Source organism: Ranitomeya variabilis, chromosome 1, assembly GCF_051348905.1.
Source record: "Ranitomeya variabilis isolate aRanVar5 chromosome 1, aRanVar5.hap1, whole genome shotgun sequence".
Classification (NCBI taxonomy): domain Eukaryota; kingdom Metazoa; phylum Chordata; class Amphibia; order Anura; family Dendrobatidae; genus Ranitomeya; species Ranitomeya variabilis.
Genome location: NC_135232.1, coordinates 1,113,839,084 through 1,113,983,262, shown reverse-complemented (window position 1 = coordinate 1,113,983,262; position 144,179 = coordinate 1,113,839,084). Strand labels below are relative to the sequence as shown.

The 144,179-nt window shown below is 44.8% G+C and overlaps 1 protein-coding gene across 2 annotated transcripts; it reads right to left on the bottom strand.

Moving 5' to 3' along the window:
* Positions 1-37,711: 37,711 nt before the first annotated feature.
* Positions 37,712-108,025, bottom strand: FAM53A (family with sequence similarity 53 member A). Of its 2 annotated transcripts, none has more exons than XM_077280206.1 (5): positions 107,979-108,025; positions 85,929-86,154; positions 74,871-74,925; positions 72,024-72,829; positions 37,712-38,156 (listed from the first exon to the last, which is right to left on the bottom strand). In XM_077280206.1, the coding sequence occupies exons 2-5, from the start codon at positions 86,043-86,045 to the stop codon at positions 37,878-37,880; spliced, it is 1,257 nt and encodes a 418-aa protein (XP_077136321.1). In that variant the 5' UTR covers positions 86,046-86,154; positions 107,979-108,025; the 3' UTR covers positions 37,712-37,877. The 2 variants fall into 2 exon arrangements, with proteins under 2 accessions (XP_077136321.1, XP_077136320.1); XM_077280205.1 differs by lacking the exon at positions 107,979-108,025 and adding an exon at positions 99,797-99,879.
* Between the last annotated feature and the right edge of the window lie 36,154 nt (positions 108,026-144,179).

The following is a 144,179-nucleotide window of genomic DNA, read 5'->3' as shown; positions in this document are numbered from 1 at the left end:
GATGTAAGAGCATATTATACATGCTACACCTAGTTTATACTACAATATAGTGCGCCATAGGATAATCCGTGGATGAATGAATATGCGGGTCATTCAGGCAGGCTAGAATCCATGAGGGTGTAGTCCATATAAGGCCGGGCCAGACAGGGAACTCCATCCCTGACGAAGAAGGTGTGTAACCTTCGAAACGCGTTGGATTGGTTGTCCTGTCCTAAGCCCGCCCTCTTACCCTGTGACGTCACATCAGGTCCACGCCCCCAGCTAACACCGCTACAGCTCCGGCGTTGCTTCCGGCCGGGGCACGCCAGGAGTTCGCGGTCTCCGTACACATCGCCCAGTGAGCGGACATAGCCTCAGCCTAGTCGGCCCTGATATTACCCCGCAGCCCTACGGTGCAGCTTGGACCCATCAAGTCCAACACAACACCGCTCTCAAGCAGGACGATCGTCACTCTCTACGCTGTATCCACTCCTGCCTCCACACTCAGTTGTAAGTACATGTCTTCATAGCGGTGAGCACGTCTGCATACGGGCTTTTACTGGGTGAACTATTTTGGGGAAGTTTTGTTTATATTCATTTGTGTATAGTCCCTTAAACATCCAGGCCTATTGTTTAAACACAGTGACTGCCTACCTCAGCACTCCCTTATGGTGGAAGGCAGTATGTAAGGTACCTTCCAGCACGACCACTCCACAAGCGCAGGTGATTAGTATTTTTGCACCTTTTAACTTTGATGACTGCTTTGCACACTCTTGGCATTCTGTTGATGAGCTTCAAGAGGTAGTCACCGGGAATGGTCTTCCAGCAATCTTGAAGGAGTTCCCAGAGATGCTTAGCACTTGTTGGCCCTTTTGCCTTCACTCTGCGGTCCAGCTCACCCCAAACCATCTCGATTGGGTTCAGGTCTGGTGACTGTGGAGGCCAGGTCATCTGGCGTAGCACCCCATCACTCTCCTTCTTGGTCAAATAGCCCTTTTTGGGGTCATTGTCCTGTTGAAAAATAAATGATGGTCCAACTAAACGCGAACCGGATGGAATAGCATGCTGCTGCAAGATGCTGTGGTAGCCATGCTGGTTCAGTATGCCTTAAATTTTTAATAAATCCCCAACAGTGTCACCAGCAAAGCACCCCCACACCATCACACCTCCTCTTCCATGCTTCACGGTGGGAACCAGGCATGTAAAATCCATCCGTTCACCTTTTCTGCATCGCACAAAGACATAGTGGTTGGAGCCAAAGATCTCAAATTTGGACTCATCAGACCAAAGCACAGATTTCCACTGGTCTAATGACCATTCCTTGTGTTCTTTAGCCCAAACAAGTCTCTTCTGCTTGTTGCCTGTCCTTAGCAGTGGTTTCCTAGCAGCTATTTTACCATGAAGGCCTGCTGCACAAAGTCTCCTCTTAACAGTTGTTGTAGAGATGTGTCTGCTGCTAGAACTCTGTGTGGTATTGACCTGGTCGCTAATCTGAGCTGCTGATAACCTGCGATTTCTGAGGCTGGTGACTCTGATAAATTTATCCTTAGAAGCAGAGGTGACTCTTGGTCTTCCTTTCCTGGGGCGGTCCTCATGTGAGCCAGTTTCTTTGTAGCGCTTGATGGTTTTTGCCACTGCACTTGGGGACACTTTCAAAGTTTGCCCAATTTTTCGGACTGACTGACCTTCATTTGTTAAAGTAATGATGGCCACTCGTTTTTCTTTACTTAGCTGCTTTTTTCTTGCCATAATACAAATTCTAGCAGTCTATTCAGTAGGACTATCAGCTGTGTATCCACCAGACTTCTGCACAACACCACTGATGGTCCCAACCCCATTTATAAGGCAAGAAATCCCACTTATTAAACCTGACAGGGCACACCTGTGAAGTGAAAACCATTCCCGGTGACTACCTCTTGAAGCTCATCAAGAGAATGATAGGAGTGTGCAAAGCAGTTATCAAAGCAAAAGGTGGCTACTTTGAAGAACCTAGAATATAAGACATAATTTTAGTTTTTTCACACTTTTTTGTTAAGTATATAATTCCACACGTGTTAATTCATAGTTTTGATACCTTCAGTCTGAATGTACAATTTTCATAGTCATGAAAATACAGAAAAATCTCTAAATGAGAAGGTGTGTCCAAACTTTTGGTCTGTACTGTACATGCATTTAGGAAACAAATTTGTTACCAGAAAGGTGCCCACACATGGCTAGCTCTCCTTTTTCACTTCTATGGAAGGTCTGAAAATTGTTGACTTCCTTAAAGTGTCCACTGCTGTGCTGTCACACACTATCTGTACAGTTTCATTAGTATTTTTATAGCTTTATCTCCCTTGCTAAGTTGTGATCTGTGACATTTTCTCACTAGCCAGATTCATTCAAAATGGCTGTTGCCTTCCCTGCCCCTGCTTTTATACAGGCTAGACCCTCCTGATTTACTGTGCTCCTGATTTACTGCGCAATACCACTTGATGTGATAGTTGCAAGGCATTATGGTGGGGGGATTCTGAAAGACCAGTTTTGGCAAAACACATAAATTGATTGGCAAATTGATCGAATTCACAACATTTAGCTTATTCCACAAATTCTACACAAATTCAATTTGCCAATCATCCTTAGTAGCTACAGTATCATCATTATTCTAAATATCCATCACTGCTGTGTGGGGCATGTGTAGTTGTCATATGTTATTTTTATTGGTGTTAGGGATAATACTGAGGAGATCATGCATATCCTAACTCTGGCACAACTCTGGCAGGGGAACACAACTCCGCTGCGTCCAACCATCAGGACAATTACACAATTGACTGATGAATAATGGACGAGGCCGTAGCTGCTTCCACTACTAGGCCGGTTATTGGGGAGCTCACAGTGAGCGTATAATATATACACCTCCTATTCCAACTCATGGAATATATCTATATCTATATATATATATATATATATATATATATATATATATATATATATATATATATTCCACAGTATGGTCACTGCCAACTGCACAATAACAAAAAGAATTACTAGCTGCCACCACCAATCGTTTAATCAGGCCAATTGGACTCCCATTGCAGGTAGCATATGGCTTCAGGGGTGCGGTTTACAGAGCAAGAGGAACAGAGCTATTAAATTTTATATATTTAATATGGAAAGTATGCAATGCTTATATAAAATATGCAAAGATATTACAAAATAGGAACAAAACAATGCGGCATATACAATCACATACAATAAAAGGGATAATAAATTAAAAGTGCTAAAAGCAGGGAGAATTGCTCTTTAGGAAAATGGACAGAGCCCACAGCAAGCTGTACTTTCCAGGACTGACAAAACACAAAACCCCAAATTTTGTTTTATATTAGATGAAGGTTATGCCCACATATCTCCCATTGGTGAGTTCATATGTAGGCTGGTTGTGTGATGTGCTGGGTTAGAATTTTATGAGAGCCCTAACTTTCAGGATATCTTCGCCTCTGGAGGTCCCAGGTAGAAGATATTGTCGTCAAGTTTCCTATCGCAATGTTACCTTTCCATAGAGATGAAACATGGCATGGATAGCATCATCTATTGGACAATATTAAATTAGAGGGGTCAGAATGGCCTTTCAGTGACGTGAGTGAATGTGTTATGTTTGTCCCTTTGCTATGACACTGAAAATATATCTTCCAAAAATATCAGATCAAGGCAAACCCCAATATTAAAACACCAATATTCATCACTATTTCCAAAAAATCTGAGATGAGTGCTTTTCACAGAAGAAACTCTTGCTTTGGAAGTGTACTTTTCCACCTCTGTATTCCAGTCTGGGTGGCCGATTCTCAGAGCAGAGCTCTGTTTTATTACCTGGTCACTGCAGGATGTCCCTACTTCAATGGATGTTGAAGTAACAGATCTTTCTCACTTTCCCAGTTATAATTAATCCCATTTATACAATGTGAGGCGGATATGTCTGGAGATGTCTTTATGGATTTTAATTTTTCTCTATGACCTTTGGAGACATCAATGGCTGTCATTGTTATTGGGAACATCCGTTGTTGTAACTCTTATTGAGAGCATCCGTGTCTATCACCTGTTATTGGGACATTCGTGGCTACCAATGTTCATGGCAATATGTGGACTCTCGACTCTGCCCTGTCCTTCAAACCGCACATCCAAACTCTTGCCACCTCCTGTCGCCTCCAACTCAAAAATATTGCCAGAATCCATCCCTTCCTCAGCCCACAATCTACTAAATTTACTAAAACACTTGTGCATGCCCTCATCTCCTGCCTCGATTACTGCAACACCCTCCTTTGTGGCCTCCCCGCTAACTCTCTTGCACCGCTCCAGTCTGTCCTCAATTCTGCTGCCCGGCTAATCCACCTCTCTCCTCACTACTCCCCTGTTTCTCCCTTCTGCAAATCCCTCCACTGGCTCCCAATTCCCCAACGAATCCAGTTCAAACTACTAACACTGATCTACAAACCCATCCACAACCTGTCCCCTCCCTATATCTCTGAACTAATCTCCCACTATCTTCCCTCAAGTAATCTTCGATCCTCCCAAGACCTTCAACTCTCCTCCATACTTATTCGTTCCTCACACAACCGCCTCCAAGATTTCTCCCGAATATCCCCCATCCTTTGGAATTCCACGCCTCAACACGTCCGATTATCCACCACCCTCAGATCCTTCAGACAGAACCTGAAAACCCATCTCCTCAGGAAAGCCTACAGCCTACAATAACCATTCTGCCGCCTCACCAACCACCCGAGCTGCCGCGTCACCACCACCTGAGCTGCTGCGTCACCACCGCCAGAGCTGCCGCGTCACCACCGCCAGAGCTGCAGCCTCACCACCACCAGAGCTGCCACGCCCCAACCTTCTGTCTCTTCCCCATTATCCCATAGAAGGTAAGTCCACAAGGGCAGTGTCCTCTCCCCTCTGTACCAGTCTGGCATTGTAAATTTGCTTACTGTAAACGATATCTATAACCCTGTACATACTGTAACCCCTTCTTATGTACAGCACCATGGAATTAATGGTGCTATATAAATAAATAATACTAATCTAATATATAATTGCCTAGAATACTACTTCCTGCAATTTGTGCCAACTTCCGTGGCTTTGTCCGGAGCTAATCTCCGGAGATAATGTCCGGAGCTAATGTCCGGAGCTAATGTCCGGAGCTAATGTCCGGAGATAAGTGACGTCACCAGTGTCCTACACCCAGGCAGAGCACAGGGGCCCCAGGCAGCATATGGGGCCCCAGGCAGAGCACAGTGGCCCCAGGCAGAGCACAGGGGCCCCAGGCAGCATATGGGGCCCCAGGCAGAGCACAGTGGTCCCAGGCAGAGCACAGGGGCCCCAGGCAGCCTATGGGGCCCCAGGCAGAGCACAGTGGCCCCAGGCAGAGCACAGGGGCCCCAGGCAGCATATGGGGCCCCAGGCAGAGCACAGTGGCCCCAGGCAGAGCACAGGGGCCCCAGGCAGCATATGGAGCCCCGGGCAGAGCACAGGGGCCCCAGGCAGAGCACAGGGGCCAAAAAAACACCAGAACACAGGCAGGGATGCTTACCTGTTCAAGGCCTCCAACAATTGCACTACCCAGGGTGCACCAGGCCCAAGTAAAGATTGCAAACAGCACAGGTGCAAATAATACCAATGCAGCCAACCTACAATCAGGAATAGGCTGCTTGGAGCACCCGTGCAAAAAAAATAATCTGTATGTGGCATGTTCACACAGGACTGCAAAGTATATGGTGAAAAGCCTATTAATGACGCCATATATATAGCGGGCTAACCATGATGCATCCTGTGTGAACAGAGGCCACAGTGTACAGAGCCATCTAGGGCCCAGGCGCACCCTGGAAAAATGTACAGTGCACCAAAAACATAACAATGTATGCAAGGTATTGGTTGATATTATGGCCACAATATTGAAGCTGCCAACCCACGTCAAGGGTCCTTGTATCTTGGCAGTCCTAATCTAAAAAAACACCATTGGAGGAAAACCTCCACTAAACTAAACAAAAAAACACCAGAACACAGGCAGGGATGCTTACCTGTTCAAGGCCTCCAACAATTGCACTACCCAGGGTGCACCAGGCCCAAGTAAAGATTGCAAACAACACAGGTGCAAATAATACCGATGCAGCCAACCTACAATCAGGAATAGGCTGCTTGGAGCACCCGTGCAAAAAAAATAATCTGTATGTGGCATGTTCACACAGGACTGCAAAGTATATGGTGAAAAGCCTATTAATGACGCCATATATATAGCGGGCTAACCATGATGCATCCTGTGTGAACAGAGGCCACAGTGTACAGAGCCATCTAGGGCCCAGGCGCACCCTGGAAAAATGTACAGTGCACCAATGCACCAATGTTTAGTTTAGTGGAGGTTTTCCTCCAATGGTGTTTTTTTAGATTAGGACTGCCAAGATACAAGGACCCTTGACGTGGGTTGGCAGCTTCAATATTGTGGCCATAATATCAACCAATACCTTGCATACATTGTTATGTTTTTGGTGCACTGTACATTTTTCCAGGGTGCGCCTGGGCCCTAGATGGCTCTGTACACTGTGGCCTCTGTTCACACAGGATGCATCATGGTTAGCCCGCTATATATATGGCGTCATTAATAGGCTTTTCACCATATACTTTGCAGTCCTGTGTGAACATGCCACATACAGATTATTTTTTTGCACGGGTGCTCCAAGCAGCCTATTCCTGATTGTAGGTTGGCTGCATCGGTATTATTTGCACCTGTGTTGTTTGCAATCTTTACTTGGGCCTGGTGCACCCTGGGTAGTGCAATTGTTGGAGGCCTTGAACAGGTAAGCATCCCTGCCTGTGTTCTGGTGTTTTTTTGTTTAGTTTAGTGGAGGTTTTCCTCCAATGGTGTTTTTTTAGAAGAGCACAGGGGCCCCAGGCAGCATATGGGGCCCCAGGCAGAGCACAGGGGCCCCAGGCAGCATATGGGGCCCCAGGCAGAGCACAGTGGCCCCAGGCAGAGCACAGGGGCCCCAGGCAGAACATGGGGCCCCAGGCAGAGCACAGGGGCCCCAGGCAGAGCACAGGGGCCCCAGGCAGCATATAGGGCCCCAGGCAGAGCACAGTGGCCCCAGGCAGCATATGGGGCCCCAGGCAGAGCACAGTGGCCCCAGGCAGAGCACAGGGGCCCCAGGCAGCATATGGGGCCCCAGGCAGAGCACAGTGGTCCCAGGCAGAGCACAGGGGCCCCAGGCAGCTTATGGGGCCCCAGGCAGAGCACAGTGGCCCCAGGCAGAACATGGGGCCCCAGGCAGAGCACAGTGGCCCCAGGCAGAACATGGGGCCCCAGGCAGAGCACAGTGGCCCCAGGCAGAGCACAGGGGCCCCAGGCAGAACATGGGGCCCCAGGCAGAGCACAGGGGCCCCAGGCAGAGCACAGGGGCCCCAGGCAGCATATGGGGCCCCAGGCAGAGCACAGGGGCCCCAGGCAGCATATGGGGCTCCAGGCAGAGCACAGGGGCCCCAGGCAGCATATGGGGCCCCAGGCAGAGCACAGGGGCCCCAGGCAGCATATGGGGCCCCAGGCAGAGCACAGGGGCCCCAGGCAGCATGTGGGGCCCCAGGCAGAGCACAGTGGCCCCAGGCAGAGCACACACCAAATCGGAGGCCGAGGGGCCCCGCCAACCAAATCGGAGGCCGAGGGGCCCCGCCAACCAAATCGGAGGCCGAGGAGCCCCGCCCACCAAATCGAAGACCGAGCGGCCCCGCCCACCAAAGCGGAGGCCGAGGGGCCCGGCCCCACCCACCAAAGCGGAGGCCGAGGGGCCCCGACCACCACATCGGAGGCCGAGGGGCCCCGCCCACCAAATCGGAGGCCGAGGGTCCCCGCCCACCAAATCAAAGGACGAGGGTCCCCGCCCACCAAATCGGAGGCCGAGGGTCCCCGCCCACTAAATTGGAGGCCGAGGGTCCCCGCCCACCAAATCGGAGGCCGAGTGGCCCCGCCTACCAAATCGGAGGCCGGGGGACCCCGCCCTCCAAATCGGAGGCCGAGGGGCCCCGCCCACCACATCGGAGGCCGAGGGGCCCCGCCCACCAAATCGGAGGCCGAGGGTCCCCGCCCACCAAATCGGAGGCCGAGGGTCCCCGCCCACCAAATCGGAGGCCGAGGGTCCACACCATCCAAATCGGAGGCCGAGGGGCCCCGCCCACCAAATCGGAGGCCGAGGGGCCCCGCCCACCAAATCGGAGGCCGACGGGCCCCACCCACCAAAGCGGAGGCCGAGGGTCCCCGCCCACCAAATCGGAGGCCGAGGGTCCCCGCCCACCAAATCGGAGGCCGAGAGTCCCCGCCCACCAAATCGGAGGCCGAGGGTCCCCGCCCACCAAATCGGAGGCCGAGGGGCCCCACCAACCAAATCGGAGGCCGAGGGGCCCCGCCCACCAAATCGGAGGCCGAGGGGCCCCACCAACCAAATCGGAGGCCGAGGGTCCCCGCCCACCAAATCGGAGGCCGAGGGGCCCCGCCAACCAAATCGGAGGCCGAGGGGCCCCGCCCACCAAATCGGAGGCCGAGGGTCCCCGCCCACCAAATCGGAGGCCGAGAGTCCCCGCCCACCAAATCGGAGGATAAGGGGACCCGCCAACCAAATCGGAGGCCGAGGGTCCCCGCCAACCAAATCGGAGGCCGAGGAGCCCCGCCCAACAAATCGAAGGCCGAGCGGCCCCGCCCACCAAATCGGAGGCCGAGGGTCCCCGCCCACCAAATCGGAGGCCGAGGGTCCCCGCCCACCAAATCGGAGGCCGAGGGTCCCCGCCCACCAAATCGGAGGCAGAGGGGCCCCGCCCACCAAATCGAAGGCCGAGGGGCCCCGCCCACCAAAGCGGAGGCCGAGGGTCCCTGCACACCAAATCGGAGGCAGAGGGACCCCGCCCACCAAATCGGAGGCCGAGGGGCCCCGCCCACCAAAGCGGAGGCCGAGGGTCCCCGCCCACCAAATCGGAGGCCGAGGGTCCCCGCCCACCAAATCGGAGGCCGAGGGTCCCCGCCCACCAAATCGGAGGCCGAGGGTCCCCGCCCACCAAATCGGAGGTCGAGAGTCCCCGCCCACCAAATCGGAGGCCGAGGGGCCACGCCAACCAAATCGGAGGCCGAGGGGCCCCGCCAACCAAATCGGAGGCCGAGGAGCCCCGCCCACCAAATCGAAGGCCGAGCGGCCCCGCCCACCAAAGCGGAGGCCGAGGGGCCCGGCCCCGCCCACCAAAGCGGAGGCCGAGGGGCCCCGCCCACCAAATCGGAGGCCGAGGGGCCCCGCCCACCAAATCGGAGGCCGAGGGTCCCCACCCACCAAATCGGAGGCCGAGGGTCCCCGCCCACCAAATCGGAGGCCGAGGGTCCCCGCCCACCAAATCGGAGGCCGAGGGTCCCCGCCCACCAAATCGGAGGCCGAGAGTCCCCGCCCACCAAATCGGAGGATAAGGGGACCCGCCAACCAAATCGGAGGCCGAGGGTCCCCGCCAACCAAATCGAAGGCCGAGGAGCCCCGCCCAACAAATCGAAGGCCGAGCGGCCCCGCCCACCAAATCGGAGGCCGAGGGTCCCCGCCCACCAAATCGGAGGCCGAGGGTCCCCGCCCACCAAATCGGAGGCCGAGGGCCCCCGCCCACCAAATCGGAGGCAGAGGGGCCCCGCCCACCAAATCGAAGGCCGAGGGGCCCCGCCCACCAAAGCGGAGGCCGAGGGTCCCTGCACACCAAATCGGAGGCAGAGGGACCCCCGCCCACCAAATCGGAGGCCGAGGGGCCCCGCCCACCAAAGCGGAGGCCGAGGGTCCCCGCCCACCAAATCGGAGGCCGAGGGTCCCCGCCCACCAAATCGGAGGCCGAGGGTCCCCGCCCACCAAATCGGAGGCCGAGGGTCCCCGCCCACCAAATCGGAGGTCGAGAGTCCCCGCCCACCAAATCGGAGGCCGAGGGGCCACGCCAACCAAATCGGAGGCCGAGGGGCCCCGCCAACCAAATCGGAGGCCGAGGAGCCCCGCCCACCAAATCGAAGGCCGAGCGGCCCTGCCCACCAAAGCGGAGGCCGAGGGGCCCGGCCCCGCCCACCAAAGCGGAGGCCGAGGGGCCCCGCCCACCAAATCGGAGGCCGAGGGGCCCCGCCCACCAAATCGGAGGCCGAGGGTCCACACCATCCAAATCGGAGGCCGAGGGGCCCCGCCCACCAAATCGGAGGCCGAGGGTCCCCGCCCACCAAATCGGAGGCCGAGGGTCCCCGCCCACCAAATCGGAGGCCGAGAGTCCCCGCCCACCAAATCGGAGGCCGAGGGTCCCCGCCCACCAAATCGGAGGCCGAGGGGCCCCACCAACCAAATCGGAGGCCGAGGGGCCCCGCCCACCAAATCGGAGGCCGAGGGGCCCCACCAACCAAATCGGAGGCCGAGGGTCCCCGCCCACCAAATCGGAGGCCGAGGGGCCCCGCCAACCAAATCGGAGGCCGAGGGGCCCCGCCCACCAAATCGGAGGCCGAGGGTCCCCGCCCACCAAATCGGAGGCCGAGAGTCCCCGCCCACCAAATCGGAGGATAAGGGGACCCGCCAACCAAATCGGAGGCCGAGGGTCCCCGCCAACCAAATCGGAGGCCGAGGAGCCCCGCCCAACAAATCGAAGGCCGAGCGGCCCCGCCCACCAAATCGGAGGACGAGGGTCCCCGCCCACCAAATCGGAGGCCGAGGGTCCCCGCCCACCAAATCGGAGGCCGAGGGTCCCCGCCCACCAAATCGGAGGCAGAGGGGCCCCGCCCACCAAATCGAAGGCCGAGGGGCCCCGCCCACCAAAGCGGAGGCCGAGGGTCCCTGCACACCAAATCGGAGGCAGAGGGACCCCGCCCACCAAATCGGAGGCCGAGGGGCCCCGCCCACCAAAGCGGAGGCCGAGGGTCCCCGCCCACCAAATCGGAGGCCGAGGGTCCCCGCCCACCAAATCGGAGGCCGAGGGTCCCCGCCCACCAAATCGGAGGCCGAGGGTCCCCGCCCACCAAATCGGAGGTCGAGAGTCCCCGCCCACCAAATCGGAGGCCGAGGGGCCACGCCAACCAAATCGGAGGCCGAGGGGCCCCGCCAACCAAATCGGAGGCCGAGGAGCCCCGCCCACCAAATCGAAGGCCGAGCGGCCCCGCCCACCAAAGCGGAGGCCGAGGGGCCCGGCCCCGCCCACCAAAGCGGAGGCCGAGGGGCCCCGCCCACCAAATCGGAGGCCGAGGGGCCCCGCCCACCAAATCGGAGGCCGAGGGTCCCCACCCACCAAATCGGAGGCCGAGGGTCCCCGCCCACCAAATCGGAGGCCGAGGGTCCCCGCCCACCAAATCGGAGGCCGAGGGTCCCCGCCCACCAAATCGGAGGCCGAGAGTCCCCGCCCACCAAATCGGAGGATAAGGGGACCCGCCAACCAAATCGGAGGCCGAGGGTCCCCGCCAACCAAATCGAAGGCCGAGGAGCCCCGCCCAACAAATCGAAGGCCGAGCGGCCCCGCCCACCAAATCGGAGGCCGAGGGTCCCCGCCCACCAAATCGGAGGCCGAGGGTCCCCGCCCACCAAATCGGAGGCCGAGGGTCCCCGCCCACCAAATCGGAGGCAGAGGGGCCCCGCCCACCAAATCGAAGGCCGAGGGGCCCCGCCCACCAAAGCGGAGGCCGAGGGTCCCTGCACACCAAATCGGAGGCAGAGGGACCCCGCCCACCAAATCGGAGGCCGAGGGGCCCCGCCCACCAAAGCGGAGGCCGAGGGTCCCCGCCCACCAAATCGGAGGCCGAGGGTCCCCGCCCACCAAATCGGAGGCCGAGGGTCCCCGCCCACCAAATCGGAGGCCGAGGGTCCCCGCCCACCAAATCGGAGGTCGAGAGTCCCCGCCCACCAAATCGGAGGCCGAGGGGCCACGCCAACCAAATCGGAGGCCGAGGGGCCCCGCCAACCAAATCGGAGGCCGAGGAGCCCCGCCCACCAAATCGAAGGCCGAGCGGCCCCGCCCACCAAAGCGGAGGCCGAGGGGCCCGGCCCCGCCCACCAAAGCGGAGGCCGAGGGGCCCCGCCCACCAAATCGGAGGCCGAGGGGCCCCGCCCACCAAATCGGAGGCCGAGGGTCCCCACCCACCAAATCGGAGGCCGAGGGTCCCCGCCCACCAAATCGGAGGCCGAGGGTCCCCGCCCACCAAATCAGAGGCCGAGGGGCCCCACCAACCAAATCGGAGGCCGAGGGGCCCCGCCCACCAAATCGGAGGCCGAGGGGCCCCGCCCACCAAATCGGAGGCCGAGGGTCCCCGCCCACCAAATCGGAGGATAAGGGGCCCCGCCTACCAAATCGGAGGCCGAGGGGCCCCGCCCACCAAATCGGAGGCCGAGGAGCCCCGCCCACCAAATCGAAGGCCGAGCGGCCCCGCCCACCGAAGCGGAGGCAGAGGGACCCCGCCCACCAAATCGGAGGCCGTGGGGCCCCGCCAACCAAAGCGGAGGCCGTGGGTCCCCGCCCACCAAATCGGAGGCCGAGGGGCCCCGCCCACCAAAGCGGAGGCCGAGGGTCCCCGCCCACCAAATCGGAGGCCGAGGGTCCCCGCCCACCAAATCGGAGGCCGAGGGGTTTCGCCAACCAAATCGGAGGCCGAGGAACCCCGCCCACCAAATCGAAGGCCGAGCGGCCCCGCCCACCAAAGCGGAGGCCGAGGGGCCTGGCCCCGCCACCAAAGCGGAGGCCGAGGGGCCCCGCCCACCACATCGGAGGCCGAGGGGCCCCGCCCACCAAATCGGAGGCCAAGGGGCCCCGCCCACCAAATCGGAGGCCGAGGTTCCCCGCCCACCAAAGCGGAGGCCGAGGGTCCCCGACCACCAAATCGGAGGCCGAGGGTCCCCGCCCACCAAATCGGAGGCCGAGGGTCCCCGCCCACAAAATCGGAGGCCGAGAGTCCCCGCCCACCAAATCGGAGGCCGAGGGGCCCCGCCAACCAAATCGCAGGCCGAGGGGCCCCGCCAACCAAATCGGAGGCCGAGCGGCCCCGCCCACCAAAGCGGAGGCCGAGGGGCCCGGCCCCGCCCACCAAAGCGGAGGCCGAGGGGCCCCGCCCACCACATCGGAGGCCGAGGGGCCCTGCCCACCAAATCGGAGGCCGAGGGTCCCCGCCCACCAAATCGGAGGCCGAGGGTCCCCGCCCACCAAATCAGAGGCCGAGGGTCCCCGCCCACCAAATCGGAGGCCGAGGGTCCCCGCCCACCAAATCGGAGGCCGAGGGTCCCCGCCCACCAAATCGGAGGCCGAGGGTCCCCGCCCACCAAATCGGAGGCCGAGGGTCCCCGCCCACCAAATCGGAGGCCGAGGGGCCCCGCCCACCAAATCAGAGGCCGAGGGTCCCTGCCCACCAAATCGGAGGCCAAGGGGCCCCGCCAACCAAATCGGAGGCCGAGGGTCCCTGCCCACCAAATCGGAGGCCGAGGGGCCCCGCCAACCAAATCGGAGGCCGAGGGGCCCCGCCCACCAAATCGGAGGCCGAGGGGCCCCGCCCACCAAATCGGAGGCCGAGGGGCCCCGCCCACCAAATCGGAGGCCGAGGGGCCCCGCCCACCAAATCGGAGGCCGAGGTGCCCCGCCCACCAAATCGGAGGCCGAGGGGCCCCGCCCACCAAATCGGAGGCCGAGGGGCCCCGCCCACCAAAGCGGAGGCCGAGGGGCCCCGCCCACCACATCGGAGGCCGAGGGGCCCCGCCCACCAAATCGGAGGCCGAGGGACCCCGCCCACCAAATCGGAGGCCGAGGGTCCCCGCCCACCAAATCGGAGGCCGAGGGTCCCCGCCCACCAAATCGGAGGCCGAGGGTCCCCGCCCACCAAATCGGAGGCCGAGGGTCCCCGCCCACCAAATCGGAGGCCGAGGGTCCCCGCCCACCAAATCGGAGGCCGAGGGTCCCCGCCCACCAAATCGGAGGCCGAGGGACCCCACCAACCAAATCGGAGGCCGAGGGGCCCCGCCCACCAAATCGGAGGCCGAGGGTCCCCGCCCACCAAATCGGAGGCCGAGGGTCCCCGCCCACCAAATCGGAGGCCGAGGGTCCCCGCCCACCAAATCGGAGGCCGAGGGTCCCCGCCCACCAAATCGGAGGCCGAGGGACCCCGCCAACCAAATCGGAGGCCGAGGGGCCCCGCCCACCAAATCGGAGGCCGAGGGGCCCCGCCCACCAAATCGGAGGCCGAGGGGCCCCGCCCACCAAATCGGAGGCCGAGGGTCCCCGCCCACCAAATCGGAGGCCGAGGGGCCCCGCCAACCAAATCGGAGGCCGAGGGGCCCCGCCCACCAAATCGGAGGCCGAGGGGCCCCGCCCACCAAATCGGAGGCCGAGGGTCCCCGCCCACCAAATCGGAGGATAAGGGGCCCCGCCTACCAAATCGGAGTCCGAGGGGCCCCACCAACCAAATCGGAGGCCGAGGAGCCCCGCCCACCAAATCGAAGGCCGAGCGGCCCCGCCCACCAAAGCAGAGGCAGAGGGACCCCGCCCACCAAATCAGAGGCCATGGGGCCCCGCCAACCAAATCGGAGGCCGAGGGTCCCCGCCCACCAAATTATTCTTACATTTGAATAAATAAAGTACACTCACCAGCCACTTTATTAGGTACACCATGCTAGTAACGGGTTGGACCCCCTTTTGCCTTCAGAACTGCCTCAATTCTTCGTGGCATAGATTCAACAAGGTGCTGGAAGCATTCCTCAGAGATTTTGGTCCATATTGACATGATGGCATCACACAGTTGCCGCAGATTTGTCGGCTGCACATCCCAAAGATGCTCCATACAAGGCAGGATGGATCCATGCTTTCATGTTGTTTACGCCAAATTCTGACCCTACCATCCGAATGTCGCAGCAGAAATCGAGACTCATCAGACCAAGCAACGTTTTTCCAATCTTCTACTGTCCAATTTCGATGAGCTTGTACAAATTGTAGCCTCAGTTTCCTGTTCTTAGCTGAAAGGAGTGGTACCCGGTGTGGTCTTCTGCTGCTGTAGCCCATCTGCCTCAAAGTTCGACGCACTGTGCGTTCAGAGATGCTCTTAGGCCTACCTTGGTTGTAATGGGTGGCGATTTGAGTCACTGTTGCCTTTCTATCAGCTCGAACCAGTCTGCCCATTCTCCTCTGACCTCTGGCAACAACAAGGCATTTCCGCCCACAGAACTGCCGCTCACTGGATTTTTTTTCTTTTTCGGACCATTCTCTGTAAACCCTAGAGATGGTTGTGCGTGAAAATCCCAGTAGATCAGCAGTTTCTGAAATACTCAGACCAGCCCTTCTGGCACCAACAACCATGCCACGTTCAAAGGCACTCAAATCACCTTTCTTCCCCATACTGATGCTCGGTTTGAACTGCAGGAGATTGTCTTGACCATGTCTACATGCCTAAATGCACTGAGTTGCCGCCATGTGATTGGCTGATTAGAAATTAAGTGTTAACAAGAAGTTGGACAGGTGTACCTAATAAAGTGGCCGGTGAGTGTATATATGGATTCTAGACTCCCGATTCTTTAGAATCGGGCTGCCATCTAGTAATAATATAAATTATATGAGGAACTTATGTGACTATTACTGCTGCTGTGACTGTTATCAGGGCCAATTCTGGTTTTCATTGTTATGGGGTGCTGCTATGGCTGTCATATTTCATGGGGGACATCTTGGGGAATATGTGTAGGTGTCACTGTACTTTGGATGCTATCACTCTTGTGGCGGACATCAGTGACTGTCGATGTTATGGTAAGACTGTATGACTGTCATTCTCTATGGGAGATGTGTGTTGCTGTCATTTTTGAGGAACGTTGCTTGGCCTTTATTTCACTCTTTGGGAAGGAGGTGCAGTCCATGGATGGCCACTGTAGATCATCCTGACTCTCCTTAGAAAAAAAGTAGATCATGCAGTCAAAACTCTCTAAATTCATAAAAAGTAGTAATTAAATAGTTAAATAAATGTTTACTGCCACTTTTCTTTGTTAGTAAATGAATGTCACTAAGTCCTCCGGACCCCACAACAATTATTCTGGACTAATTTATTCTGGCAGTACGGTTGCCCAAATTATTGTTTTGGACCACTGCCTAAAGTTTTGAAACAAAAGTATTCACTCTTATCTGGGACATCAGGACGAGCTCCAGATCAGGCTTTGGAGGAGCATATGCGCAAAGCATGCCACATCTATGTAATTAAGAAAAAGGGGGCAAATATTTAAGCGCAGCCACCCCATGAATGGCGGCCACCTGCTTGAGTCCTCTGGCCACGTGCTCCCATCTGTTTGATAAACGCGCTGCGTGTTTAGCTTGGAGACAATTATTCAACCTCCTCTCCTGTTAATTAGATCTTGGGTCCGGGTATTTCAATAAAGCCCTCGGCCAAAAAAGCAAACACCGCTAAATAATGGAATAGCAAGTTGGGGTCACGGTTCATTGTCAGCTCCCTGCCAACCAACGCTGGATCTGAAGAGCTTAAAGCAGAACAGAGGAAACACAGAGGTCACAAGACAAAACAAGGATCTCCGGAGCTGTCCCCCTTATTAATTGGGCTTTTTTTTTTTTCTTCTGTAAACTGGCTGATTTCCCAGTACAAACAGCAAAATCCAAACAGCACAAAAGACAATGGTGTATCCTCAGCAAGGATCTGAGCTGTAAATTAAGGTGCTACCTGCTTATGTAACCACAGAGGCGCACTTAACCCATTCACAACAAGAGGGCTTGGAAAGAAAAAGATCAATATGTATCAGTGTTTTTGCATCGACATTCAAATTCCATGATGGATGGATGGATGGATGGATGGATGGATGGATGGATGGATAGATAGATAGAAGATATATAGATAGATCGATAATAGATAATAGATAGATAATAGATAAATAAATATATAGATAGAAGATATATAGATAGAAGATAGATAGATAGATAGATAGATAGATAGATAGATAGATAGATAATAGATAGATAGATAATAGATAGATAATAGATAGATATATAGATAGAAGATATATAGATAGATCGATAATAGATAGATAGATAGATAGATAGATGATAGATAGATAGATAATAGATAGATAATAGATAAATAGATATATAGATAGAAGATATATAGATAGATAGATGATAGATAGATAGATAAATAGATAATAGGTGATAGATAGATAATAGATAGATGTTTGGAATCATTGTGAGCATTTCACTAATTGATTCAAAAAGTTCTTCAAATGGCCTACAATGGCCCTAAAAATCATGTATGACACTACTGATTTTTTCCTCCACAATACACACAGTATATTCACTGTTTATGTTTATTTTCTCCCTGTATTTATGGCTAAGCAATGAGCTGTGATGTCTTCAAACTATCCAGATTCACCATAAAATGGCTGCTGCCTTCCCTTCTTCGGCTTTTACATAGGTTATAGTAGTCCCATCAGATTGTCTGTTTTCTGCTATGTGATGTGACAGCTGCAAGGCATTATGGGGAAGCCCAAACAAGGTCATGTGATTCCGCTCTGGCTAAAGCAATCCTCTGCAATGTGTAAAATGGCGTTGTCCACTTCAGGCGATTCATGAGAAACAAGTCACAATCTATTTTAATTTGCCGGATTCAGCCAATTTGACCCAAATTCAATTTGCATTGAATTGATTTGCTCAAATAATCATGGACAGGCAATTTTTTTTTATGGACACATTGTTAAACCACAATAAATCATTGTGATTATAAGCGACACATGTATACAGTCCATAATTCTGGTATGAAGACATCAGCTGCATGTAAACTGTAAAATGATGTTAGCACCAAAATAATTTGCATAAGTTTCTTCAGATTCAAAAAGGGACACGGACATCTTAAAACAAAAAAATATGGATGGGGGAAAAAGGTTCCCTATTTAGTGCCCTGTTTATACAGACTGACATGGAATTTCTAGGCAGCTGGCAACGCTGGCTAAGGTGTGGGTACCTGTCATTAACCTATCCTAGGCATCAGGCTCTGTTTCATTCTTCCTATGGCCAGCTCACTCTCTGTTATGTCATACAGAGTTCTGTCATAGCTTGGTATACTCATCATCTAAAATATTTTAAGTCAGGCTCATACAGCTGTTTGCTGCCTGAGTATTCTGGTAACATAGTACTCTGTTACCATGTGTTTTTTAGGAGTTTAGCTTCATCTTCCACTTGCCTCAGTTCCAGCCAGGTTTCTAATTATCTGCTACTCATGACTTCTATCAAGGTACCAGGATATATGACCAAGCTCAGTCCAGCTTCCAGAAGCGTAGTCCAAACCTACAATACTGCAGAATCGAGATTCCAGATAAGTATTCTTGGTGTTGTTCTCACTTTTGATATCTAAGAATTAACTAATCTCTGATATTAAGAAACTAAATAACCCAACTCCTCTCAACTATTCTTGGTGTTTTTCACACCTTCGTCTCTGCCGTCAATGTACCCGATTATCATTTTATTTCTGCCACCTGTATCTTCAACCTAGCTGGGTCAAGTTTCCTGGTAACGAACCCATCACAGTTGTCCTGGTGCACACTTACAACTCTACAGTTCTTGAGTGTAACTGCATTCCCGCTGTAAGAAAACATTCTGCTTATACATCCCTGCAATCCGTACATCTGGCTCAGCTGCTTCTAGTGCTTCCAGCTCTGCTTGCCCATATACAATCCTGCATACCCTGCAGTACTGTCCGCGATGATCAATATGTAGTCTGGCAAATCTAGTTGTACTGCATCATTACTTCCAGTCCGTGCTGCTCACGCAAATCTTTGAGAATCCAAGCCTCCAGATGACCCCACCGGTAAAGTCACCTCTTTAGTAATAGCCCTAACAGCAGCACAGTAAGTTATCCTCAATCCGTTCTTTTCTGTCTGATTAGTTCCCTAGTTATTCAGAAATCAATAAACGGAATTTTTTTCTTATTTGGGTCAGTTTTACAAAAATTTTGTTATGGCCACACGACGGATTAGAATATTTGACTGTGCTTCTGCCGCTCGGATGGGTTGAAGACCTCTGATCTACATCGCTAATTCTCCAGACGTGTAGTTCAACACCATCACACTCATGGATGAGCAAAATCCAGCCAAAATTTTAAGAGCATTAACTAAACATCATTTAAATGAAAAGAAAGAAGAGATTTGATGAACATTTCCTCCATAATCCGCTAGACTCCTTATGTACGAGTAGACTGAGCAGGAACCTGGGATTTGGTTGCTCACCATGCGCCTATGGTTTGTTACCCGCCAGATCAGATGGCACGTCTAGTTTAATCTTTCTAAAGGGAAAAATCGTTAGGGTTATTAGTCCGGAGTGTGAGCCATTGTTACAGACGATAGATTATGTAATTGGGCTCACAGTTGGCGTCTTTTATGCGACCAACCCGTCTGTTCTCTCTAAGCTATTTACCAAGTCCATTCACCGCGCCTTAAATAATTTGCACTAATCGTTATAATTCACATCAGATTCAAACGGCCCGGTCCTAATACTCGTCGTTGCGATTGTGAATAGTCTTTTTGTTCTGGCTCATGAATATGTTTGCAGGCCCATTATTTCATTAACGGTAACGGATCATCAGAAAATGACAAACAATATAAAATGTATTTTAAAGAGGTAGTCCAGGGCTGACATATAGGACCTCAATAAGAGATTGATTAATTGGTATAAGTGATGTACAGTACCGGTTAAAAGTTTGGACGGACTTGTCCTTACAATGGCTTATTGAGATGTGGATATCGTAACACAAGGTGTAAAATGATGTGAGAAACAAACCAGAATATGCGTTAAACCTTAGATTCCTCTAAGAACTTTTCTTTTTCATCTGATGACGGCTTTACACTTGCTTGGCATGCTCTTAAAGGGTTTGTCTGGCCTCAGGGGTTCAAGTCTGTGGCAACTCAATGTAACTACAGACTTGTGAATCCTCACATCGTGCACACTGCGTACTGTCATGATTTTCCAGTGAGCTGGTAAGCACTTGACCGTAAGTATGTGATTTGTCACATTCTGACTAGACATTCATGACGTCACACAATACAAGTGATGTGAGCGAGGCCAGACACGTCTAGTCGGACTGTGACCGGAAGTATGTAAATCGCATGCTAGTGATGACATGACTGCCCAGTGTTGGTACACAGCTCAATACAGTGCTGAACAACTGCTCTAAGACAGAATATGGCAAGAATCACTCAACTAAGTAAAGAGAAACAACAGTCCATTATTGCTTTAAGACATGATGGTGAGCAATTCAATAAAATTGCTAGAACCTTGAAGGTAACAGTCTTAAAAACCATCAGTTGCTAGATAAAATGTGCTCTCGTGAGGACTGCCCCGAAAAAAGGCAGACCAAGTATTAGTTTGTGCCCTGAAAAATGTCTTTACTCCTTGTTTCCTTATGTGTTACGTCATGCTTTTGCTGCTTTCAGTCTGAATCTACAATGTGCACATTCCAATAACAACAAGCAAAACGATTGCATGAAAAGGTGTGTCCAAACTTTTGACCAATATTGTACAGGGTGGAACAATCAACAAAATGGAAGATTATTGTGCAGCACTCGTCAGTGGGCACTGAGTAATGTGGTGGGCTGCTGTTTTCTGCCCCATTCATTACTTGTATCCGGTCGCTGACAGAGAAAATCTTGGCAGATCATTGGGATGCCATATGTCATATTGATGAGCTATAGTACAAAGAGGTCATCAATCTTTCCCATATTGCATATTTTTTTAAGATTTATAAACATTAACATTTATTGTCTTTTTATTTATTGATGTTTTTTTTTCATGTGAGTATCCTCATAAAAAATTTGAAATTTCATGACTGTTAATGACTTTTTTCATGTTGGCCATTAGAGCTATTATCATAGGCTGACACTTCCTGTTTTCTGCAGCTCACTTGTGAGATTTGTTGTGTAGATGGAGACAGAATAAGCAGAGCCATCTCATTATCACTGGCAACGCTATCGTATGGCTGAAGGTCTAGATAAAGTTCCATAGTAATAATAGTCACACTCTCTATACAGTTGTGTGAGAGAGGTTGTACGCCATCATTTCATGATTATGGACATTTCTCAGTCTGCATTGACTAAAAAGACATCACGGGAACAGCGTGTATTCAACATACTTCAGAACAATCCCGAATCTCTCCCGAATTTGGGAAGCTGTCCTGTGAGGTTGGCAGTATGACCTAACTACAACTGCATCTTTGACCTCAAGACACAGATACAGTTGAACACAATGGTGGAGCAGGGAGCCGTTAAGTCCTTGCTCCACCATTCTGTCTAAACTGAAAGTGCTACAATGTCACGTGACTGTACAGCAGAGACAAGCTCAGCCATCGAGGCAGGGATGCAGAAAAGTGTGATGCAAGTTGTGTGAGTGCATGATACTGTGTGAAGGGCTGAGGGAGCATCATACAATGTAGGGGGACTGTGGGCACCATCATATTCTGTGGGGACCAAATATTTTGTAGGAGCATCATACTGTGTAAAGGTGCTGTGGAGGTATCATACTGTGTTGAGGTTATGAGGATATCATAACCTGTGGGGGTTTCTGGAGACATCATAATGTGTGAGGAGACTGTGGGAACATTATACTGTGTGGGAGGCTATGGGGGAATCATATTGTGTGAGAAGACTTTGGGGCATCATACTACGTGACGGGGCTCAGGGAGCATCATACTGTATGGGGCGGAAGTGGGGACATCATACTGTATGGGGCGGAAGTGGGGACATCATACTGTATGGGGCGGAAGTGGGGACATCATACTGTATGGGGCGGAAGTGGGGACACCATACTGTGTGGTGACCAAATACTATGTAGATTCCATCATACTATATGGGGCGGGAGTGGGGACATCATACTGTATGGGGCGGAAGTGGGGACATCATACTGTATGGGGCGGAAGTGGGGACATCATACTGTATGGGGCGGAAGTGGGGACACCATACTGTGTGGTGACCAAATACTATGTAGATTCCATCATACTGTGTGAGGAGGCTGTGGGGGCATCATATAGTGTGGGGGCTGTGGGGACATCATGCTATGTGGGGGGTTAGAAGAATAATTTTGTTTTTTTGGTGTTTTTTTATAATGTGTTAGAAACAGTGGCAGGATGGGGAGCATTGTTACAGGATGAATCAAGGAGTTTTGATATTATACCAGGAAGGGGGACATACATTACTAGAAGAAGCCAGGATGAGGACATTATACCAGGATGCTCAACATTATTACTGGAACGGACCCACAATGGGAACAAATATCACTGGAAGGTCCCCAAGGTGGGGGATATACATTACTGGAAGGGGCCAGGATGGGGACATTACACCAGAACGGGGGATATTATAACTGGAAGGGGCCAGGATGGGGGACATATATTACAGGAAGGCACCAGGGAAATAGGGACATTATTACTGCAAGGGGCCCAGGATGGAGAACATTATTACTGGAAGGGACCTATGATGGGGGACACTGTACCAGGAAGGGGCACAGGATGGAGGACATTTTAGCAGGAAGGGGCTCAGAATAAAGGACCTTATAGCAGGAAGGGGGTCAAGATGGGGATCATTCATACTTGAAGAGGCACAGGATGTTAGACATTATTAATTCCAATGCCCCCAGGATGAGGGACATTATTACAGGAAGGAGCCCAGTATAGAGGACATTATACAGGGGGCCAAAGATGGAGGATATTATACCATGAAGGGGCCTAAGGTGGCTGACATTAGTACAGGATTGGGGACATTATTACATCATGGGGGGATACATATGTCTTCATAGGATTTATAATGCTACAAGGGCTAATGCATTTGACCAACATATAGGTGAAGCAGTAGATCCAAATTTTGCAGCGGGACACATTGGACTTTAGTTACACCACTGCTAATGGGCTTCACAAGGATAAAGGATTTGGCAGGGGGAATGTAAAATAAAAATTGGGAGGTATGCCTTCTACACGTAGACCCCAGGACAGTTTTCTTCTTTTTTTTTTTTTTTTTTTTTATTATGGAAACAATATTTAACAGATAAATAAACACATTATTTGCAATCGTGAGACCATCATCTAATGAATGAGATTAAAATTACTGTACATGTATTTTTGCTGTCAGTGACCAATTCGATCAGAACCATGAGTGAAGAATAATAATGTCAAAAGCAGAAAGCAATTAATGGGAAGCGACTATAAAAACATAATAGTGACAGGTCCGGAGGGCAGATTACGTTTCCCAAATTTAGAACAATAAGTCATTTTTTCACTGCTCCAAGTTTTCTAGCAGGAAAGGTTTAGTCCTAATTATAACTCATAGACGTAAAACATGTTACCAGGAATGACATGCCAGGGTCACCACGTTTTATTAAAGAAGCTTTTAGGACTGTTAAATAATGTTCTAACCTTACAGGAGAAAATAGTGATCTGCCTTAGACGGGAGTAAACACAGGGAGAACATACTGCTAAAGAATATTAACCTGTTAAAGGGAGTCTGTCTGCAGAGAGCTCAGGCAAGTTAGCACTGTCAATCATCAATGGCGGAGGTTGAGCATACAAAGCCAGTGGGAAGAAAGGTGCAATGAGCCTCTTGTGCACATCCAGGGTGCACAGAGCTTGTCCATACCCAGGGTGCACTGAGCATCTTGGCCACACCCATGGTGTACTGAGCCTATTTGCCACACTCAGGATGCAGTGAACCTCTTGGCCACACCAAGGGTTCATTGAGCCTCTTGGCCACACCCAGGGTGCACTGTGCATCTTGGCTATAAAAAAAAAAAAAAAAAAACAGTATACAGGCAGAGATGCTTACCTGTTCAAGGCCTCCAACAATTGCACTAACCTAGTTACAGCAGACCCAAGTTAAGATGGCAAATACACAGGTGCAATAATACCGATAATGCAGCCACCCTACAATCAGGAATTGGCCGCTTGGTGCACCTGTGCAAACAAATAGTCTGTATGTGGCGTGTTTACACAGGAATGCAAAGTATATGGCTCAAAGCCTATTAATGACGCCATGTAGCGGGCTCACCATAATGCATCCTGTGTGAACAGAGGCCACAGTGTACAGAGCCATCTAGGGCCCAGCCGCCCCCTGGAAAAATATACAGTGCACCAAAAACAATGTATGCAAGGTATTGGTCAATATTATGGCCACAGTATTTAAGCTGCCAACCCGCGTCAAGGGTCCTTGGCTATACCCAGGGTGCACTCAACCTCTTGGCCACACCCATAGTGCACTGAGCTTCTTGGCAACACCCAGGGTGCACTGAGCCTCTTGGCCACACTTAGGGTGCAGTGAACCACTTGACCACATCCAGGGTGCATTGAGCCATTTGGACACACCCAAGGTGTACTGTGCCTCTTGGCCACACCCAGGGTGCACTGAGCCTCTTGGCCACACTTAGGGTGCAGTGAACCACTTGACCACATCCAGGGTGCATTGAGCCATTTGGACACACCCAAGGTGTACTGTGCCTCTTGGCCATACACAGGGTGCACTTGGCCACACCCAAGGTGCACTGAGCCTTTTGGCCACACCTAGGGTGCACTGAGCATCTTGGACACACCCAGGGTGCCTGAACCTCTTGGCCACACCTGGGGTGCACTGAGCCTCTAGTCTAATTTAAATGCAGGCTTTACCATGTTATTAGCCATAGGTAAGTGTTCACACTAGGCAGACAGGTTAGTTACCCATCCGATCTGAGATTACCTTGACATTTGGTGGATGGGCTCACAATTTTTGGCCAAATCTTGTGCTAAGCATCTCATGTGTTTTTTCATAGATTTCACAAGCCAGTATGCTATTCACATTTCATGTATCGCACATTTCCTTGCTTTAGCACAGTAAAATTGAGTGCAGCCATTATCGATTTGCTATGTAAGATTTTTTTTGGTTATGTACCAGTTCAGACTAGATCGCTGTTCAGTCAGTTTCCTATATTTATTATATACTACGTGGCTGTGTTAAATACTACCTCGCTGTGCTATATGCTACGTGGGCTGTGCTATATACTATGTGGCTGTGCAATATACTGCGTGGGCTGTGCTATATACTGCGTGGGCTGTGTTAAATACTACCTCGTTGTGCTATATACTATGTGGGCTGTGCTATATACTACGTGGGCTGTGCTATATACTATGTGGGCTGTGTTATATGCTACGTGGGCTACCAGACTATTTCGTCCGGGGCCCTCAAGAACCTGGAGCTAGCCCTGGCTTCACTAATTGGGCGCGAACAATCAGCGACAGATGCAGTCCGGCCGTGAATTTGCACGGAATTTGAACCACGCTTCGCTAATTGGTCGCGCCCAGCCTGCCGAATCCTGTGTATTCATTGCATTATTCTGAAATCTTCATAAATAAACTACATACATATTCTAGAATACCATCTAGTATACTTATATAATGAAGGTACTTAGCGCACAAATTGGCCAATTCATGTGAACCGACCAGCCAAAACAAGTACGGTAGCTCTTAATATACAGTATATACATTTTTATTTTGTTGGACTTTACAAATACAGTGATATCAAATTTGTACTTTTTATCTTTTTCACAATGAAAATATTTATTTAGAAAAAAAAACATGAAGGTGAATTCAGACCGATATTATTTTTACTTCTCTTCTATAGGAGAAGTATGAGGGTTTGTTTTTCTGTCGCTGAATTATTCATTTGTACCATTCTGTGATATATATGACTTTTTGATCACTTTTGTATTTCACTTCATGCTTCGGATTGTTTTGTCGAATCTTCTCTTTTCATGCTGAACTGTAGAAAAAAAAGACATGGAGCGGCGCACATCAAAAAGTCATTGGTGTTTTTTATGCTTATAATTCAGAATAATCATTTTTTGACCAGGTCGTTTGGAATGTGGCTAACCCAATTATATCAAGTTTTTAATTTTTTTTTATTGTTTTCTGAAAATAAAGGACTTTTTTATGATCTTTTATTTTTTTTTTACATACATATCTTTTTACTAATTTTTCTAAAACTTTTCTTACTTTTGACTTTACTTCCGCTATTAAATTTTTTAATCCCCTAGATATAATGTATTGTTATAACATAATTCAATACTTTCATATTGCAGGGTGCTCTGGAACCAATTGTAAAACTATCAGGCAACCCATGAGGCCCTGCCTCTGCAGATCTAGTGACCATCGTAAAGCCCCTCCCCAGACCACAGACAGAAAAGGGCCCCTCTACAAGAACGATATATGGGCCCTTTGCAGTCCAATAGCTCCCCAAAATGCAATTTTTTTGGAAGTACATCTTGCTGAGGGGGACAATGCAGTTGAAGGTTGTTAGTTCCAATGACACTATATGTCTTGGCATTCATAGAGTGGTGCTGTGCATTTTTATACATATTTTGTAGTCACTACAGCTTGCACCTATTCACACTTAGGAGGTGCTGGTCTGGTTTTTTTCGTATAGCCGATTTGGAGGGTGTGACTCCCTCTGCTCTGACACTGCACTCCTCCCATGGCAAATTCTACTTGCCCATTCAAACTGTAGACTTGCAGCCCAGGATTCGAGACGTGTTTGTCCATTATTGTAGGCCTTTTAGCTTTTTAGTCCGCAGCTTCTGATTGGTCGCGTAGCGGTTGCGTGACCGCTACGCGACCAATCACAAAGCCGTGACGTCTTCTAAGGTATTTCAAGCGCTTGAAGGGCCTTAGGTGACGTCACGGCTTTGTGATTGGTCGCGTAGCGGTCACGCGACCGCTACGGACCAATCAGAGCGCAGTGACCTCATCTAAGGCCCTTCAAGCGCGCATTCTTAGGTACAGCGGCTCCTGGTTACGGCGGTAAAGTCCAGGCTGCGCCGGAGAGGTGAGTATATCCCTATTTTTTATTTTAATTCTTTCTTTTACACATTGATATTAATCCCGATACCGATTCCCAATACAACAAAAGTATCGGATCTCGGTATCGGAATTCCGATACCGGCAAGTATCGGCCGATACCCGATACTTGCGGTATCGGAATGCTCAACACTAGTCATAAATACTCGGAGACCACCCGAGCGTGCTCGGGAAAACCCGAGCAACGAGTATACTCACTCATCACTAATAGTGATATAAGTATATTGCGTCAAGTACTGCTCATATAAGAGGGTGGTGACCCACTCCTGCACAGGGGCCCACCGGAGGATTCTCCTGTTCTCCTGTTGGCCAGTCCAAGCCTAGATGTGAATCTTGGGAGTCTTAAATCACAGAGTGATCTATTTCAAGTGTTTATTTCTGTTAATGTCGATGATTATGGCTTACAGCCAATGAAAACCCAAAAGTCATTATCTCAGTAAATTAGAATTATTAACAAAAAACACCTGCAAAGGCTTCCTAAGCATTTAAAAGGTCCCTTAGTCTGTTTCAGTAGCTCCACAATCATGGGGAAGACTGCTGACGTGACAGATGTCCAGAAGGCAGTCATTGACACACTCCACAAGGAGGGAAAGCCACACAAGGTCATTGGTAAAGAAGCTGGCTGTTCACAGAGTGCTGTATATTAATGGAAAGTTGAGTGGAAGGAAAAAATGTGGTAGAAAAAGGTGCACAAGCAACCGGGATAACCGCAGCCTTGAAAGGATTGTTAAGAAAAGGCCATTCAGAAATTTGAGGGAGATTCACAAGGAGTGGACTGCTGCTGGGGTCATTGCTTCGAGAGCCACCACACACAGACGTATCCAGGACACGGGCTACAAGTGTCACAATCCTTGTGTCAGGCCACTCATGACCAATAGACAACGCCAGAAGCGTCTTACCTGGGACAAGGAGAAAAAGAACTGGACTGTTGTCAGTGGTCCAAGGTGTTTTCAGATGAAAGTAAATTTTCCATTTCATTTGGAAATCAAGGTCCCAGAGTCTGGAGGAAGAGTGGAGAGGCCACAATCCAAGCTACTGGAGGTCTAGTGCGAAGTCTCCACAATCAGTGATGGTTTGGGGAGCCATGTCATCTGCTGGTGTAGGTCCACTGTGTTTTATTGAGACCAAAGTCAGAGCAGCCGTCTACCAGGAAATTTTAGAGCACTTCATGCTTCCCACTGCTGACAAGCTTTTTGGAGACGGAAATGTCATTCTCCAGCAGGACTTGGCCCCTGTCCACACTGCCAAAAGTACCAATACCTGGTTTACAAACAACAGTATCACTGTGCTTGATTGGCAGCAAACTCGTCTGACCTTAACCCCATAGAGAATCTATAGGGTATTGTCAAGAGAAAGATGAGAGACACCAGACCCAACAATGCAGATGAGCTGATGGCTGCTATCAAAGCAACCTGGGCTTCCATAACCCCTCAGCAGTGCCACAGGCTGATCGCCTCCATGCCATGCTGCATTGATGCAGTAATTGATGCCAAAAGAGCTCCAAGTATTGAGTGTATTTACTTTTTGTATTGGAGAACTGAAGTAAAATAACTTTATGATGATATTCTAATTTAGTGAGAATCACTTGTATATTCGTTCTCCTCTTCCTTGATTGAGAACCATGGCTTTATAGGGGTCAGAGGATGGTAGAGAAAGAGGGAAAACAATTAGGTGATAAAGTTGTACACGCCAAGGGTGCAGCGAGTGCACGTGCTTGGTTTGAACATTCATTTTGTTCTGACAGACTCCCGGTCATTTTTTACAGTGGAGCTTCTTGTCCTGTCACTTGAAAAGTGAACTACTGCCAAACATTTTAGAGCGGACATCAACATTACGCTCTTCCTCTGTGTTTGTTTCCTAATGTGAATCAAGATATTGCTGAGGAAGTTCATTAATTCGTCAGTGGTTGATTCATGACGAGTCCACCCGATTGTCACTTTCATATTCTACAAGGGCAATGCTCACATTTCTTTCCTTTACTATTTAGTACAAATCAGTGTTTTTAAAATATTTCTAATTTTCTTAACTTTTTTGCTTGCCGTCACAAGCAACACCCAAGGAGGACATTTTCTTGGAAGGAATGTGCCCATTGTGACAATAGGAAGTCAACCTACAAATATGTTTTTTGGATTTAAAGACAAAGCCCCTATAAAGGTCAGCAGAGAAATAACGAGGGGCACCAGCGAGAAAAATGATAAAGAAGATTCTGGTGGGATCCTGTGGAGCCTTGATTTGTAGACAGTATCTTTATTAAAGAGGACCTGCCACCACTACTCCCCCTTGAGTATTTTTTTTTAATTCAGTTATATGCTTCTAGAACTATGGGTCTAATTATTTAGTGCTCATTTTTCTGGTCTTTACTAGAGAGGAGCGGATCGCTTCATGGGACTGAGAGCAATGTAAGTACTGCGTGAAAAAAAATGAAAATAAAAAATATAAAATCAGAGTTTTAAGAAATATAAATAAAAAAAACAACCCCCAAACACAAACAACATGTATTTGACATTCCCTCATTCGTAACGACCCTTTCTACAAAATTAAATCACGTACCGTAAATTCCGTTAAAAAAAAAAAATTATCAAACACTACCATAATTGCCATTTTTTTCTGTTAACCTTGGCTCAAAAAAAACAAAAATATGCATGTGTTCCAAAATGTTACCAATAAAAACTGCAGCTCTTATGGAAAAAATTTAAAAAAAAAAAACACATACAGTTCTGTAAACAGAAAAATGAAAAAGTCTGATCTCTTACTATATGATGACCAAAAAAACTAAATTTATTATTTAAAAAAAAGTTATTTTTGTGACAAAGTAGTTAATTTTAAAAAATGTATAAATTGGATATCAGCCTGATCCTATCGACCCACATGAACTCTGTAAAATATGAAATGTAAAAACAATGACATATTTACTGCTTTTTTCGTTCAACCTCCCTGCCCCAAAAAGTTAAACAGTGATCGAAAAGTTGGATGTCAATCAAAAATGGTTCCAGAAAAATCCACAACTCACCCAACAAAAAAACAAGCCCTCATACAGGTCCATCTATGGGAAAAAAAGAAATAAGAAAGTTATGGGTGTCAGAATATAGTGACAAAAATAATTTTACTTTAAAAGTCTTGGGTAAAAGTAGCAAAACATAAAAAAAAAACAATGTAAAGCATAAAAAACCATAAAAAATAAAAATAATATTAAACAGTGAATGATGTTTAAAAAATAAACAAAATATAAACTTTTTATTGTTTTTTCCTCCCTAAGAGTAAATAAAAAGTGATTATAAAGTCACAGGTAGCACAAAATGGGACCAATAAAAACTGCAGCTTGTTGCGCACAAATAAGTCCATGTACAGCTCCTCTGATGAAAACTTGTGAAACTTACGTCTGTGAATACAACGACCCGAGGACAAATTATTATTTTTTTTTTTTTCAAAAAATCTATTAATTGTACAAAAATAATAAAACATATATAAAACTATATTCACAAAATAATAGTGCAAACTTTAAAACACAAAAAACGACCTTTGGCAGAATTATTTTGTTTATATTACTTTCCATAATGAGTTAATAAGTTTGTTAAAAAAATAAAAAAGTTATGGCTCTTGGAAAAAATAAAAAAAATGGAAAAAATAAACTGTGATAAAAGTCAAAACTGGCTATGATGCCAAAAGGGTTAAAGGCCCTTCTTATTCGTGTACGAGTCATTTTATATTTTTACAGCCAGATAAAGGTGTTCGGACCGGAGATGAGCGCGATCTTCTAGTCATATACGACAGGCGATACCATAAAAATAAAAAGTGCATTCCGACAAAAAAAAAATTAAACTTTCATATTACTTCATAAAGTTGTATAAAAGTTTATAAACTTTTATGCAACTTTTTTTTTTTCATAAACAAAGTCACCATTAACCCTTCAGTGGATATGTCAGACGTGGTACACTGAATTCTCAGCTCCACATTTTAATTTTTTTCATTTTTTTCTCTGACTTTGCGAGGATCTTTTTTTTTAACCCCTTAATCCCCAGGCAATTTTCCCTTTTTAGTTTTTTTTTTTGCTCCACTTCTTCCCAGAGTCATAACTTTTTTTATTTTTTCCGTCAATATGACCATGTGAGGATTTGTTCTTTGCAAAACAAGTTGTACTTTTGAACGACACCATTGGTTTAAATATATCATGCACTGGAAAACGGGGGAAAAAAAATCCAAGTGCGGTGAGATTGCAAAATACGTGCAATTTCATAGTTGTTTTTTTGGAGTTTTTTACCGTGTTCACTAAATGCAAAACTGACCCGCAATTCTGATTCTCCAGGTCATTACAAGTTCACAGACACCAAACATGTCTAGGTTCTTTTTTATTTAAATGGTGAAAGAAAAATCCAAAATTTGTTTAAAAAACTAATTACCGAGACACATAGTATCTCCATTTTTCGTGATCTGGGGCTGGGTGAGGGTTTATTTTTTGCGCACCAAACTGATGTTTGTTTGTTTTTTTATACAATTTTGGTGTACATACTGTACAATGTTTTGATTTCCTGTTATAGCATTTTAATGCAATGTTATGGCGACCAAAAAAACCGTAATTCTGGGGGTTTAAATTTTTTCTCATTATGCCGTTTAGCGATCGGGTTCTTTTTTATATTTATAGATCGGGCGATTCTGAATGCGGCAATACCAAATATGTTTATATTTTATTTTTTTTTTTTATTTACGGTGCCCATACCCCAGTCTCAATACATCATCTTTTACTCCCTCCACCATCAAAATTCATCGTTATTTGCAATCCCCCAGTACAAAAGTCATCATTTACAATCCCCCTTCCCCCACTTCATCATTTGCAGTCCCCCCTCCCATCCCGTACTTCATGTGCAGTCACCCTCCCCCCCACTCACTTCATCATTTGCAGTCTCCCTCCCCCATTTAATTCATTTTATAAAGAATAGGGAAAAAAAACAAAACTTTTTCATACTTATCTGACGATCACCTGCAGTCGCAGCTCTGCTTCTGGTGTCCTCGTACACGTCGTCACCTGACCGGAAATCTAGAGGTGGCGGGAGCTGGATCTGCACAGCCGTTGAGGTTAGTCGGTCATGCAGCTGCGGGAAAGCTCCCAGCGCCGAGGTGTGCACCACCCACAGCACTTTATTACATGATGGGGCCCGGTGAGCAGAAGGACAAGTGGCGGGGCTCGGGCCCCCCTCTGTACTGCTGCTCACCGGGCCCCACACAGCAGTAAGGGCAGTAATGCCCTGATGGTGGCCCTGGATAAACATCCAAAATATGAAATCAAGAAGGGGGCAAACCCTTTTTCACAACTGTATATGTATGCTTTCTATTAGGCAGCTTTCAAGACATACATCAGGGTATGCTCCTCCAAGTATTAACACAGGACAGTCTTGGGGACCTGTGATAGGATCCAAGGTTGCTCGTTATAATTGTTTGCTATTGATCGTGGTCCAAAAAGGAATAAACAGCCTTTCCCTCTGTTGTAGGTGATCGCAACAGGCGCACCCACAGCGTCTCCAAATCACAGTACCAAAATGCATATTGCTGGTTCTCGTAGATGTAGATTTAGAGTGTTTGGCACCAAATGGGTATAGAAACTTTCCTTGTGACATCTCTACAGCACAGAGGGCAGGACTGCAATCCTGGATCCTTGTGTCACGCACCGCCCCTTCGGCTTTGCACTAGTATTCTATGTAGTAATAACTGGAACCATCTGCTGTGTGTTCGGCGACATAAATACAGTAAAATTTAGCGCAGTGTCAGACTTCTACTGTAAGAGCACTGGGGACATTCAGGGTTTACAGAGACGTTGCTCTGGTTCCAGCCGCTGGTTTCCTGTTTGGGATATTTGCATACATTTTACTATTGCTGACTGAAACCAGATGTTTGTTATACGTTACATGGGAAAAAGTAAGGAACTATTACAGAACATAGGAGTTAAATGTATCCAAAAGGTGTATGAAATAATAAAAAAAACCACTATACTAGGGGCCCTTGTTGGTGCAATGATTTGTAGGATCTAAACCAAGTATAGAAGTAAATACAAGTGATCAATTGAATTACCCTTGATTGCCATACATTTATCACCGCCCTGCACAAGATGCCTATCTCCCATCTCGAATTCCGTCTGTGGCCGGACTTTGCAACCACTTTGTGGCCTTCTAGAAAAAAAAAAAAGCCTACCCAGAAAAGCCCCACCACCACACATAAATGTGAAGATTAGTGTAGTGTACCCAGTCCCAGAACCTTGGTGCGCTTAATCCCACCATGTCAATCTTTACCTCTTTCAGTAGATTCCATTTCCACCACTAGATAAACACACAACCCCATTTTCTTCGGCTCAGCATTCCGCATCTACACACCATATGCTCGTTAGTTCTTGCGGTTCAGATTCTTTCAGGGGACTTTTAACATTTTCAGCAAATTTTGCAATATTTTACAAATCACAGATTCTCTTGCCCAAATACTATATAATGGTGGTCGTGGTGAGGCAAATAAATAGGGTCTATAATAGTAAAAGATATCCCTTCGGGTGCTTTCAGACTGCGATTTTTGTCCTACATTCTGGTCCTGTCAGAACTTATGTCCAAACTCCCCCACAAAACCAGGATAGGGCATATGCGCCGATGAGGCCATTGACTATTACCATGTGCTCTGACGTGCTTCATTTTTGATTGTGTATGACTACTGGAGGAAGATACCCAGACGCAGTCTACTAAGCCCGAGTGTTCGCCTCCAGTAGGCATACACACCTGAAAAACACAAAAGAGCACACAGTGACTCCGTCTGCACCATTTTAATTAATAGGGACCATATGCCTGAAAACGGTATTTGTTAAGCACTGATGGGACCAACGAACTTGTCGAAGAACGTATTGAGAAAAGACCTTTAGTGTTCGCTAACACTGTGTATTCCATACCTATAAGATCTAAGGCAAGTCAAAATCGTTCTCCGCAGTTATTTCAGAACGTAAGCCTTGTTAAGCCCAGGACGATTGAAAAAAGGTAAATTGACAAACTAGTTTAGTTTAATTTCCCTGTGACCCCTCTCCACCCTCTGAGCATCTACTACTTTTGGGTCTACACTCAAAGTGAAACTCTGCTTTGACTCCTCCATTTGTGATTAATAGATGCAATTTCTTAAAAAGGTGACCGATTGCAAAATTTGTAACAACTTCGTAGTTAAAGAGGACTTTTCACCAAATATTTCTTGCTGAACTGGACACATTTCTTAAAAAAAATGTCCCCTCTCTGCTGTGAAGATATTCGCAATGAAAGCATTTGATAGCTAATGAGTTTTTTGTTAAGTCCATGACGGCTCAACAGAATTTTCAATGGGGGGCGTTAACTTTTCTCCTGTATGATGTTGACCAATCATAAGCAGGCAGTAACACACAGGAGAAAGAACACACCTCCACCATAGCTTAGAGCTGGCTACTCCTGTGTGAGACATCACAGAAAGGCTGATCTCACTGCAGAGGGATGACAAGCTTGTGTGAGCACAGCAAACCTGTGAGTGATTACTAACACTTTTGAGCTTTCATATGGCAGTCTGGGTGGGGGTTGGAACAATATAGCTGAGTTTTACTGTATCAGATTATAAACACTTCTATCAGCTCTCTTCCTTTAACAGAACTGTCATCTTTGCTAATACAGGTCATCATCGGACATCTCAGCAGGAGCGGATGAGGTTGATATACCATACAGGCATGAGGGTGGTCCTACACAGTACTGAGTCACATTATGAGTTGAACTACTGAAATTCATGCAAACTGGATCCACCTGTAACTTAAATTATCACCGCTTTTTGGGGGGTGGTTTGGAACCCAAGCTCTCAGTAGGTTAATTAATCTTCTTTCCATTGACCATCGATAAGTCATTTTTCATCTTGAATCTTTTGTTCACGATCCGATGTGTGTTTTCAAAGTTCCCTTAATTTTTGGAGAACTCTTATTTGTGGAAGAACTTTTATTTTTTACTTTTGAAAGTGGAACAAAATAGGAAAATAGGAAAAAAAATTCCACCATTGATTTTTGGGTTTGTTTCTCTAACATTCACAGGTAAGTGTATATGATAATTTAATCAGGATGATAATGAAAGCCAATTTGGCTATAAAAAGTGTATAGATTGTTTTTGGTTTTTTTTTAACATTTTATTGCCTTTATTTAGATCTTTTTTTATGTTTCCATTTTGTGAGAACCAGAACACTTGTTTGTTTGCATGACTAGTTTTATTTTTTACTGGTACAATTTGGGTGTGCATCAGAAATTTTAGGCAATTCCACCATGTATGGGATAAAGTTTGCTTTCAGTTTATGGGTTAACAGTACTGATGAGCGAATATACTCATTACTCGAGATTTCCCGAGCACGCTCGGGTGTCCTCCGAGTATTTTTTAGTGCTCGGAGATTTCGTTTTCTTCGCCGCAGCTGGATGATTTACAGCTACTAGCCAGGCTGAGTACATGTGGGGATTCGCTAGCCATCAGGCAACCCCCACATGTACTTATGCTGGCTAACAGCTGTAAATCATTCAGCATAGGCAATGAAAACAATCTCTGAGCACTAAAAAAATACTCGGAGGACACCTGAGCATGCTCGAGAAATCTCAAATAAAGAGTATATTCGCTCATCACTAGTTAGCAGCATGGTGGCTCAGGGCTGTGGTCTTCAAATCCCAGCAAGAACATCATCTGCAAGGAGTTTGTATGTTTTCCCCATATTTGTGTTGGGTTTCCTCTGGGTTCTCCCACATTCCAAAGAAATAATGATAGGGAATCTAGATTGCGAGCCCCAATTGGGATGGTGATGACCCCACATAGAAAGGTAGCTTCAGATGTGCACCCTCAACACCATTCACTTCAATGGAACTGAACTGTAATTACAGACAACTTATGGATGGGGGGGTGGCACTGTATTTGAAACAAGTCAGCCATGTTTTTCTCCCCCTAGACAACTCCTCTAAGCTAGTGGTTAACTTGTAAACGTCACCCAATCTTCTCAGCATGCTTTTTTAAACCAATGTTTCTCTAAAGGGTATGGAAACCTTCAGGTCTATTTCTCCCATGAATCCATGAATTTTGTGCTAAAAATCATTTCTGCATTAAGATTTATGAAAAATGTCACAGTTTGGCTTTTTACGTGCGGTTTTGTTTCCCAGCACAATGTATTAACTAAACTAAAAGCCAAACGGTACAACATTTTAAATGAAATCCAATTGGAAAAATGATTTTAAACAAAATATATGCATTTAAGTAAAAACAAAATATCCCCAAAGGTGTCCATATATTTTAAGGGACCATACACGAGCAATGTGAACAACGGCATCCTATGGCTATCTTCTGTAAGTGCATCCAGTAGCCACTCTCTATGACGACTTTCAGTAGTCTAGTATTTAGGGCGCAGACAGACGGCCGTATTTCCCATATGAGGATCTCATTGCAATCCTCGGACTGGCCCGGCACCTATCCTGAGCAGAGCGTGACAGCTGCATAGAAATACATCACACTGTCTCACTCAGGTCTGGAGGGGTGTCGGGCCAGTCCGTGATCCTCGCCGGAGAGATATGGTCGTCTGTCTGCGCCCTTAGACAAACGCTGTATTAGCAGCTTAGATTCAATCAACTCGTGGCCATTTTGAGATTTTCTAATTTTTTTTTTAGAAAACCTGTAATTTCTGGAATGAAAAAAACAAAAATCAGACAAAGGAGATGCAATGCAAATTCATTTTTTTTTATTTATTAAAGGACAAATTGCCTTCTATTGCTTGAGGGTGTGACCTTTTCCTGTGAAATTGATCATTACTTTACAAAGTCCCTGTCTAAAGTTCAAGTGCTCCAATACATTCTTTTTTCTTTGAACAGTAAAAAAAAACAAAAAAAAAAAAACGTAGTAATGACCTACGAGGCATGTAACTACTCGTACTTATAAATGCACACAATGCAAAAATAATCATTGCTTTGTTCAAAGGTAAAAAAATAAAAATAAAATACCCAATTAAAGAAGCCGAGTTTGCAGGGAGCTTTTCTTTCCCTCATTAACCCTTTAATGTCACTAGTACATCTTTATTAACGTACATAAAAAACGGAAAAAGGTGTACATATAGTTCTGTAACCGCATATTATATATAATACATACACATTGTATGATGCGTGTGTATGTATACACATACATATATATATATATACACACATATATATATATATATATATATATATATATATATATAAATTGCAGTTAGTTTTGGTATTTTGGACCAAGTGTAAATGCTAGACGACGTCTTAAGTCGACTATTTTGTCTTTTTTATTATTTTTCCTGTAGAACTTTTAAGTTTTTTTTCCTTTTTTTTTCAAATATAGATCATATACCTGCACCCGAATCATGGCAAACAGATTGTATATTATAGAATGCCCTTCTGAAAAATTCATTCAAAATAGAGATGCCTTTTATTTTTTCCAGAACTGTAAAAGCCATAGAAATGCAAAAAAATACCTATTTTTTTTAATTATTTTTAATTTATTTTTTTTATTTATTTTTTTTGTATAAATGTTTCCTTGAAACTCTTCTGCTGTCTTCTCTGACATACAGCAACCTAGTATGTGCGACGTGCGCAAAAGTAAACAAATTGTACTCACTGAGACGAACACACCCCGCAAAAAGTGAGGTTGTATAATTACGAAACTAGCTTAAAATAGTAGTCTCCTTTCCCTCCCGTCCCTCACCCCACCCTATGTATTGAGCAAAAAAATATATTTAGGCACTCGCTGTCAGCTCTTGTAAATACAATTTCCCTTCCCCTCCTTTCTATAGGAAACCTGTTGAGTACATTCACATCTATTTAGCTTTGTACGGATAGCCCCACATACTAGGCCGCGCAGCAAATACAGCCAAGGTTGAAACTTTTTAATGTTCAGTCTTTATCTTGTCCGTTTTATTAACTAAACAGGTGAACTAAGCCGCAACTCTTTCCACTGGGCTCCTCGAAAGAGGGCAATGGCAACAGAAGGCACGCATCTACCAGGGAGGACGCCTTGTCCTACTGAGGCAAAGAGATTCAGTTGTTCTCTATTTCTTCCAGATCCAGCTCCTCGCAATCTATAGGAAATGTGGCGCTCTCACAGTCACTTAGGTCTTCCTCGCTTTCACTCACGGTCGCCTCCCTCGAGCAGCCGATGAGGCAGGTTCCTCTTCCGTCTGGGGTCTCCTTGATGGGGCTGGAGCCAGGAGTGATGATATTCATATGGTCGTTGGAATCGCATGGGGAGGAGACGATGGTTTTGAGGTGGGGATCATCTTCATCTTCATAGTCCAAAGAGCACAGGCTTTTCGAAGTCTATAAAGAGAATAGAAAGGAACATTAATACAAAATGTCCATAAACTTGAGCTTCTGGGAAGTCGGAAGGTCACATCTAAAATTCAAGCATAGGTAAATCACCATTCCACTTGATTTACAGTCTCTGGTACAGCAGAAGAAAACTGGGCACTGATCAAAGTGTGTGAACAGCAGCTCATGGTCTGGAACTTTTTGCTGGAGGGGAACAAAGGTCTACCCATTGTCAAGTATGGTGGAAGATCCAACATTAACAACCACAAAGATCAAATACCTATCCCACTGGGTTTCTGATAATTAGAAATGGGAGAATCGATTTGGAGAATCGATTTGCAGGACTCCGTTCCATCAGCCAGGTCAGTACTCTATAACTGCTGGATGGGAGGCCTACAAATCTACTTACCTTCTTAGCTTTACATTTGATTTGCCGGGTTGGTATGATGTGTGTACGTCATGCCACAGTAATGTAATGCCAGTCCGGCTATTTAAAAGAAGAGCAGGTAAGGCCCGGAAGTAAGGAAATTAACAGGCTTTCCGTTCAGTGGTCACAAATTACTGGACCTGGACGATGGACCGGAGTCCTGCAAATCAACTCTCTTTAATGATAACTTATTCAAGCCTTTAAATCAAAGCATGAACATAACCCATCTTAGAGAAGCCTGAGTTTAGAAAATGAAAAGCTAAATGGGTTTGGAGTTTGACAACTTTCTTTTCTAAATCAGAAATATGCTTAGAGCAGTTGTCACTTTTGTTCCGGCACCATATAAGGGGGCCATAATGACTTTTGAGGGTCCAACACGTACGGCGTACGTAAGATGCCACTACTACTACTAAGGGTACCACTTACTGCTTGATTTCCACAGATCTTGTATAACAGTATTATTCCGACAACGTATAACATGGGTATTAGCGTACATTTGTGGCGCTATCACTTTATCGCTGTATGTCGTCATTCTGTGCCACTTTGATTTATGCACAGTACAGTATATTTTTGTAGTAGTTTGTAGTAGTTTAGGAGCGTTATAACTTTCCCACCACCCAGGAGCGTTATAACTCTCCCTCCACCCAGGAGCGCTATAACTTTCCTTCCACCTGCTGGCGCTTTTTATAGAAGGGCATTTTAGGTTCATGTTTATTATTCCTCATATGTAGACGGTAGCTGGCATCGGCATCCTTAAAGGCTGTTGTTGCCATTTTAGCCTAAATTAGCTTACAACGTTTACATTGAAGACAGAATTAATTTCCAAATTATTTCTAACCAACTTTTATTTGATGTGCTGCCAGATTTCCTGAAATGGTGGAGCTTTTCAAGGGAATTCTATAAAGCGCAAAAAAATTAAATGACTTGCCGGCCAACTCGAAACATAAAAAAAGATTTAGTACTTGTACAAGTGCTTCTGTCAAATTATGCGTTCACGTATATATATATATCTTGTGTGCATGTTAAAACCGAAAATTTTGACAAAACGGTACTTAAAACAAAAATACTATCACACTTTCTCAAAGATCACGACGTCCAAACACTCAAGACAGACATCTTTGCAAATCGCTTCAATCTCAGACCACAATGCATGGACCAGAGTGTGAAACTCTCATAGAAATACAAGAAGAGGTCATGCTCCGGTCAGGAGACTCGCAGCCAGTCCATGCATTAGCGGTCCGTGACCAAACAGAGATCCACAGATGTCTGCATGAGCCCTAACCTATTCTAACTGCCCCATACACATGGACATTCGACTTGACCGAGGATTCATGTATTTTCACTGTGGAGAAAGCTGCTGCTTGATATCTCTCGTTGTGGTTACCTCCTGGTAGAACAAAAAGATCAGATGCCCGACTCTAAACTGCCTGATCCTCATCAGATGTCTCATACAAACTAGATGATCAGTGGATTCTGCCAACCTTCAAGTGTCTAGGGGCCAATAGGCAGCCCGTAAATATTCCAAAATTGCATTTTCACATTGTAGAGACTATATCAGTTTAGATTCATGTGGTTTAACTGTGAGTAGTAGACGTCCTTGAGAGTAAAATTAAGTGTGGTGAGCTGCCAGAGAAATCAAACTAGATGGACATAGGTCCATCTAAAGTTTTTGTTCAAAACATGAACCTCTAGCGTAAAGGTAGCCCAAAGACAAGCAGAAATGTCACCAACAATCTACTGTATCTAGTACGACACTGGCTCACGCTTAGGCCAAGGAATGAACTAAATCTTCAAGAAAGATGATACACCATCGAATGTGTCATCTACTGTCGAAAGCCCAGGTGATTTGCCCTCATACTACTGTCCGTTCTAAAGTAAACATTTGGCTGGGTATTGATGTCGCCGTTGTCTCCGAATAAGTAAACTCTTTGTGGTGTGATTTATCCACACTAGAAACACCAAGGTCTGATGCTGCTATCGCTCTACCTCTCATCTTCAAAGATGTTGTCAACAGGTGGAGAGCCACGTTCGCAGCGAACTCAGGTTATCTTTAACTTTTTACTGCACACAATAAGACAATGTTGGAACAAATCTCTCTAATCATAAAATCTAAACAAGCTGGGCATGTACCAACAAGAACACAACATAACTAATGTAAAGCAGAGCAGGCCAAACCAAAGAAACAAAAGCCGACAAGTATCGGGAAGAAATGTGCTGAACTGGCATTTTCTTCTGAAGTACTCAGTTAAGAGTGTTCAACACATGTTAGGATATAGTAGATCTATCTCATTTAAAGGGAGTCTGTCAGCAAAAGATAGAGCTGTCAATCAAGGAAGACGTAGGAGAGAGACGAAACAAGTAGGTTGGAAGGCATACTGGAGTTTTTGGCCAGGGGTGCACCTGTGCTTGGGTTGAAAATTGTTTTTTTTCCCTTGCTAACTCCCTCTAAGATGGACTCTTAATTTCTTCCCACTTTTGCTCCTCCCGACTCCTCACAGCAATTTCCAAAATAAAATTAAAAGTCCACAATGAATTTTAGGGGGCTAAGAAGTTTTTTTTAACAGTTGTAAAGAACGGTCAGAGAACTGGGAACTAAAAATCAAGTATACGCCTTGATAACCTAAATATAAAAAGGTGGAATCTGACTTTAGAGACTTAAAATTAATTCTTAAAATGCTTTTTGCTACATCTCAAACAGAATGGACAACTTTATGATCCTCACCGGACTGGGTAGCGCTTCAACATTTCGTCCTGCATTGGAGCACACAAAATAAATACTTGTTCAGAAGGGAAGAAATTAACAAAAAAACAACAACCTTGCAGTGAGTTCAAGACCAGCTGGGTGTGGTAGCAATGTCTGGGTTATTTTTCACTTTATCGGTGACTGTCTATCACTACCATAGATAATGTTGTATGGTGTATGTTTTCTATTCATTCTTCATGTCCCACCAGACTAAACTCCTAGTCCATTGTCAAGTGAAGCTTCCTGAAGCTGGAGAAAACCATTCTTTATAGTCAATAAGATGATGAACTTTTTTTTGTCTACGAGTGATGTTGGCAGCCTGCACACAAAATAAACATAGTGCTCCCCAGGTCTACACAACAGAAGAGGGCCCCAGACTCTATTCAGTTTAGAGGAACTGCAGTCTCCACTGCAACTGCAAGCCGAGGCAAGACACAGTCTAAAGACCGCAGGCATGTAATTGGCATATTACTCTTCGACAGCCAAACAGCATTTTATCAATAGGCCTGGATTACATTCTTCATCGTGACAGCCAGTTACAAGTGCATCTACTGTTGGCTTTTTAGTGGAATGTCTGGGTTAAAGTGCAAGTCTGAGAAGATAGATTGAATGTGCTAAGCTAAAATTTTTTTTGCAAAGCCAGCTGTTATGACTTCTTAAGGAAAAGGACTGTTCTAGAAAGCTGAGAAAGCAGAACAAGCATGTTCTTATATATTAACTGCTTGATTATTTAAAGGGTGTGGTCCGCTTTGGTCGATTGTTATATTTTTGAAGAGTTCCTTCACAAGAAAACGTAAAAAGGTTTCTCTTTCTGGAACTTCCATCTGGAACCAACTGTACTCTGTGAGGACACTTGCTAGTAATTGATCCATTTCCCTGCAGCACTCCCAGAGGTCAAGTTAAGCATTACAGTGCTAATTAAAGTCAGGTCCTCCAACACAAAAAGATGTTCTGTGACCACATTTCTCTCAGGTCAAGAAATAAGGATGCCGAACGGTGGACCCATCCCATTTATTAACATATACTTGCCTACAAAAGGGTTCTCTAAATTAAAATGAATTAATGAAGAAATTCCATTTCCTAACCATTAAAATTTACATAATACATCAGGGTCTTCATTAGAGTAGAGGTGATCATTTGTTTGTGCCACTCTACAAATTTCTCATTAGCTATTGCAGGTCTACAAAGAATTAAAGGAGGTTTGTCACCAAATCAAAAGTGGTCATTTTTTTACTCTATTTTATCCTCATTGTTCTCTTGAGTATTTCCCTTTTTTTTTTTCCAACACACGATTATAGAGAAGTGGGACTTTTGATTCTGTGATAATTTTTATGGTCTTTGCCAAGGGGGGCAGGGCTCTCAGGATTCCCCGGAGGCGTCTTTAAGCTGCTATTCATTATTACACTGTGAGCCATGCCCACTTGCTAAGACCATAAAAAGTAGCACGAAATAAAAAGGCTCATGACTCTGGTACTGTATGGCGGTTCAGGGTAGCTGTCGGAAACAAAGCATAAAAATTAATTGTACATATTGTTTCCCGATTATGGGTCAACTTTAAGACCCTTTCAAAAAGGCCAATAATGCTCTTTTCCCAACAAACATATTGAAAAAGAATCTTTTTGCAAAAGATTCTTTTTTCAACGCTGGTTGGTGGGTTTATTAAAGATTATTAAAATTATTTATTACACGGATATACACGGTAGGATTAAAAAAAAAAACAATTGGCTGAGAGAGCAAAGTCTAACGGGATTAAATACAGGAGCAAATTTGCATCTTTTTTTTTTTTAAATTATGCTAAAAAGTTTCAGAAACAGATATATTAGATAACCACTTTCCAAGCATGTACAAGCCACAAAACATCTACTCACCTATATAAGAAAATAAATAAAAACATTTTTTTTACCCAATATAATAAAGATGGACTAAATTATTAGTCCATCTTTATTATATTGGGTACTTTTTTTTTTTTTATAATTCTTTGGCCTTTTTGAACATTTTGAAAAAGCCCAACAGTTGGCAACATGTTATGTTAATGGCTAAATTAAATTCCAAAAAAGAAAAATGAGAAGCCCATTTTAGAAGCTCATTTTTTATCAAGTCTAAAGGTATTGTCTGAAAATAAAAATCTAAAGATTGCTTATACAAAAAAAAATAAATAAAAAATCTCCAGATGGAAGAAGTCCAACCTTCCCGGCACACAAAAAAAGTTCTTTGCTTGTATGGAAAGAAAAAAAATGAGACATCTAATGAGATGTCTTTTCTTGTGCAAACCCCAGAAGCTCTCACCCTGGAGCCTTTCATTTACTGTGAACACATAAAAAAAAAAAAAAAAAAAAAAAAAAGAAGTACAGAGCACAGAGGCTCACTTCATTAAATGCCATTTTGGGCCTAATTTCACATTGTGATCTCCTCCTCTGCTGTTTCTAAAGGCTACGGAGCAGCAGATGCTCGATGTGGATGCCACCTCCAGAAGCGGTTTTTATTCAATGTTCCGCAAAGAAAGAGGCTTAGAGCTTTCATTCAGAGCTAAGTGCCCCCAGTGTGTTTGTTCCTGTCAGAGCACAAAGTGCTGGCTTGTCTACAGATCACTTTTGATTCCCGATTATTATCTCCGAGACTGGCCATAGTGCTATCGGCTTTCGGGGTTTTTTTTTTTTTTTCTCCAAAGCCTGCTGGAATTTGAACTCCAAATGGGTATCCCTCCTAGGCAACAATAGATAAAAAGGAGGCCTTTGACTGTTTATGCGTTGCCAAAAAGAATGGGCCCGAGTCTCTCCTAGCAGGGACCTGTCAAGCACAGCACACTTCTCGCTTCGGCATGTCCCGATTGCAAAATAGCCACTTATTCAACATGGACAGCGTCTACTTGGCCATTCGAGAAATACAAATAAAAGTGGGGGGTGTGAAAGGATTCTATCGGTTGTTGCGAATGGATAAGCTTACTAAACCACTAAATAGCACCAGGGGCCCTCGAAGCCTTGGAGGGATTTATGAGGCTTTTTTCTATTCAAAGAATGGAGAATAAACATTAACATTCGGACCCACGCTCGGCATAATTATTGGCACATGCCATCTGTGTTCCAGTTTGACGTGCTTTTGTGTAAAGGGGCAGGAACCGGAACAACCCATACTATCCTCGCTCTGCCGCCATCCTTGTTCAGTCAGGGTAATGATGCAGATATAACCGTGAACTTCATTGATAGATGCTCCCGGCAATATAGCAGGTCAATGCTTATCAAAAGAACTGACTGCCCCATTACTAGTAAGCTGTCCAAACTCAGAAAGCCAAAATAATCTAAATTGGGCCAGAAAAACTTTGCAGAATTTTACGGATAGGCTTGGGTACTACTTTATCATGTGTGTAGGTCTTCCTGACTCTACCTCCGACAAATGGTTTCAGGGAAATTGAAGGATCAGACATGCTAAAATTGAATGCCCGACGAGGCTTTTGTTCTCGACGTGGGTAATCAATTATCTGGCAGCAGCTTAACGCCCCATTTTCCCCCTTGCAACCCATGCACACTCAAGCCTACGTGAGTGTGCATATATATATAAAAATGGAGCAGCAAATAGATGCCAGCCCATACCAAACCCACAAGAATGGCTTTTAAAGTGGTCAACTTATGAAAACATGTTCTAAGAAAAGTTGTTATGGGTTCTGAGCCTCCATGAGCAGCGAAAGTGTGTTTATTTCTAGGGCTTGTCGATATATCACACGGATGGTCATGCATTTTAAAGGCTGTCATGTAAAACTATACACCCTCCCCCAGTAGTGGACATGTGAGAAGAGACATTTTCGGTTAGTGAATAAAGTTAACAAGGATCAATTGATGGACAGCTTCAACTTCCAAATGAAAAAAGGACTGTCATGGTGAAACACCCCCAATAAATACTGTCTTATCCACTACTTTTTATTACTTGAAAAGTAAGCCCATGGTGGTCCTAAAAAAATACATTCATCTTCTAGGCTCCCAACACCTTTTCTGAACTGCTGGCTGTGTCTCCCGCTAGCCTCCTAGCTTCCTTTGCCAGCGGAATGCCATCACATGACCGCTGCAGCCAATCAGCAGCCTCGTGCCATAGGAGCCTAATGAGAGATAAACTTTCTTCCCTTTAAAGCTAAACATGGGCATTGGTAGTTTATTGCGAAATCCTAAAGATTGTGGGAGGGAGCCCATCGTTCCTCACTTTAGGTCTGATGTCAGGTCTTTTTTTCCTAACACTACCTTTGTGGAAAACTTAATTAAAACAGTGTAATTTTTTTTTTATATTATAATATTTATATTATTTTATTAATTAATAGGACCAATTATTATTTCCAAGTACCCCAAAGAAATTTGGGGAACTGGCCAGAGAAGAAAAAAAGAAAAATAGCCCCCAAAATATCTAGGCCTTGAAATAATGTCCATGCAAGAACATTCTTAAAAACTTTAATGTTCACTTTAGAAAACATTTTCTAATACTGACGGGGTTATTTCAGAACAATGAATATTCAGAGACACAAGCAAGAAAAAAAAAAAAAAGAAATTTCCAACAAATGATACACTCTCTCTCCCCCCCTCTGGAAGGGAACGCGCCAAGTTTCCCCCTCATTAAACCCATAGATATTTTGTAACAAGCGCACTCTGTCAGGCCACACCACTTTTCTATAGGGGATGTGACAAGTGCCGGCAGCTGCTAGATCAGGCACTTTGCTGCACAAGAGGTGAGATGAAAGGACAGCTGCTGTCCGGGAAAGGAACGCCCCCCCGAAAAAAGTTGAAATAAAAAAAATAAAAATTGTCAAATTAACTCTTCAAGCTCGCATTAATATTCTGCTCTTGGCAGGAGACCCAATGCTGGTGGCGGCCCCCTCCCCTCAGCGCGACAAGAGGGCAATGAATGAGGAGACGGCAGGTCTTTTCAATTCTGCTCGGAGTATCGCTTTGAATACTGGCATACTAATTAAAAAAGACGACGGACAAAGCAGAAAAAGAAATGGAAAGTGGAATTGTGACAATTGGCATTAAAAAAAACGCAAGATTCGAGGGTCAAAATGGGTCCACAGCTGGAGGATGGACAAAAGTTCAATGCAAACTTTATAAACTTTCTAAGCCCAGATCGATCGTTGAGGAACCATACTTAGTAGCGATACTCTCATCGCTCTGTCACCGAGTCCCTGAGGCTTCATGGAAATGCATCGTTCCTGTTCTCTCCTCCAAGTCCTCATTTTAGACTTGTCGAACTTTATATATATTCCTTAAAGTTTTATTTTTTATATCATACATCAATTGCATACGTGAAAATATGCAGTTCTGTAATATCTCTATCATAGAAATCGGCTTCTTTCTCCTCCTGGGCTGATCTTTCTCTCTCAAAATCACATAAAATCTGTCGTCGGTGAAGACAGATTTTCCCATTCCTGAGATCGGAGATGACAGCTGGTGCTCATAAAGTTCTATGGAGGTAGAGGAGACAGAGGCCGAAACAGACATTCTTCTGCAAGTTCTCCTGAAATGGAACTTTATGATCAACCGTCATCTCCTATCTCAGCAATGGTAAAAAAAAAATAAATCTGTCTTCGCCAAATACAGATTTTACATGTGATTTTGAAAATTTTGAGAATGATCGATCAGTCCAGGAAGAGAAAATGGTGGACTTGTCTAAAAAAAACAAACTATAAATGTTCTTATTTTCACGTGTACTATTTATCTATGAAAAAAAAGGATAAAAGTTTAAATGATGGTTATTCTTTCAATCTTCTTTCAAACGTCAGTTTTATTTTTGGATAAGAGAAAAAAAATAAACGGATTTCCCCGATTCTCATCAATTTTTCATCTGGGTATCAGTTTTTATAATCAGTGTGGCAACAATTTTTCTCGTATGTAAAAAAATAAAATATTTTCTACTTAAATAGTAAAAAAAAACAAAACAGCATCACCTGGATGAGATAGATGACATCCACGTCCTGTCCGTCCCTTCATGTACTTACTTGACTTGCTTAGGAAAGTTGTCAGTGACTGATAAAAATGGACACGTTATATATATATATATATATATATATATATATATATATATATATATTATATTTTTGTTTTTTGGAGTGGAACTCTGTCCCCAAAAACAGATAGGACACATTCATAAAAAATGGATGACTTATGAGTAGTGTTGAGCGATACCGTCCGATACTTGAAAGTATCGGTATCGGAAAGTATCGGCCGATACCGGCAAAATATCGGATCCAATCCGATACCGATACCCGATACCAATACAAGTCAATGGGACTCAGGTATCGGACGGTATTCCTGATGGTTCCCAGGGTCTGAAGGAGAGGAAACTCTCCTTCAGGCCCTGGGAACCATATAAATGTGTAAAATAAAGAATTAAAATAAAAAATATCGCTATACTCACCTGTCCGACGCAGCCGGGACCTCGGCGATTGTAAGCGGCAGCGTTGTTTCTTTAAAATTCGCGCTTTTACTTGCTTACGTGAATTCCCGGCTTCTGATTGGTCAGGGCGGCCATGTTGCCGGGACTCGGACCAATCACAGCAAGCCGTGACGAAATTACGTCACGGCTTGCTGTGATTGGTCCGCGTCCCGGCAATATGGCGCCGTGACCAATCACAAGCCGTGACGTCACGGGAGGCTGGACACGCGCGCTTTTCAAAATAAGCGCGTGTCCAGCCTCCCGTGACGTCACGGCTTGTGATTGGTTAATGGCGGCCATGTTCCTGGGACGCGGACCAATCACAGCAAGCCGTGACGTAATTTCGTCACGGCTTGCTGTGATTGGTCCGCATCCCGGCAATATGGCGCCGTGACCAATCACAAGCCGTGACGTCACGGGAGGCTGGACACGCGCGCTTTTCAAAATAAGCGCGTGTCCAGCCTCCCGTGACGTCACGGCTTGTGATTGGTTAATGGCGGCCATGTTGCCGGGACGCGGACCAATCACAGCAAGCCGTGACGTAATTTCGTCACGGCTTGCTGTGATTGGTCCGAGTCCCGGCAACATGGCCGCCCTGACCAATCAGAAGCCGGGAATTCACGTAAGCAAGTAAAAGCGCGAATTTTAAAGAAACAACGCTGCCGCTTACAATCGCCGAGGTCCCGGCTGCGTCGGACAGGTGAGTATAGCGATTTTTTTTATTTTAATTCTTTCTTTTACACCTTTTTACATTAATGTTGTTTCGATACCGATATCCGATATTACAAAAATATCGGATCTCGGTATCGGAAATTCCGATACAGCAAGTATCGGCCGATACCCGATACTTGCAGCATCGGAATGCTCAACACTACTTATGAGGCCTTGGCTCCACCGACTCAAGCAGATTCATGCACAAAAAATTCATTCATTCTCTAAATCAGACAAAAAAAAATCTGCTACATTCATATCATGCACTTCAATGCCTAAGTGAGATATCTGCTCAGTGAACGGAAACCTTGCTTTTCATACAGAATAATGTTTTGCTTCACGGTTAAAATAAAACAAAAATTACATATAAAACTGCTCAGATATACTAAAAAAGAAAAGAAATGATACTCACTGGCACCTCCCTTTCTGGCGCTTACCCGGCCCATGCTGATTTATGCTTCCTGGTACCACCCTCAACACACAGCCAATCACTGACTGAGGTGAGCCACTGCCGTACGCAATGATTGGCTTAGCAGACACTACTGATGTGTCGAGGACATGACCAGAAAGCAAGGACCAAAGGGGACTACATATGAGAAAGAACAGTAGATGCAGGGGGAGTATCATTTTATGATTCGTCTGAATCCTATCCAAAAAAAAAATATATATAAAAAAATTGTAGTGAATGGAGAGCCCCTTTACATACGTTGACCAGACATGGACTATAAAAGCAAACAAGGGCAGGTCAAATTAGTTTCCGAATTAAAAAAAAAAATAGTGGAAAATTAAAGAATAGAATTTGCTGCAGTTACGGAGCTAAATAATAGATCTTGAGGACATTAGTGAAGGAGACTTAGCATGTAAGTATAGGAAGTGCCCATGACCCGGCCCACGCTTGAGATGCTATAGTTTGGCAGGAGCTCAAGACAGAAAATCGGTCCACGTAAAAACGAGGGAAGTTTACACACTATTCAGTTTTACACAATATTCCTGGGGACTGAGTAATCTCAACGCTCTGCTGTACGTGAAACCTCTGCATTTTCAGCTCCTCCAGAGGGCTGCATTTCGCAAAGTCTGGTATTTTTGTGCAAAATGCACTGGGACAACATCTAAAGGTTGTAATCACACTCATTTCCTGAAAACAAAATAGTAACTTGCACAGAGGTCTCATAAAATCGATATCCAGATAACACGTGTTACAGGCGGAGCAGGGCTCAGCTGCTTCTTAAAAGTGTTTACTACTTGCCCTAAATGAGTGCTACCCCCCCTTCTTACCAAGGGTTCTGGGAACCTATAATAGGCTTCTATTTCCCCTCTTCACTACGTGTAAGTAATTCACCACCGACGCATCCCTCTAAATTGAGCTCTGGGTAATAAAGAAAAACACAGGCCGCCCTGTCAATATAATACTCGGCTCGGAGGTGTTCCTGTCAGGAAGGTTTGTTTTGGTCACTGTTATGGCAACGGGCTTTCCTTCCAAGGTCTCCAGTGAGAGATCCTGTGACTGACATCTTGCTTCATCTGGTCGTTAATGCTTGTTATTACTATTGCGTTTCTGTGTAGTCATGATAAATTAAATAGAAGGCTGTCAGGGCTGTGAAACCGGAGCGGATCAAGTCCTAGCAGAGGAGATGGGCGGCATCCATCTGCTAAGACGGGCGACACATTCTCAGCTTCCATGTGTCGTCTCGCGGCCATGATCGGACCCTCCTGAGAAGGAGCATCAATTCGCTGCTGCAAGACAATATCCTCTTCGTCTACCATCCATATGTGAAGCATACGTAGATGCTTAATACCATGAGAAGGTGCCCATAGCAAAAAGGGGTATCCCACTGTGGTGGCCTCTTCACCGCACAACCTTCATTTTAAGGCCATGAGCTACTAAACTTTCCTCCTCATCTCCTTTGAACTTTTTGTAATCAGAGATGGAAGGCATGACTGATCCAGCCCCGAAGAAAATGGAGACAAGCAAAGCTGGACATCTACTTGCAATGGGTCCCGTACCACCATTATCAAACTAGGATATGAAATGGAATAAACAGGCACCCAATTCCCTCTCAAAAAAGCTGTTCTATCTGGATTCAAAGGAGATAAGAACTTATTTCCCCATATAAAAGCTGACCATAAACATGAGAACTCTCAGACATCTGACAGCCATCTTTTTATCTTACTTGACTCCCCCCCTCAAAACACTTCAGTTGATTGTTTAAGTCTTTTCAAAAAGGAAAAAGCAAAAAGCTCCCACCATGCTTCTCTGGCAGCTGCTTATCTACCCTGAAAACTAAACGATCAGGTGTTGAAGTTCCAACTGCTCAATCTTTTGCTTCCCCAACATCAGCTGTTTGGGGAGAGTCGAAAGGCTCCCCATATATCAGGTTGGGCTAAACTCATCTAATATGTATGAGGGCCTTAAAGGGTTATTACCAACATAGTTATCCACTAGCTTATTCATAGCTAAGGAAATAATACTGTCCACCCCCAATTCCAAGCTTGGGGTTCCGGAACCTGGCAGAGATCTTCGCTCCATTCACCATCTAATGGAGAAAATCGAGCTCAACCCCACAAAAATAAGTACCTTTCAATAGCAGTCATAATTCTACACCAGGGCATGGGTCTGTGCCTAAATGAGATAAAAATGGTCCGATTACAGTAAATACTGTACTATGACTACCTATTCGATAAAGATACCATACTGGGTAGAGTTGCTCTTTAAGATCTGTTTCCAATGTTACATGCACATAGGGGTGCCACAGTACCTCTTCTTTTAATTTTATATCCTATCAAAATGGATTTGGTGGAAAACCAGACCATCCTAGAAGAAACAGAGGTGAATGGTTGCATCAGAAAGTTATTTTCGGCCATCGTTCATCCAGCTTTTCATGATAAAATTACCATGTAGTCATATTTTTGGGGAAATATTAAGTCATCAACCCCAAGTCATTGTCCTAAGCCTTCCCCCACATGCAAAACTTCAGCATATGGCAATCTGGGCAAACACATGGTTCTCCAGCCTGGGTCCAGCTGCAGAACCCGAGTATAGGGCAGAACAGAAGCCAGGCATTAGGCAGGGGGTAAATCAATTTTGTTATTCACATTTCGGTTCACAAATCTGACCATGCAGGGGTTGACATTCGGTATAAAATAAGCAAAGAAGGTGGTGTTAATGATGAAGAACGTTTCTCATTGTCAGACTATGGCAAGCGGGACACAAACTAAACTTAGAAGTTTCCTTCAAAAGCTGGAAGTCCATGTTTTCAGCATAGATACAATAGAATTGCAGACAGCAGACCGTGCATGTCAGAGATCAGGAAACGAGGGGCGAAGCACTGTCTGTGCCAACAACCTGTCAACAGCATCTATAGTGTTTAACTCTTTGGATGAATTTATTTGAAAAAAAGAAAATGGCTGTAATGGTAGAAGAGACAACCAGGCTCCGAAACGCGTTGGCTACCTGGAGAATGCCACGCCATTGCTCTTCAAGTTCGGGGTCTGTAATGTCTGTTTAAACCAAGCAGGGCAACCTTGGGATGGTCGAACAGTTCAGTGTCCCTGCATCATCCTATTAGCTCACTTCTGTCTGCTAAAAAACCAGTGCGGTCGATGGAAGAATTGGGCAGAGACAGATTGAAAACATGTAGGTGGGAAGGTGTCCTAATCTGTTCGGCCACAACAAGGGTGTTCCAAGCGCCGATGCTTGGTTTGAACAGTTATTTTGTGCCGCCAGAGTCCTTTCTAAGAAAATTCCGAGAGGTTTATTTTATCAGATTTAAACAGTGTTGGCGAACATATAGTGTAACTTGGCCCTGAAACGCGTGCACCGTACTGAAAAGCCGTTTAGCCTGAAATCCACCATGATTAATGAATTTTGGCAAAATCTACAACAATTGCAAATGTTTTACACAGATCAAATGGAAACGTTGCTCAACCCCATCACCAACCAGCTTCAAACAGAGCAACAGGGTGTGAGAAGCAAGCACTTAAAATGCGTTTCCACCTTACATCAAATATTCCTTCAGCCATGACAGCCTTCATTCCTTAGTCAGTTTCTCGAAAAGTTAGGGACACTATATAAGTCTAGAAAAACTGCTTGACACCTCCTACAGAATATGCGATGGCAGCCATATGGTTTGTTTTTTTTTCCTGAAATAACTGAAAGACGACTTTTCAACTTAATTTGAGATTTTTTTAATTGATTCAATTTTTGAAAGCCCAGTATGCTCCAGGCGAAGCTAACGCTTTCTCATCTCAGTGGTTTAAATTGCTGGATTTTATGCCACTTCCAGAATGGGCTCATTGTTTACGCTAGACAGGCTAGAGCACGCAGAACAAAAACTATGGAAAATCACAAGATCGCCTGCGCCAGTAATCTTATTTGTTTATCACTGTCAGAAATAGAGATACAAGGACATGGCGGAGGTGGTGGTGGAGGGGGGACACTTAACACTGTAGTTGTCGCTGAGAAATTCATGATCTGGACAAAAGCAGGAACAGTGAAGAAAACGAGCATGCTCTGACCTGGGTCACCACAGCATATGGTGTGGATCTGTGCCTTTCCACAGTTAAATGGGAAGATCATCTTAATGAGGTTGTCCAGTGAGGAGGAATCATCTATCCACATGATCTGATGAGGTCTCACCAAAGGAATGCCCACCGATCCGCAAAATGAGGCACTTTTATCCCCGTGTGAGAACACGCATTGCCCCACCACGCTCCATACATTCTCTATGGGGTTGCTGAGCTCTGCACTCAGGCAGCCCCATAGGTAAGGAATGGAGCGGCGCTCATGAGCACTGCTGCTCCATTCTAATTGGGATAAGATTACCAATCCCAGCGGTCAGACCCCCACCAATCCATAAATTACCAGCTATCCTCTGCATAGGCATATACTTATTTTCACAGGCTAACCAGTGGTCTTACGAAACATTCTTAGGAAATAACCATAGGTCTCACATCTGCTTCCTATATTGGGTGCCCCCAGCCCGATTTCTCTTCGGGCTTTGTCCAGCCAGCAGTGAGTGAATGATTGCTCACCTGTATTCAGATCTCGCGTATCGATGAATGGAGAGAGACGGCAGATGGCCACCTCTCTGTGACTGCTAGTCGGCTGCCATCTGGAAAAGTGGATCAGGGGAACCCCATTTATAAAACTAGATGGTGGCCCGATTCTAACGCATCGGGTATTCTAGAATATGTATGCGTAGTGTATAGCACAGCCCACGCAGTACATTGCGCAGGCCACGCAGTACATTGCGCAGGCCACGCAGTACATTGCGCAGGCCACGCAGTACATTGCGCAGGCCACGCAGTACATTGCGCAGGCCACGCAGTACATTGCGCAGGCCACGCTGTACATTGCGCAGGCCACGCTGTACATTGCGCAGGCCACGCTGTACATTGCGCAGGCCACGCTGTACATTGCGCAGGCCACGCTGTACATTGCGCAGGCCACGCTGTACATTGCGCAGGCCACGCTGTACATTGCGCAGGCCACTCTGTACATTGCGCAGGCCACGCTGTACATTGCGCAGGCCACGCTGTACATTGCGCAGGCCACGCTGTACATTGTGCAGGCCACGTTGTACATTGCGCAGGCCACGCTGTACATTGCGCAGGCCACGCTGTATATTGCGCAGGCCACGTTGTATATTGCGCAGGCCACGTTGTATATTGCGCAGGCCACGTTGTATTTTGCGCAGGCCACGTTGTATATTGCGCAGGCCACGTTGTATATAGCACAGCCACGTACTATATAGCACAGCCCATGTAGTATATAGCACAGCCACGTAGTATATTGCGCAGTCCATGTTGTATATTGCGCAGTCCATGTAGTATATAGCACAGCCACGTAGTATATAGCACAGCCCATGTAGTATATAGCACGGCCACGTAGTATATAGCACAGCCCATGTAGTATATTGCCCAGCTTATGTAGTATATTGCCCAGCCCACGTAGTATATAGCAATGTGGGCATCATATCCCTGTTAAAAAAAAGAAATAAAATACAAAATAGTTACGGTATATACTCACCTTCCGGAGCCCCCGGATCCAAGCGAAGCGGTTACCGACGCTGCTCGTGCGCTCCGGTCTCAAGAGTGTATTGCGGTCTTGCGAGATGATGACGTAGTGGTCTCGCGAGACCGCTACGTCATCATCTCACGAGATCGCAGAATGGACTGGTTACCGGAGCGTCACGAGCGGGAAAGGCCTGTTGTCGATCCGGGGGCCGACGGACGGTGAGTATATAATGATTTTTAATTATTTTTAACATTAGATCGTTTTACTATTCATGCTGCATAGGCAGCATGAATAGTAAAAAGTTGGTCACACAGGGTTAATAGCAGCGGTAACGGAGTGCATTACACCGCGGCATAACGCGGTCCGTTACCGCTGCCATTAACCCTGTGTGAGGGCAGACTGGAGGTGAGTACGGAGCGGGCACTGACTGCGGGGAGGAAGGAGCGGCCATTTTTACGCCGGACTGTGGCCGTCGCTGATTGCTCCTGGCTGTTTTGCCACGACCAATCAGCGACTTGGATTCCATGACAGACAGAGGCCGCGACCAATGAATATCCGTGACAGAAAGAGACAGACAGAAGGACAGACAGAAAGACGGAAGTGACCCTTAGACAATTATATAGTAGAAGGGGTGGAACAGTTGTCAGACCATTATCAATGGATAAGCCATGAATATCTCTCATAAGAACTCATTTTATGCTGTCTGTAAAAATTGAACTTTATGAAGCAGTAGGTCCAGTTATTAGGTTCTTCTTACAGTTATTAGGTTCTTTATAAGGACGCAGATCTGGGGATTTATTCTGAGGAAAAATAAGCTGAACTGGATGGACAAATGTCTTTTCGGCCTTGCTAACTATGTTACTATGTAGGTCAGAACAGTCTAATTGGGTTAAAGATCTTTCCACGTGAGTGTCCTTCAACTGGGATATTGAGATTCAACATGTAAGACTCAGTAGGTTTGAAATATATACACAATAGATAGCTGTAGGCCAAATGATTGTTTGGCCGACAGCCGACTCTTCTATACACAGGAGCGCCCAACTCTGCCCTTTTTAACGAGACAGCTTATCTCTCTGAGAACAAAAGGTTAGTCAGACCGAAAGTGGACATGCTGGATACTTACCACTCCTCGACATCATGTGTCGTGGGAGAGACAGGAGGCCCTCATTCACATTAGACTGTCGTCCAAGCCAGTCTATAACGGAGGATTCAGCCATTGTTAGTGGGAGATGTAGATTTGTTGACCAGACCTACTCCTTTAAGAACTGGAACAAACAGAGCAGCATGGAGGCTCTGTGGTTAGCACACTTGCGTTGCAGTGCTGAGGTCCTGGGTTCAAATCCCACCAAGAAAAACATTTGTAAGGAGTTTGTATGTTCGCCCATTGTTTGTGTGGGTTTCCTTCGGGGTCTCAAGTTTCCGCACACTCCGAAGACATACTGATAGGGAACGTAGATTGTGAGCGCTGTAAAGTGCTTTGGAATATGATGGTGCTATATAATCAATGCATAATAAATAATCTCCTCTTCGAACCAGTAGGTCATGATAGTCTAGTTGGGTGAGAGATCTTACCACATGGGATCTACATATTCATGATGCAACCCATGAGGAAATTATGGCGGTTTAGACTGTCAAGTTATCGGTTGTATATACAACTATGTTGGTTCCATCGCCTAGAAAATGGGTAAAGGTGCAATATTCGGAAGCGAGGAATGTTGATTTTGTCGACCCCTGACTTACTCTGTTTTGCTGTGCCTACAAAGTACAGGAAGAGGATGATCAGCGATTATATAATGAACAGAAAGGAAATTGGCCTCTGACACATCTGACTCACATTTTAGATATTTTTACAAAGTCTGTAAAATTTCCAAAATGGAGAAAGAAAGCGCACGATTCTTCTTTCCTGGCACAAACTATCCCAATATGAAACACAGGCATCTTACACACGCCACCCGGCTCTGCCGTGACAAAGCCCCGGCCAAGGCCACTACTCTTTCAGTGCAGAGAAGTTTAAAGGCAAAGAAGCAGAGTCGTGTTACACCTGTCTATGTACTCAAGACAAGCTCTGCAGTTACAGGGCCAGATGAGGTTTGCGTATGGAGAGTTGAAGGCAGATCTGCATGTCTCAGATCTGAAGACTGGAGGGGTGAAGGCATGCCAGAAAATACTCTGGACATGTACTCATTTTACTGGGGGAGGAAAGAACATAAACAGTTATGGTTTGGATTACCAACACTCATTAAACCCAAGGAGTCATTACTCCTGCCATTACTACAGCACATAGGGCAATTCTGGTTACTATCGATATTCACGTCAATGATGCACGAAAAGCTGGTCATCAGATTTCCAAAAACCAGATTTAACAAAAGGCAATTTTTAAAACATGAATGTTGCTGCAATTATACCCGAAGAGGAGGGGAGGAGCTTTCAGCCATGCCCTTTGTGGATCCATGTTGAGTAAATATTTGGGAAGGAACCTTTTTTAGGGTCAGTGGTTGTCACACTCTAACCCTATTTAAGCATTGATCTGGTGAATACTACCCCCCTACGATCAGAAAAGAGATAGAGGGGGAAGGAGCTTGCAAAAAGTCGAAAAAGTGGCACACACTAATTCCTTAAAGGGTTTCTCCACTACTTTGGAGACAATCTTCATGGACCATCCTGTTGGGAGGCATCACATGATGGCTGCTGCATTGATATTAAGCCTGAGTAGAAGAAGATAGTGTGGGTGGATTGTGAAGGCTGCAGCCAATCATCACCTGCTGATACAGAATGTAGAGGAGCTGCGCCAATCCCAGTAAGGAGTATAGACTTTATTCACTTTCCTACTTCAAACTGGACCGATAAAATTATATGGTGGTTTAGAACCACTTTAAAACAAAGCTCAATTTTAAAAAGGTGCAAGGAAGGGCCATTTAGTATGGTCTCAACACTTTCTCAAGTAATTTTTTTTTTTTTTTTTTTTCCAATATACCAGTGGCTTATGTTTTGGGTGTATTCCTGATGTATACCTCTGACGGAAGCTATAAAAAAAAAAGATATGTGAACAGAGCCTTATATGGGCTGAGCGCCACTAAGACAGAAGTGCTCATTCATACAGACCTCATTAGGAATCATCTGTAGGAAAAAGTTATTTAGAGGTAATGGCGTTTATCGCTTTAAAGTGGTATAATAACAGGGCAATAATCTGCAAAGTCAAAGGAAATCATTTCAGGAAACGCGCAATCTGGTGCCCTAGATCTCTCCTTACAACTAAGAAAGGTGTGTGTGTGTGTACTGATCAAAGGGAAGCCGGAGATAAAGACGCAGCAGCTGCTTCACTGAAGAAAAGGCAGGTGTGTTCACGTACAACTTTTAACCCCCTCGAGTCAAAAAACCCAGTATCTGAACACTTGTAAGAAAAATTATTTTAAAAAATCCCAAATTTTATACCATTCTTAAAAATATAAACAAAAATTATGAGATAGCTTCCCTGGTACCATGGAAATCTATATAAATATCACAGAATATTGATATTTTACCATCCAGTTGGGACACAAAATGGTGATGGGTATCAGATCGCTCAGCCAAGAACTGCTCTTCTCCGAGGCTGAAGAGACTTCTACCCATTGCTAAAACGATGAAACCGAAGTGCTCAGCTGAGAACAGCTTTACTCCCAGACTTAGGGTACCGTCACACAGTACCATTTTGATCGCTACGACGGTACGATTCGTGACGTTCTAGCGATATCGTTACGATATCGCAGTGTCTGACACGCAGCAGCGATCAGGGATCCTGCTGAGAATCGTACGTCGTAGCAGATCGTATGGAACTTTCTTTCGTCGCTTGATCACCCGCTGACATCGCTGGATCGTTGTGTGTGACAGCGATCCAGCGATGTGTTCGCTTGTAACCAGGGTAAACATCGGGTAACTAAGCGCAGGGCCGCGCTTAGTAACCCGATGTTTACCGTGGTTACCAGCGTAAACGTAAAAAAAAACAAACAGTACATACTTACATTCCGGTGTCTGTCCCCGGCGTTCTGCTTCTCTCCACTGTGTGAGCGTCTGCCAGCCGGAAAGCGAGCACAGCGGTGACGTCTGACGTCACCGCTGTGCTTTCCGGCTATGGCGCTTACACAGTGGAGAGAAGCAGAACGCCGGGGACAGACACCGGAATGTAAGTATGTACTGTTTGTTTTTTTTACATTTACGCTGGTAACCACGGTAAACATCGGGTTACTAAGCGCGGCCCTGCGCTTAGTTACCCGATGTTTACCCTGGTTACCGGGGACTTCGGCATCGCTCCAGCGCCGTGATTGCAACGTGTGACCGCAGTCTACGACGCTGGAGCGATAATCATACGATCGCTGCGACGTCACGGATCGTGCCGTCGTAGCGATTAAAATGGTACTGTGTGACGGTACCCTAAAGAGACCTCTGACAATCGCTAAAACAATGGAATAGAATCGCTCTAAAGAGATCCCTACAGATCGCTAAAATCACGGAGCAGAAGAGCTCAGACAAACAATGCCCTTTTCCAAAACTTTATCCAGCTTTACAAGTGTGAGTTTCATGGTCCATGTACAGACTGAGTATTCCAGACGAAAGAACTCTACTGATTGCTAAAATGATTAAACAGAGGAGCTTAGCCAAGAACTGCCCTTCTCTGACACTAAATATCTCTACTGACCGCTAAAATGGTGGAACCAAAGAGTTCAGGCGAGAATGGCCCTTCTCTCAGACTAAAGAGATCTGCTAAAATGATTGAACCAAAGCGCTAAGCTGAGAAACGCCCTGTTCCGAGACTAAAGAGATCTCTACTGATCTGTAAACCTATGGAACAGAAGGGTTTAGCCAAAATCTGCCCTTCTCCGAGACTAAATAGATCTCTACTGATCGCCAAAATGATGGAACCAAAGCTCTCAGCCAAGAACTGCCCTTCTCCAAGAATAAAGAAACTTAACTCTTAGCTGAGAACTGTTCTTCTCTGAGACTAAAGACATTTTTACGGATTGCAAAAATGATTTAACAGAAGAGCTCACCCAAGCACTACTCTTCTCCCAAGACTAACATCGGCTTCTGAATTTCACGGTCCATGTCCATATGGCTGTTGAACTTGGGTCTGGCGAGTCAGACAATGACACTCAGATATTTGAGGTCAGCCTTAGACAAAATCTTCAGCCAGTCTTCAGTCTCGGTGAAAGGGGTGAGAGCTGTTGCTTTTGCAATCTTCAAAAGGTTTCACACCACTGTTGGAAAATCACAACTTGTAGGCATTTCTAACAAAAGAAAAGGTAATCATTTCAGGATTCAATGTCTTTGAAACACCAGTTTCAAAGAACTAGGAGGCAACCTAAATTCGAGAGGCCAGAGCAGTTTCATTGGTATGTATCGAATGCTTTTTGTGGCGGTGAAAAGTGGTACTGCAAATGAAAATTGCTGTAAATTGTATTTCCAATATATTCTGAGAAACGATTTCTGCTTTAAGTAATGCCTAACCCGCAAACAGACTTTCATTACATCTGCACAACATTATCTACGATATTGTAGATGATTCAACGTTGTGCAATACTAAATAGTTTTTCATTTATGAATTCCATAACCATCTACAGTCCGATCCGACCATTTACTCCTTGCGTCGAATGGGGCTTAGACCGTTGCTATATGTAGTTTGATTTAATTCCATGCAAAACTTAAACTTCTCACCCACTAAAGACAGTGTTTGGATTGTGCTCGTCATTACAAAAATACTGCTACGAGGACTGTCTCTGTATTATAAACACAGACATTTGCTCTGTTAAAGCATAAAAAGGAAATCTCACATGGTCTGGGTCACAGACATCGCATTTCCTTCATGGAGTCTAAACACGAAGCTGATGCATGAGGAGAAGAATTAGGTAATGCAACAAAGAAAAGTCAAGCGAGTGCATCTGATCAGATGCCAAAAAAAAAAAAAAAGTTCTTACCAAACGTGGAAGAGAACCCATGGATTTGGCTGGTAGTTGGAGCAAAGTGGCTACATGGACAATAAGAGTGGCCTACTCATTACGCGAGAGAGTCCTCTGACCCTAGGAAAGAGAACTCCTCATACATGATCTTAGTGACAACCAAAAATTTCGTAAAAGGAAGAAAAAAAATTGTGGTGCCTCCTTCCAATCCTAAACAGGGTGTGATGGGAAAACTTAGCAAAATGAGCTGGATCACTACCAAAAATCCAGATACCAGCTGCTTTTTTGGGTGGTGGCAACTTTTCATGGTGGTAACAAGTCATGATCAGAAAAATACAGGGCCAGCAAGAGCCAGAGGGGTTTGACCAGGTACAGCCAGAGGGGTTTGACCAGGTAGATTATTTTTGCTTTCCCAGTTGGGTTTTAATTTTATAACCCACCACTGAAAAGGAGAAAAAAAAACATGGATTACATAGTCAATGGCTTATGTTATACATGGGACTTTTATGAAAATTATCAAACCTATAAATATTCTTATATCATGCATTGTAAGATTTCTGGTTCATTTGTGCAATTTTCTTGAAATAATCGTTCACTTTTGGCCACTTTTGATCCATTGTAGAAATGGAATAAATGCACAGCTTTGGGGAAAATTGCAGAATAAGCTAAGAATTTGTCAAGTGAGCTCCTTCTGACCGACAGTTCCACTTGCTTTTTTTTTCTGAATGCTTTTGTGCTGATTTAAGACCACATCAAAGTTCATCTCAACATTAATGTAGAATAAAATCATAAATGAGGACTTAGTTCTGCACTACTCTGTGCTGATTTAAGACCACATTAAAGTTCATCTCAACATTTATGTAGAATAAAATCATAAATGAGGACTTTTTTTTAACTCCTCTGTGCTGATTTATGACCACATCAAAGTTCATCTCAACTTTAATGTAGATTGAAATCATAACTGAGGACATAGAGGGTAAATAAAAGATTGATAAACGAGTTAACTAAGAATCCATCAGTTCTGACAGAGTTTAAATAATTATCTGCACAATGCCAGCAACAGAATGAGTTAACTCAGAATCCAGTTGAGACAAATAGCTTAAGGGTAGGTTCACACAACCAATTTCTCCACATAAATGAAAAACTGACTGATGATTCTGTTCATCGTTTGACCAAAGTTGCATCAGTTTTTCTCGTACATGAAGAGGGAAAAAAATAAAAAAAAGATTCTACACTCTTCTGAAAGCCCATGAAAATTGGACCCATAGACTTGCATCACCAATTTTGATCCAACCGTTTGGATCAAAATCAGACAGGTCTCAAAATTCTTTCCACACACCTCTCGGTCGGAGGAAAAAAATCAGACAAGTGCACAGCCCAAAAGAATCTCATAGGCACGAGTGCTTCACCATGGATAGCTCTCGTACGAGAAAATCAGTCGTGTGTACGAGCCTTCACTCTTATCTTTTACTTAACTGCTGTCCCCTCATTCATGACCACATCAAAGTTGAGCTGAACTTAGATGTGGTCATAAATTAGTACAGTAGTTCAGAAAAAGAATATAAAGAAGCTGACTAACCGATTCTTCGTTAATTCATTCTGCAGGCTGTAAGAAGCAAATCGTGCAAAAAAATTTAATGAAACCAAATTTAAAATGTTTATTATTGGGCTAGAATTAAGTAAAAGGAAACTTTCCCCGAAGGTGTGGATTTCCTTTAAGGGAACCTAACTTTTTTTTCCTCTATGAAGTAACTTATTACATGCACACTATAACGAAACCTAAGCTACTATAGCAACATATTACTGTTTTTTTCTACGCTTGTGTTTTGCAAATCAGAGATGAAGAGGAAGTAAGGTTTAGTGGTTAGCGCTCTCCGAGCCATGATGCGTTTACAGCCAAATAAACAGCCTCTGGATTAAGACCCACATTCCCTTACAGGGTGGCAGAAAATAAACATATTGCGGTAAGAGAGTAAAGTTTCATTTTTAAAGTCCAGCGCTCGTTTTTGGCAACCTGTTCAAGCCCAAAGAAGAGCTACGAGAGTTGGTATTGATAGTCTTTGGTGAGAGTTTTTGTTTCGACTAAAGGGATGGTCTTCACAAAAAAAAAATTATATATATATATATTGCGTGAACCTAAATAAGCCAATATAGGAAAAATGTAGTGCGACGAGCCGACTACTTAAATGTTAATGTCGCTTCTCTTCTAAGTGGAGGCTTTCGAATGGCAGACCTCATGTCCATATATATGCCCATTAGTAGTAGTGGCATTCTTTCACTATTTTTAAGGGGCGATAGAAAATATATCTGCCAACTTTAGCCAGTTGGCATCACAAGTAATAGATATCAAGGTGTTCAGACAAAAAATTTTTGGCTATAGTTCCACCCCACTTACAATCATTCCCCACCCATTTTCTGCCTAGGATCCCTCGAAGCAACACAGCACTGGAAACCTTCAAAGATGGTTGAGTTTCCGAAAATTTCAACGGAGAACTTTGCCGATACTTCCTAGAGGTCTCAAGTATGATGAAAATTTCACACAAAAATAAAATAAAATTCTTGGCCAGTGAACAGTAAGGGAAAGAGTTATACAGTTCTATATCCTAGCTTCGGTGTGGCAAATTATTTACTAAGCCACTGGTTTCATCTAAAGTCCATTGTCTCTTACAATAATCGGACATTATATGATTTCCAGTAAACCATCATAGAAAAGATAACGTAGAACGACTATCAAAGCTATTCGCATGACGTCAAGGTGAAAGTCCACATTCTTCAGGATGATCCTACCGAAAGAAACATTAAATATAAACCACCCTGTAGTCACGATGGCAAGAGTGGCAACCGGTTCAAGGAAAATTGATTACAGACGCCTCTTTCTTTGTATCACATTGTGAAAGTTGAGCTCCTCTAATAATTGTACAAGTTGCCAAGGATCTCTACAAGTCAGCCATGGTGATTCATTGTCTTCTCAGTCTGCCAGTAGACCACTAATTTATGTAAATTAGTTTGCAGAGAATTGAGGGTAGTCACATTTTTGGAGTGTAAAATGGAAAAAGGCAATCAATGCTCACTAAATAAACTACCTGAAGTTAAGATGTTCAGTGCAGGTGAAAAAGGAGGTGAAGAATTTCTCCAGGACCCTACTTAGAATCTGGTCTTCATTGGTGCAGATGAAATATAGTATTCACCTAAAAATATTTTAGTTGTTTACACTCCTATAAAGTATTTTAAGGTCACCGTAACAATGTCATGGAGGCCATCCTTAGGCTATACTACATATTTTCGACAGGTATGTAACACATTGTCATGCTCGTCAGCCAAAACACTTAAACAACCAGGAACTGGACTGAGATGCACCAGACAGGGTTATGTAAAGTGTGCTTAAGCCTACGCCACGTCACATCTACAGAAGTTTATCGGTTGGATCAGTTATGACAGTGACAAACTAAGCGACCCTGTTCTGAAACACTTCAAAGCCTTTCCAAAGCTAGGAACCACTTTCTGACCCACCTGTCTAAGACCAGAGTCACATAATTGAGTTTGAAATGAAGCTGAAGATGATGAAGCCACCACTACTTGGCCAAAGGTTAATACCCAGCTGCATTGAAAGCTTGGCAATTCATAAGTGAAGCGGTGAGTCGTTTGCTCAAGTTGTCAACTTACCGCCTTCCTATGTAACAAATGAGTGTTGTCATTGATGGACTGGCCCAAAGAGAGAGATTTATTTTTCTGACCAAGAATGAAGTGCTGCTTTTGTTGACTCAAGCCATAGAATCATAGAATGTTAGACTTGGAAGGGACCTCCGGGGTCATCGTGTCCAACCCTCTGCTCAATGCAGGATTCACTAAACCATCTCAGACAGATGTTACATAGATAACTATAGTCATTTGAATGTCCACCATATACTACCCCTTCTTAATATCGGACTGAGAGCCGGGTGTATATATATAAAAAAAAACAAAAAAAAAACAGGACAGAGCTGGCTGCCTAAAGGTTTTCTCAGATGATCCCATTCAATAAAAGCAACTCCGCACCTTCAATCACAATAACAGGGGTCCGTCCCATGGTTCACAGTAAGTATGAAGCAACACTACACATGTATGATCACTCGTTTGTTAACAGTTTGTAGTAGTGGTTGCTGGTCGCACAAGCTCACTGTAGCTTCCATTTACGCAGGGGACTCTGGGCCCTCAGGACCAGTGGGGCTCTCGGTAGCGAGACACCCAGCATCATACAGTTGGTGACAAATGTTGCTTGTGGGACAACCCCTTTAGGTAGGCGAAGGTGAACTTGAGTATTAATAGGTCATGTGAGCCAAAAATGGAGGGGTTACCAAGGTTTGAAGTTATCATCTAGCAGAGCCCCATTCTACGGATCGATAGGAGTCCCAGCAATTGGACCAAGAGCAATCAGCAAGTATGAACATGTGGTGACTAAGGCTTGATCTTTTTTTGCCAACTTCGGCCATGAATCAAGTGGTGCTTCCAAAGATCGCTATATGCCACTGCTAAATAGCAGCATAATGCAGGAGAATGATGCAAGTTGAAAAAAGTAAAAAGCCGTTAGATTCTTTGCAAATTGCTCTTCGCATTAACTTGAGATCTTATTCACTTGCACTATGCCTTCATTGTAGCGGCGGCAGCAATCTGTCAACTTTGGCTACGCGGCCTGTGTCACACCCCAAGTCAACGTGTAGCCCTAGCCTAAAACTTGGTACAACCCTTTAATAATTGTAGGTGTAGGACATGGGACTCTTTGTATATTAGCCCCAGAACATGCACTATGGCCTGCATGTATAACCACCATTTATCTTTCCAATCATGCCATGCCTAAATGATGCCCCAATTTAAAGGGGCAACATTTTAGGGCAATGCATGCTGCTGAATACGGCTGACAGACTCGTTATTCTTGCATTACAAGAAGCTGTCATGTGCAAGCGACCACAAACGTGCTGTCATCGGTCACTCATTCTGGAAAGGAGTCACAAGTAACCATATCTAGGTCTCCTCCGCTCTGTACATTTTCTATGGCGGAAGAGCCATCATTGATCTCTGGGTTTAATAACCAAATATTACATATACATGATGGCGGGCAAGAATAAGAGCTTAAAAGACTACACAAAACTTTGTTCCGAGTGACGACCAATATGGTTGACCAAGTTACGAGACGAGAGTGCTTGTTCCGCAAAACTTTTTTTTAATAACTATTTAATAAAGGTAGAAGAGGTTTCACCTTCCACATCATCCGCTTTACGAGAGGACGTGTGTGTGTAGATGTCTATATATAGCCAACTCCGGGTCAAAGATCTATTACTATACACTATGGTAACGCACTTATCTCAGTTCACACACGTCTCACCTAAGGGAATGAAGGCATAAGGACGCCAGAGGGGCTCACTGTATGCCAAAAAAAAGCGCCGCCAACAAACATTAGTATATTCACGTCTAATAACTGTATTTTGTCAATTCCCTAGACAAATTTGCCCGAACCCAACCAATTACTCAACCTTCAGTAAAAAAAAACACAACACATTTTCCCCAATTTTTTGGGATTGTTGGGTGCAGCTTAAAACCAAAATTCAACAAGCCAATGAAACACAAGCCATGAGACAATTCAAGGGGCTGTTCGCTACTTTCGTCATTAAGATAATGCGGCTTACAAAAAAAACAGGTCTTGCTGCGTTTTTTTGTCTCTTTAAGAGGGCCTGTTACTTCCAATAAATGGGTATTTTTATCGCCTGCTGTAAGAGCCGCTATTCTCCTGAATCCGACATGGGTTTTCTTTTTTTTCTGCGCCTCTGCATTCCTGAGATATTGCCCCCTCTGTTCTGTCTATATTATATATATCTTGTCTTGCTAGTCAAGTGGGTGTGGTCTTCAACTCTTCTCTGGGAGTCTTTTCAGGACCTGGCCTAGTTGGCTAAAAGACTAAATTTAAAGATGGTGAAGAAAGGTCGATATCTCAAAAACGGAGAGGCGCAGAAACAAAAGAAAAATGGCACCGAATTCAGGAGAACGGCGGCATTTACACCAGGCAAAAATATATATATATTTATGGCAAACGACAAATCAATTCCACTTTAAAGAGGTATAGGATTTCTAAGGTCAAATATATACAGCAGAGTATGCCAAAGTTATGTTTTGTTGATTCCATAGGAGCCGATGATTGTGATTTTCTGAGCCCTATATATAAAAAAATCGAACGGCGGAACGTGAACCGTCTCCGTCTGTAAGACCATTCATGCATGAGCTGCCATGCTTATAAAAAAAAAAAAAAAAGCATTAGCTTTTCAGAGAGTGAAACTTCTCAAATCTTCAAAAATGTTGTATAACGGGACAAATCTCAAGGGAAGCGCCACATTTTCCGGAGAGGTCAAACAGCTGTCTAAAAAAATTAGCAGAATTTTTTTTTTTTTTTTTTCACTAAACCATTAGCTGGGGAAAGTATGAACGTCTTTCATTCACAGGGTCGTGTTTGCCTGAAACCCGATCCGCACCTTGGCTGACATTTCGCTGAAGATACAGGTGGCAAGTACCAACTGCAAAAACCCTCACATTTTCCTACACAAAGTAGAATTTTACTCACGTCTAGTAGGCAAATCTGTGAAGAACTCAACAGCGGCTGTTAACCCCCTCACCTCATGTATCAAGCTCCGAAACAAATTCCAACAAAGGGACATTTACATTACTAGTGAAAGAGCCTAAGTCGGCGTTCACGTAGGAAGGTCAAATGGTAATAGGAAAAACATGGCTCTTTTCTTACAAAAACAGAGCCGAATCCGGCCACAGGTTGTGTCAGGTATTAGGGCTCCATTCAATCTACATCAAATACAACCATAAAAGTCACAATCAAATGACAGGTGTGGCACTTTTTGTGGCGAGTTCTAGGGAAAGACCTCACTGGAGGAGAACAATCCTGTAATGGTGCCAAGATAGTACAGAAAAAGATTTGCAGGACCCTGGTCCAGTGGCCATGTGAGTGGATCGTGGCTTATGGATCAGAGCTTTGCGAACCTCCTTTTACTTTCCGATAATCCTGGTGCTTCTTCTGATTAGTAGGCCAGCGGGACATCAACAATGTCAAGACATTATGCCAAGGCTAAAGGACACCGGCAAGTAGAAGGTGGTGTGCAGGGGTCACATCAGTCGGCCACAAACTACAGGGGTACCTACAAATCTTCCTGTTCAACTCTACCTTGCAATAAATATAATTTAATTTGATCCATGGTTATCTCTTGGTCTACATCTAATCTGGAAAAAAATCTAAATTACCACTCTTCCCAAGAGACCTGACTAACATCAGAATTTCTAGATCAAAACATAGCATGCTGAAGATTTTTGCTTCAATTAATCAAATATACAATTATTTTTTTTCCCCAAGAGGCTAAACAACTGTCGGCTAACAGATGGTCGGCCGGTCCTGCCAAAATCGGATCATGGTAGCCTAAAAGCTGACCATACACGAAACAGCTGACGGACAAACTTTCATTCGGCTGATAGATATATCTTCCGATTGGTCTATATATGTGAGCACTCAGATGAGTGATGATCTCAGAGGGAAAAAACAAGGATTGGACATTGAACTTCCATCAGCACAATTTTACTATTACTCTACATCATCTGTCAGGGGTGAGTTGAGAAGCCCCCATACACATCAGATGTTCTGTTGGTTCGGTTGACTCATCTAGTGTCTCTAGAGATCTAATAAGTGTTCAGGAGAGACCTCATTGGTAGACCCCCTCTACTACCCTTGGAAGTTCCAAGAGGCCATATGAAAACTACTGTATTATACTGACTTCCAATTGACCAAGTTCAAACCATGGCAATAAATGGGTGCACGCCACTGCCACCAACAAGCTCGAAAAACTTACTTTGACTTAGTTTTTTGCCCCCCCAACTGTTATATGTATTTCTAGGACCGAAAAGATATGGCCAAATCAGAAGCATTGGATACGAGTTCCCTGGAAATTTGCATGTTGCTTCACCTCTGAGACTTGGTGACCGTTTTTAGATATTGGAGCAGTGATGGGAAAGCTGACGCACGAGAACCAACGCCAGCTTCCAGACTTAGAAAGCGTATCACTCACTGTCCCGGGACTGACAGGGGGACTCCATGCTGCTATAAAGTGAAGAGCATGTCGTCTCCTCAAACACTTACTGTGAATGGGGACCACATGTAATCCCTACGCAAGGCTAACAACAATTTAAACTGCCTTGTAGATTGTGAGCCCTCGCGGGCAGGGTCTTCTCTCCTTATGTACCAGTCGTGACTTGTATTGATTAACATTATTGTACTTGTCTTTTATTATGTATACCCCTCCTCACATGTAAAGCGCTATGGAATAAATGGCGCTATAATAATAAATAATAACAATAAACTGCTAAAATTTGGAAGGTCTAAAAAAATAAATTAATTAAAAAAAAAGTTTTGTGAGCCAAGGAGTTCGACCAGAGCTAAGAAACAATGACCAATCCTTGTAACTGGTCATCAATATCAGACTGGTGGGGGATCAGACACAGGTCATCCTTACGATCAAGTTTGGAGTGCACAGTGTATGGAGCGAGCACCGTACACTGTGTAGGGGCAGTTCTCAGGTACTGACGCTTTGCTCCCTTCCCTTCAATAGGAGCCAACCTGTAGGGACCAACAAAAGTTCTGGAGATCTGCAGGTCCAGCTCCATATACTCCATGTACATCCAGCCATGGTAGGACCTGTAAACAGAGGCTCCAAGTAACCCACCCCTTCTGATCTGATATTGATAACCAATCATAATGATACAGCAGGCCAATTTATTAGTCCTGGAAAATCCCTTTTATAGGCTACAGTAACAGTGTGAAGGGGTTAACTTGTAGTAAAAAAGTGGCAAATCAATCCATCAACCTGCGCCGCTGATAAATTTGGCACGTCTTCAGTCTGCCTACCCCCAAGTTTACGCTAAGAGATTGCGTTAATAAATGTTGGCCATTATTATGTGTAGTAAACAAGATAGAGGTTACGTAAAGGAAAATCTAATTTAATGTTGGTCAAGTTTCGACAAGTTCAGAGCTGAGAAACTCAGAATCCTCTGCCACATTAGAGTGAAGACTCGGACCGGATGGGATAAAGTAAAGGAGACTCGTGGGTGAGCTATGCGACTCTTGGCACGCTGCTCTACTGCATGAGAAAGGGACTTTCCTATTTAATCACTATTCTCAGAGTGTAACGCGCCGAACGTGTCTCCGAGGGGTAGAGAAATGGATTCATTCTCAAGTTCTGTAAGGACACTGTATGAGCTCATGACAGAAGTTTCCACTTATATCTGCAACTGTTTAGGGGCAGGTTTTCCAGCGAGGATCAGAAACCGTACATTGCTACCATCACCCTATAAACAAATCACCATGTTAGGTACTTAAAAGAAGGCGACCTTGTTACCCACACAAGGGCATAATCAGCCAAAAAGGTCCTACAGTATTCTAGGGAACCGGGTCTATAAATATTCCTTAGGTGGCATACACTTTAGATCAATTTTGACCAAAACTGCAAATTTAAGTAGGAAAAGCATACCATGTGTATGAGGATGTCCTAAGATTTTCTTTTTTTTCTCATTTTTTCCCTCAGTCAGTGGCTTTCTCACTCCTGTACAGAACATGTGCCAACCCGGGCATACAAGTGTACTGTAGGTGATCGCAAGGAAAAGTTTCTGGCTGAACGAGCATTTAGGTAACCATTACCTAACGTGAAAGACCACTTACAATAATTGGAAAATGAGGATCAATGAGAAAGCCCTTTCCTGATCATTGCCTCATTTAAACATGCTGCTAATCAGCTGACAAAGGAGCAAAACACTATTTTGTCTGCTGATGGGTTAATTGATGGCTGCCTAAAAATTATCATTGACGGCAGTACATTGCCCCTAGTAAATAACAGATGTGATGCTGACACCATGGGGTAAAACCGATGGCTCTGTCACCATATAGTTTAGTCTGCCCATGTGAAGAAAGCCATAAAATAGTATATAACTGATCGGCGCTCATTTATGGGCAGAAATGAGTCTTAAGGCTATATAATACAAATATCAATTCAACCGAGAGCCTCATCCAAATGGAGGTAAAAAAGTAAATTGTTAAAGAGGACCTCTCACCAGCTCACAAAACTTGCATTAAAATACCTTGTACAAATCCTTAAGCTCCCCTGATTCTGCCGCTCTTTTCCGTTTTACTCTGCGTGGCTCCATTGCAGAGATAATCACATTTGTTGCTTTTGGAGGGCAGTATTTGAAATCTCTGATTTTAAGTGGGCGTTTCTTCAGAGTCTTCTCTGGGGGGGGGGGCGTGATGCTCAACAGCTGACCTAGCAGGCTATCAATCCTAGACACAGCTAAGCTGTGATTGGCAGTGTCTGGGAGAGAGGGGTGAAAACACCCCCAGGGAAGACTGACGGCAAGGCCAGTTGGTCTGCAAGCGGAGATTTCACATAGTTCGTTTCAGAAGAAACAAATGTGAATATCTCTGCAATGGAGTGACGCAAAGCAAAACAGAAAAGAGCATCAGAATCAGGGGAGCTAGAGGATTTTTACAACTCCATTTTTGAACAAGTGACAGGTCCTCTTTAAATAGGAAGGACCACCACTATAATATAGGTGTTGGTCAAAGTTTATTTATATGCAGATATAAATAAAGTATACCACCCCATGGTTTATAAGTTCTTCATTCAGTCATGGGAATAACCAGGGAACCAAACTTATTTTTACAGACCTTTCCCCACATGGTGTTCAAACCGTACTGTGATTAATATGACCCTTTGCAAATTAGAAACCAGGGGACTCAATTGCTGCCATCTACCTACAGTTAGAGCTCCCAAGTCATGGTGGACAATATTTCAAGACCATCTCATTGCAAAATTAGTGCATTGTTGTCCATGAGTGTCCATCATGTGGTAAAAAGTGTACAGAGTGGATAACTTCATAAGAACTTTCCCGTAGCTCATAGAAATGCAATTGTAACAGGGATTTGCTATTTTTGCAGTAGCCTGATGTTCTACAAGTTTCCATCTAAGAGTTCAAAACGTCTACTGAAATAACTTTTTTTGGGTTTGAGAAAAAACTTTAAGATAGAGCTGACTTGTGCATCCGTCCTAAGCTTGCTTTTGTTTCCTGAACTGAGCGTTATGAATGGCAACGCTTCCCATCTTCCCACAGCTCTACCTTAGACCGAGATAAAATGGACAAAAGAAAAGGAAAATTCCATAACAATGTGGACATATCTTCCCACCAGGCTGGAACAAACAGAACTACTTTAAGTATCCCAACCGTATCATTACCATTTCCACTCAGGACGTACAAACATAGAAGATGGTTCTAATAAAGAATGGGTGAGAAGTCATGGACTACAGGGAGATATAAGGAAAACACCATTTAGATTAACTCAATTTTACATCTCGGGTTGGGGCTACATGGCGGCTTTGGTCACGGCCACAGATCGCGTTATCGCTATATAATTAAAGCGGGTGTGGTCCCGTTGCGGCCGCCAAGACACTTGAAGTCAAGCAGGTATGTCGTAATAAGACAACATTCAATTACATTTTGGCCCATGTGGCATCGAGAATATTCAATGTCATGGCCAAAATTGCCGTGTAGCCCTGGTCTGGTGACAAGCACTTACCCGTGTCATTTTAAAGAAATCTAGAGATGGACGATTCCACCGGACGTCTTCGTCGCGCCTCCGCTTTAGTCGCGTTTTCCTCTCGTTTAACACACATGGCTGGGATCGGCACCTTAGCAATCCTTGGCGCCTTCTCAGCTCCGGGGTAGAGGTTGGAGTGCTGTTCGCAGAAGGCAATACATCTCCTGGTTCTGTGATGTGCTCCTGAGACAGAGATAGGCGCCTTCTTGGGTCGAAGTCGCAAGAACCTCCCGAGTTCCAGCGGATGCATGAATTTGTGCTTCCTTCACTACTGTCCACAAAGCCGCTGCTGGCAGAAGAAGGCCTTGGGATGGGGGACGTGTTACAGGTGGGGATTGTGAAGATATTGTTGTTTATAGATGGGGCATTCTGAGGCAGGCTGACGCTTGTGCTTCTCTGCAAGGTGGCGCTGCCGTGACTGTTACAGCGCTGTAAAGTGGCGCTGCCACCGCTGTTGCATCGTCTTTTTGACACGGGAGTCCAGACTTTGGAATTGCCGGGTTTCCAGGGGGATCGACAGCGAGACAGTTCATCTGGCTCAGACAATGACCTGCAATGTCTTTTCGTAGGGGGAGCCAGCGGCTGGCCAAGGCTATCATTGAGGTTAAGTTTGTTTATCAAACCAGATACCAACGCCCGATTTGAGGATTCGTTCTGCCATTGAAGGTTAAAACTGCCGGGAGTGCCACTGGTGAAGGGGCACATGGGGAAAGCGAAAAACGTATTCTTGTTCAGTTCTGCCTGGACTGGACAAGCCCTGTCAATCACTTTCCAGTGATTGTGCTCTGTTAGGAAGAAAAAAAAGGAGAAGAGAGGGGAACAAAAAAAAAAAAAAAGAGAAAAAAAGATTAAAACAATAGTCTCATTCTGAAAATGTCATATGTTACATAAAATAAAGCTCTCGGGGAGGAACTGACAGGTAATGGCACAGTCATATCAGTAGAGTCAGGTTTATTTTTAGTGATGGGAAACTGCCGAGCAGACAGATAACACTCCGCACGGGTCTACTCAAATAACACAAGAGGCTGAAAAAAGGGGAATTCTCAAAAGAATAGTTTGCCCTGTGAAACTATTATTTTTGGCTTCGTTACACCATCATGTTGTAAGAGAAAACCATTCTCCCCTCTCAGAATTCTGTTTTATATAGATGGAAATAAATCTCAAATGACCAAGTAACTTTAACTTACAAAATGATTTAAGAACAAAGTTTTCTGGAATTAAAAAAAAAAAGTGCAGGATAAAATTGTGGTTTTGGAGCCCTTGCCCAGTGGGCCGCATCCCGGGGAGCCCGCGCCCAGTGGGCCCCATCCCGGGGAGCCCGCGCCCAGTGGGCCCCATCCCGGGGAGCCCGCGCCCAGTGGGCCCCATCCCGGGGAGCCCGCGCCCAGTGGGCCCCATCCCGGGGAGCCCGCGCCCAGTGGGCCCCATCCCGGGGAGCCCGCGCCCAGTGGGCCCCATCCCGGGGAGCCCGCGCCCAGTGGGCCCCATCCCGGGGAGCCCGCGCCCAGTGGGCCCCATCCCGGGGAGCCCGCGCCCAGTGGGTCCCATCCCGGGGAGCCCGCGCCCAGTGGGTCCCATCCAGGGGAGCCCGCCCCCAGTGGGTCCCATCCAGGGGAGCCCGCCCCCAGTGGGTCACATCCTGGGGAGCCCACACCCAGTGGGTCACATCCTGGGGAGCCCACACCCAGTGGGTCACATCCTGGGGAGCCCACACCCAGTGGGTAACATCTTGGGGAGCCCGCAACCAGTGGGTCACATCCCGAGGAGCCCGCACCCAGTGGGTCACATCCCGAGGAGCCCGCACCCAGTGGGTCACATCCAGGGGAGCCCGCACCCAGTGGGTCACATCCAGGGGAGCCCGCACCCAGTGGGTCACATCCCGGGGAGCCCGCACCCAGTGGGTCATATCCTGGAGACCCCACAACCCGTGGGTCACATCCCGGGGAGCCCGCGCCCAGTGGGTCACATCCAGGGGAGCCCGCCCCCAGTGGGTCACATCCTGGGGAGCCCACACCCAGTGGGTCACATCCCGGGGAGCCCGCAACCAGTGGGTCACATCCCGAGGAGCCCGCACCCAGTGGGTCACATCCCGGGGAGCCCGCACCCAGTGGGTCACATCCAGGGGAGCCCGCACCCAGTGGGTCACATCCAGGGGAGCCCGCACCCAGTGGGTCACATCCAGGGGAGCCCGCAACCAGTGGGACATCAAGGGGTTCAAACATCTACGGGGAATGTATGGGTATCATAAATAGAATAAGTCATGCTCATTTTCATACACTTTCTATCACTGCAGTATCTGTTCTCTTGTATACCTCAAATTTGTGGCCATTATTAGTATGACCAAAAGAAAAAAAACACTTAAAAACTTCCTCAAACAAAGAAAAAATACTTAATAGGGAAGTAGATTTCATCATTTACGGGCAGTATCTGAACATTAAGAAGGGATTTTGCTTTTTGTCTGGGAGTCTCGGCTGATACTTGCTGGTCCATTGAAACATCAGACGGATGGGACAAAATCTGTCGTCCGTCTCTTCCAGCCAATGATGCAGACCAGGATTTATTATGCAAAGCCCTTTACAGGCATAAAATCACCATCAGCCCTGGATTCGAGGACATTGTTCTAGGACCAGTTTGAGCCAGCGGGTTCTCGAGCCACATTTTCAAGCCTATTTCTCCCCTTGCATCTGTTTTGCAACAGAAAAGGATTCTTCTCTTTATCAGACACCTTGCTTTTTTTGGAATTTAAAAAAAAAAAAAAAAAAAACCCTAAAGAAAAAAAAAACTCTGCTTACGTTTCTTTTAAAAAAAAACAAAAAAAAAACTTACCATTGATTTCGTAAGGGAACAAGCTGCCTTCATTGTTCAGCTTCTCAGATGAGCGCTGAAATTAACCAAAGGGAAAGAAACTTCAACACCATACAACAAAGCACATGGTGTGAAAATATATAACATAAATCATAAATGTGAGTAGTAGGGATTATATATAAAAAAAAATATTCACTGGTATATGACTGTCCATTTCTAAGGGTAAAACTTCACAATTGGGGTATCCCAAATATTGGGGTAACATATCACACACGTATAACAACATAACATTACAGAGGTAATAGATTTGTATATACACATTTGTAGAAAAATCTGATTAATAGAGCAAAGTAAGAGGCAGAGACATTACGGTAAGTGGGCAGATTGCTGCCGAGCCTCCCTCCGTACCTACGGTAAGCCGAAAATTCCCATTGAGCTGAAGGCCTGAGTAATATTCATCTGCCAAACAGTATATTCATTTAATCCCCACCCCCCGGTCAGTCTGTATTAATCAGATTTTTCCCAAACACACACAAAAAAAAGAACTACGAAGGAAATTGGATTTATGGGGTCGTAGTCATCCTTTAGGTTGAGTCATGAAATGTTATCAGTCTGTAAATCAATCAAGAAATGTCAAACACCAGAAATCAACTTTCATTACAAAACATTTTGTATTAAATGCACCCCTTTGCTATTAAAAATCACACTATTTTGCGTATACAGCTCCCATGCAGAGTTATGTGTTGTCATGGCTACTCAGTTCCTTCTCCAACAGCTTCATACTAACCCACATCGTAGAAAAAGGCAGAGAGAGTAAGGAGTAATATGGATCTGACTACACAGGGTTCGTCTGTAGTCTGTAACCATGGATACGAAACGGCAGTTTTTTTGTTGATCGACACTGATTGGCAAAGACACTCTTTTTTTCATATGCTTCGAAGAAATACATTTATTTAGTTAGCGTATACATGACCTACACATTTCAAAATAATTCTTAAGGTCGTGGTGTAATAAGTATGAATAGTTATAAGATTTAGAAGAGATGAAGGGGTTGTCCGGTAAAAAGACATCACCTATCCACGGTCTGACCGCAGGGACCTGCACCGATTGGCAGGACGGGGAACTTTCCTCCCGGTAAGTATCAAGCGGCAGTGCGCATGCGCAACCTCAGCTCCGCCCAATCTTTAAGGGGCTGCCGGGCGCTGTACTCCGCTTTTTTTTTATGGCAGCCCAATTGGGACTGAATGAAGTGGCAGATAGGAGTCCGATCTGCAGCGCCATCTTGTAACGGGGACAAAAGCTCCCAGATCTGCCAAATCGGTGAGGAACCCAGCAGTGGCACACCCAACAATCAGCAAGTTATCACCTATTCGGCAGATAGGCGATAACTTGTTTTAACCCGACAACCCCCTTAAAAAAAAAATACCAGTGGCCTAGAGATGGCTCCTCTGAACAGACTCTCATCCAATCTGTCACTTCATGTGATCCCTTTCAACACAGCTGAGTGGCCAAGGTGGCAAATATAAGGGATGGACTTTTGATCTTTGCTGGTCTATCGTTTGAAGGCAAAATTTAAGGTCTTGGGCCTTAATGCAAAATTAGGTAAGATGGTTCCCATGTACCATTTGTCATTTTTAATACTGGCACCTTCATGTGTGGCTTTACGCCTTGGTGTGCCCTCAGGAGCCTCCTAGAGCTACCTCTCTGCTCCGGTTGGCACCGTCGAGTCCCCTGCAATTGTGCCATTTAGCTTGAATTTACAAGCGTTTGGATCTATATTGATTTATGCAACAGAGCGAAACGCGCTTCATTAACAAACTTCTTTGCTCAGATGCCTTCTGGTTTCTGATTTACTCTTTGCTCCGCCAAAAAAGATACCATTGTTCAGACGCTTCCTCTGAAATGATAGGAGAATTATTTTTTTTCTCCGCTGTGAACGTAAACATCCTTAAATACACTCTTTCGGCACTTAAAGGTCAGGGAGGAACCACAGAGTGTTCAGAGGTGGCCCTACCCATTGTAAAAATTAACAAAAACATGGGGCAATATGGCCCTAGGCAGCCAACTATTCTGCCTAACCTTTGTCCTGGCCTTGATTGTCTCCAATAAATTATATAGTAATAAACACGTTGTTCTGAACTCATGGGCCCCGATTCATTTTTGCCTTTGCTCCTGTTTTTTGTCTAGTTTTGTGCCTTTCATCTCGTTTGCACTCGAATATTCTCTTTTGGCATTTAAGTCTATTTTACATGTGTTTGCCATTTTTGCCCGACTTGCCGAATTTGTTGCAGGTCCACTGAAGTCTCCCCCCCTCTCCCTTCCCAGGTGTATTTTTGAGTACGCCAGAATTTCAGCTCAATTTTTGTGCCCTCTGGTGTGAAGAAATACTTTTGATCGCTAAAAACAGTTCAAGACAGAAAGAAAAGACCACTTCTTACTTTGCGACAAATTCATGAATCATCATTTTGAAATAATTGGCGTCGAAAACGTCAACTGATACTACAAAAGACAAAAAAGGAAAGTGACTTCTGGAAAAAAAAAAACACTAATGACAAATTGGGGCCATGGAGTTCATTAGTATGATTTCTCGGATTGTCGGATGATGACCCCTTTTCACCTAGGCCGAATTCCGACATCTGTATATCATGGTCCAAGTATGTTCCGTGATGCATGGAGCAACCACACGTCTCGTGACCCAAACATGACAACCTCATAGGCATATGACAAGCTGTCGGAGTCGACGACCAGTCCCGTACTTGGACTTTGATGTCTGAATTTGGGCCTGACAGTAAAAGCCCGTTGGGTACATCATCAATAAATTGCCTAATTGGACTTTGTTGGCCATGAGCGATTCATGATCATTATTAGTGATGAGCGAACGTGTTGGGATAAGGTGCTATGCTATCCGCCATGATCGGGTGCTAACCGAGTCTTCGGCATGCTCAAAAATCCCTGCATGTGTTGCGGCGGTTGAACAGCCTTGAGACTTGCAGGGGCGGGGGGACTCAAACTTAATCGAACCCGCCGAAGACACAGGGATAGCACCCGATCATGGCGGATAACACCTTTTCAGAACACGTTCGCTCATCACTAATCATTACCCATGATAAACACGACAGCGGAGGGAACAACAGGACAAAAGTTTGCTAATTTGCCATAGACCACAGCCAAAAATGTAATAATTCAAGTCCCAAAAGAAACTTTTTGAAATTGAAATCATAAATTAAAGATTAACGTTTCCATTGTCTTTTTGCAAAAAAACATTTATACACGCCTAATGGGCTGTATAATTTTATTAGGAGAAAGTCATGAAATTTTTTCTAAACACCAAAAAGTTTCACATGTAAAACTGTGAAGAAGATAGTAAAGAGTGAAGATAATTGTATAAATTAAAAAAAAAAGTCTCCTGCCTAAGCAGCGAACGTTCCCACGTAGGTAAAGTACCGCATTGTTTTCAGATACTTTGCTACGAGGTGAATAAAAAAGGGACACAAATTGCAGTCTGGCCTCGTTTTGCAATAGAGTGCATGCTATTGTTCCTTGTTACCAGCCGCAGCATAGGGGCGAGGCTCACTGGAGTATTTCTCAATGTGAAAATCTCAAGTCAAAAAATAAAAAAATGTTATATATAACTAGCTGTTGGCACTAGATTGCACCATCAAAGGGTGACCAGCATGGACCTATGTGTGGTACAGATGAGTAGGATTACCTGCTAGGTTATAAAATGTCTAGTAGACAACTTAGGTAGTGCCATAGGGACACCCCAGTCCAGTATTGTGGCCTACTAATACAGGGGTGTAAGCAGTCGGACCCATGGCTACCACATTTGGCCGATGACGACCATTTTTCAACCAAAGTCAAAACCACTGAAGGTAAAGATGGCCATACACATGGGATAGCGGTCAGGCAAATGTTTGTTCGACAGGTAGCCCTCTCTCCGCACCTTGCCGTATACAAGAGCTTGGCATAGCAAATAACCGTAGGTCACCCCATGCTGGCTACCTCATCTTCCCTGAAAGCAAAAATTTTGGGCGATTAAATTTCTTTTCCTCCATGTCGGGGAAGAATCAGGAGAAACTGGTATACACACTGGTTGGTCAACTGGTCCAAGCCAAAATCAGAGGTTTTGATCAACTTGTCCTGTGAAAGGAAGTTATCACCTTATAGGTAGGTAGGGGGGGGTAACTGCTGGGACGCCCACCAAAGAAAATGGGTCACATATCACTGATAGAAAGGGTTGGGAGTCGCTCAGCCAATAGCCATCTCCGCAGACTCTGGTGTACACGATAGCGCTCGTTCACTCGAGTGTTCCAGTGTTCTCTATGAGAAAGCCACCGACTGACATGTCGGCCAGTGACTTATCTCAGGAGAACAATGCAATCAACATCTCTTCCGACCATTAGTTGGCCAGCAACCCCCTACACGAGACCATAATTGGCCGCTTCAGATGTCTAATGTCTATGGGCAGCTTAAGGGGCTGTCGAATGCTTTGCTCGGGGTCATCCGGCAGCACCATATAGGATAAATAGAGCGGTACTCCAACATATGTGCTGATAAAAGTGCCCTGATCGGCCAATCGGTGCGCGTCCCAGTGGTCAGACCCTCACCAATCTACCGTGAGGATCTGTGATTACTTCTTTACACCAGACAACTACTAAGATTTAAAGCAGAAGTCCCCTATAGTTAGGACACATGGCTAAGAAAAAACTGCAAGTATGTAAACGGATCCAGAAAACTCTCGATCTTGTGAGCATTACCAAAAACAAAGGCAAAAAAATAACAAAAATCAACAACCTATTTAGTGCATGCAAGATAAACGCTGTAAAGATCGGCGGTCCACGGCTCAGTGTCGTCACAAAACGCTGGGAGTTGTAGTTATGCAGCTAGGAAGAAACAGGTTGCACACTACGGTTGTAACAGAGGAAACGCGCTGTAGCTAGAGGCAAAGGGTTTTTAACAGTAGGACTATTCAGAACATATAGGATCCTCCCTATACGTTCATGGCGTCTCCACCGCACCCATCATATCACCATCCTGCAGACTCCCGAAGGGCAAGGTCACAGCAGTGAGTGCTGTTAACCAGTTCAGAACCAAAGTAATGACAAGCGTTGAGCTTGTATGGTGGGGTGTAGTAACAATAAATAAAACCGTTATAATAAGACGCTACTATTTCTGCTGTGTATAGCTTCACTTTTATTGAAGACGGGCTGGTACTACCAAGTAGCCAGGCATTTTCAGGACGTTTTTTGTTGGTTCTAAAATAATACTATGCATAATAATAATATGCAGTATTCATCCAGTTCACTCCCTTAGAGAACCTACATAATACTGCAATGATTTGCTGATATAATACAGCTATACAAAACTCATTTCAGTATTAATTTCTATTGTTGGGCAAAGATGTCAATTTATAGGTGCGCTCTGCTGGCCATGTAATGACAAATTCTATACAGTATTCATAAACTTATCTCTTTACAGTCCACATAATACTGTCATATAGTTTCTAAATAGCGCTATACAATACTTAATTCCAATCTTGTGATCAGTGTAAATTAATGTTTTTCCGGCCTACTAACCACCACAATACGCAGTAGTCACATAATTATCTCTGAACCCACATAATAGTACTGCAATATAGTTTCTACATAATATTGCAAATACATGCTCAAATAATACCGCTATACAACATTAATTTCAATCTTTTGGTGGGCAGAGTTATCAGTTTAAATGACCACTTATGTCATTCTCCTAATTCCACTAAATATAATATGCAATCACCAACATTATAGTGCCAAACATGCAGTATTCTTATAGTACTCGCTTGAAGAGCTCACATAATACTGCCATACAGTTTCCGCATCATCCCGCAATTCTAGAGTTATTTTCAACCTATTTTTGATTACAAGGTCCGACTGCGAAATGGAATGTTTTTCCGCTCTACTCACATGGGTCCAAAACTTGGCAACCCCCTTAGGAAACAGGAACCCTTGGCAAGTGCCCAGCTTGCCACACCATGAACTGGCCCTGGTATACATGGACTCAAGCTTATTTTAGCAGAGAGTCCTCATTACTTCCCTCTAATAGCTAGAGGGTCATTTAGGGTGAGGGAGTCAGTTTGGGCAACCCCATTGCAGTTTCTGACTGATAAAGGGACTGTACAAAAGTTTACAAGTTTAAAGACGTCTGGACAATGTGATCTTGACAAGATACCAAGAAAATAAAAAAGAACTTGAAATGTCCCCAAATTTCTTGTGCAAGTCAGACACACAGTGTTCCCATTTATTAAACGATCTCGCCTGATTATCTCAATAGACGTGACTCATGGCATGGAGTCCAGGGAGCTCATCTCACCGAGTATTACTGAGCCTTCAAATCCTATCCATCTAAAAAAAATTGCAATGACTTGTAAATTAGGTCACTGGAGATCATCAGCTCGCCAATAAATCCCTAAACTGATGCAACTTCAGGAAAAACAATGGGTGGGACCAGTTATAATTTATATATTATAAGGCTGGTTTCACACTTGTGTTTTTATCTGCATGCGTTTTTTAAAAAAACGCATGTGTGAAAAAACGCATGTAATCGCGGCAAAACGCTGCGTTTTTTAGACGCATGCGTTTTTTTTTTTTTCATGAAAAAAATCAACTAGAAAATCCACTAATAGTAGAATTAGCTAGGGTTAGGGTTAGCTTTTTATTAGAAGAATGTCCTGGTCACCGTAACCCTAACCCCTAAACGTAACTGAAATACGTGGCACTGAAATACGTGGCACTGAAATACGTGGCACTGAAATACGTGATACGTGGCACTGAACTACGTGGCACTCAAATACGTGGTACGTGGCACTGAAATACGTGGTACGTGGCACTGAAATACGTGGCACTAAAATACGTGGCACTGAAATACGTGATACGTGGCACTGAAATACGTGGCACTCAAATACGTGATACGTGGCACTGAACTACATGGCACTCAAATACGTGGTACGTGGCACTGAAATACGTGGTACGTGGCACTGAAATACGTGGCACTGAAATACGTGGCACTGAAATACGTGGCACTGAAATACGTGATACGTGGCACTGAAATACGTGGTACGTGGCACTGAAATACGTGGTACGTGGCACTGAAATACGTGGCACTGAAATACGTGGTACGTGGCACTGAAATACGTGGTACGTGGCACTGAAATACGTGGCACTGAAATACGTGGCACTGAAATACGTGGTACGTGGCACTGAAATACGTGGCACTGAAATACGTGATACGTGGCACTGAAATACGTGGTACGTGGCACTGAAATACGTGATACGTGGCACTGAAATACGTGGCACTGAAATAAGTGATACGTGGCACTTAAATACGTGGCACTATGACTGTCAGAAAATGTTCATTAAACTGTTAGGGGTGAGGTTAGGGGTAGAGTTAGGGTTTGGATCCCTTTATCACCTTGATGGTGGTGGGTGGCTTTTCAGTCTGTTTTCTGGGGTTTTTCTATAAAAACGCATGCGTTTTTAACGCAAACAAACGCATGTGCTTAAAAACGCGCAAAAAAATACTACAGGTTGCATTTTTGAAAATGAACGCATGCAGAAAAAAAACGCATGCGTTTGAAAACGCGACCAAACGCAAACAAAAAAAACGCATGCGTTTTCAATGTTAAATATAGGGGAAAAAACACATGCGTTTTTTTGTGCAAAAAACGCTGCAGACAAAAACGCAAGTGTGAAACCAGCCTCAAAGCTGATTTGCATAGGACACCAACCAGGCAGGACCCAGAGATTTCACAGGTGGTTACGTTCCCGGCAAAAGCTGCACCCCTGGGCTAATGAGATAATGATCGCTGACTGAAAACTACCGTAGATGGGAGAAAAAAATAACTTATTTTCCCATAAAGATGAATGTTAAAGCAAAGCTCCAGCCTTGGGTTATTGTAGATAAATCTTAAAAATGAGTGGGAAAAAAACCATAAAAAGACCTTGCTTCAGGGGCCAGATCTGTAGTCCGTGGCTGCTGGATGGGAGCATTACATACCGCCTCCGACCTGATGAAATCCTTGGCGCCTCTTCTGATTTGTAGGCCCAGCGTAACATGTGTGCAGTGCATGAGATCGCAGTGAGCCTACTACTTGGAAGTGAAGCAAGTGAGTAGGAGATGGTTCATAGGTTTCCCATCCGATGGTCAAAGATGACTAAAATGGTCACTGGATGGGAGATCCAGGAACCGTCTCCGAGCTGCTGGAATCCACAGAACGTCTTCTAATTTGTAGGCCAAAGGGAATGACTTGTATGCATGACACTGTACTGAGCCTACTATTCAAAAAAGAAGGTGGTCTCCCAACTGGTGGTCAGACTGTAAAGGGAGTTAGTGGACAATATTCCGCGCTGCCAACAGAATGGAGACGTATATCCCAGTTTGATACAGTAAGGTGGTGGTGGTTTATTTCAACGCGTTTCGAAGTATAGAACTTCCTCAGGAAAAACCACATGTATCATACACGTGGCTTTTCCTGAAGAAAAAGTTCTATACTTCAAAACGCGTTGAAATAAACCACCACCTAACTGTTCCATACTGGGATATACGTCTCCATTCTGTTGGCAGAACGGAATATTTTCCACTAACTCCCTTTAAAGTCTGATGCCTGATGGTCGCTTGCTGACCCGTGGATCCGCTGAGGATGATTTTCTACATTATATGCGTTTTTAAAAGATTAAACAAGTGAGTTTAATCTGAGTGCTAAACTAACTATTTCTCGGATAAGACCCTACTTTGAGGTGATCTCTCCTACAGTTTCTTGGTTTACTGGTGGTCAGGGAATACAGACATGGCCTCTGGACAAAAGCTCTACAAACAGCCTCAAACCTGCTAGAATTACCAGCGTCTCTTCTGGTTTGTAGGCCCAGTGCAACATTGTGGCGTGATGCATCCAGAACGTTTTAGCGGGGCTCGGAAGCGATGTCAAAGAGTAGGTGGTGGTTTGCAGGGCTAATAACCAATGGACACAATACTGATGTGGCTACTGGACGGGAGCCCTACGAATCACTTTTGACCTGCCGGATTCCCTCACATGTCTTCTGATTTGTAGGCCCACTGTGATGTCATTCTTAAAGCATCAAGTATACACGAGGAGCCAAGGATGCCAGTGAAAAGTAGGTCTAGCGATCACAGACCACCTTGACCGCTGGACAGAAATCCTGGAAATCAAATACCGTATATACTCAAGTCTAAGCCGAGATTTTCAGCCCATTTTTCTTGGCTGAAAGTCCCCCTCTCAGCTTATACTCGAGTCATACCCAGGGGTCGGCAGGGGAGGGGGAGCGGGGTCTGTCTAATTATACTCACCTGCTCCTGGCACGGTCCCTGCAGGTCCCTGGTTCCCCGGCGCCACAGCTTCTTCCTGTACTGAGCAGTCACATGGTACCGCTCATTACAGTAAAGAATATGTGGCTCCACCTCCCATAGAGGTGGAGCCGCATATTCATTACTGTAATGAGCGGTAACGGTGACCACTCAGTACAGGAAGAAGCTGCGGCGCCGGGGAACCAGGGACCTGCAGGGACCGCGCCAGGAGCAGGTGAGTATAATGGGGTGGGGGAGCGCTGCGCGATAGTCACCTTTCCTTGTTCCGATGCCGCTCAGTCTTCAGCGTCTTCTGCAGTGACGCTCAGGTCGGAGGGCGCGGTGACGTGGTTAGTGCGCGCCCACTGCCTGAACATCAATGCAGAAGACGCTGAAGACGGAGCAGCACCGGAACAAGGAAAGGTGAATATAGCAAGTGCCGGAGGCCTGAGCGACAAGAGGTGAGTATGTGATTTTTTTTTTTTATCGCAGCAACAGCAAATGGGGCAAGTGTCTGTATGGAGCATCTTATGGGGCCATAATTAACGTTTGTGCAGCATTATATGGGGCAAGTGTCTATATGGAGCATCTTATGGGGCCATAATTAACGTTTGTGCAGCATTATATGGAGCAAGTGTCTATATGGAGCATCTTATGGGGCCATAATTAACGTTTCCAGAACTGTAGATGCTCAGGATCAACAGAAAACAATGCCGGATTCAGGAGGACAGCGGAATTTACACCAGGTAAAAACAAAAATATTACTTATGGCAAGTGACAGGTTCTCTAACTTAAAGGATTAGTTTGAAAAACATCACCTATATTGACCATGCTAACTATGAATGCACAATTTACCTTAGTAATTTGCTAGAAAACTGACCTGCAAACCACTAAGTGTAGATATTTTGCACTGTTGTTACTTTCATTATCTTTTTTTATTACATTACATTTTAATGACTATGTTTACCCTGAAATCATCTGATGGGATCCTTCTAGTCAAGCCAAAATCCAGGACTGCTTCACTACTCCTAAACAATGTCTACTCACAAGTTGTTTGCCGAGTTATAAGTCTCAATTACTTTCACGATAGCCACATACTCCCATAATGCAGTGTAGTCCATTGAAAAAGCACTAGCTCGTTTTCTTTATTCAGGGGCTGTCCTTTAATTCCTTAACAACAAACCCGTTCCCCATGCCCAATAATGGCATACGGATATCAGAGAAAGGATCCCGAACTTAGGACTCGGCTCTATGTACCATAAAAAGTCACAAAAAAAGACTAAGAAAGCCCATGTGTTACTTTGATCTGAAGGTCTTCCTGGGAATCGCTCCAATTGGGAAAACTCAAGACACTCAACCAGACTTATTCGAAAACCTTTTAGGGTCAGCTTCTGACTACGAAAATTGGTCAATTGTTTTCCAAAAAGTTTTACGTGTAATTTCAATGAGGAATATTTAACCCAAGAACACTACTCCCACCAAAACCAACAAATGGCCAGAAACCTGGAAATTTTCCAATCTGGAAACTTCCAGTGACCACTTCAGAACACACATACAAGCTATATGTCAAGAAAAAGTAGTCAACACATCTGGCAGAACCATAAGCCAGGTAAGTACAAGAGAAAAACATAAAAAAATAATAAATGTATGGCTTTAAATTATGTAAACATAAAAAATTTTAACACAACACTCATTGTGTAATATCTCTACACGAAGACCCCCAAATAATACAAGACATACCAGATTAATATTATACGTTTTGCAAGACAGGTCATCCAAGCTTTGGTTCTGCAGCTTCTCTGTGATTAGTGTCACCATGGTAGGCCCCACTTCCGCGGTTCTCAAGCCGACGAGCATTGATCCTCTTGAATTAATACTGTTCAGACATTTCCGTTGTTTGCAGACTCGGGCTTTTCTTGAAGATCGTTGTTTAGTTCATTTTAGCGTTGAAAGTCATGGTTTTCATCTGCAAGAAGAGGAAGCCGGTTACGGTCATCTGTTCAGTGTATGCTCATCGCGCCTCTCTAATTTTCTTATGACATTACAGAACAAATTACAAGGAGATACGAGACATTTACAACTTTGTGGCCTCGGCAGTAATCATAGAATATGTGAAATGTGTCGAGTTTCACTCTGTGACAGCTGCCGAACACCAAAAACACCCACACCCTACTGTAGCGAGAGGCCTCAATGAGAACGGAAAAATATATTCTCACAATTATGAAATGTAGGACAGCTAGCTGATGTTGACCAAGGATTAGATAGCTGTGATCCTCAGATATAGGGCTTCTTTGCTTTTTTATATTTTTTGGGGTATGTACAGTATGATCGGAATAAGGAAAGGCAGCAAGGAGCTCTAAAAGGTTAGGAGTTTTCAAAGTCAAGCTGAAGGACTACCAAGGAGATGGCCACCTTACCTTAGACTAGTAACACTGATTTCATTTTTCAATTTGGGCTTATTTATCAATTCTGTGATACATAAGAATATATATAATGACAACTGGATATCTTCAATAGAGTCCCGACGAGCTTTAAAGTGGGTGGCTTGAGTCTGCTACAATGGGCTCATAACCGAGGACTCCCCTCCATAACGTCCACATACATTGATAGAGCATGAAGACTGCAGTTATCTTCAGGAGACAACAAAGATGTGTTCCTACAATTGGTGTTGCAGATGGACCCAAAAAGTCCCTTACGTGAAGACTAGAGTTGAGAAAAACTATTTGCAAAAAGTTGGCCCAGCGTCCATGTCGGTACTCGATGGCCACCAGTTGAGTACAAACCACCTCCTAACTTCCAGGATCTCCAATGACTCTTCTGATAAGAAGGTCTGGTGAGACTCGTAGAAGTGTGACACCACTGGTTCTAATAATCAGAAGAGAAGCCAGGAATGCTGGAAGGTAGGATGAAGTTCCAGAGCCTTGCAAATCGTTTTCTCAACTCTATTGAAGACCCATGTTGGCGATTTCGCATTGAGAACAACGATCTTCAAGTTATGACACAGACAACCCTTTCTATCAGACGGCTCTACTATATTACTAAGGATAGTAGAGTCAACCTGGGCAAATGCTGTACGGCACCCTCTATCTATGGTATCTCCATACGGAGTAGAGTTATGTAGCTACTCTGTGTTACCTGCAGAAAATTCTTAAAAATGTAACCGCCAAATCAAAAAATGAAATACGGTACACATGTGAAATAAAACTCCAACCATCAGGAAATCAATGCCACATCTGAAAAAGTAGCTTTAGGTGCCACCTCTTTCAATACCGCAGTCCTTCATATTAGACTCACTGGTAAAATCCCATTTTGTGGGAAACTTTAAATTCCGAAGGCGCTGCACAAAGTAGTCACAGTTCCCTGATGTGGTCTTGGACTTTTGAATGACTACATGAAACGTGAAGAAATTACACTTTCCAGCTATAATGAATGCCTGGCTACGATCCCACACAACCCACTCATCCCTACTGCTTAGAGGTGTCAGCGGCAAACGGATAATGGTAAAGTTTTCCACTCTCACAAAACTTGGTAATGCCAGAAAAAATTCCAAAATGGCACGTAGATTAAAAAAAAAAAAAAAAAAAAAAAAAAAAACACGTTTGCGTTTCGGAATTCTTTAAATATTTAACTTAAGATTCTATTTTATTTTATCAATTTTATGGGGGGGCGATATTGCTCTCTACTCCCCATTTACAACTTTATATTTGTACTTTTTTTCACTCCTTTTTAAGACTATTAATTTTTCTTTTTTTTAAAAAAAAAAAAGGATAAAAAGTTTTATTCAATATTTTAAGATCTCAATGTATACAGCAATAAAAAAAAGGCATTTAAGAAACAATAGTCAATAAATCTATTAGGAAAAAAAAAATGTATACAAATATAAATGCCAAAAAAGGAGGACCAGGGAATGGCGCTGTCTTTACCACCGAGAAAAATCAAGGTGCAGAAATTTAAGGCTGCTTGTAGGTAAAATTTTATTCAAAGTGATAAAAGAAAAATTTGCACATTTCTGAATGTGAATGATTCAACGAACCATATTAAAATTCCGCTAAGTATTTGTAAGAAGCGATTTACAAAGCCGCTTTTATAAATCCAAGAGTGATAAACCAATATGCAAACAATGAACCGTATTGCACAATATCCAAATGGCAGTAAAATTTGAAAAAGAAAAACATTTGCTTTTCTGGGTAATTTAACAGGTAAATCATATTTTTTTTTTTTTTTTTTTTTTTTAGACTTCAATAAAAATTTGTTTTGAGGTTTGTCAGATGTATGTACAATGGTGGAGATTCCTGAGGGCATATAGTGTAACATTCAAATATACGAGGAAACGTGATTAAAACAACCGCAAGAACCTGTATGGAAATGGATGTCTTCGCTATATCGGAGCCATTTGAAAGAGGACCACAAAATAAAATTATATATAATTCTCCTGAATCTGGCACAATTTTTCTTTTTTTCCTGTGACTCTCTATGCCTGAGATATAAGCTGCTCATTTCTATACAAAAATCTATTGTTTTAGCCAACTGGGAGTAGAACCTAAGAACCCGCCCACAAAGAACACTTCGGGAGCCTGCCCAGTTGGCTATAGATATTAGACTTAGAGAGGGCCATAAATCAGGAACTAAGGGTCGCAGGAAAAAAAGAAAAACAGAATCGGATTCAGGAGAACTGCGGCGATAACACCAGGTTAAAAAAAAAATATCTTAAACATTTTTAAAAAATATACATCATTTCAGTCAATAATAATGGCTACAGTATTAAAATACCTGCACAAGGACAAATAATATAGATTTCAGAGAATATATATATTTGACTAATTGATTTTTAGTATGGATCCTGACTGATCCCAATACTACAGCATTAATGGAGGCCAGAAGATCCTGCCATTTGTCAGCAAAGACTATTCACAGGCCCGTGTGACAAAGTGAACGATGCAAATGGGAAGAAAGCTATAGAAATAAAAAAAAGAATCTAAAATGTTATTAACTGGAGAAATATTTTATTTCCTGGGTATTACTTTACACGGATGTGCCTTCTGCAGAAGTTTAGTAGGCAGTATGTGATATAGCGATTCAATAAGAGCACTTCACTGTGTCAAGATTCGACTTGTTAGGCCCAAAGAGGTTTTTTTAAGTCTAGCAAACATGGATCCTTTATAAAAAAATAAAAAAATAAATAAATGAATGAATGAATGAATGAATGAATGAAAAATCGACTCCACAACACCACCCCTGCCTACAGGTTGTTCATGGAACTGCAGGTTCTACTGTTGAAAACATGGACAAATCTGTTTCTGGAAGAAAGTAGTATACCGTATACTTTTAACAGAGGGTTCCTTTAAAGCCAACTAAGGCCACGCAAGAGTATCAAGGTCAAGAGCCTCAGAATATGCCAGCTTTTGGAATACATGTCCTCAATGAACGAGGAAGTCTGCTCTGAGCAGATCACCACTTCTAAAAATACTGCACAGAGCAGAGAGGAAGCCTGATTAAAAGCGATCGGGAGTTCTACCATATATATGTATATACACACACACACACATATACATACACACACATATATATATATATATATATATATATATATATATATATATATATATATATACAGACTTACATATATATATAAATCTACACATACATATACACACTTGTATACTTATATACGTCTGCCAAAAATAAGAGTAACCAAAATGTATATTATGATATGCCGGGTGTGTTTAGAACCACCACTTCTCATCAAGTATGGGGTCCCGAATTGTTGCGCCACAACCCAGTTTTTTTTTTGTACTCTCCTTCTTAAAGTTCAGAATTTCTTTAACCACTCATATATATATTGAAATGTATGTAGTAATAATATAGAGCAGAAGAATCTTGTTGTCAGGTCATTTTGGAATCCAGCGCATTATAAGGCAAAATGAATGGAAGTGACAAACGACTGGCACATCCAGACTAGTGTGAAGAGGTGCATACCAGGAGCAGCTACCTCCATATACAAAAAAAAAAAAAAAAAAGGTTGCCCTCCATCGTGCTAAAGCATGTTCATGTGAAATACATGAAATATGAATAGCAATACGGCTTTTTGAATATTAGGAAAAAAATGAGATGCTCAGTACACAATTTGGCCAAATCATGCCTGCCCATCAGCCAACGTCAGCCTAAGAGGTGTTCACACACATAGAAATCAGTTTTTGAGACCACCTTGACGATGGTTGATGGGCAGATATAATTTGGCCAAATTTTATGTTAAGTGCTTCCTAATATTCAAAAGCTGTATTGCTATTCATATATTTCACATTGACGTGCTTTAACATAACCATACCATCTATACATATACACAAGCATGCATATATACACACTTTTTTTACAATTAAAAAAAAAAAAAAAATCTTGCCCGACACGTGTTTCTCTGCAGCAACGTCAGCAGATTGTTATAAAAAGCAGAAGTGAAAGTTGCCCTACCCTGCCCCATAGTCCTCCCCATTGTTGGAGAGTTGCAGGCGAGGACGGATATTACGCCCTGCAGTAAAGATTACTGAGTAACACGGGGGCAGATCATTTTTGGCAGGTCCTGCCTTTGTCAGGAGCGGTTACCTGTCCAGACGTTTGGCTGACAGGGTAAATATACGTCAAACAGATGGAGTATTGTACACACCGGATTATGGGAAAAGGGGGAGAGGGACAGGGAGCCTTGAAGAAAAAATGGTTGAAGACAGATTGTGAATGTTCAGAACAATCTGAAAAAGTCTAAACTACTTTTTTTTTTTACCATACTCCTTGTTTTGTATGACAAAAAAATATTCTTTGCCAAGTAGGATACTTTTGGCCTTTTTTTTTTTTTTTTTATACCAGAAATCTGACATTATTTAATGGTTTGAAAGGTGCAAATTTTACGCCTTTTTGCGTGTCTTTTTGTTGTTTTTTTTTTTTTTTTAACAATACGACAACTCCGCCTAGTTTTAGAAGTGTGTGGAGATTAGAAGCACGGGGGAATGGACGAGAACGATCAACAAATTTGTCATAATTTATTCCACAATAGTGGTGGCCTTGATTGGTGTGCGTTTCAGAAGTTGGTGCGCCAAAATCATTAAGAGACGCACGCCTCTTAACGAATTTGATGCATCTTACACTAAAGCATGGCCTTTATCAGTCTTCAGGGCAAAGCTTCACATATTTTTAAGAAGTTTACAAGAAAAAAAAATGGCTGAAAGGGCAGATTTATCATCGTCGCTGTCTTTGTTGGCCATAGCAACCAATTATAGCGCAGCTTTCATTTCTCCAGACCTGAGTAAAAAATGAAAGCTGTGCTGTGATTGGTTGCTATGAGCAATAAAGTTTTTCTCCTACACATCGCTGAGAAGGCCCATAAAATAAAAATGGCGGGTTTCACGATAACAATCCATCGGCCTTTGACACGAGCACCCCTAGCGTTGTCTTAGGGGCTCCTACAGAGTGCAGAATAGCGACGTTGCACTTTTCCTGACGAAGGCGAGAATGAATGAGCAGAGTAATCGCTGAATACAGCTGTCTACAATTTTATAACTTTGAAAATACCTGTGGGGGCATTTTTTTTTCCCAAACACGCTAAATATGTCCTGACTTCATGTTATCCCCCAAGGAAAATTCTCTCACCATTATCTTTATGACAGAGAGCGGGTTTACCACATATCACGCTTCTTAGTCCCTATGAGCAGCACTAATAGGCTCGACAGTGTAACGCATCATGGCACCTCGCGATATGTAGCTCCCTAACTACCGGAGTATCAGAATACAGTCCAACCTAGTGCCTGTCGGGATATATGGCAGCACAGTGTTGTATAATACCGTACAGTGTGGTAGTGAACAATACTAGTTCAGATTTATTAAGTGTAGTACAGTTCGGCGCAGTATAATGAAGTATACTACAGTATACCAACGTGTACTACAGAAAATAGCATAGTAAATCGTAGTATAGGATACAGAATAAGGTATGGCGTGGCAGTGTGGATAGACACTTTGGTATGGTACGGCACAGTGTAGCATAGTACCGCAAATGACAATGTAGTATACTGAAGTGCACTACAGTACAATCAAAGGCATAATATACTCCATAACACACGGCGGCCCTCCCCAACACACGGCGGCCCTCCCCAACACACGGCGGCCCTCCCCAACACACGGCGGCCCTCCCCAACACACGGCGGCCCTCCCCAACACACGGCGGCCCTCCCCAACACACGGCGGCACTCCCCAACACACGGCGGCACTGCCCAACACACGGCGGCACTCCCTAACACACGTAGTATATAGAATAGTGTACTACTGTGTTGTATAAAATTGTGCACCGTGCTGCACCACCATTGGGTAGTTAGCACTGCAGCCTTGCAGCACTGGGGTCCTGGGTTCAAATCCCTCCAAGGACAACATCTGCAAGGAGTTTGCATGTTCTCCCCGTGTTTGCGTGGGTTTCCTCCCACACTCCAAAGACATTCTGATATGGTATCTAGATTGTGAGCCCCATCGGGGACAGTGATCATAACGAGTTGTGGAGTTAATGTCACTATGCGAGTAAAATAAATATAAAGTAGTGTAGGATATAAATTTGTACTGCACTAGTCCGGCATCGGGGCCGGTAGGCAGCATGGCATATTGGGTGTCTTGATGTTTACTAGATGTCGGCCACCAAAGTGAAGACTGCCCTGATCAGGCTGCCACGGAGGTCCGGATTGGAAGCCAGACCAGGGCAGCAGAAAGTACCGTAGTTTAGAATAGCGTAGTACAGATTAATGCCCCACTGGGCAGCTCAGTGGTCAGCACTGTTTATTTGCAGCGCTGGGGTCCTGGGTTCAAATCCCACTAAGGACAACAACTGCAAGGAGTTTGTAGGTTCTCCCCGTGTTTCCTCTTGGTTCTCTGGTTTCTTCCCACTTTTCACTGATAGGGAATTTAGATTGTGAATGGGGACAGCGATGATGATGTCTGTAAAGTGCTGGGAAGATGATGGTGCTAAATAGTGTAATTTAGCTTAGTAAATAAACACTGTGGTGTAGGGTTTGGTAATAAGTTAGAGGTCACCTATTTGACAGGATGCCGTATGCATTCACAGTATTGGGTAACCACATGCAGATTTCTGGCATGCAAAACTTTAGGTGAACTTACCCCCCCAAAATTGTATAATGCAAACTAGTGCACTTTAGAATAGCGTAGCGAAGGAGAGTGTAGCGTACATCAGTGTACGAGTAGGTTGCTTAGTATAGAAAAGTCCAATAAAGGGAGGTGTAGTACAACATAACAATGGTAAATAGTAATGTATAGCATTGTATACTGTCGTGCAATGCCATACACTATGATAGAATAGTGTCATGTTGTATGGTTTAGTGTAGTATAACAGTGTTCTCCAGCCATTCCTGTTAACATACGTTCAAACTAACCCACGGCGGCCATAAAACAGGACCCAACAACAGGCTTGGCAGGTCTGTACCAGTAGAAAGAGAGAAGAGGGGAAACAAAAACATGTGCCATCATCTCTTCTCTATTGGCAACGGAGTAATTGGGTCTTACTAGGTCAATTGGTGACATAAGTGACATGAGGCACAAAGAACCTTATACCTCGCTGCCTCCTAATGAACTGGCTATTGAATAAGAAGCCAAGTGTTCTTTCCAAAAAAAGCCCAAATAAATTCATTTTGGACAGAAAAAGCGTCCTCCGGTGTCATACATCTACTTGTACCATTTTGGGTAGACGTCAACCGTAATCTCCCTAAATGTCACATCCTAATTTGTCCCTAAAGGTCAAAAAATAAGGACCGGATCTGGCCCGGGCCTGATATTTGTTTTTCCTCCATTTCTGAGACGAAAAGAGCGGGGCTGAGATCGGTCCGGCTTCCTCCTGTTATTGGAACATATTTTGGATTCATGACCTGCTATGTATACTACTACTGAATGGAATATTTCAGCACAGATTTGACACGTCGCTCTCAGCTCTGCAAGTCAGAACCACAAAGTAACTCGCGAGAAGATGAAGGGATCTCGAGTAAATATCTCATCCGGACTTGTACACCGAGGTTTAAAAAATGCTCCAACTTGGCTAAAGGCTCCGGAGTTTCAAATTTTGTTTTATATAAATTTTTCTAAAATACTATTCAATTTCTCCAATTGTACGGCGCTAGAGGACATATAATTATGCAAAAACAAATGAATATTTAAAAATATTAAAAGGTACTTTCTAGTTTTATGTATAAAAAAAAAATTATGGGAACAGTCAGGTTTACACCTGGAAACCTACTGATGTTCTACAGAGCTGAGGGTATTGTTGAAATGCATCGCTCTAGGCTCAAAAGGTACAGCAAAACTCAACTGGGTCGGGCGATGATAGATTTTTTGCTGCAAATTTTTAAGGATTTTGGAAGGAAGAGATGCAGACAGCTTATTTATGCTAAGCAGCCTAAAGACAAGCCCCCAGGGAACTCTGTGAGCCACGCCCCATGGAAAGAGCATAAAAATTAGCACTAAATAAAAAGGCCCATACCTATGGAAATTTATGGTGGATTTAACAAAAAAAAAAAAACCTCAGGAGAAGCAGGAATAGAATAAGTAAAACAGGCCACTTCTGATCTGGTGACTCTTTCAAGGGGATCTTCTCTGTTTTTTGTAAAAGTTAGAAAAGACCTTGACTACATGTAAGAAGAACGAGTGATTGCCGTTGGCAGAAGCCTCAATTTTGTCTAATACATCAGGTGGGCAAAATCTCATCCATCGGCGAAAGCTAAACACGCCGTTCCAGAAGCTTCCTAGACCAACATCTGAATTAATCATGGTCTTCAAGGAGATTAATTTATAATATAATTGAGATACCTTTAAATGACGTATTCTTAAGTTGTTATCTAAAGCACAGTAGACCAAAGGGCAATACATCAACATGGCTGGAGAGCAAGTCATACAATGGAATGTTCAGAGGGAAAGGAATCGTCATCTACACCGGGGGAATTCCGAATGACTCTGGAAACTAAGGACCGGTGACAAACACATGAGGATCTGCAAATTGACCCTTGAAGCATATTTTCAGCTTAGGAGGATTATAGTACCTCCCAGTTTGGGGTGCTCTTCCGAAGGCTAACCAAGTAAGGACATTTTCATGCAATGATGCATCTCATCTGCCTGGTAGGATTTTCAATTTATGGTCAATTCTACACGTAATATATTTTTTTCTACTTTGGATTAAAAGGCCGTGTGACACTATCGAGTCTTTGAACTACCTGCAAGAACGAGGTTGGTTCTGGTTCTTGCGGAAGTACGTTACGTATTTCTGAAATAACTTGCATCCAGGGGACTACGTCTACTAGTGGGCTTCAGAAAGCAGTAGTTTGTAGGTGTAGGCCATAGACCACTGAAGTCACTAAACTAGCGCAAGTCTTACTACAAGTAGCCATATAGCCCTTACCTTAGATATGGATCAAGGGCTAAACTGGGCAACTTTGGGAACACTAAAAATGAAATAGAGGCTTAACCTTTTAAGTTCTTCTGGACTTGATATCGTGGGCCTTTCTGTTGTGTTTAAGGCCCATCAAAATATCCTCCTATCCTCTTGAATGGACCAGCCGAACCCCAGCCTTAGCAAGAGGACTCCAGTCACAACTCAAAGTAGCCATGCTCAAGCTGGAGTCCACAGAAGTTGTTTGAAGACCACACACATTTTCTTACTGAACAGGAGCAACGAAAAGAACACCTGGATCATTCATATAGTTCTATCCAAAAACTTCAAGAATGGCTTACACAAGGAATGGGCAAATAATGCGGATTTCACAAGCAGAATAAAAAGGTTTAAAGGCCAAACAGAAAATGTGGTAGACCTTAACAGGTAGTGCCAAAAATATTAAGTGGTTTCTAATCCAACATTGGTGTTCTGAAACCCTGTAAGCAGTTCTGAGGAGCCCAGTCTAGAGCGGAGTATGGGTGTCCCATTAATTGTCTAAGGATCTGCCAAAAATGGCCAAGTGTCCTGTAGACACGGGTTCCTGGATTCTAGAACTCCAAAGTCGGGGTGGTGGTGGCAGTTCCCATCAATCAGTAAGTTGTCCCCTATCCTGTGGCTAAGGGAGAACATAACATTTTGAGGAAAATATACCTTTAATAAATTACTCAAAATGTTAGGCACAAGTTGCAGAACTTATTGGCCACATGGCACCTTGGATTTCTCCACCCTTGGCTAAAACTGCCCAAAAGGTATATGACATTTTCAAAAAGACTTGGTAACTTGTGTGGCTGTAAAAATTGTGTTTTCAAACTTTTTATTAATGAATGTAAGAGATATTGCAATACAAGAAGTCTCGTACTCATCTGCATGGCAATCACAAAGCTCGGGCCTTTAATAGAAAATTCTATAGCTAATAAAACAGCAAACAGAATGGCCGCAACCACCACTGTACCAGGTGGACAAAAAGAATTAAGACGGACATACTAGGGGAAAGTACAGTTCCCAAAAAATCACATAAAAATCAAACAAATATGTAATACTATAAATCAGAATAGTGTTAAACTATGGCCCTAGTTAAAGGGAGTGTCAGCACAAAGCAACTGTTCAAACCAAGCACAGGCACTAGGACAAACATTTCAGTGCACCTTCCCACCAATTTGCTATTCATCCTTCTCCCCTCACCCGTTTTCCTTGAGTGACAGCTTTGGTCTTACATTAATCAGAGAAGGGCAGAGATAGATGAAAAGCAAGTAGGTAGAAAGGTGAACTGAAATGTTGGGCCACGTCTGTGCTTGGTTTGAACAGTCATTTTGTGCTGACAGTCTCCACATTATGACATTATTACATGGGTCCGACGACCTGTTTAAAGACCAGAACAAATAGCATCATAGAGAATATATTGGCCTGATAGTTCAGGCTGGAATGTTGTCCCTCTTTATGATGGTGAATCTTGTCATAAAGGGGACCTGTCAACTCCCCTAACATCTGGCATTCCCTAAAAAAAACAATCCAAAAGAGTCTTTTCTTAAAACAATGCGTTGTGCCATTCCTCTGTTATTCCTCCTGCAAATATATGAATACATTGATAACTAGGTGTTACCAACTGGAGGCGTGTCTCACCTTGTCCAATCAGTGCAGAATGAGTCCGACTATGTAGGGACACGCCCCTTTCGACAAAGACAAGCACCCAGTAGTCAATTTACTGACAAATTTCAAGGAGGAATAACGGAGGAACAGCCCAATGCAGAGCTACAATAAAATGTTCCCCAGAACTGCATTTTCATGGAGAATATAAGTATTTACTATAACAGACGTTTCAGGAGGGCGGATATGATTCCTTTAAGGCCAGATTCACTGTCATAATGTAACAGAAGACCCTAGAATTTTATTTTTTTTTTTTCAAAGAGAATATATGTATTTTCTAAAACAGACATTTCAGGAGGATGGATATGATTCCTTTAAGGCCAGATTCGCTGTCAATGCAGAAACTTTTTATTTCAGGGGTATTTTCTAAAACCGACCTATCAGGAGAAACGATAATTTCTCTTTAAAAGCAAACCCACAACCAAAGTACAAGTCATAAAACAACCCAAAACATACAATTCTAAAATCCTAAAAAGAAAAAAAAAAAAAGTTTGAAAATAAATTATTCCAAAAGTATTTCAAAATGAAATAAAAAGTTCAGATCAACCAAGCGATAAAAACAAAATAAAATAAAAGCACTACAAAAAATACCAGAAAATCAAAAATTAAATCATTATTTGGCATGAAGCTGTGGGGTCATCATATGAATGATTTTACAGAGTTATGGCAAATCCTTCAGTAAGAAAGGAGGTTTTTGTAAGGAGGGGATTGCAGGCAAACATCCAATTTTTTAGCACACTTTTTTTTTTTTTTTTTTTACAAGGTGATACATAGGGCTCGATGCCATGCTCGTAAAATAAATTAAAAAAAAAGGTATTGGAAAAGGGGTAGATATATATATTAAAATATATATATATATATATATATATATATATATATATATATATATATATATATATTCCTCTTTTTTCTTGGCACCCACAGTGTCATTTAATCTTAGGCAGAAAGCCAGAATAAGTTTAACAATACCCAACCAGCCTCTCGCCCCCCTCCTCCATCCATAAGTGCGAACACATGTCCCAACCTAACATGCTCCTGAAAAAAAAACCGTGGTCTCCAGGCCGAACATGGATGAAATTAGGGCGCTCTTCAGTGAGCTCTTAATGTAATCAGTTTCCATTCTCCCCCCATTCCTTTATGTCGATCCACGGCTTCTGCTTTATATTAAACCTCCAAACATTCCCGCCCCCCAGGGGTATAATTTACTATTTAAAAAGTTTTTTGTTTTTTTTTTAAATTAAAAAAAAAAAAAAACTGTGCCCCTTTAAAGCTGTCCAAAAACAGAGGATTCTATTTAAAAAAAAATAAAAAAAAAATATTCTCAGCAATGACAAAAACTGCAAAATCAACCCGGAAAAACAGCCTGAGGAAAGGCCGAGTTTGCTCAGCAATCGCAAAGCACTTATTAATGGCTGCCTGGGCAAATCAGCTCGGCTGTAGGAAAAGCACACGGCCGACGGAAGCAGCTGTTGTTTTCGTGGCCGCCCTGAGGCCTAGAGGAAAAAATAAAAACTTTAAAAAATCCTACAAGCCAAACTAGACCTTCCTCCATGTCTTACAGGTTTTCTTTGCCATTGCCTCCGAGAGGTTGCTATTAATATACAGCATGGGAGCTGCGTACTGTCAATTTCATGATGTCACGTCTCACCCAGCATAACCCCTCTGTCGAATAAAAAAAAAAAAATTAAAAAAAAATTAAAATCAGCTGCCGCCTGCATGTGCCTGCACCGAAATCCCCCCTCCTGGTGGCACAAGGTGGACAAAAAGTGTTATGACAAGGCCTGGAAGAAGAGGAGCAGCGCCATCACCGTACAGGAGCCTCCCAGCACACCAGGGGTTAAGCAGAGAGGGGATCGTGAATCCCTCGGAGTCTAGGTCGCCTAACTGGTTAACCGTTCCCAAGGCAATATTCTTTTTTTTTTTTGCCTTTTAATAGAAATCCTTCTGCTTCCTCCCACATCTTGACAACAGCAGAGTGAAAAAAATTACAATTTTTGACACTCGGCCCGAACATGATCAAAAAATTAAATACAATTATATATAAATTAAAAAAAAAAAATTAAATAAAAACAATATATAAATAAAAAAATTAAAAAAAATTACAAGCAATAGGGAACTACGGAAAGAGGGTCCAAAATCGAAGTGCGTCAGCTGCTTTAAAGGATGTCGAAATTTCGTTCTTTGACGCTCCTTGTATTTGCTATGGTGATTGGGGGGTGTGGGGGGGTGACCGAATGCAAAAAAAATTAAAAAATAAGAAAAAAAAAAGGGGACTGGGATAAAAAGGAGCTTTTTCTTCTTTTTTTTACACAATTAAATTCGACAGGCGCAGATAGAAACGCTACAGAAGGCATGACGAGTTGATAGAGGGGGGGATAAAAGCACAAAATTTAGGAGCGGAGAAAGGAAGAGACAAGGGTTAAAGGAAGGGATGGTATTTTTTTGCAAGCACTAGGAGGGGTAGTCCATAGAGTCTACGTCCAGGCCGTCTTGGTAGTAACATGTGTACCTGTGCAGCATGCTCGCCTTCCCCCGGCTGCTGCTTCCCCCTTGGCTGCTTCCATGCATATGACCACACAGCCTCAGCACACTGAACTAATAAAGAGCACTATTCACTCACACATGCCCCCTCCCCACCCGGCTCCAGGGACGCCCACGGCCCACTCTGATTGGCCAACGACACTCCTACGTAACTTTTTTTTTTTTTTTTTACTTTTCAAAAAACTTTATCGTTCCTAACAGAACAGCATGAATCCATCATCCAGTTCAGGATGTGCATGCACGTTACTCAGCATTTGCAACAGGGAACAAGGGTTAAAAGGCGACGCAAATAACCGTCGGATCCCACACACATTGCGTCGCTTCAAGTTAGTTTACAGAAATTCCTTTAATCCAGCATTTAATAGTCCAGAAAGACAATTTTCGGAAGTCCTAAAACTGGGGAAAAATAGAGGGGGCTGAGAATGTTGGGTCATTTATGGAAATACTTTTTTGTTTTAAGCGACTTTTTTTTTATATTATTATTATTCCATATAGTGTCGTAAAAAAAAAAAATTCCCCCCAAATTTTTTTTTCAAGTCAGAACGATTATGGCGATATCAAACTCGTTTTTTTTTTTTGCTTTTTTTTTTTTTTACTTAAAAAAATCGAAACTTTGTAATGAAAAAAAAAAAGTTTTTTGCCGTCGTTTTCCAGGATCGCGATGTTTTTTACGGTTTTTTTCACGTGCAGAGTTGTAGTTCGTTTTGGGGTACATAGGACAATTTTTTTTAACTTTTTTAGTCATTTTAGGGTATTGTTCACACACGTCTGTTTTGTAACCATTAGACGGTTCAAAAATCACTTTTTCTTCAGAGTTTGTGAAACCGCAGACTTCTTTCCACCCTACAGACTATTAGGACCTTTCTGGTGATAATTTTGCTGCTGCTTTCCCACCATTTTTTTTTTTAGGAGGACAGATGAAAAAGAAGAAATGTGAACAGACCCTTACAGGACTTGGACCTACGCTAGCTCCATCATGCGTATGATATACGGCCTCATTATTGCAGTATATAGTACAAATCACAGAGTCCTAGGAAATGATGTAGAACAAATGTCCTTTAATCCGGAATCTAATAAACCAGCATTATACGGCTTATATTTTTTTAATATATACATATATATATATATATTTTATGTAGATGTATAAAAAGCTGGAGGCCACCACATGTACACTATACGCTTCGCCTAAACTTTCTCACGGTCTCCTAGTCGGAATATCCCCTGGAGACGAGAAAGAAAATAGCGCGTCTGTCTATAAATATATCAACAGGACAGTATTAAAGCGCCACATGGTGGAAAGAGGAGAAGGGAGCGCCCGGCCAGACTGCTTCATGTGCACCGTGTGAGAGGCCAGGCAGCCATAAGGAGGCCAGGAAAGATGTGGAGGCAGATATGGCGACACACTCATACCTGCAGCATTATAGGAGTCGTACAGCACCGAGCGATAGGGAATATACATACTGCCAACAGGATATATACATATACAACGAGAGAGGAGGAAGGGAAGGGAGAGAGGGGGAAGGGAAGGGAGAGAGGGGGAAGGGAAGGGAGAGAGGGGGAAGGGAAGGGAGAGAGGGGAAAGGGAAGGGAGAGAGGGGGAAGGGAAGGGAAGGGAGAGAGGGGGAAGGGAAGGGAGAGAGGGGGAAGGGAAGGGAGAGAGGGGGAAGGGAAGGGAGAGAGGAGGAAGGGAAGGGAGAGAGGAGGAAGGGAAGGGAGAGAGGAGGAAGGGAAGGGAGAGAGGAGGAAGGGAGAGAGGAGGAAGGGAGAGAGGAGGAAGGGAAGGGAGAGAGGAGGAAGGGAAGGGAGAGAGGGGGAAGGGAAGGGAGGGAGGAGGAAGGGAGAGAGGAGGAAGGGAGAGAGGGGGAAGGGAAGGGAGAGAGGGGGAAGGGAAGGGAGAGAGGGGGAAGGGAAGGGAGAGAGGGGGAAGGGAAGGGAGAGAGGGGGAAGGGAAGGGAGAGAGGGGGAAGGGAAGGGAGAGAGGGGGAAGGGAAGGGAGAGAGGGGGAAGGGAAGGGAGAGAGGGGGAAGGGAAGGGAGAGAGGGGGAAGGGAAGGGAGAGAGGGGGAAGGCAAGGGAGAGAGGGGGAAGGCAAGGGAGAGAGGGGGAAGGGAAGGGAGAGAGGGGGAAGGGAAGGGAGAGAGGGGGAAGGGAAGGGAGAGAGGGGGAAGGGAAGGGAGAGAGGGGGAAGGGAAGGGAGAGAGGAGGAAGGGAAGGGAGAGAGGAGGAAGGGAAGGGAGGGAGGAGGAAGGGAAGGGAGAGAGGGGGAAGGGAAGGGAGAGAGGGGGAAGGGAAGGGAGAGAGGGGGAAGGGAAGGGAGAGAGGGGGAAGGGAAGGGAGAGAGGGGGAAGGGAAGGGAGAGAGGGGAAGGGAAGGGAGAGAGGGGGAAGGGAGAGAGGAGGAAGGGAAGGGAGAGAGGAGGAAGGGAAGGGAGAGAGGAGGAAGGAAGGGAGAGAGGAGGAAGGGAGAGAGGAGGAAGGGAGAGAGGAGGAAGGGAGAGAGGAGGAAGGGAGAGAGGAGGAAGGGAGAGAGGAGGAAGGGAGAGAGGAGGAAGGGAGAGAGGAGGAAGGGAGAGAGGAGGAAGGGAGAGGAGGAGGAAGGGAGAGGAGGAGGAAGGGAGAGGAGGAGGAAGGGATAGGAGGAGGAAGGGATAGGAGGAGGAAGGGATAGGAGGAGGAAGGGATAGGAGGAGGAAGGGATAGGAGGAGGAAGGGATAGGAGGAGGAAGGGATAGGAGGAGGAAGGGATAGGAGGAGGAAGGGATAGGAGGAGGAAGGGATAGGAGGAGGAAGGGATAGGAGGAGGAAGGGATAGGAGGAAGAAGGGATAGGAGGAAGAAGGGATAGGAGGAAGAAGGGATAGGAGGAAGAAGGGATAGGAGGAAGAAGGGATAGGAGGAAGAAGGGATAGGAGGAAGGGAGAGGAAAGAAAGGAGGAAGGGAGAGAGGAAAGAATGATGGGAGAGAGGAAGGAAAGAAGGGAGAGAGGAAGGAATGATGGGAGAGAGGAAGGAATGATGGGAGAGAGGAAGGAATGATGGGAGAGAGGAAGGAATGATGGGAGAGAGGAAGGAATGATGGGAGAGAGGAAGGAATGATGGGAGAGAGGAAGGAATGATGGGAGAGAGGAAGGAATGATGGGAGAGAGGAAGGAATGATGGGAGAGAGGAAGGAATGATGGGAGAGCGGAAGGAATGATGGGAGAGAGGAAGGAATGATGGGAGAGAGGAAGGAATGATGGGAGAGAGGAAGGAATGATGGGAGAGAGGAAGGAATGATGGGAGAGAGGAAGGAATGATGGGAGAGAGGAAAGGAAGAAAGCAAGGAGGTAACGTTTTGGTTTCTTTTGACACCTATGGTCGATTTTACCATGTGAGCTGCAGGGACAGAGATAAATATTGTTGGCTGTAGAAGCAGCAGATAAAGAATCATGTACACAGAGATACTGGTGATAGACAGGAGAGATACATCTAGAATATCGTCCTTAATATTGCAACGCACCAACTAACAGGAAGCAGACACAAGTGATTACAGGCTTCCGGGAGACTTGGGACACGGTGCAGGGTCCAGCTGTATGATGAATAGATTGTGAGATGTTCAGGTCAATTCAATAATATAATAACCAAACTTCTAAGGCAAATGTTTGCAGCAATTATCCCGGATTCTAGAAATCTATGCAGCCCATCTGTGATTACAGCGGCCATGCCCCATCCATATGCTGCCTGTCCTGCCCGCTGCTGTGAGATTAGAATTGTGGAGCCGGGCACAAACCACCAGGCCGAGACACGACAAGAATAAAGGCCGGGAGCCCGAGAACTCCCCCCAAATGTATGCGGCCGTGATGTTATGATGCAGCATGGTGAGGGTTAAGCATAGGTGTGTGGTGACCCCGCCACCATTCCTGTGGGCCCAGGAGAAGAGTTTATGAAAGCAGCTGCTCAGGCGTTGGGTTACACACAGTAATTCAAGCCCTGGTGCTTAATACTCAGGAAGTAGCTGAGCAATCCACTGACTGGGCAGGAGGAGGCATGAATGGAGGGCCGAGCGGCCGCAGGAGGGGCGCAGAGACCTGCCACAAACATAGATGTGGAATCATACATCAGCGCGCAGGCCGGGAGCAGCGGGAATGTCAGACATCAGAAGATAGATATTACATGACTAGACTGTGGCCCGATTCTAATGCATCGGGTATTCTAGAATATGCATGTCCCCGTAGTATATGGACAATGATGATTCCAGAATTCGCGGCAGACTGTGCCCGTCGGTGATTGGTCGAGGCAACCTTTATGACATCATCGTCGCCATGGCAACCATTGACATCTACGTCGATACTGTTCCCGTCGCTGATTGGTCGAGGCGAATTCACGGCAGACTGTGCCCGTCGCTGATTGGTCGAGGCAACCTTTATGACATCATCGTCGCCATGCTGTGCCCGTCGCTGATTGGTCGAGGCCCAGGCGGCCTCGACCAATCAGAGACGCGGGATTTCCAGGACAGACAGACAGACAGACGGAAAAACCCTTAGACAATTATATATATAGACAGAAACCTGCGAAACCTCCGACCCATCGCGTCATATTGGGGGAACATTTTAATTCAATTTATACCACCTCACATCATCCCCAATATCTACCTATACTAGTGCATAGAGGCAGGGGTGCAGGGGTTACAATCACACCCGGGCCCTGGAGCCTAGGGGGCCCTACACGTCCCTTTGGCCTACAGAGATAGAGGGTGCACCACAGATGAGGAGCGCACATAGATAGAGTGCACACACAGATGAGGAGCGCACATAGATAGAGGGTGCACACACAGATGAGGAGCGCACACAGATGAGGAGCGCACATAGATAGAGGGTGCGCACACAGATGAGGAGCGCACACAGATAGAGGGTGCGCACACAGATAGAGGGTGCGCACACAGATAGAGGGTGCACACACAGATAGAGGGTGCACACACAGATAGAGGGTGCACACACAGATAGAGGGTGCACACACAGATAGAGGGTGCACACACAGATAGAGGGTGCACACACAGATAGAGGGTGCACACACAGATAGAGGGTGCACACACAGATAGAGGGTGCACACACAGATAGAGGGTGCACACACAGATAGAGGGTGCACACACAGATAGAGGGTGCACACACAGATAGAGGGTGCACACACAGATAGAGGGTGCACACACAGATAGAGGGTGCACACACAGATAGAGGGTGCACACACAGATAGAGGGTGCACACACAGATAGAGGGTGCACACACAGATAGAGGGTGCACACACAGATAGAGGGTGCACACACAGATAGAGGGTGCACACACAGATAGAGGGTGCACACACAGATAGAGGGTGCACACACAGATAGAGGGTGCACACACAGATAGAGGGTGCACACACAGATAGAGGGTGCACACACAGATAGAGGGTGCACACACAGATAGAGGGTGCACACACAGATAGAGGGTGCACACACAGATAGAGGGTGCACACACAGATAGAGGGTGCACACACAGATAGAGGGTGCACACACAGATAGAGGGTGCACACACAGATAGAGGGTGCACACACAGATAGAGGGTGCACACACAGATAGAGGGTGCACACACAGATAGAGGGTGCACACACAGATAGAGGGTGCACACACAGATAGAGGGTGCACACACAGATAGAGGGTGCACACACAGATAGAGGGTGCACACACAGATAGAGGGTGCACACACAGATAGAGGGTGCACACACAGATAGAGGGTGCACACACAGATGAAGAGCACATATAGATAAAGGGCGCATATACAGATAGGGTGCACACAGATATAGGGTGCACACAGATATAGGGTGCACACAGATATAGGGTGCACACAGATATAGGGTGCACACAGATATAGGGTGCACACAGATATAGGGTGCACACAGATATAGGGTGCACACAGATATAGGGTGCACACAGATATAGGGTGCACACAGATATAGGGTGCACACAGATATAGGGTGCACACAGATGCAGAGTACTGCTACAAAGATGCATAGTGCACACAGATGCAGGGCACCCATACATGTACAGTACATAGATCTATAGCTGTATAGTGCACATACATGTCCAGTACATAGCTGTATAGTGCACATACATGTCCAGTACATAGATCTATAGCTGTATAGTGCACATACATGTACAGTACATAGATCTATAGCTGTATAGTGCACATACATGTCCAGTACATAGCTGTATAGTGCACATACATGTACAGTACATAGCTGTATAGTGCACATACATGTCCAGTACATAGCTGTATAGTGCACATACATGTCCAGTATATAGCTGTATAGTGCACATACATGTCCAGTACATAGCTGTATAGTGCACATACATGTCCAGTACATAGCTGTATAGTGCACATACATGTCCAGTACATAGCTGTATAGTGCACATACATGTCCAGTACATAGCTGTATAGTGCACATACATGTCCAGTACATAGCTGTATAGTGCACATACATGTCCAGTACATAGCTGTATAGTGCACATACATGTCCAGTACATAGCTGTATAGTGCACATACATGTCCAGTACATAGCTGTATAGTGCACATACATGTACAGTACATAGATCTATAGCTGTATAGTGCACATACATGTACAGTACATAGATCTATAGCTGTATAGTGCACATACATGTCCAGTACATAGCTGTATAGTGCACATACATGTCCAGTACATAGCTGTATAGTGCACATACATGTCCAGTACATAGCTGTATAGTGCACATACATGTCCAGTACATAGCTGTATAGTGCACATACATGTCCAGTACATAGCTGTATAGTGCACATACATGTCCAGTACATAGCTGTATAGTGCACATACATGTCCAGTACATAGCTGTATAGTGCACATACATGTCCAGTACATAGCTGTATAGTGCACATACATGTACAGTACATAGATCTATAGCTGTATAGTGCATGTCCAGTACATAGCTGTATAGTGCACATACATGCACAGTACATAGCTGTATAGTGCCCATACATGTCCAGTACATAGCTGTATAGTGCACATACATGTCCAGTACATAGCTGTATAGTGCACATACATGCACAGTACACAGATCTATAGCTGTATAGTGCACATACATGTACAGTACATAGACCTATAGCTGTATAGTGCACATACATGTACAGTACACAGATCTATAGCTGTATAGTGCACATACATGTACAGTACATAGATCTATAGCTGTATAGTGCACATACATGTACAGTACATAGCTGTATAGTGCCCATACATGTCCAGTACATAGCTGTATAGTGCACATACATGTACAGTACACAGATCTATAGCTGTATAGTGCACATACATGTCCAGTACATAGCTGTATAGTGCCCATACATGTCCAGTACATAGCTGTATAGTGCACATACATGTCCAGTACATAGCTGTATAGTGCACATACATGTCCAGTACATAGCTGTATAGTGCACATACATGTCCAGTACATAGCTGTATAGTGCACATACATGTCCAGTACATAGCTGTATAGTGCACATACATGTCCAGTACATAGCTGTATAGTGCACATACATGTACAGTACATAGCTGTATAGTGCACATACATGTCCAGTACATAGCTGTATAGTGCACATACATGTCCAGTACATAGCTGTATAGTGCACATACATGTACAGTACATAGATCTATAGCTGTATAGTGCATGTCCAGTACATAGCTGTATAGTGCACATACATGCACAGTACATAGCTGTATAGTGCCCATACATGTCCAGTACATAGCTGTATAGTGCACATACATGCACAGCACACAGATGCACAGTTGGGCCGCAGCTCTGCACACACAGGACAGTGCAGGTGACAGCAGCAGTTTGTGGCCTGAGGTTACTTTGCAGCCTCTGTTATTATTGATCACCCGGCTGCTATGTGCCGCTCTGGCCGCTAGAGGTCGCCTCACAGCCCCCGTGTGTGACCAGCGCTCCTGACATGAGGTCTCCACAACAATGGGCGCCCGGCACCGGGGTCCTCACAGCGCGCACGGAGCAGATCCACGACCCTCCTGCACTTATACAGGAACGATACGAAGGCAACGGACTAAGAAAGCACAACAAGCAGACAGACCAGCGAGCGCCCATCCCCCTGCTGTCTACACACCTCTGCCGTCACTGCTGTCTGTGAACTTCTGAGCTGCAGGCTTACCAGGCAGGGGGTTATAAAACTTCCGGCGATACCATAATGAGCTAGGGGAGGACAACTGAAAATGAGGTAAAATAATTCAGCTTCAGTAGACAAATCTGTGCTTCTTCATATAGGATTCCACTATAAAACAGTATGTGAGGCACAGTCCACTGGGAGAGAAGACGAATCATCTTACTGGTGTCAGCAGCGGAGCGCTGGTGAGGAAAGTGTGCACCCCTATACTGGAAATACAATAGTACATCCCGGTCTGCAGATTATAAACAAAGAACCTCGTGGGAACCTGGGAGTCAGTAAGTAAGTGAGGAAGGAGTCAGTATGTGAGAGAGGAGGAGGCTGCACTAAGGCTACTGCTACACTACACTAATACTACTGCTACACTACTGCTAGATTACTGCTACACTAACACTACTGCACCTACTAATACTACTGCTACACAACACCAGCAATACTGCACTGCTGTACCACACTACTGCTAGATTACTGCTACACTACTGCACCTACTAATACTACTGCTACACAACACCAGCAATACTGCACTGCTGTACTACACTCCTGCTATATTACTGCTACACTACTGCTAGATTACTGCTACACTACTGCTAGATTACTGCTAGATTACTGCTACACTAACACTACTGCACCTACTAATACTACTGCTACACTACACCAGCAATACTGCACTGCTGTACTACACTACTGCTAGATTACTGCTACACTACTGCACCTACTAATACTACTGCTACACTACACCAGCAATACTGCACTGCTGTACTACACTACTGCTAGATTACTGCTACACTAACACTACTGCACCTACTAATACTACTGCTACACTACACCAGCAATACTGCACTGCTGTACTACACTACTGCTAGATTACTGCTACACTACTGCACCTACTAATACTACTGCTACACAACACCAGCAATACTGCACTGCTGTACTACACTACTGCTAGATTACTGCTACACTAACACTACTGCACCTACTAATACTACTGCTACACTACACCAGCAATACTGCACTGCTGTACTACACTACTGCTAGATTACTGCTACACTACTGCACCTACTAATACTACTGCTACACAACACCAGCAATACTGCACTGCTGTACTACACTCCTGCTAGATTACTGCTACACTAATACTACTGCACCTACTAATACTACTGCTACACAACACCAGCAATACTGCACTGCTGTACTACACTACTGCTAGATTACTGCTACACTACTGCACCTACTAATACTACTGCTACACAACACCAGCAATACTGCACTGCTGTACTACACTACTGCTAGATTACTGCTACACTACTGCACCTACTAATACTACTGCTACACAACACCAGCAATACTGCACTGCTGTACTACACTCCTGCTAGATTACTGCTACACTACTGCACCTACTAATACTACTGCTACACAACACCAGCAATACTGCACTGCTGTACTACACTACTGCTAGATTACTGCTACACTACTGCACCTACTAATACTACTGCTACACAACACCAGCAATACTGCACTGCTGTACTACACTACTGCTAGATTACTGCTACACTAATACTACTGCACCTACTAATACTACTGCTACACAACACCAGCAATACTGCACTGCTGTACTACACTACTGCTAGATTACTGCTACACTACTGCACCTACTAATACTACTGCTACACAACACCAGCAATACTGCACTGCTGTACTACACTACTGCTATATTACTGCTACACTACTGCACCTACTAATACTACTGCTACACTACACCAGCAATACTGCACTGCTGTACTACACTACTGCTAGATTACTGCTACACTAACACTACTGCACCTACTAATACTACTGCTACACAACACCAGCAATACTGCACTGCTGTACTACACTACTGCTAGATTACTGCTACACTAATACTACTGCACCTACTAATACTACTGCTACACAACACCAGCAATACTGCACTGCTGTACTACACTACTGCTAGATTACTGCTACACTAACACTACTGCACCTACTAATACTACTGCTACACAACACCAGCAATACTGCACTGCTGTACTACACTACTGCTAGATTACTGCTACACTACTGCACCTACTAATACTACTGCTACACTAGACCAGCAATACTGCACTGCTGTACTACACTACTGCTAGATTACTGCTACACTAATACTACTGCACCTACTAATACTACTGCTACACTACACCAGCAATACTGCACTGCTGTACTACACTACTGCTAGATTACTGCTACACTACTGCACCTACTAATACTACTGCTACACAACACCAGCAATACTGCACTGCTGTACTACACTACTGCTAGATTACTGCTACACTACTGCACCTACTAATACTACTGCTACACAACACCAGCAATACTGCACTGCTGTACTACACTACTGCTAGATTACTGCTACACTACTGCACCTACTAATACTACTGCTACACTACACCAGCAATACTGCACTGCTGTATTACACTACTGCTAGATTACTGCTACACTAATACTACTGCACCTACTAATATTACTGCTACACAACACCAGCAATACTGCACTGCTGTACTACACTACTGCTAGATTACTGCTACACTAATACTACTGCACCTACTAATACTACTGCTACACAACACCAGCAATACTGCACTGCTGTACTACACTACTGCTAGATTACTGCTACACTAACACTACTGCACCTACTAATACTACTGCTACACAACACCAGCAATACTGCACTGCTGTATTACACTACTGCTAGATTACTGCTACACTACTGCACCTACTAATACTACTGCTACACAACACCAGCAATACTGCACTGCTGTACTACACTACTGCTAGATTACTGCTACACTACTGCACCTACTAATACTACTGCTACACAACACCAGCAATACTGCACTGCTGTACTACACTACTGCTAGATTACTGCTACACTAACACTACTGCACCTACTAATACTACTGCTACACAACACCAGCAATACTGCACTGCTGTACTACACTACTGCTAGATTACTGCTACACTACTGCACCTACTAATACTACTGCTACACAACACCAGCAATACTGCACTGCTGTACTACACTACTGCTATATTACTGCTACACTACTGCACCTACTAATACTACTGCTACACTACACCATCAATACTGCACTGCTGTACTACACTCCTGCTAGATTACTGCTACACTAACACTACTGCACCTACTAATACTACTGCTACACAACACCAGCAATACTGCACTGCTGTACTACACTACTGCTATATTACTGCTACACTACTGCACCTACTAATACTACTGCTACACAACACCATCAATACTGCACTGCTGTACTACACTACTGCTATATTACTGCTACACTACTGCACCTACTAATACTACTGCTACACTACACCAGCAATACTGCACTGCTGTACTACACTACTGCTAGATTACTGCTACACTAACACTACTGCACCTACTAATACTACTGCTACACAACACCAGCAATACTGCACTGCTGTACTACACTACTGCTATATTACTGCTACACTACTGCACCTACTAATACTACTGCTACACAACACCAGCAATACTGCACTGCTGTACTACACTACTGCTAGATTACTGCTACACTAACACTACTGCACCTACTAATACTACTGCTACACTACACCAGCAATACTGCACTGCTGTACTACACTACTGCTATATTACTGCTACACTACTGCACCTACTAATACTACTGCTACACTACACCAGCAATACTGCACTGCTGTACTACACTACTGCTAGATTACTGCTACACTACTGCACCTACTAATATTACTGCTACACTACACCATCAATACTGCACTGCTGTACTACACTACTGCTATATTACTGCTACACTACTGCACCTACTAATACTACTGCTACACTACACCAGCAATACTGCACTGCTGTACTACACTACTGCTAGATTACTGCTACACTACTGCACCTACTAATACTACTGCTACACTACACCAGCAATACTGCACTGCTGTACTACACTACTGCTATATTACTGCTACACTACTGCACCTACTAATACTACTGCTACACTACACCAGCAATACTGCACTGCTGTACTACACTACTGCTAGATTACTGCTACACTACTGCACCTACTAATACTACTGCTACACTACACCATCAATACTACACTACTGCTATATTACTGCTACACTACTGCACCTACTAATACTACTGCTACACTACACCATCAATACTGCACTGCTGTACTACACTACTGCTATATTACTGCTACACTACTGCACCTACTAATACTACTGCTACACAACACCATCAATACTGCACTGCTGTACTACACTACTGCTAGATTACTGCTACACTACTGCACCTACTAATACTACTGCTACACTACACCAGCAATACTGCACTGCTGTACTACACTACTGCTAGATTACTGCTACACTACTGCACCTACTAATACTACTGCTACACAACACCAGCAATACTGCACTGCTGTACTACACTACTGCTAGATTACTGCTACACTACTGCACCTACTAATACTACTGCTACACAACACCATCAATACTGCACTGCTGTACTACACTACTGCTAGATTACTGCTACACTACTGCACCTACTAATACTACTGCTACACTACACCAGCAATACTGCACTGCTGTACTACACTACTGCTATATTACTGCTACACTACTGCACCTACTAATACTACTGCTACACTACACCAGCAATACTGCACTGCTGTACTACACTACTGCTATATTACTGCTACACTACTGCACCTACTAATACTACTGCTACACTACACCAGCAATACTGCACTGCTGTACTACACTACTGCTATATTACTGCTACACTACTGCACCTACTAATACTACTGCTACACAACACCAGCAATACTGCACTGCTGTACTACACTACTGCTAGATTACTGCTACACTACTGCACCTACTAATACTACTGCTACACAACACCATCAATACTGCACTGCTGTACTACACTACTGCTATATTACTGCTACACTACTGCACCTACTAATACTACTGCTACACTACACCAGCAATACTGCACTGCTGTACTACACTACTGCTATATTACTGCTACACTACTGCACCTACTAATACTACTGCTACACAACACCAGCAATACTGCACTGCTGTACTACACTACTGCTAGATTACTGCTACACTACTGCACCTACTAATACTACTGCTACACTACACCAGCAATACTGCACTGCTGTACTACACTACTGCTAGATTACTGCTACACTACTGCACCTACTAATACTACTGCTACACTACACCATCAATACTGCACTGCTGTACTACACTACTGCTAGATTACTGCTACACTACTGCACCTACTAATACTACTGCTACACAACACCATCAATACTGCACTGCTGTACTACACTACTGCTAGATTACTGCTACACTACTGCACCTACTAATACTACTGCTACACAACACCAGCAATACTGCACTACTGTACTACACTACTGCTAGATTACTGCTACACTACTGCACCTACTAATACTACTGCTACACTACACCATCAATACTGCACTGCTGTACTACACTACTGCTATATTACTGCTACACTACTGCACCTACTAATACTACTGCTACACTACACCAGCAATACTGCACTGCTGTACTACACTACTGCTATATTACTGCTACACTACTGCACCTACTAATACTACTGCTACACAACACCAGCAATACTGCACTGCTGTACTACACTACTGCTAGATTACTGCTACACTACTGCACCTACTAATACTACTGCTACACAACACCATCAATACTGCACTGCTGTACTACACTACTGCTATATTACTGCTACACTACTGCACCTACTAATACTACTGCTACACTACACCAGCAATACTGCACTGCTGTACTACACTACTGCTATATTACTGCTATACTACTGCACCTACTAATACTACTGCTACACAACACCAGCAATACTGCACTGCTGTACTACACTACTGCTAGATTCATGCTACACTACTGCACCTACTAATACTACTGCTACACTACACCAGCAATACTGCACTGCTGTACTACACTACTGCTAGATTACTGCTACACTACTGCACCTACTAATACTACTGCTACACTACACCATCAATACTGCACTGCTGTACTACACTACTGCTATATTACTGCTACACTACTGCACCTACTAATACTACTGCTACACTACACCAGCAATACTGCACTGCTGTACTACACTACTGCTATATTACTGCTACACTACTGCACCTACTAATACTACTGCTACACAACACCATCAATACTGCACTGCTGTACTACACTACTGCTAGATTACTGCTACACTACTGCACCTACTAATACTACTGCTACACAACACCAGCAATACTGCACTACTGTACTACACTACTGCTAGATTACTGCTACACTACTGCACCTACTAATACTACTGCTACACTACACCATCAATACTGCACTGCTGTACTACACTACTGCTATATTACTGCTACACTACTGCACCTACTAATACTACTGCTACACTACACCAGCAATACTGCACTGCTGTACTACACTACTGCTAGATTACTGCTACACTACTGCACCTACTAATACTACTGCTACACAACACCAGCAATACTGCACTGCTGTACTACACTACTGCTAGATTACTGCTACACTACTGCACCTACTAATACTACTGCTACACTACACCATCAATACTGCACTGCTGTACTACACTACTGCTATATTACTGCTACACTACTGCACCTACTAATACTACTGCTACACTACACCAGCAATACTGCACTGCTGTACTACACTACTGCTAGATTACTGCTACACTACTGCACCTACTAATACTACTGCTACACTACACCAGCAATACTGCACTGCTGTACTACACTACTGCTAGATTACTGCTACACTACTGCACCTACTAATACTACTGCTACACTACACCATCAATACTGCACTGCTGTACTACACTACTGCTATATTACTGCTACACTACTGCACCTACTAATACTACTGCTACACTACACCAGCAATACTGCACTGCTGTACTACACTACTGCTAGATTACTGCTACACTACTGCACCTACTAATACTACTGCTACACAACACCAGCAATACTGCACTGCTGTACTACACTACTGCTATATTACTGCTACACTACTGCACCTACTAATACTACTGCTACACTACACCAGCAATACTGCACTGCTGTACTACACTACTGCTAGATTACTGCTACACTAATACTACTGCACCTACTAATACTACTGCTACACTACACCATCAATACTGCACTGCTGTACTACACTACTGCTAGATTACTGCTACACTACTGCACCTACTAATACTACTGCTACACAACACCAGCAATACTGCACTGCTGTACTACACTCCTGCTATATTACTGCTACACTACTGCACCTACTAATACTACTGCTACACAACACCATCAATACTGCACTGCTGTACTACACTACTGCTAGATTACTGCTACACTACTGCACCTACTAATACTACTGCTACACTACACCATCAATACTGCACTGCTGTACTACACTCCTGCTATATTACTGCTACACTAACACTACTGCACCTACTAATACTACTGCTACACAACACCAGCAATACTGCACTGCTGTACTACACTACTGCTATATTACTGCTACACTACTGCACCTACTAATACTACTGCTACACTACACCATCAATACTGCACTGCTGTACTACACTACTGCTAGATTACTGCTACACTACTGCACCTACTAATACTACTGCTACACTACACCATCAATACTGCACTGCTGTACTACACTACTGCTAGATTACTGCTACACTAATACTACTGCACCTACTAATACTACTGCTACACAACACCAGCAATACTGCACTGCTGTACTACACTACTGCTAGATTACTGCTACACTAATACTACTGCACCTACTAATACTACTGCTACACAACACCAGCAATACTGCACTGCTGTACTACACTCCTGCTATATTACTGCTACACTACTGCACCTACTAATACTACTGCTACACAACACCAGCAATACTGCACTGCTGTACTACACTACTGCTAGATTACTGCTACACTAATACTACTGCACCTACTAATACTACTGCTACACAACACCAGCAATACTGCACTGCTGTACTACACTACTGCTAGATTACTGCTACACTAATACTACTGCACCTACTAATACTACTGTTACACAACACCAGCAATACTGCACTGCTGTACTACACTACTGCTAGATTACTGCTACACTACTGCACCTACTAATACTACTGCTACACAACACCAGCAATACTGCACTGCTGTACTACACTACTGCTAGATTACTGCTACACTAATACTACTGCACCTACTAATACTACTGCTACACAACACCAGCAATACTGCACTGCTGTACTACACTCCTGCTATATTACTGCTACACTACTGCACCTACTAATACTACTGCTACACAACACCAGCAATACTGCACTGCTGTACTACACTACTGCTAGATTACTGCTACACTAATACTACTGCACCTACTAATACTACTGCTACACAACACCAGCAATACTGCACTGCTGTACTACACTACTGCTAGATTACTGCTACACTAATACTACTGCACCTACTAATACTACTGCTACACAACACCAGCAATACTGCACTGCTGTACTACACTACTGCTAGATTACTGCTACACTAATACTACTGCACCTACTAATACTACTGCTACACAACACCAGCAATACTGCACTGCTGTACTACACTACTGCTAGATTACTGCTACACTACTGCACCTACTAATACTACTGCTACACAACACCAGCAATACTGCACTGCTTTACTACACTACTGCTAGATTACTGCTACACTAATACTACTGCACCTACTAATACTACTGCTACACAACACCAGCAATACTGCACTGCTGTACTACACTCCTGCTATATTACTGCTACACTACTGCACCTACTAATACTACTGCTACACAACACCAGCAATACTGCACTGCTGTACTACACTACTGCTAGATTACTGCTACACTAATACTACTGCACCTACTAATACTACTGCTACACAACACCAGCAATACTGCACTGCTGTACTACACTACTGCTATATTACTGCTACACTAATACTACTGCACCTACTAATACTACTGCTACACAACACCAGCAATACTGCACTGCTGTACTACACTACTGCTAGATTACTGCTACACTACTGCACCTACTAATACTACTGCTACACTACACCAGCAATACTGCACTGCTGTACTACACTACTGCTAGATTACTGCTACACTAATACTACTGCACCTACTAATACTACTGCTACACAACACCAGCAATACTGCACTGCTGTACTACACTCCTGCTATATTACTGCTACACTACTGCACCTACTAATACTACTGCTACACAACACCAGCAATACTGCACTGCTGTACTACACTACTGCTATATTACTGCTACACTACTGCACCTACTAATACTACTGCTATATTACTGCTACACTAATACACTAATACTACTGCTATATTACTGCTACACTAATACACTAATACTACTGCTATATTACTGCTACACTAATACACTAATAAGGCAATATTGCCTTGCGCAGGCGTGTACTCCGGAGGACAGAGAATGAACTTCAATCCAATATTGTGGCCAGCATGCAGCCAGCGGGTAAGGGAAGGGTGAATCAAACTCCCGAAAACCCCACCCATATGACCCAAAACTGGTCCCGCCAAATTCAGGTGATAGGTTCCCTTTAAAAATCCGCAGGTAAAATGCACTGCGTTTTACCTGTGGATTTCGTGCAGATTTCACCTGCGGTTTTACACCTGCAGATTCCTATTATGGAGAAGGTGTAAACCTCTGTGGAATCCGCACAAAGAATTGACATGCTGCGGAATAAACAACGCAGCGTTTGCGCGCGTTTTTTTCCACAGCATGTGCACTGCGGATTTTGTTTTCCATAGGTTTACATGGTACTGTACAAGGCATGGGAAACTGCTGCGGATCCGCAGCCAAATCCGCAATGTGTGCACATAGCCTTCTACTACTGCAACTACTAATACTACTGCTATACTACACCATCAATGCTACTCTGCTAACACTATTACTACTGCAACTGCTACTACTACTGATATACTACCCTGCTAACACTACTGCAACTGCCAAAACTACTGCTATACTACACCATCAATACTGCTAATACTACTGATATACTACCCTGCTAACACTACTGCAACTGCTAATACTACTGCTATACTATACCATCAATACTACACTGCTAACACTATTACTACTGCAACTGCTAATACTACTGCTATACTACAGTACATTTCTAATACTACTGCTATATTAACTACAGTACACTGCTATGCTACAACTGCAAATACTACTGCTATACTAATGACATTGCTATACTACAACTGATATTACTACTGTTATATTACAACTGCTATACTATGCTAACAATACTTCTACTATGCTACACTACAAAAACTGCTAATACTACTGTACTACTAATGCTATGCTGCACTACTGCACCTGCTAATACAGGCTTCTCTATGACACTACACTTAAGCGCTACAGGTTCCTCTATGGCACTGCACTGCTGTACTCCAGGTTCTTCTACGGCACTGCACTGCTGCGCTACAGGTTCTTCTACGGCACTACACTGCTGCGTTACAGGCTTCTCTACGGCACTACACTGCTGTGCTACAGGCTTCTATATGACACTATACTGCTGTGCTACAGGCTTCTCTACGGCACTACACTGCTGTGCTACAGGCTTCTCTACAGCACTACACTGCTGCACTACAGGCTTCTCTACGGCACTACACTGCTGCACTAAAGGGTTCTCTACGGCACAACACTGCTGTGCTACAGGCTTCTCTACGGCACTGCACTGCTGTGCTACAGGCTTCTCTACGGCACTACACTGCTGTGCTACAGGCTTCTCTACGGCACTGCACTGCTGTGCTACAGGCTATTATGCGGCACTGCACTGCTGTGCTACAGGCTTCTCTACGGCACTACACTGCTGTGCTACAGGCTTCTCTACGGCACTACACTGCTGTGCTACAGGCTTCTCTACGGCACTACACTGCTGTGCTACAGGTTTCTCTATGGCACTACACTGCTGTGCTACAGGCTTCTCTACGGCACTGCACTGCTGAGCTACAGTCTTCTATGCGGCACTGCACTGCTGTGCTACAGGCTTCTCTACGGCACTACACTGCTGTGCTACAGGCTTCTCTACGGCACTACACTGCTGTGCTACAGGCTTCTCTACGGCACTGCACTGCTGTGCTACAGGCTTCTATGCGGCACTGCACTGCTGTGCTACAGGCTTCTATGCGGCACTGCACTGCTGTGCCACAGGCTTCTCTACGGCACTACACTGCTGTGCTACAGGCTTCTCTACGGCACTACACTGCTGTGCTACAGGCTTCTCTACGGCACTGCACTGCTGTGCTACAGGCTTCTCTACGGCACTGCACTGCTGTGCTACAGGCTTCTATGCGGCACTACACTGCTGTGCTACAGGCTTCTATGCGGCACTACACTGCTGTGCTACAGGCTTCTCTACGGCACTGTACTGCTGTGCTACAGGCTTCTATGCGGCACTACACTGCTGTGCTACAGGCTTCTCTACGGCACTACACTGCTGTGCTACAGGCTTCTCTACGGCACTGCACTGCTGTGCTACAGGCTTCTCTACGGCACTGCACTGCTGTGCTACAGGCTTCTATGCGGCACTACACTGCTGTGCTACAGGCTTCTCTACAGCACTACACTGCTGTGCTACAGGCTTCTCTACGGCACTACACTGCTGCGCTGCAGGCTTCTATATGACACTACACTGCTGCGCTGCAGGATTCTATATGACACTACACTGCTGCACTACAGGCTTCTCTACGGCACTACACTGCTGCGTTACAGGCTTCTCTACGGCACTACACTGCTGTGCTACAGGCTTCTATATGACACTACACTGCTGTGCTACAGGCTTCTCTACGGCACTACACTGCTGTGCTACAGGCTTCTCTACACCACTACACTGCTGCACTACAGGCTTCTCTACGGTACTACACTGCAGCACTAAAGGGTTCTCTACGGCACAACACTGCTGTGCTACAGGCTTCTCTACGGCACTGCACTGCGGTGCTACAGGCTTCTCTACGGCACTACACTGCTGTGCTACAGGCTTCTCTACGGCACTGCACTGCTGTGCTACAGGCTTCTATGCGGCACTGCACTGCTGTGCTACAGGCTTCTCTACGGCATTACACTGCTGTGCTACAGGCTTCTCTACGGCACTACACTGCTGTGCTACAGGCTTCTCTACGGCACTACACTGCTGTGCTACAGGTTTCTCTATGGCACTACACTGCTGTGCTACAGGCTTCTCTACGGCACTGCACTGCTGTGCTACAGGCTTCTATGCGGCACTGCACTGCTGTGCTACAGGCTTCTCTACGGCACTACACTGCTGTGCTACAGGCTTCTCTATGGCACTACACTGCTGTGCTACAGGCTTCTCTACGGCACTGCACTGCTGTGCTACAGGCTTCTATGCGGCACTGCACTGCTGTGCTACAGGCTTCTATGCGGCACTGCACTGCTGTGCCACAGGCTTCTCTACGGCACTACACTGCTGTGCTACAGGCTTCTCTACGGCACTACACTGCTGTGCTACAGGCTTCTCTACGGCACTGCACTGCTGTGCTACAGGCTTCTCTACGGCACTGCACTGCTGTGCTACAGGCTTCTATGCGGCACTACACTGCTGTGCTACAGGCTTCTATGCGGCACTACACTGCTGTGCTACAGGCTTCTCTACGGCACTGCACTGCTGTGCTACAGGCTTCTATGCGGCACTACACTGCTGTGCTACAGGCTTCTCTACGGCACTACACTGCTGTGCTACAGGCTTCTATATGACACTATAAATGTAAAATCAGCCAGAAGGCGCGCACCACAACCTTAGATTAATGGCAGCAAATAATAGGACAAAACCACTTTATTCGTCCAAAAATAAACAATGTAAAGGGTTATCTTTATATTTGCGCTAAAAATCAGGTTCAGCTGTTAAAATCATAGGACACCATGTTTGCACCATAATAAATATACCATAGGTACTGATATTTGATTACCTCTATCCTTGAAGATGACTGTGTTCAGTTGTTCAATGTACACTGGACTAGCAGTGGATACTGCGTCCGTCACTCCTGACTCCTTGCGCCGGACCCGGCTTCATCAGAAACTGTCTCTATATTCCAAGTGGGAACCTTCTAACCCTATGTGACCCATAATACTTATAAGTACTTAAGTGAGGTCCATTGATGAAGGTCTAAACTGACCGAAACGTCTACTGTATGTACTCTACTTTATTAAATCTTCTCTGCATTTAGGTTCGTGTGTGCCAAGTTTATCTTTAATATTATATGGCTTGGGCACCTACTTGAGCACCACAAATTTAGTAGTGCCTACGGTTTCGATTCTATGTGACACTACACTGCTGCGCTACAGACTTCTCTACAACAATACACTGCTGTGCTCCAGACTTCTCTACGACACAACACTGCTGCACTACAGGCTTCTCTACGGCACAACACTGCTGTGCTACAGACTTCTCTACAACAATACACTGCTGTGCTACAGGCTTCTCTACGGCACTACACTGCTGTGCTACAGGCTTCTCTACAACAATACACTGCTGTGCTACAGGCTTCTCTACGGCACTACACTGCTGCGCTACAGGCTTCTCTACGGCACTACACTGCTGTGCTACAGGCTTCTCTACGGCACTACACTGCTGTGCTACAGGCTTCTCTACGGCACAACACTGCTGTGCTACAGACTTCTCTACAACAATACACTGCTGTGCTACAGGCTTCTCTACGGCACTACACTGCTGCGCTACAGGCTTCTCTACGGCACTACACTGCTGTGCTACAGGCTTCTCTACGACACTACACTGCTGTGCTACAGTCTTCTCTACAACAATACACTGCTGTGCTCCAGACTTCTCTACGACACAACACTGCTGCACTACAGGCTTCTCTACGGCACAACACTGCTGTGCTACAGACTTCTCTACAACAATACACTGCTGTGCTACAGGCTTCTCTACGGCACTACACTGCTGTGCTACAGGCTTCTCTACAACAATACACTGCTGTGCTACAGGCTTCTCTACGGCACTACACTGCTGTGCTACAGGCTTCTCTACAACAATACACTGCTGTGCTACAGACTTCTCTACAACAATACACTGCTGTGCTCCAGACTTCTCTACGACACAACACTGCTGCACTACAGGCTTCTCTACGGCACAACACTGCTGCGCTACAGGCTTCTCTACGGCACTACACTGCTGTGCTACAGGCTTCTCTACAACAATACACTGCTGTGCTACAGGCTTCTCTACGGCACTACACTGCTGCGCTACAGGCTTCTCTACGGCACTGCACTGCTGTGCTACAGGCTTCTCTACAACAATACACTGCTGTGCTACAGGCTTCTCTACGGCACTACACTGCTGCGCTACAGGCTTCTCTACGGCACTACACTGCTGCGCTACAGGCTTCTCTACGGCACTACACTGCTGTGCTCCAGACTTCTCTACGACACAACACTGCTGCACTACAGGCTTCTCTACGGCACAACACTGCTGCGCTACAGGCTTCTCTACGGCACTACACTGCTGTGCTACAGGCTTCTCTACAACAATACACTGCTGTGCTACAGGCTTCTCTACGGCACTACACTGCTGCGCTACAGGCTTCTCTACGGCACTGCACTGCTGTGCTACAGGCTTCTCTACAACAATACACTGCTGTGCTACAGGCTTCTCTACGGCACTACACTGCTGCGCTACAGGCTTCTCTACGGCACTACACTGCTGTGCTACAGGCTTCTCTACGACACTACACTGCTGTGCTACAGTCTTCTCTACGGCACTACACTGCTGTGCTACAGGCTTCTGCGGCACTACACTGCTGCGCTACAGGCTTCTCTACGGCACTACACTGCTGTGCTACAGGCTTCTCTACGGCACTACACTGCTGTGCTACAGGCTTCTCTACGGCACTACACTGCTGGGCTACAGGCTTCTATGCTGCACTACACTGCTGTGCTACAGTCTTCTCTACGGCACTACACTGCTGTGCTACAGTCTTCTCTACGGCACTACACTGCTGTGCTACAGGCTTCTGCGGCACTACACAGATGCCCTACTGCCTTCTCTACGGCACTACACTGCTGCACTACAGGTTTCTCTACGGCACTACACTGCTGTGCTACAGTCTTCTCTACGGCACTACACTGCTGTGCAACAGGCTTCTCTACGGCACAACACTGCTGTGCTACAGGCTTCTCTACGGCACTACACTGCTGTGCTACAGGCTTCTATGCGGCACTACACTGCTGTGCTACAGTCTTCTCTACGACACTACACTGCTGTGCTACAGGCTTCTCTACGGCACTACACTGCTGTGCTACAGGCTTCTATGCGGCACTACACTGCTGTGCTACAGTCTTCTCTACGGCACTACACTGCTGTGCTACAGTCTTCTCTACGGCACTACACTGCTGTGCTACATGCTTCTCTACGGCACTACACTGCTGTGCTACAGGCTTCTATGCGGCACTACACTGCTGTGCTACAGGCTTCTCTACGGCACTACACTGCTGTGCTACAGTCTTCTCTACGGCACTACACTGCTGTGCTACAGGCTTCTCTACAGCACTACACTGCTGCTGCTTGGTACTTATACTGCTATGCAGACTGCTCTCTTCTATTAATGCTATACTTTAGGCTATTCTCCCTAATAATAACGCTACACTACAGACTACTGTCTCGTAATAATGCTACACTTCAAGCTGCTGCCTCGTAATAGCGCTAGACTACAGGCTGCTCTCTACTACCACACAGCTACACTACTGGCTGCCCTCTAATGTTTTACAGATTCACTACAGGCTGCTCTTTAGTGCTACTGCTACAATACAGGCTGCTTTATATTATTACACCGCTGCACTACAGATTACTACTGTTTTACTACAGTGCAACCTGCTATATATTACTATCTATAATATTTTGTATGGCCTTGACACTATATGGCGGTATCCTGTTGGCTGAATATGGTAGTATTGTCTTGGCACTATATAGTGTTATCCTATGCGCTGTATATGGCAGTATTGTGTTGGCACTATATGGCGGTAACCCTTCTGTATGTGGCAGTATTTTCTTAGCATTATATGGCGGTAACCCTTCTGTATGTGGCAGTATTTTCTTAGCATTATATGGCGGTAACCCTTCTGTATGTGGCAGTATTTTCTTAGCATTATATGGTGATAACCCTTCGGCTGTATATGGCAGTATTGTCTTGGCATTATATGGTGATAACCCTTTGGCTGTATATGGCAGTATTGTCTTGACACTATATGGCAGTATCCTGTAGGCTGTATATGGCAGTATTGTCTGGGCACTATATGGCGGTATCCTGTAGGCTGTATATGGCAGTATTGTCTTGGTGATATCCGGTGGGCTGTATATGGCAGTATCATCTTGGCACTATATGGCGCTAACCTGTAGGCTGTATCATCTTGGCACTATATGGCGGTATTGTCTGGGCACTATATGGCGGTATCCTGTAGGCTGTGTATGACAGTATTGCCTTGACACTATAGGACGGTGTCCTGTAGACTATATACGGCAGTATTGTCTTGACATTATAGGACAGTGTCCTGTAGGCTGTATATGACAGTATTGTCTGGGCACTATATGGCGGTATCCTGTAGGCTGTATGTGGCAGTATTGTCTTGGTACTATATGGCGGAATGATATGGACTAAAATTACCATAAAAATGTACTAGCATTTGCCATTACTTCTCAATGATAAATAATACGCCCCGTAGAAATGGAAACGGTGGCTGCTTTCAAGAATTATGGGCCGGTGGGTGTATAAGAGAAGGCGCTGGCTGAATAAAATAGGTTTAGGTTTTGTTCGAGAGGAACAAAGGCGCCAGGTGTTTGTTGTAGGCACCTGTTTAGGAAGCAGGTAAAATGTTGATGAAACATGTCTGACTTCTCCGGGTGCGTGACACCTTCTGATGAAGAATGCCTGGCAGCATCCTAGGCGGACAACAATGGGATGGGAGCAGGTACTGACACCATTACTAATGTGGGAGGAGGAGGGCCGTATACAAGGTGCTGCCTGTGCCCCCGGAGGTCTCGGTGGAGCTTCACAAGCCGATTCCTCTCGATTGCATTAATTTATTCTGATTCCCCTCAGCTAAACTCTCTAAAGGTAATTTAGGAAGATTTCCGCCTTCTCGGAAAAGGTTCTCCCTGATCCAACACCTCCGAGCCTTCATGTCTGACAGGAAAAAATCCAGAAGTGCCCAACACATCAGAGAAATGGCTGAAGCCCTGGTCAATTTTCATTTTCATACTTTAATTTTTTTCCCTCCCCTTCTTCTCAGACTTTTTATTTTTCCATAGACATCGCAGTACGAGGGTCTGTTCTTGTGCTCCTAATTTTGAATGACATCGTTCACTGTACCATATAAAGTGCTGAAAAACAGCAAAAAATCCAAGAGTGATGATATGGTGAAAAAAAAGCACATTTCCTCCATAGCTTTTTCGGTTGGACAGTGTTTTTGTTTATGTCATTTTATTGTGGTGAAATAAAAATGTTAAAAAGAGATAGGAAAAAAAAAAGTGGGTTTGTGGCGCCATTTTTTGAGATTTTTAACTTTTTGATTTTTGCATTTATAGACTGATTGATATAATTCTGGAACATTTACAACTGTTTGACACCTTTTTATGGCATTTTTTTTCAGGGAGGTGCGTTGACCGAAAAACAGCAAATCTAACATCTTAATTTTTTTTTTCCTCTCTTTATGGTGTTTACAGCGTGGGTTAATAAATTTTACATTTTGATCTGACTTTTATGGGCACAATGATGCCAAAAATGATTATTTATTTACTTTAAAAAAAAAAAAAAAGGACTGTAAAATAAAAGACAAGAAAAATGGGAAAAAAATTGGGGGGTGGGGGGATGATTCAAGCTTTTCTATTTTTGTTTAATATTTTTAAAAACTTTTTTTTTTTACTTAATTTTTTCATCCCGTCAGTGGCCTTAAATTTGCTACAGTTTGATCGCTTGTTCTATATGTTGGGATACTTCCATCTGTAGTCCATGGGGAACGCTAGGTAGCCTTAACCTCACCCCAAAAAAAAGTTTCTATGCTAAAACCAATCTCAAGGGCTAAAATTTGAAGGGGTACTACCATCTCAGACATAAATGGAATAGCTGAAAGTTTATGCTATAAATGTAAAATCAGTACTGGTTCTACCTCCGAGACACAAACCCATTGGGTTATAATGAAGGTTCTTTTGTTCTCCCATAAAATAGTCAACTACACTTCATCTACTGATTTTCCTACTGGCGCCCATTCATTATAGGGGTTTTGGAACCCACATTCAGCCAATAAATGGGGATCCATGAGATGACCACACATTGCGCCATTAACAATCACCTCCACCTTCCTACGCGCCACTCCAGCTCTCTTGGACACAGACCATACAAATAAGCAGCCACCGGACACAGACGAGCGTGGTTGGGGGGGGCACATGTGACGCTTGAGGGGTTTGTCTTGCCATTTTCCAAGATTTGTAATATTTTAGTTTTTCCTTTGATTGATCTGGATGATGGCTTGCTTTTTATGTGACAAGCCGGCTATATACGACTATATTCCGATTTTATTTTCTTTTTTAGGGAGGCGTAGTGACCAACAAAAACACGTCTGTAATTTTGTTCTTTTTTTATTTCTCATCGCAGCGTTTACCGATCAGACTCATTAATTTTATAATTTAACAGAATGGATTTTTATAAATGCAGAGATACAACATACGTTTATTTTTTTAATGTCTTTACTATCAATGGGGGGAAAAGGGTGATGATGATTTAAACTTTTATATATTTTTTTATACTTATTTTTAATTTTTGTTTTTTTTAACTTTAATTGTTAGTCCCCTTAAGACACTTGAACACTTGAACATGCGATCGTCCAGTCTTTTATATTCCCCAGCAGTGCAGTATATAATGTAAATCTCAGTTTCCTTTGAAGCCCAGCATATACACTCACCGGCCACTTTATTAGGTAAACCATGCTAGTAACGGGTTGGACCCCCTTTTGCCTTCAGAACTGCCTCAATTCTTCGTGGCATAGATTCAACAAGGTGCTGGAAGCATTCCTCAGAGATTTTGGTCCATATTGACATGATGGCATCACACAGTTGCCGCAGATTTGTCGGCTGCACATCCCAAAGATGCTCCATACAAGGCAGGATGGATCCATGCTTTCATGTTGTTTACGCCAAATTCTGACCCTACCATCCGAATGTCGCAGCAGAAATCGAGACTCATCAGACCAAGCAACGTTTTTCCAATCTTCTACTGTCCAATTTCGATGAGCTTGTGCAAATTGTAGCCTCAGTTTCCTGTTCTTAGCTGAAAGGAGTGGTACCCGGTGTGGTCTTCTGCTGCTGTAGCCCATCTGCCTCAAAGTTCGACGCACTGTGCGTTCAGAGATGCTCTTAGGCCTACCTTGGTTGTAACGGGTGGCGATTTGAGTCACTGTTGCCTTTCTATCAGCTCGAACCAGTCTGCCCATTCTCCTCTGACCTCTGGCATCAACAAGGCATTTCCGCCCACAGAACTGCCGCTCACTGGATTTTTTTTCTTTTTCGGACCATTCTCTGTAAACCCTAGAGATGGTTGTGCGTGAAAATCCCAGTAGATCAGCAGTTTCTGAAATACTCAGACCAGCCCTTCTGGCACCAACAACCATGCCACGTTCAAAGGCACTCAAATCACCTTTCTTCCCCATACTGATGCTCGGTTTGAACTGCAGGAGATTGTCTTGACCATGTCTACATGCCTAAATGCACTGAGTTGCCGCCATGTGATTGGCTGATTAGAAATTAAGTGTTAACAAGAAGTTGGACAGGTGTACCTAATAAAGTGGCCGGTGAGTGTAGATGAGCTTCAGAGGAGCACCAAGATGGCGGCAAATGGGGGTCTTCAGCAGGTCCCCAGCTGCCATAATAGATCATCGGTACACAGCTACAGACTGGGGCTGAAATTCAGCCCTGGCATTTAAAATCACACAGGCCTATGTTGTCCCCGTCCCCAAGCACTAGATGGGATACATTACTAATATCACCCTGGATGGAGGAAAGGAAGATTTTACTACAAGACCAATATTTCTAACTAGATGGTAGCCCGATTCTAACGCATCGGGTATTCTAGAATATGTACAGTATGTAGTTTATTTATGAAGATTTTAGGATAATACATTGAATACACAGGATTCGGACGGCCGGGAGCGACCAATTAGAGAAGCGTGGTTCAAATCCCGCACCAATTCGTGGCCGGACTGCGCCTGCCGCTGATTGTTCGCGGCCGGCCACGTAGTATATAGCACAGCCACGTAGTATATAGCACAGCCACATAGTATATAACAGCCCACGTAGTATATAGCACAGCCATGTAGTACATAGCACAGCCACGTAGTATATTGCACAGCCACGTCGTATATTGCACAGCCACGTAGTACATAGCACAGCCACGTAGTATATTGCACAGCCACGTAGTATATTGCACAGCCACGTAGTATATTGCCCAGCCCACATAGTATATTGCCCAGCCCATGTAGTATATTGCACAGCCACGTAGTATATTGCACAGCCACGTAGTATATTGCACAGCCACGTAGTATATTGCCCAGCCCAAGTAGTATATTGCACAGCCCACGTAGTATATTGCACAGCCCACGTAGTATATTGCCCAGCCCACGTAGTATATTGCCCAGCCCACGTAGTATATTGCACACCCACATAGTATATTGCCCAGCCCACGTAGTATATTGCCCAGCCCACATAGTATATTGCACAGCCCAAGTAGTATATTGCACAGCCCACGTAGTTTGTTGCACAGCCACGCAGTATATTGCACAGCCCACGTAGTATATTGCACAGCCCACGTAGTATATTGCACAGCCACGTAGTATATTGCACAGCCACGCAGTAAATTGCACAGGTACGCAGTATATTGCACAGCCACGTAGTATATTGCACAGCCTCGCAGTATATTACACAGCCACGCAGTATATTGCACAGCCACGTAGTATATAGCACAGCCATGTAGTATATAGCACAGCCACGTAGCATATTGCACAGCCACGTAGTATATTGCACAGCCACGTAATATATTGCACAGCCCACGTAGTATATTGCACAGCCACGTAGTATATTGCACAGCCACGTAATATATTGCACAGCCCACGTAGTATATTGCACAGCCACGTAGTATATTGCACAGCCACGCAGTATATTGCACAGCCACGCAGTATATTGCACAGGCACGCAGTATATTGCACAGCCACGTAGTATATTCCACAGCCACATAGTATATTGCACAGCCATGCAGTATATTGCACAGCCACGTAGTATATAGCACAGCCACGTAGTATATAGCACAGCCACATAGCATATTGCACAGCCACGTAGTATATTGCACAGCCACGTAATATATTGCACAGCCCACGTAGTATATTGCACAGCCACGTAGTATATTGCACAGCCCACGTAGTATATTGCACAGCCCACGTAGTTTGTTGCACAGCCACGCAGTATATTGCACAGCCCACGTAGTATATTGCACAGCCCACGTAGTATATTGCACAGCCACGTAGTATATTGCACAGCCACGCAGTAAATTGCACAGGTACGCAGTATATTGCACAGCCACGTAGTATATTGCACAGCCTCGCAGTATATTACACAGCCACGCAGTATATTGCACAGCCACGTAGTATATAGCACAGCCATGTAGTATATAGCACAGCCACGTAGCATATTGCACAGCCACGTAGTATATTGCACAGCCACGTAATATATTGCACAGCCCACGTAGTATATTGCACAGCCACGTAGTATATTGCACAGCCACGTAATATATTGCACAGCCCACGTAGTATATTGCACAGCCACGTAGTATATTGCACAGCCACGCAGTATATTGCACAGCCACGCAGTATATTGCACAGGCACGCAGTATATTGCACAGCCACGTAGTATATTCCACAGCCACATAGTATATTGCACAGCCATGCAGTATATTGCACAGCCACGTAGTATATAGCACAGCCACGTAGTATATAGCACAGCCACGTAGCATATTGCACAGCCACGTAGTATATTGCACAGCCACGTAATATATTGCACAGCCCACGTAGTATATTGCACAGCCACGTAGTATATTGCACAGCCCACGTAGTATATTGCACAGCCCACGTAGTATATTGCACAGCCACATAGTATATTGCACAGCCACGCAGTATATTGCACAGCCACACAGTATATTGCACAGGCACGCAGTAAATTGCACAGCCACGTAGTATATTCCACAGCCACATAGTATATTGCACAGCCCACGTAGTATATTGCACAGCCACGTAGTATATTGCACAGCCACGCAGTATATTGCACAGCCACGCAGTATATTGCACAGCCACATAGTATATTGCACAGCCACATAGTATATTGCACAGCCACGCAGTATATTGCACAGCCACGCAGTATATTGCACAGCCACGCAGTATATTGCACAGCCACATAGTATATTGCACAGCCATGCAGTATATTGCACAGCCACGTAGTATATAGCAGAGCCACGTAGTATATAGCACAGCCACGTAGTATATTGCACAGCTACGTAGTATATTGCACAGCCCACGTAGTATATTGCACAGCCACGTAGTATATTGCACAGCCCACGTAGTATATTGCACAGCTATGTAGTATATAGCACAGCCCACGTAGTATATAGCACAGCCCACGTAGTATATTGCACAGCCCACTGTTGTGAACTCTGTTTTTGGGCTCCCCCTGGTGGCTTTGTTTGTTATCCTGCGGGTCTGTGGCTGGATCAGCTGCCTCGTTATGCACTAGGGAGGTTCCTATTTAGCTCTGCTTCACCTCCACTTGTTGCCGGCTGTCGATGTATTCAGTGCTATTCTGATCTCCCCTGATTATCTTCGTTTTCAGTCTCTTCTGGAGAAGCTAAGTTTCTGTTTGATTATTTTTTGCTCATCAGTCTGCAATATGATTTCTGTGTATGATGAGTTTAGTCCAGCTTGCTAATATGTGAGTTCTTGCTGCTGGTAAGCTCTGGGGTACGGAGTTGCTTCCCCCGCACCGTTAGTTGGTGCGGGGTCTCGAGCTATCTCTGCGTGGATATTTTGCTTAGGGTTTTCTATTGACCGCACAGCTCCCTTCCTATTTTCTGCTATGTAGTGTTAGTGGACCTCATTTGCTAAATCTATTTCATCTCTGCGTTTGTGCTTTCTGTTGTGATTTTGCTTTTTGCTCCCTCTAGTGGTCATTAGTGATTTGACTCTGGAGCGTCTGTCTTTTCCTATATCCTCACCTGGGACGTTAGTTCAGGGGCGTTGCTATATAAGCTCCCTGGACCTTCAGTTCAATGCCTGGCATCGTTGAAATCAGAGCTAATCTGTTGTGCTCTTGTCCTCTGATCCTGGTTCCTGTTTTTCAAGCTAAGTCTGCTTCTTTGCTTTTTGCTTTTGTTTTGTTTGGTATTTTTGTCCAGCTTGTTCCTATCTGTATCCTGACCTTTGCTGGAAGCTCTAGGGGGCTGGTGTTCTCCCCCCGGACCGTTAGACGGTTCGGGGGTTCTTGAATCTCCAGCGTGGATTTTTATAGGGTTTTTGTTGACCAGATAAGTTATCTTGCTATATTCTGCTATTAGTAAGCTGGCCTCTCTTTGCTGAACCTGGTTCATTTCTGTGTTTGTCATTTCCTCTTACCTCACCGTTATTATTTGTGGGGGGCTTGTATCTTGCTTTGGGGTCCCTTTCTCTGGAGGCAAGAGAGGTCTTTGTTTTCTTCTCCTAGGGGTAGTTAGATTCTCCGGCTGGCGCGAGTCATCTAGCGATCACCGTAGGCATGATCCCCGGCTACTTCTAGTGTTGGCGTTAGGAGTAGCTATTTGGTCAACCCAGTTACCACAGCCCTATGAGCTGGATTTTTGTATCTTGCAGACTTACACGTTCCTCTGAGACCCTGTCCACTGGGGTCATAACAGTATGCCAGGCCAGTATTAAATGTTTAATGCATTGCAGAAGTGGGATTATAAGAAAGAAAATTTTGAGTTTTTTTTTTCCCTCTCTCATTTTTTTTTTTCTTTTCCCCTTTACCTCAGAGTGGCTTAAGCTTGCTGCAGACATGAATGTCCAGACCTTGATTACAAGTGTGGACCAGCTTGCCGCTCGTGTGCAGGGTATACAAGATTATGTTACCAGAAATCCTAGGTCTGAACCCAAGATTCCGATTCCTGAACTGTTTTCAGGAGACCGATTTAAGTTTAGGAATTTCAGGAATAATTGTAAATTATTTTTGTCCCTGAAACCTTGTTCGTCTGGAGACTCTGCTCAACAAGTAAAAATTGTTATTTCATTCTTACGGGGTGACCCTCAGGATTGGGCTTTTTCGTTGGCGCCAGGAGATCCGGCATTGGCTGATATTGATGCGTTTTTTCTGGCGCTCGGTTTACTTTATGAGGAACCCAATCTTGAGATTCAGGCAGAGAAAGCCTTGCTGGCTATGTCTCAGGGCCAGGACGAGGCTGAGGTGTATTGCCAAAAATTTCGGAAATGGTCCGTGCTGACACATTGGAACGAGTGTGCACTGGCCGCTAATTTTAGAAATGGCCTTTCTGAGGCCATTAAGAATGTTATGGTGGGTTTTCCCATTCCCACAGGTCTGAATGATACCATGTCCCTGGCTATTCAAATTGACCGGCGGTTGCGGGAGCGCAAAACCGCAAATTCCCTCATGTTGTTGTCTGAACAGACACCTGATGTGATGCAATATGATAGAAAAACCGCAAATTCCCTCATGGTGTTGTCTGAACGGACACCTGATTTGATGCAATGTGATAGAATCCTGACTAGAAATGAGAGGAAAATTCATAGACGCCGGAATGGCTTGTGCTACTACTGTGGTGATTCTACACATGTTATCTCAGCATGCTCTAAACGTATATCTAAGGTTGTTAGTCCTGTCACCGTTGGTAATTTGCATCCTAAGTTTATTCTGTCTGTAACTTTGATTTGCTCACTGTCATCTTATCCTGTCATGGCGTTTGTAGATTCGGGTGCTGCCCTGAGTCTTATGGATCTCTCATTTGCTAAGCGCTGTGGTTTTATTCTTGAACCATTAGAAAATCCTATCCCTCTTAGGGGTATTGATGCTACGCCATTAGCAGAAAATAAGCCGCAGTATTGGACACAGGTTACCATGTGCATGACTCCTGAACACCGCGAGGTGATACGTTTTCTCGTTCTACATAAAATGCATGATTTGGTTGTTTTGGGGCTGCCATGGTTACAGACCCATAATCCAGTCCTTGACTGGAAGGCTATGTCAGTGTCTAGTTGGGGCTGTCGTGGTATTCATGAGGATTCCCTGCCTGTGTCTATTGCTTCTTCTACGCCTTCGGAAGTTCCGGAGTACTTGTCTGCTTATCAGGATGTCTTTAGCGAGTCCAGGTCCAGTGCACTGCCTCCTCATAGGGAATGTGACTGTGCAATAGATTTGATTCCAGGCAGTAAATTTCCTAAGGGAAGACTGTTTAATCTGTCGATACCTGAACATACCGCTATGCGTTCATATAGCAAGGAGTCTCTGGAGAAAAGACACATCCGTCCGTCTTCTTCCCCTCTTGGTGCGGGATTCTTTTTTGTGGCTAAAAAGGACGGATCTTTGAGGCCTTGTATTGACTATCGGCTTTTAAATAAGATCACTGTCAAATTTCAGTATCCTTTGCCGCTGTTGTCTGACTTGTTTGCCCGGATTAAAGGTGCCAAGTGGTTTACCAAGATAGACCTTCGTGGTGCGTACAACCTTGTGCGCATTAAGCAAGGGGATGAATGGAAAACCGCATTCAATACGCCCGAAGGTCATTTTGAGTACTTGGTGATGCCTTTTGGGCTCTCTAATGCCCCTTCAGTTTTTCAGTCCTTTATGCATGACATTTTCCGGAACTATCTGGATAAATTTCTGATCGTTTATCTGGATGATATTCTGTTTTTTTCTGATAATTGGGACTCGCATGTGGAGCAGGTCAGGATGGTCTTTAAAATTTTGCGTGAAAATTCTTTGTTTGTCAAGGGCTCAAAGTGTCTTTTTGGTGTACAGAAGGTTCCCTTTTTGGGGTTCATTTTTTCCCCTTCTGCTGTGGAGATGGACCCAGTCAAGGTCCGAGCTATTCTTGATTGGACTCAGCCCTCGTCAGTTAAGAGTCTTCAGAAGTTCTTGGGTTTTGCTAACTTCTACCGTCGTTTTATCGCTAACTTTTCTAGCATTGTGAAACCTTTGACGGATATGACCAAGAAGGGCTCCGATGTGGTTAATTGGGCTCCTGCTGCCGTGGAGGCTTTCCAGGAGTTGAAACGTCGGTTTACTTCGGCGCCTGTTTTGTGCCAGCCTGATGTCTCGCTTCCCTTTCAAGTTGAGGTGGATGCTTCAGAGATTGGAGCAGGGGCCGTTTTGTCGCAGAGAGGCCCTGGTTGCTCTGTTATGAGACCTTGCCCCTTTTTCTCTAGGAAGTTTTCGCCTGCGGAGCGAAATTATGATGTGGGCAATCGGGAGTTGTTGGCCATGAAATGGGCATTTGAGGAGTGGCGTCATTGGCTCGAGGGTGCTAAGCATCGTGTGGTGGTCTTGACTGATCACAAAAATCTGATGTATCTCGAGTCTGCTAAACGCCTGAATCCTAGACAGGCCCGCTGGTCATTGTTTTTCTCCCGATTTGACTTTGTTGTCTCATATTTACCAGGTTCAAAGAATGTGAAGGCCGATGCTCTTTCTAGGAGCTTTGTGCCTGATGCTCCTGGAGTCGCTGAACCTGTTGGTATTCTTAAGGATGGTATTATCTTGTCAGCTATTTCTCCTGATCTGCGACGTGTGTTGCAGAGATTTCAGGCTGATAGGCCTGATTCTTGTCCACCTGACAGACTGTTTGTGCCTGATAAGTGGACCAGCAGAGTCATTTCCGAGGTTCATTCCTCGGTGTTGGCAGGTCACCCAGGAATTTTTGGCACCAGAGATCTGGTGGCCAGATCCTTTTGGTGGCCTTCCTTGTCTAGGGATGTGCGGTCATTTGTACAGTCCTGTGGGACTTGTGCTCGAGCTAAGCCTTGCTGTTCTCGTGCCAGCGGGTTGCTCTTGCCCTTGCCTGTCCCTAAGAGACCTTGGACACATATCTCCATGGATTTCATTTCTGATCTTCCGGTGTCTCAGGGCATGTCTGTTATCTGGGTGATATGTGATCGCTTCTCCAAGATGGTCCATTTGGTTCCTTTGCCTAAACTGCCTTCCTCTTCCGATCTGGTTCCTGTGTTTTTCCAGAACGTGGTTCGTTTGCACGGCATCCCTGAGAATATTGTGTCAGACAGAGGATCCCAGTTCGTTTCCAGATTCTGGCGATCCTTTTGTAGTAGGATGGGCATTGACTTGTCGTTTTCGTCTGCTTTCCATCCTCAGACTAATGGACAGACGGAGCGAACTAATCAGACTTTGGAGGCTTATTTGAGGTGTTTTGTCTCTGCTGATCAGGACGATTGGGTGACCTTCTTGCCGTTAGCTGAGTTTGCCCTTAATAATCGGGCTAGTTCCGCCACCTTGGTTTCGCCGTTTTTCTGCAACTCTGGTTTCCACCCTCGTTTTTCTTCGGGTCATGTGGAACCTTCTGACTGCCCTGGGGTGGATTCTGTGGTGGATAGGTTGCAGCGGATCTGGAATCTTGTGGTGGACAACTTGAAGTTGTCACAGGAGAGGGCTCAGCGCTTTGCCAACCGCCGCCGCGGTGTGGGTCCCCGACTACGTGTTGGGGATTTGGTGTGGCTTTCTTCCCGCTTTGTTCCTATGAAGGTTTCCTCTCCCAAATTTAAACCTCGTTTTATTGGTCCTTACAAGATATTGGAAATTCTTAATCCTGTATCCTTTCGCCTGGATCTACCTGTGTCGTTTGCTATCCACAACGTGTTTCATAGGTCCTTGTTGCGGCGGTACGTTGTGCCTGTGGTTCCTTCTGCTGAGCCTCCTGCTCCGGTGTTGGTTGAGGGCGAGTTGGAGTACGTGGTGGAGAAGATCTTGGATTCTCGTCTCTCCAGGCGGAGGCTTCAGTACCTGGTCAAGTGGAAGGGCTATGGTCAGGAAGATAATTCCTGGGTGGTCGCCTCTGATGTTCATGCGGCCGATTTAGTTCGTGCCTTTCACGCCGCTCATCCTGATCGCCCTGGTGGTCGTGGTGAGTGTTCGGTGACCCCTCACTAAGGGGGGGGGGTACTGTTGTGATTTTGCTTTTTGCTCCCTCTAGTGGTCATTAGTGATTTGACTCTGGAGCGTCTGTCTTTTCCTATATCCTCACCTGGGACGTTAGTTCAGGGGCGTTGCTATATAAGCTCCCTGGACCTTCAGTTCAATGCCTGGCATCGTTGAAATCAGAGCTAATCTGTTGTGCTCTTGTCCTCTGATCCTGGTTCCTGTTTTTCAAGCTAAGTCTGCTTCTTTGCTTTTTGCTTTTGTTTTGTTTGGTATTTTTGTCCAGCTTGTTCCTATCTGTATCCTGACCTTTGCTGGAAGCTCTAGGGGGCTGGTGTTCTCCCCCCGGACCGTTAGACGGTTCGGGGGTTCTTGAATCTCCAGCGTGGATTTTTATAGGGTTTTTGTTGACCAGATAAGTTATCTTGCTATATTCTGCTATTAGTAAGCTGGCCTCTCTTTGCTGAACCTGGTTCATTTCTGTGTTTGTCATTTCCTCTTACCTCACCGTTATTATTTGTGGGGGGCTTGTATCTTGCTTTGGGGTCCCTTTCTCTGGAGGCAAGAGAGGTCTTTGTTTTCTTCTCCTATGGGTAGTTAGATTCTCCGGCTGGCGCGAGTCATCTAGCGATCACCGTAGGCATGATCCCCGGCTACTTCTAGTGTTGGCGTTAGGAGTAGCTATTTGGTCAACCCAGTTACCACAGCCCTATGAGCTGGATTTTTGTATCTTGCAGACTTACACGTTCCTCTGAGACCCTGTCCACTGGGGTCATAACAGCTTTCCCCTTAACTCACCGTTAATATTTGTGGGGGCTTTTCTATATCTTTGGGGTCATTTCTCTGAGGCAAGTAAGGACTTTACTTTCCCTCTTGGAATAGGTAGTTTCTCAGGCCGTGAAGAGACGTCTAGGATTTCCAGGTAACGTTCCACGGCTACCTATAGTTGTGTGCGGATAGGATCAGGTTGCGGTCAATCCAGATACCACTTCCCCAGAGCTGGTCGTCTGTTTAGTTACTTAGCTAGTCAAACTTGCGATCCTTGCCACTAGGATCATCACAGCCCACGTAGTATATTGCACAGCCCACGTAGTATATTGCACAGCCCACGTAGTATATTGCACAGCTACGTAATATAGAGCACAGCCCACGTAGTATAGAGCACAGCCCACGTAGTATATAGCACAGCCCACGTAGTATATAGCACAGCCCACGTAGTATATTGCACAGCCCACGTAATATATTGCACAGCCCACGTAGTATATTGTACAGCCCACGTAGTATATTGCACAGCCCACGTAGTATATTGCACAGCTACGTAGTATAGAGCACAGCCCACATAGTATATAGCACAGCCCACGTAGTATGTTGCACAGCCCACGTAGTATGTTGCACAGCCCACGTAGTATATTGCACAGCCCACGTAGTATATAGCAATGTGGGCATCATATCCCTGTTAAAAAAAAAGAATTAAAATAAAAAATAGTTCTATACTCACCCTCCGTTGGCCCCCGGATCCAAGCGAGGCGTTTACCAATGCTCCTCGCGCGCTCCGGTCCCAAGAGTGCATTGCGGTCTCGCGAGATGATGACGTAGCGGTCTCGTGAGACCGCTACGTCATCACCTCACGAGATCGCAATGCATGGAGCGGTCACCGGAGAGTCGCGAGGAGCGGGAAAGGCCTGGGCTGGATCCGGGGGCCGACGGACAGTGAGTATATAACTGTTTTTTTATTTTTTTAATTATTTTTAACATTAGATCTTTTTACTATTGATGCTGTGTAAGGAGGTGAAACACCAGAAGAGTCTGTTGGTGGTTACCTTCTCGACTCTGTGCCTGGAACCATTGAGCTGTGCTGCAGGTTCCCCAGGGGGCAGACTTAGAGACTGGGACAGGAAGGAAGCGGGCAGAGAGCGGGAAAGGCACGAGCGCAAGGGACAGAGCAGCGGTCAGAGCAGGGGGCAGCTGCGCTCCGGGAGAGAGAGAGCTCCCGGTCTGAGGACAAATACAAGGAGACTGCCCAGAAAGACTGCAGCTTGTGAGTACATGAAAGCGGACTCTGCTGTGACTGGAGAGGGGCACTTTGAGACCCGTGTAGAGACTGCGACCCCCCTGGTCCCCGCGGTATCAGTACAGAGACTGTGATTCCTGGTACAGAGACTTAACAGTGCAGAGCCCCTGATTCCTGGTACAGAGACTTAACAGTGCAGAGCCCCTGATTCCTGGCTGTGCTGTAAAAGCTAAAAACTCAGAGCCTGTGCATACCACATTAACTCCCGAAACCCCAGGCAGCAGGCTCCTAGAGACTACTCAGCCCATGGACAACAAAGGGACGACAAGTGCCGCTGTTTCTCTGCGCCTACATTGGAGAAGACGACCCTTCAAGCAAGTCCTCATCAGACTGATAAGTGTTCTTTTCTCAAGAAATCTTGCTTACTCCTGTGACATTGTTTGACTCCCATATTTTTGCACTGTTTTATTCCTGTTATTAAACCCCTCAACTGTTGGTCTGTCTGTTCCGTGGTGACATACTCAGTACCTGCATACTATTACAGCTGCATAGCCAGCATCAATAGTAAAAAGTTGGTCACACAGGGTTAATAGCAGCGTTAACGGAGTGCGTTACACCGCGGCATAGCGCGGTCCGCTAACGATGCCATTAACCCTGTGTGAGCACTGACTGGGGGGAGTATGGAGCGGGCACTGACTGCGGGGAGTAAGGAGCGGCCATTTTGCCGCCGGACTGTGCCCATCGCTGATTGGTCGTGGCTGTTTTGCCGCAACTAATCAGCGACTTGGGATTTCCGTGACAGACAGACAGAAAGACGGAAGTGACCCTTAGACAATTATATAGTAGATGATACCGGTGACCTGCTGAGGTAAGTGATGGAGTCAGCGACTTTCTGCTCCATCACAACTCTTAATAATATGGATGTCTTGAGAACACCGATTCTGTTAACAATGTAGCAGACAAGGCAGCCCATGACCAGACAGGCCCTTCTGGCATTTGCCAGAATTGTCAGATGGGCACTCCGGCCCTGTCAGTACCCCGTATTCAGTTCATAGGCACTTAACAGCCGCAGCTGGAGCTCAACTGGTCTTGGCTGTTAGAGGCGGATGTCTGTTATTTAATATAGTCTGTATCTTCTGCGTATCAAAAGCTCAGCCCCTGAGCACTCTCCACATGTAATCACCCCCCCCCCCCCCCAATAGATCGGGCGATTCTGAACTCAGCGATACCAAATATGTCTATGTTTGATTTTTTTATTGTTTTATTTTGAATGGGGCAAAAGGGGGGGTGATTTGAACTCTTATTTATTTTTTATATATTTTTAAAAACGTTTTTATTTTACTTTCGACATGCTTCAATAGGCTCCATGACAGACTAGAAGCTGCCATTAACCCCATTGGCTCTGCTACATACAGACGATGATCAGATGGCCTGTATGTAGCAGAAATGCTCACTAGCTATGAGCGCCGTCCACAGGGCGGCACTCATAGCAACCTGGCAGTGACAACCATAGATGTCTTCTGGAGACCTCTGGTTGTCATGCCAACCCATCAGTGACCCGCAATCACGTGACTGGGTCACCGATGGCCTTGATTTCTGGCATGCTTGCCAGAAGTGCGAGTTAAATGTCGCTGTCAGAAATTGACAGCGGCATATAACTAGTTAACAGCCGCAGGTGAATTGTGATTCCACCCGTGGATGTTGCAGGCACATGTCAGCTGTATATATCAGCTGACATGTGCCCTGAAAGGTGGGAGTTTGGGGGAGTTTGACATTGGCATACTATTATGCCCAATGTCGGAAAGGGGTTGTCCACCTTTTCAGACAATTTTTTTTGGGTACCCTTCAATGTATGTATTTTTGGCAAAATATTATTTTTAAATTGGGTTTCTTTCAAAACTTTGCACCATTTTCGTTTTTAGCCTCTATGTTGCACGGTCTATTCCTGGCTGCAGAATGAGTTAACTAAGAATCTGTCAGCCAGCGGCTATGACAGTCTGATGGATGGGGAGTCCGTAACGCTTATGTCTTTTTCTGAGACCCTCACTGCTCATTTATGACCAGAGACCATACTGTAGTTGAATGTGCAGGGAAGCAAAGAGCCTGTAAAAAGCAAAATGGTGCAAAATTTTTAATGAAACCCAATTGCAAAAATAATTTTTTGTCCCAAATATATGCACTTAAGTAGAAAAATAAAAATCCCTTAAGATGAAATAATTGTTGATGAACACTCTGGCAATTGTATTTGTATGGGATTAGGCCATGTAGCGCCCAAAATCTTCTGTTAAGGTGCATTTAAACTGAACGAAGTGTTAACAAAAAAATGACTGCCGATCGGCTTCATGTTTGCACATGAATGGTCTTTTATTCACCTCTATAGGTAGGGCGACCACACTTTCGATGCACAAAGAACATTCAGAAACGGATAGATCTGTGCAATCGTCATTGTTCTCGGCAGCACATGTGCTGCCGAGAACAAATGCTTAAAAGTCATTCAACCGGACAAATGAGCATGTAGTAATGTCGCTGCGTCTACTTTTAGAGAACCTAGAAAAAAAAGCTGAAACCAGTGTGAAAGCAGCCTTATGTCATACATAATTATAGGCTGTATTTCCCCCTCAGGTATCGTACTCACTGAGCCGCCTGACATCGTGGCATCAGAATTGATTATTTAGGAGTTCTTGCCAACGAGATTAACCCATAAGTCTAAACCCTACCAGCAGTCACAGACATATGGGGGAGAATTTATCTTTGTTTTGCGCCTTTTTGAGATAGTTTTACTTTTTAGTAGTCTGGTAACGCCATTTTTAATGCCCTTTGTACCAAGTTCGTCTATATATATATATATATATATATATATATATATATATATATATATTTTTTTTTTTCCCCCTTTAGTTGTGAAAACGGTTTTGCAATTTTGGCATTGTTACGCCAACTCCTCCAAATGTTTCAAAAGTGGATAGAGATCTGGTTAGAGCATGTCTGAACACAGCCCGACAATTCATGAGAACTTGCGCCACCAAAGTGGAATACATATTGACGGTTCCAGTACATTTCTAACGCCGGCGGGGGGCCGCACTTAAGCTGAAAAATGGGCCAAATTATTTAACTTTCTTCCCAACACAGGATTTAATAGTGCATCCCTGGCTGTTTGCAGATGCGTGGAGTGGGCTCAGGAGCACCCGCCGCTAACGGTAGAGCCCAAATCTGTCAATATTGAAAGGCCGCGGTGTTCTATTGGAAGCCGGGTGGTCCGCCATGTTTGTACTTCTGATCCATGGGCTTAATGGGGTTGTTCGGTCTAAAACTACAAGTCTGCAGTCAGTCTATGTGGGCTGTGAGGATTCTCCGGCGCTGGGATCGGGCGGTCATGAGACCACAAGAATGCATTTTGCCTACATCCGGACACATTCAGACTAGACGTGAGTGTATTGAGTGAGGCCCCACCCATTTAGTCGGCATGTGACCACATGTATGCAGGTCACATACTTAGGGTCACGCATCCATCTCCGGCACCGGAGAACCCTCACAGCGCACATAAGAGTGACCACAGACTTGTAGCCTAGACATTTTGTGCTGTCACCTCCACAGAAGTCCGATTTATCTAATTGTTTCACCCGTACAGTAAATTATGTCATAAAGGGGAAAAAAAAAAAAGTTTATTCCATACAATGAAAGCAAAAACAGGCAGAATTGCTGTTTTTGGACAAAAAAATAAACAAATAAAAAGAGATAAGAAAGTGGGGGGAAAAAAAAGAACAATAAATGTGACAGCTCGTACCGTAAATAACGAGCTCAGATGGGACTCTATGAATCAAAAAATAAAAAAGTAATAGCTTTTGGAAGGCGAGGAGCGAAGAGGCCGACTGGGACAAGAGCCGGCATGGACCGTATACTAGCGCTGATTGTCTGCTGCAGGTTGTGGGCTCAATGTGTCGAGTGATCAAGTGTCTGCGGGAACATTACAGAACCGCGTCGGTGCCGAGTTATCGATAACAAGAAAGCAATAAAAGTGTCACTGTCATTACAACAAACTTTCCAGGAATTAATAGTACAAATGACGGTAAGAAACATTGTGCAGGGAGAGGAGGAGAATCTGTAACTTGTGAACCCCTCACCTCTCGGACCAGCGCCGCTCCTCCGTGATCTGTGATGTCTCCCCCGTCTTTTTCCTGGTGTGAACATCCGGATCCCGTGTAGCATGGCAAATATTTTGTTCCCCTTTAGGCTGTGTTCACGTGCAGCGTTTTAACATTTTTTTTAATGCATTTTTTATGCAAATTGAAAGCTGTCTTTATTCTTACAGTACCAGCAAAAGCTATGAGTTTTCAGAAATCTCATTTTTTTTTTGTCCCTGACTGAATCGATTTTTCACCTCTAGAAAGCAATGAGAAAGTGAACAAAAACGCTAGAAACAACGTAGAAAAAAAACATGTTTTTAAAGCATTTTTGGAGATTAAAACTAACTTTATTGAACAAGTGCTGTAAACAATTCACAAATTGAATCCGCATGCAAAAGAGTGCCGCGTAGCAGCAAATGCAGCGTTTTTACTGCAAGGAGAGCAGGTCTTGGCTGCAGTAACATCGCTGCTTGTGGGCATTGCCTTGGCCCGTTTACACTCCCCCACCAGTCAGGTACTGAACCTCCCCACGCGCATGTACTGTATGTTGTGTGCATAAAATACTGATGGCATTACACTAGGGCTTAGTTCACATTTCCAAACATTCCGTTTGTCTGTTCCGTTTAGAGGAACAAACTGAATTCATGCGCAGAACTGTCTATTTGTAGAAAATGCAAGTGGTGGGGTTCCATTGGTAATTATGGGGTCCGTTGGGGGTCCGTTTTGTGCCAGTTTTTAGAACAGGAGCAAAAGTTCTGCATTCAAAACAGAACCCCAACGGACCCCATAATGTAATCAGTAGGGCCCCCTCTGTATCAATAATGCAATAAATCCTTTATATTTGTCTTTGCCAATAAATGGAACAGACAAACGAAATGTTGTCTCCATCTCCGGCCCAATACCTCCTTACTCACATTTCCAATAATCTCAGTCCCCAAGATAATCGAGGTAACTGTCGTGTTGCTGCGCTCTGCATAGGCAACAACTGAGATGACAAAGTACCGTACTTTGTCATTTCAGTTGCTGCCTATGCAGAGTGCAGCATCCAATTAACTCTAAATGAAGCTATTGCTTGCTGAGGACCGGGGACTGTCTGCTCCCAGGCGTTGATAGAAGATGCAATGCTTGCTATCCTAAGGGAAGGTTCTGCCTTCTTCGATCATATTGACTGTGGGGAAAAACAGAAATTTTGTGTTCCCATAGAATTTGGCTCCAAGGGAAACTGCCCCTCTGGCCAACCCATCAACTGCTACCCAACTAATTGGGACATCATGTGAGCCCTGCAGCCAAGTAGTATGGGCCAAGCGGTCGTAGCATTCACATTCCTTCCGAGCTGACTTCTTCCCCTCAGATTGAATGCAAACGCTGCAGCAGATCAGCGGCCACTGATTGGCTGCAGGGCTCACATTCCGCTCTGTTTGGATGTTCACACAAGCAGACCAAAGAGGAGCAGCACTGGTTCAGGATGTGAGAATCTTTTCTTTTTTTTTTTACCTCCCTAGGCACATTAATAAGGGGCGTCTAGTTGTGAAAGTGGTAACATGAACTTTTGTACA

Bases quoted from the DNA above. Each gene is read 5' to 3' on its own strand.
- FAM53A (XM_077280206.1), bottom strand. From the start codon at position 86,045: ATGCTCGTCGGCTTGAGAACCGCGGAAGTGGGGCCTACCATGGTGACA. The intron at 74,926-85,928 runs GTATGTCTTGTA...GGTTAATTTCAG, and splicing joins AAACGTATAATATTAATCTG to CGCTCATCTGAGAAGCTGAA. The intron at 38,157-72,023 runs GTAAGTGCTTGT...TTCTCTTTATAG, and splicing joins ATTTCTTTAAAATGACACGG to ACTTCGAAAAGCCTGTGCTC.